The sequence below is a fragment of the Pan paniscus genome, chromosome 2 (genome assembly GCF_029289425.2).
Source record: "Pan paniscus chromosome 2, NHGRI_mPanPan1-v2.0_pri, whole genome shotgun sequence".
In the NCBI taxonomy this organism is placed as follows: Eukaryota; Metazoa; Chordata; class Mammalia; order Primates; family Hominidae; genus Pan; species Pan paniscus.
In genome coordinates this window covers 38,642,998-38,770,475 of record NC_085926.1, presented here as the reverse complement: position 1 = coordinate 38,770,475, position 127,478 = coordinate 38,642,998, and the positions used below count along the sequence as shown (strand labels likewise).

Here is a 127,478-nt window from a genome sequence, read left to right as displayed (position 1 = left end):
TATTTTTGAATGTGTATCCAGTGCAGAGCTGAGAGAGTTTCTTCCAGTGAGACATCTAAAGTTCCCTGGAATGGCTCTTTTCACTCTGTCAGATGCACTCCTCCGACTCTAACCAGCATCCATAAGTGGTCCAAGAATAAGGAGGGGAGTTGTAGGGGTTGAAATGAAGTTCCAGTAGGTGACTTTCCCCATGTGCCTTCCCTCTCTGTGTCCTCAGCTTCCACTCTGCCTCAGATGGTGAAGGCATTTGGCACAGACCTTGCACACCAAAGAGCGAAAGTATTTCCATCCAAAGGGAACCACCATAAAAACAGCCATATTGCAGTGGCTCACACTTGTAATTCCAACACTTTGGGAGACTGAGGTGAGATGATCGCTTGTAGCCAGGAGTTCAAGTCCAGCCTGGGCAACAAATCAAGACCTCCATCTCTACCAAAAAAAAAAAAAAAAACTTAAGAAATTAGCTGGGCATGGTGGTGCACACGTATAGTCCCAGCTGCTTAGGAAACTGAGGAGGGGTATCACTTGAGCCCAAGGATTCGAGACTTCAGTGAGCTATGATAATGCCACTGCACTCCAGCCTGGGAGACAGAGCAAAACCCCAACAACAACAACAACAAAAACACCAACAACAAAATTGGCAGCTTCTCCTGAACCATCAATCTGCAAGTATATTGGGATGAACCCTGAATGTGGTAATTAGTTGCAGGAGGGAAAAGATCACATCATACCAATAGTGTGGTAAGACTTCTGAACATGCGCAAGGAAAGAGATGGTTAATGATTTTTATGACATTTCTAAGTTCAAACCCAACTACAAAACCAGAAGGCAGCTAAGAGGTCTCCTTGAACAATGTGTTTATTTTGCAGGGGGAGAAAATGAGATCCAGAGAAATTAAGACACAAAACTTACCAGTGGCAGCACTGACCCTCCATGACAAACTCCACAGCTATTTCCCCTGACAATGCCCCGTCTGAGAACTCTGAAGCCCTAGTTCTAGAATGGGAGGAAGAGAGACAGCAAGTGGAAAGGGTGGTTCCAAAAACCAGAGAGAAGCCCTTTTCTAGCTGTGCAGATTCATTTGAGGGAAGATGACAGGGCTTAATATATGTCCAGGGGCACTCAGGGGATACCCTCTGAAGGAAGGATTCCCTTCTCCCAGTCAACACTCCCAGCAATTGATCCTTCTTACTCGCCAGACCAAGGGGGGCAGAAATCCTGACAGAGCCCTCATCATGCTCTTTAAATTTTCTGAAATTGCCAAGTTTAATATGGAGAGAAGTTTAAAAAAAAGGGAGAAGAAGAAAAAAAATTAGAATTACCCATAATTCTACTACACACATACAAACACTCAAACTTTGAGTGTCTTTCCTTCCAGACAGTATTCTCTGCATGTACGTAGAATTTTGTTTTCGTAAAGTTAGAATCAACAAAGTGTCACAATTCAGTTTTCATGTAACAGCCTAGTGTTAATGCCTTTGCATGAGCATCACAATTTAAAAACACTTTGTTACAGAAATTTTCAAGAATATACCAAAGTAGAAAAAAATATATAATAAATTCTTACCTACTCCAATTCTACAATTATCTACTCAGAGCCAATAAATCATTTTGCAGCAAATTCCAGACCTCAAGTCATTCTACCCATAAATATTTCAGAACCATCATCTTTTGAGGCAGTTCAGTTTTCATTGCATGGATAGACCGACAGCAGAAGCACCTTAAAAAGCTTGCCGGGGTTGGGGAAGCATTCTCCTCCTCCTCCTCTCTACCTTCCATGGAGCTCTCTGATGCCCATACCCTCTGACCTCTATCCTTTCTGCTGAGCTGTGCCTTGGAGCAGGGATGTGGCTGTCCTTGGCTTGTCCCCTCACAAAGTGCAGTCCCTTCAGGAAGAGGCCAAGGCTTCACAAGAATGGAACCCTGACCCAGAGAAGCTGTTTTTTGCTTGACTTGAGAGGTTTTGAGTAAACAGAGTTGTAATGTAATAAAGCACCAAGCCAGTTTCCTCCTCTATTAACTGGCATTGAGAGACAAGATGAATCAAGCAGCTGCAGGGGAGCTAGCTTTGCCTGGGACCCCTTGCAGCACCTCCTCCACCTACCCCTCCCTTTTGGTCCTATGGCCCTGTGGACAGGTTATTTTCTCCTGCTCTTTGTTTTGTTTAATCTCATCGGAGGTTTCAGATATTTTTTTTTTGTAATTTCATTTCAGACTATTATTTTATAAGACCTGGCCTATTACTGAGTATGCAGGCAGAATATGAAAATTACTCCAAAACTTTTTTAAATGAAATTTTCAAGATGCAAAAAGTGAAACTTTAAAATTTCAGTGGAAGAAGGGGAACAAAAACATTTTAATAAATGAGAGTGTTTATTCCAGAATGGGAATATAGAGACAAGGAAGGTACCATGTGAATGGGTGCACCTCGCTCTCTTGGGTCAATGATAGGAAACAGCCTGTCCCACAGTCAAGGCAGCCTTGCCCAGGCTATGAGTCTATTGTGGATGCTGGAGCATTGTTATCTAAGTGCAGCCTCTTTGCTTCCTCAGGTTTCAGCATTTCCCATGAGATCATTTAAAATCACATTTGCTGTTTTACCATCTAATCACACATAAGCCTCTCCCCACACTCCCCCCGCCCTGTTTCCATCCAAGGAGTGCACTTTCTGGAGCACCAGCAACCGGGGTGGAACTCGTGACGGGAAATGGGAATGGCACCCAAGAAAGCATGATTTCTGTAGTTTCGTGAATGACAGCAAGGCTCCCATCAGACAAGCTGAGCCACTGTCACTGAGGAGGACAAACGAGTGCAAGTCTTTGCAAAGCTTGGCATCTCAGACTTGCCTCTCCTTCCTTGCTTCACACACTAGCCTCTTGGCTAGAGAACAGACATCAGATGGAGTTTCTTCTGGCTATGCCTGAATGTTAAGCTGAACGTATGTTCCAGGAGCTCGTGGTCTCCAGTAGAGGCAATCTGGGATAGAAGAGAAGATATTTCTTACGTAGAAGACAAGCAAGATTGAGCAGCAAAGGTTTGGCTGTGCGACTTTGTTAGTCTGTGGCTAACAGTGTAAAGATATGTGCTTGGGTATTTTGAGGGGGATTACAGATTTTATTCATAAACCAAAAACAAAGCATGTTTTGTGGGATGTTTTAATATATGACCTTCCTCAAACACCCATAGTTCTTGGAAAAATACTATTAATCTATATGCATAGAAGACTCCCACTGCATCTCTTCCTCTGAAGGATAAGGGTGAAAATATAGCTAAATCCAAAAGCTATCAATTTCTACATGCTACATCAACGTCAAGTTTATACTCTTCAAAGAGTTGTGTTGATATAAAAAGATGTTTTATTAGCAGATGTGATTTCAGACATTTAACAAAAACTGTGATAACAGAGGTCAAATGTCCTGGTAGTATTGATGAAGTTGTTAAAACTAAACAAAAAGGGGCACAGAAAGCAAAGAATGCATGGTCTCCGGGTCAGTGGTGATACACAGCTTCAGCAAGACGTTTTGTCCTAAACTCAAGGCAACAAGTTATCTTGTTAGAGAAGTAAGGATCAGGATCAGAGCAGTGGTTTTCATTCTTAGTCACACATCAGAATAAAGTGGAGAACTTTTTAGAAACACAGACTCTTGGACCCCACTCCAGGCCTATTGACTCTGAATGTCAAGGAGGTGAGAGTCAGAAATCTGTATTTTTCCAATGCTCTCCAGAAAATTCAGATGGACAACAAGGTTGAGAAACTTTTGTTTTCAGATATTGTGATGAAAAAAGACAAGCCCAGGTATCCAAGGGTATTATTCAACCTTCAGTGTAGCATTTATACACGTTCAGAGAGGTGACAACAGGCAAGACCAAAGCCACCTAATCTTTGTTTTTAACCCCAAATCTGTAATCCAGAATGCCTCATTCAGAATTTCTGTGGTTCTGGTTTTGTTTGGCTTTTTTCCCCCATAGCTCTAGCACACTTAGTGTAAATTTGATTCTTGATCATGATTTTGATCTTTGAGATTACCTGATTAGATTTGTGCCAGAAAAGAGAAAACACTTGCTATGATTTTAAAACGTAGTTTGAATCAGCTTTACTGGACTCGCAAAATGAAGCAGGGAGAAGCAACCACGTGTATATATTTTAAGTAACAGAAGCCAAAGGTTGGGCTTTCTAGCCACATGTTGTGGAAGGAAGTTTGACACAGATAAATGAATTGCTTTTAAACTGGTGGAAATTTTTGGTTTGAAATGGCATAAAGTTGGTTTGAAATGTTAGGAAGGTTTTAGAGTGGCCTTAAAAAGTAATTTCCTAGTTCCCTGTCCACTTAGTCAAATAATGGTGGTGATAATAGTAATAATAAATGAGCATATAAATTGAAACATCAGCATGTTTTTGCCCCAAGCATATGAAAGAGCACATACCTACAAGGATGATTTTTGAGATAACAATCATCAGAAGGAAATGAAAAAGAAATCTGAGAATGGTCTGTAATGGTAAATGGTAGTAAAGGGTCTTTCACAAATAAATATTGCCAAGAAAATGTTAATCCAGGAGGAGAAACCCACTAATTACTGACTCTGGGCATGTGCAGTCATGTATTCCCTTCTGTCAGCACCCAATCAAGTCAAGAAGGCTCTTAAGACCTTCAGCTTTTTTTGTGAGTGTCAGCCCCAAGATTCCCCTTAGCTCCCCCTCTCTCAGAATACAGACCAGCCCTATGGTCCCCAGATACAAAGTGATACTGTGAGCTTAGTGTCCCCAACTCCTGAGCCCATGAGTGAAACACTGTCCCTGCCCCCTCTTAAATTGCTGTATTCTTTCTCATTCAGTTTGCATCCACCAGGCTCTCCCTTTCTGCACAATCACTTTCTGCCCAAATCTTACCTGCCTTTCCAACTCCTGGATAGATCTCATTCTCTCACAAGGCATAGTGCCTTCTCTCTCTTCCTCTGCTCCCACCTCACTTCTTAATTTTTGTTTATTTACATGGTGCATGTCTCATTTTAGAGTGCTGCTTGTATGTGTCTCTCTCCCCACCAGAGTGTGAGTTTATGAGGGTCTCCCTCTCCCTGACTTCTATACCCCATCAAAACTTTGCACATATTAGCAGCCCAGTAAGTGCTTACTGAATAAAAATCATAGCTTGGTATCATGGATCATATGGGAATAAGATTCAAATGTGACAGCACTTTCTCTCACCCTTCTCACTAAGCAAATACATTCTGTCCCTTGCCTGCCAGCATTAATTCTGAGAGGCTTAGAACTATTAATATTTGTCCTTAGAATGTCACTTTGGTCCATCTTGCTCATTAGATCCCATGGACACTCTTCTTACCTTGGTATTTACATATTGTGCTTTTCTCTGTTCTCCAAAGATATCTAGAGCCATGTTTTATGAACTAGTTCATGAGGGTAGGAAGGAGTCAGAGTGGCCATGGCCAGTTATAGAGTACAGTGGCTAAGAGCATAGGCCTTGTGAACTCAGCTGGACCTTGGTTAGGGTCCATTTCATCAATTGTGACATGGCCATAATAATACCTATGTCACAAGACGACTGTAAATATTAAACAGGGGATGCACAAAAAGGTTAGCCTAGTCTATTATCTCCTATTCCTATTATCATTTAGTCTGATACACTCATTTTATATGTAAAGAAACTGAGACGCAGAGTTTCAGTTTTAGTGATTTATTCAAGGCCATGTAGCTGGTTACTGGCACAAGGAACAGGAACCCCACTCCCCTGCCCACAATGTGAGGTGACAAGAGGGAGTCCTATTGGAGACACTTTGTTCATACTCTGTAGCGAGGAGCCGAGGTACTCAAAGCCTAGCATGAATTCATCAGCAGGTGTGAGCTTGATTTGCATTAGGCACAATCCTTTGGGAGATAAGGTGGAATAGTAATTATTATTATGATTATTTTAAGGTGCTCACAGAGCTGACCAGCAGCAAAAATCAGAGGATGCTTCAGAAAAAGGGGAATTGAGGGAGGCTGTGAATAACAGGTAGACTTATTTATTTATTTATTTATTTGAGACAGGGTCTCACTCCAACACCCAGGCTGGAGTGCAGTGGCACAATCTCAGCTCACTGCGGCCTTGACCTCCAGGGCTCAGGTGATCCTCCTAACTCAGCTCCTGAGTAGCTGGGATTACAGGTGGCCTCCACCACACTTGGAAAATTTTTGTGGTTTTGGTAGAGACAGGGTCTCGCCATGTTGCCCAGGCTGGTCTCTAACTCCTTGGCTCAAGTGGTCCTCCTACTGCAGCCTCCCAAAATGATGGGATTACAGGTGTGAGCTACCATGCCCAGCCATGGGTAGACTTTAGATAGATGGAAGAGAGGGGAGGTTTCTGTGCCCAGAGTGCAGTGACAGGAAGGGAATCAGAAACATCTAGCAAGTGCTGACTCTGACAACAGAAAACGAACAGTAGTTCCCTCCAGGCAGGAGAGGGGTAGCCACTGGGAAGGGGCTTGGGAGAGTCTTCTCGTTTTCTACATCTTTGTCTTGGGGGTAGTTACACAGGTGTTTGCATATGTTTTTTAAAAAGCATCAAACTGTAAACTTAAGATGAATGAACTTGGTGTACTTTGTGTATGTATATTCCTCAATTAAAAAAAAATCACCAGTACTACCACTCCCCAAGAATGATGTGTTAATATTTTTATTCATTACCTACTGAGCAGAAGAGATAAGAACATTGCCTTAGGTCTCCAATAGGCTATGACCTTCACTAAGTTAGCCTCAAGGCTTTAGTGGCTTCTCTGCAGAAATGGGTTAATTATAGGATATGCTCCTATGATTGTGTGAGGATAAAATGACAGTGTTCATAAAATACTTAGCACTATGCCCAAAATATAGAAAGCAAGCAAGAAGATACTTTTATTAGTAATACAATCATCTTTTTTGTTCAATTTTTAAACACATAAAGCTGTGATCACATTTTTAAAAGTGCTGGCTGCCTTGGTGGATGGTCATAGGCCAAGCATGGGACAGCAGCACTCAGGCTGCCAGCTACCCTGGAGCTTATTGGCAGTCACCATGGATCAAGGTGCTCAGGAAGTATTGATTGGTTGCCTGGCTCATTGCCCCACCATAAACCAAGTGAGCGGCAGGGGGCTCAGGACATCCTGGTTGGCCCGCTGGTTCAGTGGCTGGCCAGGGACTGGTCAGACACCTCACTGTTTCCCCTGCTCCAGTATATTCCAGTTCTAGCTTTGTGGGAAATCAGTATGAGAGGAGGAAAAAGGGAATCCTGGGGAAATTGATAGCCTTGGCCCTGGACAGTAGAAAGTCCTGGAAAATCTGGGTTGTTGTCCAGCTCTGCCTCTTATTAGCTGGAGTCCCAGGCAAGATCCATTATCTAGTCTCAGATTCTGCAACTGTTGGTTGGAAGAGTTGCACATTAGGAAGACTGTATGTTTTGATGCGAAATCAGACAAAGTGGGTAGCACTTCTGAGTCAACTACTTAATTATATTACTTTGGGAGATAATAGTATTAATAGCAAGATTAATTTATTGCTTCCTTTGTTCTTGAGCACTATATATCTTTTTTACACTCATTTAATTTAATTTTCATGACTACTTCATAGTTCTATTTTTTTTTTTTTGAGATGGAGTCTCACTCTGTTGCCCAGGCTGGAGTGCAGTGGTACAATATCGGCTCACTGCAGCCTCCACCTTCCAGGTTCAAGCAATTCTCCTGCCTTAGCCTCCTGAGTAGCTGGGATTACAGGTTCACGCCACCATGCCTGGCTAATTTTTGTATCTTTATTAGAAATGGGGTTTCATCATGTTGGCTAGGCTGGTCTTGAACTTCTGACCTCAAGTGAGCCAGCTGCCTTGGCCTCCCAAAGTGCTGGGATTACAGGCATGAGCCACCGTGCCTGGACCGTAGTTCTATTATTACGATTATTTTGTAGATGAGAAAACTAAGGCACACAGAAGTTAAGTAATCTTCTAATAGTCCCACAACTGGTAATTTGTAGAGTGGGGATTTAAGCATGGAAAGTATGGCTCCAGTATCCAAGATTATAATCACTACCCTATCCTCTCGAAACATAAGTTTCTTAACCAATGGAAAATATTTTGCTCTGTTGGAGAAAAGATGTGATAAGTGTAAAAATGTGTAGAAAAAAAATTGAGAGGACTCAAACTTTACATGCAATCAAATGCATTTTGAAAAATCTGAAACAGTAAGCATATGCTACAATGTTTGCAAAATGCGACTGTTTCACTGAGATCTCATTTTTACCTAATGAGACTATTTCATGAAAACATTCAACAAACCTGCTTGGGGTATGTGCTATGTGCTGTTTGCTGCCAGGCACCAGGGGCACAGAGCTATAGACAGAATGATTTTCATGTCTGCCCTCATAGAACTTATAGAACTTACAGTCTAGTGGGGCAGACAGATATTAAACAAATACACAAATAAATATAATTTTAAACTCTGATAAGTACCAGGAAAGAAATAAACTAGATTCTTTGGGAGATCTCAGGGCCACCTAATTTAGACAGACAAGACCAAGAAAGGCCTCCCCGATGAAGTGACATTTAAGCTTTAGCCTAAAAGGAGATACACTATTTTTGTCCAAATTTGCCATTTAGAAGCAGAATTTGAGGGCCAAATCAGAATGTGACTTGTGAACAAAAGACAGATTCCTTCAATGTCAGAACTGCACAGCAACACTGAATTTCCTGCGTATCCTTTGCTTCCCTGGAATAAACTGAAGGGCTGCGTTATACTGGTTGGCATTTACATAATGTTCACAGTGCTCTTGCTTAGAACCTTGCCCAAAACCCATTTCTACCTGTCAATTTTTATTATAATTTGCATATTTTTTCTTTAGAAACTTAGAGAAAAAGGGGGATTATTGTTCATGATAAACACTTTGGCTCTGAAATAATTAATGTTTAAGAAGATTAACAACCATACAGTTGCTTTATGAGCAGGGGCTCATGCTTTTGGTAGGCGTTCAACCAAGTGCCCAGTGGGGGCCTTCAGTCTGGGCATGTATTTGTGTATTTTTCAGTGTCCCAAAGACCAGAGTGCAATGTGTATGTGGCATTCATATTGTGACAAACACAGTCATAAAAACACTCTACCTACAGCTTCCTAGGAAGCCTTCACTAGCTTCTCTAATCTAGGTTGATCCATCCCTTCTTTAATACCTTGAGTCACTTATCTTTATTACTTAAAATTCCATGGTTGGAACCATATAATATAGCCCTTATTTATTTTTATTATGATTTCCTTGTTGCTAGGGCTTCTTTTCTCCCTGAGTAGACTCAGACGCCTCGAAAATAAGGAACACGGCTTCTTGTCAAGATAGAAGGGCCTCATTATACACCTCGACCAATCCTCTCATTGTACAAATGAGAAAACTAAGATCCAGAAGAGAAGATGCCCAAAGACTGAACATGGGGTTTATTACAGACCTGTGTCTGGGACTCAAGTCTACTAACCGCTAACCCATTGCTTTTCCCACTACACCACATCATCTTCCACAGCACCTAATTGTGATAAATACACAGTAGGCGATTGGCAACTACTGATAATGAAAGCATTTTAAAATATTCAACAGAATGAGAAAGAGCTGTCTTGCCATCTAACCCCATAACCTCCTGCAGCTCAGCTGGCACTTCCAGGCTATGACAGTTTCAAGAGAGAAGCCCCTGAATCTTAAAAACTCAAGGCCATGTCCACATTTGATTGAAGTCAAGAACACACAGATCTGTTGTTTCTCATTTTCTAGGAAGTCAAGAACAAAGTGTCTATGAAGAGTAGTCTTCTAATTCCTCCAAAAGTTGCATTCAGAAAGCAACTAAACAGACCAATCACATTTGGGAGAAATACTTCTGCCAGGTGTGTGATCCAACCCAGTCCTGATGTTTGCTACTGCAAAGTCAACCTGTCTGCATGGAACCTGCCTGGCCTCTAATATGACAAAGTCTTAGTTTCCTCACAAGATCATAATCAGAATGAATCAGAGCCATAACATTATTTCCAGGTTCATAAAGCACCAGAGTTTGCAGAGGTCACCTCAGAGCACTTCATCTTCCTGTGTAGTAACTGCCTCTCAAAGACAAAAACAACAACAACAAAAACACATCCAACATCAGAAAGCAAGTTGGCAGAACATCCAGGGCTACCTAACCCCAGAACCCCTCATTTACAAATCATAGTTCTTTTCACTGCATTCCAATGACTCCTTCTTAATAAATGTCACTGAGTTTCCCTTCAGTCATTGCCCCATTTTAGTTTTCTTGCCTTGATATTTCAGCATCAAGCTCCTCTTTCTTCACAAGAGAAAGCCAGTCATGCTCAGCGTCTTTGGGGCATGGGAACAATCTCTTTAATTCTAAGGTCAAACTAGGCACACTGACAGCAGAAATTCTAAACTTATCAGTCACAGTGCACATTCATGATGATTCTCTAAAGTAGTCTGTCTCTGAGAAAGCCATCATCATTCATTCATTTGTTCTTTCACTCCACAAATATTTATCAAACACTTACATGTGTCACATTGTTTTAGATGCTGAGGATACAGCAGAGGAAGATATGAACATGGTCTGTGGCTCAGGAAGCTTCCTTTTTAACATAGGAACAGAGATATTGAACAGATAATTATCAAAATAAATGGCCTCCAGGAAATACTGGCTCCTATGCAAATGAATAACAAAGAAAACATGTCTAGTTCAGACAGTCAGGAATGGTTGTTCTGAAAAACTGACACTTAACTAAACTGAAAGAAGAAAGAAGTCACCCAGGGGAAAGGAGGACAAAAGCATTGCTGAGAGAGAGAGAAAAGCATGTGTGAAAAGACCAAAGCAGAAAGCAAGCTGGTGGGTTTTAGTAAGTGAAAGAAGACCAGGGTAACTACCAGGGGGGAAACAAGGAAAAGGGTGATGTACAAGGAGGTGATGGGCAGGGACCAGATCATGCCAGGCCTTATGTGCCATGTGAATGAATTCAGACATTCACACGGGGTGAATGTGAATGTCTAAACCCAAAGAGGTTGAGAAGCCTTTGAAAGGTATCATCAGAGAAGTGATATGATCAGATTTGCAGTTTTAAAAGATTATGTTGGTTGCTATGAAAGTAGGCAAAAAAGAATATGGGAGAGACCAGTTAATAAGCAAGTCTCCGGTAAGAGACCAGATAAGAAATGGTTGTGACTTGGTGGTTGGCGCACATGTGAAGAGGTGGGGAGAGGGAGAGTCTACATGTTTATGATGTGAGCAACTGCGTGCTTGATGGTGCTGTTTAACTAAATAGGGAATATAAAAGAAGCAACCAATTTATAGGGGAGAGATACCCAAAAAGAACAGGTGGATAGTCAGGTCTGGAACAGAAAAGAGGTTTGACTGGGAGTTAAAACCATGAGAGGAGATTATACTTTGATGCAAGGGGATATAAAAGAGGACTAGGACAGAATCCCAAGAAGTTCTGATATTTAATGACCTCCAGTATGTAGAAGCCTTCAGTGAAGCCTCATATGGAACAGAGAGAGGATTTCAAGAAAAATAGAGCGGCCAGTCATGTCAAATCCTGCTGGGACGTCAAGTCAGTAGAAGTATAAAAGTTTATCTGGAATTGTCAGCCTGGAGGTCATTTGCATCTTAGCAAAAGCTTTGGTAAAGAAAACTGGGAGAGACATATTACAGTGCTTTGAAGTGCAAAAACATGCATTGATGTATTTTTCATGTATGACCTTTGTGATATTACATCACCTAATTAAACCTGTGACCTCAGCATCCCTAGAAAACCTTAATCAGTTATTAAATTGATTACCCAAATTCTACTGTCCACCAAAACTTTATAAATGGCAAATAATTATCTACATTAGTGACTTTAGTATTCTTCCTGAATCAAAACTATACTTCATCCTTAAAAATATTTGGCTTACTTAAATATAACTGGTAATATTAAGCCACAGCTTTAAAAACTGTAAGAACTCACACTGTTTTCCAGGCCTCTTCCTCCAAGAATTCGAAAGGAATCCTGTGATATCTGTTAAGGATATAATAGGATGAAAATTTGGGGTAAAGGGGAAATTCGAAATAGGAGAAAGGAACACGGCTTCTTGTCAAGATAGAAGGGATTATACACCCAGACCAATCCCCTCATTGTACAAATGAGAAAACTTTTATTTGGGGCAGCTGAACCATATTCAAAAGTATTTACAAACTAAATAAAGTGGAACATTGTAAATTCTTTATATTTAATTTAATTGCAAATGATCTCACATGTTTGTTTTGTTTATACACTGAGAGCTAGTGGTGTGGAATTGAGATAGGCTAAGTGGCTATTGGCTATTAAATCACATATGTAATGGAAATATTAAGGTCTATGTTATGCATTTGTCTATAATTTACCTTACACAATGCTTCCATATATATTATTTGATTTTCCTACAGTGTCAGATAAGTAGGGCCGAGGTAATCATCTCCAGTTTACAAATTACAGAAATGAGGGTCAAAGAATTCAAAAGACCCAGATAACATCAGAACTCATGCTTCCTGTCTTCAAGTCCAGTGGCTATTTCAACAAAACCACACTATCTCTCTGGTTTTTTTAAATTATTATAACTCAAGGCTTCTGTAGCTGACTCAATCCACCATCCTGAGTTTTTTGGTTCGCAACACTTTCAGATCATGTGATAAGGAACTTCTTTTCTTCCTTTGACACAAAAATTTATTCCTTCTTTCTGATCCCATTCTCAATGGGTTGGAAGAGATGATACGGAGGTAAAGACTCATGAGAAGTTAAGATTTATCCTCCTCAACTTCGTTTGGATCTCCATTCTGGTGGGCAGAGCTGTTTTAAGTGCCTTATTAGGCACTTTCTTCTCCAAACTCCAGCTTTCTTTCTTGAATTACGCTCTTCTTCCCTTTTAGCACCAATATAAATGCACCTATTCTCAGCATTTCAGCCTGACACACTCATTCAGCACTACAAACAGATCAATCATTCACCAAGCCCCACAGAAAGCCAGTCCCATTCAGCTCTCACCCATTCCTTCCTCTCTTGTTCAGTACCACGGTCAGCTCAAATCCAGACTAGGCGCTCACTAGCTATTTCAGAACCATGGATAGCGCACGCAGTTTCCTCCGCCCTGTAAATTACTTTGGTCCTGCTCCAACAACAGATTACCTAGCTATTATCTCTGAGATCATTCATAGGTGATTCAGTTAAGCAAGGATTTCCCTAACCCCATTCTTTGTTATCAGAGGCAACTCAGGATTATTCAACTTCAAAGGTAGCTAAGTGCTATTTTTCCAGTGTCACAGATTGCTGAGACTAGGTCTCGAACGACTGGGCAGGATCATGTAGAGTGAGGTCTGGTCTCACTTTCGTCACCACAAACAGCTTATCACACTTTCTCAGTGGCTTATCTTTTTCAAATGCTATCTCTTTCCTAGAGAGCTTACTCATATGTCCGGTGTCCTGTTGCTCCCATCAGATGTCTAAAGATTAAAATTTTTGAGGCAATGGACTGCTTAGCTTGACACATATCAGTATCACTGGCTGTATGAAATGCTTACATCTTGGAGACAATCTTCTTAAAGTCTTGACCAGTCTGGTCACATCTGCAAAACCAGGGACATTTAATCTCATGCTCACATTGCCATGGAGAGCCCAGCAATATCTTCAGTGCTAAAGCTAGCTTGGTTATTTGTTCCATGTATTAGAGAACCTAATCACACTCTCAGCACCATGCATAACACAGTTTCACTCAGACATAACAATAGTTCAATTAGTATTTCTCAGCACCAGCTCAGTCACACTTTCACCCAGTGCTATGAAAGGTCCAACCACATTCTCAGTCCTAGTAACATCCTTACAACATGCCCCTTATTCCACCAAGCAGCTAAGTCATACCAGGCAGATAATGAACCTGAAACAGTTCATTATCATGGCCTTCTTTTGGTATCTCTTATAATTAGCTTAGTCATGTTTGCAGTCACACCAATATCCCAAACACCCTCTTCCAGCAATTGAGAAATCTAGTCACATCCTCTCCACTCCACGGTACTTATTCACACTCCCTCTGAGTCTACATGACTAAAATCATTCCCACAACTAGAACAAGACTCAGCAGTTCTTGAAACTTTTCTTTCTGCTGTTTCTATGACACTGACATATCCTTTTTCTTCTCCTTCATTTTTGGCTACCGCATCTTTGTAATATTCAGTGCCATTCCGCCCCCACAACCCTCCTGGTTTCAGCCTTTATTGTTCCCCTCTCACTTTGGAGAACGACTTTTATCCAGATCTTGGTGGATTTTAGTAAGTTGTTATTGAACATAAGACACTTGTCTTTTCAGTAACCTGGATTATGGTCAGTTTCTATCCACCCTGGACTCACAATTCAGCTACATGTGCTTCCTCTTCCCTGTGTTCCCTAAACTCAATTTCGGTGTCAGGTGAAAAGCTCTTTTTATAAATATCTGATACATACCCATCCAGATTTCTTGAATATTTATTTATTCAACAAATATCTGTTGATTACCTAAAATGTACTAAACATTATTCTCAGTGTTTGGGGTTCAACAGCTAAGCAAATAGGCAAAATCTATGCTTTCATGGGGAAAACATTCTAGCTGAAGGAGATAAATAATGAACAAAAATGTAAACTATTAGGTCGTAAAAGTGTTATGAAGAAAAATGAAGAGAGAGTTAAAGGAGTACAAAGTGGCCAGGGGCTGCTGTTTGGGAAAGGATGGTCGGGGAGTCTTCTTTAGCAAGGTAATAGTTGAATGAGCTATGTAATTATAAACATGAAGAGAATATGAGCAGAGAAAAGAACAAGTTGAAAAACAGGGGCAATATTGTGCTTGGTGTGTTCAAGAAACAGCCAGGGAAGTCTGTGAGACTCGGTTCCAATGAACAAGCCAGTTAATTATATGAAGTGAGTTCAGAGATGAAGTTATGGGAACACACTACAGGGTATATTTCAAAAGTGCCATTCTGATTGCTACAGAAACTATAGGCTTCAAGTGGTTGAGAGAATGCTAGCAGTGAGATAAGTTAAGAAGATATAATAGCAGTCCAATCAAGAGCTGATGGTGGATTGGACTGTGGCAGCAGCAATGGAAGTGGGTGATAGTGGCTTGGGCTACATGGTTAGCAGTGGCTGTGATGAGAATTAGACAGCTATACTTCAGAATCAGAATTTTCTGAGAGACTGGAGAGAGGGAGAGAAGTAATGGGTAATTTAAAAGGTTTTTTTTTAATATATATACTTTAAGTTCTAGGGTACATGCGCACAATGTGCAGGTTTGTTACGTATGTATACATGCGTCATGTTGGTGTGCTGCAGCCATTAACTCGTCATTTACATTAGGTATATCTCCTAATGCTATCCCTCCCCCCTCCCCCCACCTCACGACAGGCCCAGTGTGTGATATTCCCCTTCCTGTGCCCATGTGTTCTCATTGTTCAATTCCCACCTATGAGTGAGAACATGCAGTGTTTGGTTTTTTGTCCTTGCGATAGTTTGCTGAGAATGATGGTTTCCAGCTTCATCCATGTCCCTACAAAGGACATGAAATCATCCTTTTTTATGGCTGCATAGTATTCCGTGGTGTATATGTGCCACATTTTCTTAATCCAGTCTATCATTGTTGGACATTTGGGTTGGTTCCAAGTCTTTGCTATTGTGAATAGTGCTGCAATAAACATATGTGTGCATGTGTCTTTATAGCAGCATGATTTATAATCCTTTGGGTATATACCCAGTAATGGGATGGCTGGGTCAAATGGTATTTCTAGTTTTAGATCCTTGAGGAATCACCACACTGTCTTCCACAATGGTTGAACTAGTTTACAGTCCCACCAACAGTGTAAAAGTGTTCCTATTTCTCCACATCCTCTCCAGCACCTGTTGTTTCCTGACTTTTTAATGATTGCCATTCTAACTGGCATGAGATGATATCTCATTGTGGTTTTGATTTGCATTTCTCTGATGGCCAGTGATGATGAGCATTTTTTCATGTGCCTGTTGGCTGCATAAAGGTCTTCTTTTGAGAAGTATCTGTTCATATCCTTTGCCCACTTTTTGATGGGGTTATTTGTTTTTTTCTTGTAAATTTGTTGGAGTTCTTTGTAGATTCTGGATATTAGCCCTTTGTCAGATGAGTAGATTGCAAAAATTTTCTCCCATTCTGTAGGTTGCCTGTTCACTCTGATGGTAGTTTCTTTTGCTGTGCAGAAGCTCTTTAGTTTAATTAGATCCCATTTGTCAATTTTGGCTTTTGTTGCCATTGCTTTTGGTGTTTTAGACATGAAGTCCTTGCCCATACCTATGTCCTGAATGGTATTGCCTAGGTTTTCTTCTAGGGTTTTTATGGTTTTAGGTCTAACATTTAAGTATTTAATCCATCTAGAATTAATTTTTGTATAAGGTGTAAGGAAGGGATCCAGTTTCAGCTTTCTACATATGGCTAGCCTGTTTTCCCAGCAACATTTATTAAATAGAGACTCCTTTCAGTAATGGGTAATTAAAAAGTTTTAAGGCTTGGGACCTAAGTTACTAGAATAATGAAGTTACAATGTGTTAAAATGGGAGAAGGCTAAGGAAACAGTATATTGGGAGTTAAATATTATAATTTCACTTTATACTTCTGTCAGACATCTGGGTGGAAGGTGATGAATAGACGGCTGAATACAAGAATTTGGAATGCAAGTGAAAGACTTGGGCTAGAGATATAAATTTAATGTTCCAAATGTGGCCACAGACTACTTAGGTTGTCTTCATAACTTCAGCCCTTTTCTCCTCTGAAAAGTAAGGGTCTGGGAAGCTGGCCAGATTAGTTGACTGAGGCCCAGAGCTACATTTAAGCTCCCAAAGGTTATGGACCTATAGTTCATGTACTGCTATATCCCCAGAGTGTAAAAAAGTGTCTGGCACAAGGGAGGAAGATTTGAGGAAGCATAAAGGAAGACTCCTAAGTTTCTATCTTGGAAAAATGGCTATGAAGTTTATTGAGATAGGGAACACAGAGGGGAGAGAAGCTTGATTTTGGTGGAGGAAGATGATGAGATCATGGAAGACAATGATTTTGAGGTGTTTATGGAGCATTAAAGGGGATATGTCCAAAGACAGTGGGTTAGCATGACTGGAACTCAGAAGAAAGGTCTAGATTTTGGAGTCACCTACATGAAAATGCTAATCGTAGTTGTATATAAGTAGATAAGAGCAACCACGGGAAGTATGAGAAGGTACAATCCTACACAGGTAAAATCTTACACTTTTGCTTACTAATTAAGTTCTGGAAAAACTATAATTACCTGTTTATCCACATCATATCTACTATACAGAGTCAAATGCTACATTAGTAGGGAAAGACCTCTATTGGGTTCTTAAGACCTCAGTGAGTTACAGGACAAAAAGGCTGTTCTCAGAGGCCCCTTGAAATCTCACCAAATCTGAACACATTCAGATCAGTTGCTGCCTCTCTCAAGTCCCAGAACTCTCCAATGGTGCCCCAATCAGTAGCATTCCAGACCTGCTGTAGTCAGCCAGACCTGCCCCAGAGATTGTAAAGCTCTGAATCTGGAATCAAAAGACTCAGAGATAAGTTTGTTCAGTCCAATTAACATCTTTATATCACAGTAAGCACAGACCTTCATTGGTTCTTAGTTTTCTCTTATTTAAGAGAATACCTTTGACCTACTGTACAGGATTTCTGTGGAGACAAAAAGGGATAATTATGCAGAAGCACTTTGTAAACTCACTGTACATAATGAGGTGCTGTTGTTACTGTTGTGAATCGAGGATTTGAGTAATTCACCTCATGAGGCTTAGTCATTTCTGTGATCAGACTCAATTAGCACACACTCAGGAGATAGCGAGTTTATGATTGTTGTGTAATCAGAGAAACATCCTGCTAAGATCTACAAAATCTGGTCGGAAGAACCCTCTGTCTTGCCTTGCTCACTGTAATCTCAGGGAGACCCTCACTGTCACCCTTATTCGCACCAGCCTCTACCAAGCAGCTCTGAGTCAGCTGGTTCTCCCAGACCATAGGTCTTAATCAAAGACCAACCATAGCTATTTCCATCACTATCGAAATGGCAAATGTGAAACACCTGTTATCTGTTCAATCACGTTTAGTCTTCTTCTTAGAAACTGCTCACTCATCAGATCTCAGAAATTCAAGTCAAGATGCTACTATAGCCTATGAAGAAGAGACCCAGTGGGTCCTCTTGTAGCCCAGAAATCTCAAAAACAGGGTAAATAGCTACAGAAACTTGATCCTCAGAAATAACCAAATTCCACTCTGTTCTCATTCCCTGGATGTAAGCTTCCTGAAGTTCCTGGCCAGGAGTTGCCCTGATTCTGACAACAGAAGGCAGGAAGTCCTAAGGACTGCCCCAACAAAACCTCTGGGGAGTCAGAGTTTCCTAGAACGAATAAGAATACCTGCCACTTGGTGCCAGGTCTCTTTTTCCAAAACTCCCTAATACTGGCTTCTGACCTCCAAAATCCAGAAAGATTTTCATCCAGGCCCTAAGACTGTGGGAGTAGATCATGGCTTCACCAGATTCTATAACCTTATCCTGTTTCACCTCACAGTTGCAGAGAATTTCAGTGCTTCTCAAAGGGACAACACCTTTGGAAGCCTCAGTTATGAGTCTGTTAAAAATGGGGCCCCCTGGGCCTCACCTCAGACCTACTGACTGAGAATCTTTTCAGGTGGAGTCCAGGAATCTGCACCTTAGTCCAATTCCCCCCTGTGATGGTGACACAGCTAGCTCAGCACCAGACTGTGGACTGGCATGTGAAGTTCACTGTACTAGAGAAGCTGGAAGAGCTGTTATCCACAAAGCCAGTGGTTACTGCAGAGAACTAAGAACATCAATGTCTGTTGTAGGAGCTTTGGTTCTAGCTTCTCTAAAGCAAGCAGAAAAAAATCCACATAGATACTGCTTTACCCATCTGTGATGGCAAACCATCCTGTTTACCTCCAGACTAGCCCTAGGGCTGACAAGCTTTCTGAGAATATTGTAACCCATAAAGAACTTAGAAAGTCAATGGACTGCCTTTTAGGGGTTGCCTGGACCATGATGGACCAGGGATCCCAGAGACCCTTTCTGGAAGCATTAGAGAACATATCTTAGGACAAGATTTTGCAAGCTTATAGGATCAGCGAACAATTTTAAAATCATCATGCACTGTTAAGTCATCAGTTGGCCCTCAGGAGATGCAAGACACACTTGAAGTAAAGTAACACAGCAAACATGGTTCCATGAATAAATCACCTGAAAAAATTATCGAAACCTTAATCATATGATTTTTTTAAAGAAAAACTTTATATGAGAAGCAAAAGTAACCAATTAGGGAAATTAAATAATTTGTTTTATTAAGAATAAAAAACTGAAATTATGCTGCCAAACTGTAGAGCATCAGGCAGAAGCACGTTCTCAATTAGCAAGTACAGCCATGTATTCAAGGAGCTGGGCCTTCTCCTCTATCTCCCTGCCACGTTCAAGATTGGCTGTCACTTCTTAAAAGCATACCATTACATAATAAAAAGAACAATAAAACATGTTAATGTCTTCTATACTTTTCAACAAATGCATTACAAAGGGGAAAATTTTACCTACATTGTTTTTCCCAGAGGACACTTGTTTACAAATTCTGCAGAACACATTGGGGAAAATGCAAGGTTAGACAGTCCTCTCTGAAGGCTCTGAGCCAATACCCCTGTAACTGATCAGTCAATGTGAGTGATGGGGGACTGCCTGTGAGAGGAATTTCTGTAGGCCTGGGTCTGGCCCTCAGGATCTGGGGCCAGAGAGGGTCACCACTGCATAAAGGAAAGCATCGGCCCTATAGCTAATCTGTTCTGCCATCACTCAGGTTAGTATTCAGAGATCCTACAGGTTCTGGGAGACATGGGATCTTTAGAGAAGAACAATAGAGAAAGAACCTCTCCCACCTGATATTAAGAAGGCAAAAGGGGCTGGGCACAGTGGCTCATGCCAGAATCCTAGCACTTTGGGAGGCTGAGGTGGGAAGATTGCTTGAGCCCAGGAGTTTGAGACCAGCCTGGGGAACATGGAAAAACCCCGTCAAAAATATGAAAATTAGCCAGGCGTGGTGGCACATACCTGTAGTTCCACTACTTGGGAGGCTGAGGTGGGAGGATCACTTGAACATGGGAGGTCAAAGCTGCAATGAGCTGTGATTGTGCCACTGCACTCCAGCCTGGAGAACAGAGTGAGAACTTGTCTCAAAAAAAAAAAAAAAAAAAAAAGGAGGCAAGGGAACCAAATATCGCTGTTGGTTTATCTTGGGAGGGCTGAATGCCCACCGAATAGAAAGGCTTGCTTAGCAGGAACGGCTATTAAACTTAAGGGAATATACCTGCAAAAACTCATGCAGACTGTTTGAAAGCCAGGGCCGAGCTTGGAGCTAAACTAGAATAGATATTTCTTGGATTGTCTCCTCCTCAGCCATTAATCCAAGAAGTGAGTATCAGGCCCAGACTAATCCTATAACACATACATTTGATATGGCTACCTCACAAAGGATGTGCTTTCCCCACTACATTCAACTAGACTCTAAAATAGGGATTCCCAATTAAGGTTGCAAGGACTATAGCCGTCACTATCTGCACCTTGCTCATTTCCCAGGGATCTAGACCAGAGGTCACCAGCAGACACTTCCTACATGTGACTTCCTGCCTCTGTCTGCCCAGGGCTTTCTCTAGCCACTGAAGTAAGTTCTGTAGAGTTAAGATCCCAGGACAACCGTCAACCAAAAGGGGACAGGACTGGTAGATAAAACCCTAGTATCCTTACCCCTCAGTGAAACAATTCTGAGCCCAGTTTGCCCATAAGAGTAAATGGCTCATAAAAATACTGCTTTCTTCTTCTTATGTTACTTTTCCTCTCTTCTATGACATTCCTAGAAATAGCTCTCAGATAAACTACTTGCACCCCAATAGTTTTCTCAGAATGTCATGTAAAGACACTGGGTAATAGATGGGAATATAGAGAACCACTTCAATCAAGGGATCCCAAGTCCAGAGCTATCACTTCTGATGGGAAAGTCTTAAAAGAAGGACTGGTCCCTCATACCTACATCACATCACTACAAATTCCCACCCCAATGTTGAAAACAATTTTGTCCTTAGCCGGAGGGATTTATGGTAGCCCAGAATAATTATGGTCATTTGGCATGAAGTCAGTCTCATAGCTGAGTCTGCTTTGACCTCAAGCTCCAGCTCCAGGACCTGGAATTCTGGCTTAGTCCTGTTCTCAATCTTCAACATTGCATTCCAGTGTCACTGAGAGAATTCTTGCATTGTTACTAACCAACTGAGTCCTGGGATTCAAATTTGGTTCCAAACTATAAGTATCTCTTCTCCCCTAGACAAGGAAGAGAAAGTTAACTTAATCTTTGTTTCTCAGAAGGGAAGAATTAAAGACACTGAAGTCAACATTGTTTGAATGGTCATTGCATAAATACACCATGTTAATCAGAATTTGGGCACACAACACATAGAACTTCTAAGTTAGAAGAAAATAGAAGACAAATGTTCAATTATGTAATGTAGGTTGACTTTGAAAAGTTCCGTAAGAAACAGATCAACTACAAATAGGCAGGAGGAGAGGAAGAGGGTGAGGGAAAGCTCTCAGAAGAAAGTAATGGAGGACATTAAGGAAGAGGAATGGTGTCAGAGCAGTGAGAGCTCCTCCCAGGACTTCAATGCATGGAAGGACTGGTGACAACCAGCGGAGCCTCCTACATATGGGTATTGGGTACCAGAGCTGCCTCTAGGGCTGGTGACAATAAGCAGTGTCTATATCACAGAGGTATTGGATTCAAGAAATACCTCTAGGTATGGTGGGAGCAAGCAGGATCTCCATCATAGGGGTATTTGATTTAAGCACTGCCTCTGCCACCATCTGCTTGACTTTGGGGTATGTGAGCTTTAAAATGTCAATAGACTCAATAATCTCTTTGGTTCCTTATATTCCTATTATCGGATCTGTGATTTTTGCTGCATTTTTCTGAACAAAATGTTCTTTAGTTTTTCAGCTATTAAGTTTCGCCATTATCTCTATTCATGCAACAACTATCTATTCTGTACCTAGTTAGTGCCAGGCACTGTACTAGGTTCTGGAAAATCAATGCTGAACAAAATAGATGTGAGTCCAGCTCTCACTGAGCTTACAATTTGGCAGAAACAATAGAAAGGCAAACAGAAATTACAAATCAGATGTTTATAGAGAAAGTGCAGAGAGTTATGGAAACATGAAACAGGAATCCTAACATAGACTTCATATAGGTCAGAAATGGAAGAAATTGTCTCAAAGCCAAGAGTACAAGAATAAGAGAGGATTAGCCAGACAAAATAAAGTGGAAAGATAATTTTAGGCAAAGGATGGGGAATATGGAAAAGCCTTAACATAAAAAAGAATGGGTCAAATTCAAGGATAAACTTATAAAAGTATTGTGGCTGGGGACTACCATGCTGGAGAGGTCAGCGCACAGTTTGGGTTATCTTGAGTGCTATGGAGAGCTTTAGAATGATTTTAAATAAAGATATCACATAACCAGATTTTCATTTTAGAAATATCATTTGGCCACTGTTGGAGAATAGGTTAGAAAGGACTAAAGGGGAGTCAAAATGACACATACGAGGCCAGTGAGATGACAGTGATTGGACCAGCAGTATAATGGAGAGGTTAGAGAGATATGAAGAGAAGATATTAAGGAGGCAGAAGCAACAGCACTAGATGTTTGATTGTATGTGGAATGAAATAGAAAGAGCATAATTATGGTACCCAGGTTGTGGACAGACACAGAAACAGGCTATTTGGGGCTAATGGCAGTAAAAAGACATAGAAGAGAGGCAGGTATTAGAAAGAAGTGAGGAGATAATTATGAGTTTAGTTTGGGGCATGCTGAGTTTGAGGTGCTCATGAGACACTGAAGTGGAGAGATCAAATGAAGATCTGAGCCCCATGAACTTCTGAGAGCTACAGATAAAGACTCAGTCATCTGCATATAAATGAGAAGTGAAGATATGGGAATGATGAGATGTTCCCAAGAGATTGTGGCAAACATACCTGAGTTTAAGTACCATTCTGCCACTCATTAGTAATGTGATCTTGGAAATTTTAACTTTGCTGCTCTGGTATCTTATTTATATATTAGAGATAATACTTCACAGGTACAGTGATAGTTAATGTAATAATGCATGAAAATTGCCTAATCCAGAGTCTGAAATATAGTGGAATCTCAGTAAATGCTAGCGCTGTTGAAGTTGTTACTATTGTTATTATTCTGAAAACAAAAGATAGAGTGCCAATATTCACAATCATGTATGGGAGAAGCTGAGAAAGGATAGACTGAGAAGGAGAAGACAGAAAGTTAGGAAAACCAAGAGAGTGTCATGGTAGCCAAAATATACAGTATTTTAAGGAGGAAATTGTCAAAACAGCCAATAGGACCATCAAGATAAGAACTGAGATGGGCCTGGACAATATAGTGGTACATTGTCTACAAAAAAATTTTTTCAAAACTAGCCGAGTGTGGTGACATGTGCCTATAGCCCAGCTATTCAGGAGGCTGAGGTGGGAGAATTGCTTGAGCCCAGGAGACAGAGGTTGCAGTGAGCAGAGATTGCACCACTGCACTCTAGTCCGGGTGACAGTGATACCCTGTCTCAAAAAAAAAAAAAAAACAAAAAGAAAAAAACAAAAAAGACAAGAACTGAGAAGGGCCCCCTGACTTTAGCCACAAGGCAATCTCTTGTATCCCTGCAAGGAAGCATTTTAGTGAGATAGGAGGGCAAAATCCAAGCTTCAAAGACTGAAAAGTGACTGGAAACAGTGAGTAGAAGTAAGTCCTTTATTAAAAGCCAACAGAGAACAGGAAAGAGGAGGGAAGACCTGGATGGGCTCTGCATCAAGGGAAAGTTTTTAAAGTTGGAGGAAAGTTAAGCATCTTTAAATGCTGATAGGAAAGAGCTGGCAGACAAGGAGAGAGAAAAAAATGAGGTAGCTATGAGATAAGATCCTAAGCAGAGGGAAAGGAATAGTCCTTAGAATGTAGGATGATACCTCTCATGTTGTAAGAGAAGGGAAGGAGGAAAGAAGGCTGCAGACACAGGTGAGTTGGAGGTTTGATGGTATGAAGTTGGCAGAGTTCTGTTTTTCTCCATGAACTAGGAAATATGGTCATTGGCTTACTGCAAGGGAAGACAGGGAATAGTGAGAAAAGAGTGTATTTGAAACCTCAGACTAGAAGAAACTGCTGACTAGGGATACCATATGATTCCCAGGCAATACTGAGGTTCCCCATAACCCCTCAGCAGTTCAGGGGAACTGTTCTAGATTGACTTAGCCTTGGGATTTAGGATAAGGGTGAGGGAGTGGCTAAAATTGTGGACCACAGGTCTAATCTGGTTATGGAGAAAAGTGTTCAGCCACAGACTGAACCTGGAGGTCCCAGAGAAATTGGAGGTCCCAATGAAATTCTCCAATAATCTGGAGTTCTCTAGTAACTTGGAGGTCCAAATGAAATTCAAACAGGTGGAGAAATGTTGACAATGTCAATAAATAAAAGATTGTGATAAGAAAGTAGCATGAGACTTAAGATAAAGTAGACTATAAACCAAAGTCTTTGATGAATATGGGAGAGTGCCTGGAACTCAGTGGTCCTGGAAATGAGGAGAGAGGGCAGCATGGCTAAATCTGGTGGTGGTGGTAGGATGGTACAAAGTGGTGAAGAAGCAATGGCATAGAAGCACATGGGGAGCAAAGACATAACCCTGAGGCACCTGGAGGAGGGTGGAATAAACAGCCTCCCCTGAATGCCTTGCAGGGGAATGGGTTCCTGGGAGGAGCTAAGTGTGAGTTCAGGGAGGGGCCAGATACGAGGGTGGGAGAAGGGCTGTTCTGACAATCAAGATGGGACAGATGAGAGGGACAGGGCCAGTGGGCAAGCTGTCACCTCTCTGTGGTTATGTCCACTCTTATAAGAGTATAAATACTTCCTGAAGAAGAATGAGAAGATGGAATTCCCCATTGGATCCCTCGAAACTAACAACTTCCGTCGCTTTACTCCGGAGTCACTGGTGGAGATAGAGAAGCAAATTGCTGCCAAGCAGGGAACAAAGAAAGCCAGAGAGAAGCATAGGGAGCAGAAGGACCAAGAAGAGAAGCCTCGGCCCCAGCTAGACTTGAAAGCCTGCAACCAGCTGCCCAAGTTCTATGGTGAGCTCCCAGCAGAACTGATCGGGGAGCCCCTGGAGGATCTAGATCCGTTCTACAGCACACACCGGGTAAGAGCTACCAGTAGGAATGTCTGCTCTCAGCCCTTGGAGAGGAAGTCTCGGTCCCACCCAGCCCAGGAAGTCCTCCTTGGCCCTGGGTGATGTGGCAGTCTACTAAAGATTCCGTTAACAACCAAAAAAAAAAAAAAAAAAAAAAAAAAAAAATCTAACTTATTTGATGATCTCTTTGAATTTTTATGACATTTATGATAGAAACTAACTAAACCCACATCTTCAAAAGCAGATAACTGCTGCAGAGCTTTCAGGGAAAGTTGGCTGTTCCCTTGGATGACCTCTGGCCTGGGGCCTCCAGAGGAGTTGGGTCTCTTTGCAGGTGGAGAGCAGACATCTTGAGGTTGGGGGAGGAGCATGGCGGTGAGGACAGAAAGCAGGATGATTTAAGCCAGTGGTCCTCAACTATGATCTTGGAACCCCTGGTGTCCCCAAAACTGTTTTAGTGGGTTTATAAAATGAAAACTATTGTATAACAATACTTGGATGTAATTTGTCTTTTTCACACACTTTCTCTTATGATCATACATTGGTGAATATAGAGGCTATTGATGGGGGATGATGTCATCACTCTAAAAGCTACTGGAATGTGTGCCTGTATATTCCCGTGTTTTAAAATTTCCTGAGTTTTAAATTTCTAATATGAGATATATATACACACACGATGTATATATGTGTGTATACATCTATACACTATATATATACATACAACTATGTATATACATACAACTAGACCATGTAGCTAGTTATGTATATATAGGTATATAAGCATATATACATATATATTAATTTCTAATATGATATACATATATCTGGCATAAACAAAAAGGTATCAACATAAACAAAAGTTATTTGGGGTCCTCAATAAGGTTTGAGAGTAATAATCCCTGAAATCAAAAAGTTTGAGAATCAGTAGTTTAAACAAGAGCTTCTTCATGACAATTATCTCACCTGTGTTGTATTTTTGATGTTCTACAGAGCCAAAAAATGGTGAATGCATGTTTGGGAGTTAGGAGGACGGGAATCAGCCATCTCAAATATGGCTAGCAGAGTAAATAAAAAGGCACTGAATATCTTTCTTCCTCCTCTCCCATGCCAAGAGTTCATATCCTCCTAAATCCTCAGAGGGAGAAAACAGGAGAGGGTTTAAGAGACAGAGACGTAGAAGGTGGAGACAGAAGAAACATTACAAAACAAGGATGGTTCTCTTGTCAGAAGAGAAATTAAATGCAACCATAACTTCACCATCCTGTTGCCAGAATCCTCCCCTGGGCATAACACCTCTTACCAGCCTGAGGATTGGCTGTCTGTCCATTCAAGTACCCTCAGTGGGCTCATCTTGGTGCACTGTCAGTCCCAGAGATGAGGATCTTGCTGAGAGGGTGAGGATATGGCTTTTAGTCCTTGATCCTCTCTGCCTCTCTGTACCTGCATTTGACTCTCATTGACCTGTAGTTCCCAGAGCCCTTCTTGCTCATAAGCCTGAGATAATGCCTCTCATGTTTAAAAACATGGTTGTATAAGGAATCTTGTTTCTCATTGGAGGTCCACTTTCTGTTTTGTTTTGTTTTAGACATTTATGGTGCTGAACAAAGGGAGGACCATTTCCCGGTTTAGTGCCACTCGGGCCCTGTGGCTATTCAGTCCTTTCAACCTGATCAGAAGAACGGCCATCAAAGTGTCTGTCCACTCATATCCTTTGCACGATTGCCTCTTCCACGTGTTACAATTAGACCTTGCCCACTGTGTCCAGTACCTTCTTTAGAGGTTAGCAACAGAGCCCTTATCCAATTGAATCCCAAAAGTACGATGAGGTCATTAGATTGAAAAAATGGCTTGGGCCTTTAATGTGTCCCACACCCCAAAGCAGTCCCAAGACACAGAAGAAGTGTTTATGCAACACACAGGTGGTTTGGATTCACCTCAGACTAATCTAGACACACCTGTGGATGCACAACTTGAAAAACATCCTCTTTATGAGGGGAGGTTTGCTGATGCCCCCAGACACATTCTCACCACGGTGTGTGGTCCGCTTTCCCCACAACACAACAGGCAGTAAGAGGGCCCAAGCCTTCTTTGGGCAGATGAGATAGGCATGAGTTGTTGCTCTGTGCCATAGCAATGCTGAGAAGTGGCTGCTTACTGGGCAAAAGAGCAGCACCTCCCAGAGGGCAAGGAAAACAGACCATGATGGGAAGAGCACACATAGTCTCAATGGGACCTCATTGGTCATGGGGCACTGTTAACATCACAAATTACTCAAAAACTACTAGCAGGTTTAAAATGTCAATAATCTGATGTTCATGCCATACAAGACTGTAATGATTAGAGACACATTGGTCAAATGTCTACTATATGAATTGTTTTAGGTAATGTCAGAAGCTGCTTTCAGGGGATTTTGCAAGGCAAGCCAAACTAGTAGAAAAAAGATACTTTGGTTCGGTTTCCTAAGATCTTCCTGGGTGGTCCTAATGGAAAGATCCTAATGACCTAAGATCCTTGGTCATCGGAAGGATTGGAAGTTCTTTATGACAAATTTAGCCCTGGCTTGCAGGAGGTTGATGTACAAGAATACACCTGCCTCAGTTGCCTGACAAATGGTAACCAGCCTTTTCTTAGAAGGCTTCAGTAAAAAAGAGTTCTACCCTGCTCCCTAACTCTGAGGCAGATTGTTGGATTTCTGGACAGTTGTCATTGAGCTGGTAACCTTGGCACAGTCATCTATCTGCACACTCAACATGAAGCTGCACAGCTTGATGAAGTTGCATTACGTTTTCTCTTTTTACATTTTTTTCTTTCTGGCTGGCCAGCAAGAATTATGTTTTCTGAGCTGAATCTTGAATTTTCAGATTCTACAGAAGGATATTTAATGACAATACAGTCTCTCACTTGCTAAATACTTCCTAAGTGTCAATACCATCATCAGTTCAAAAGCCTCTGAAGTAGAGATTACCATCCCCATTTTACAGATAATGAAACTGACACACAGAGGCATTAAGTAAATTATCCAAGACCATGTAGCTAGTTAAGAAGTCCAGCCTGCATCCTGCGTAGAGCAGTATCTGCAGTGAGGAAGCAGGGTGGAAAGTAATCAGGGTAATTATTCTCTCAATGTGTCGTCTCTGCTTGGGTAGTTGTTGCTTTTTCAAAATATATACAATTACATGGAAATTACAAATAAAGAGAAATCACAAACATACAAACTCCTCTTTATGGATTCTGGTTGAATTACATCTGGATAAGTAAGAAACAGCTAATTAGAAATAAAATCCCCTAAAAAGAACCAAGTGACCAGTGAATATTCTCTTCATCTTGAGATTTGATGAGTAAATAATTGCTTGGTAGAGTCACAGCTGGACAGAAAAGCTGTTGAGGGGGTCTCTTCCTCACAAAAGTCTGCATTTAAATCTCATAAATTTGGTAACTCCAGCCCCAAAAGATACTAGAATTCTCAGGGCCCTATTATTAATATTTCACCAAAAATATAATTCTAATCACATTTGCTATGAATGTTTTCATAACTAATATTATACATAAGATACATTACTTTTAAATATTTGTAGAATTGGAGACACGGTTTTAGTTTAATCCTTGGATTAACATTTCCCCCCCATGTGAGCATATTTCTTAATTTAATTGTAAGTCAGCAGGAAAATGTGGTTTAATTAATAGAATTTTCCTTTTCAAAATAGATGTGTTCCTAAGTAACTGTAAAACTAGACACATCAAGGCATTTACAGAAAACTAAAATACATTTAAATACTTCTGCTCAAATTGAAAAATGAGTGTTGTACTCTCTCTGTAGGTCAAGCTTATCTTCAAGCTTTGTTTTTCCTTAGGAAGCACTGTTGGGAGCCCAGCTATTCCTAAGAAAAATGTCCAAGTGGGAACAATTTACCTTTAGATTCTCCCCACCAACATTTCTTCCCTTCTATTTTCCCCTTCCACCCACCTTCCTTTCAATGTCTCCCTCCCCTTTTGATAATCCCTTTGCCCATAGTCTGCTGTCAATATTCTCCACTCTAGCTATTCAGAGTTCTCCACTCCAGCCTAATCCTACTTGGGGTTTTCTTCCTGAGCCAGTATTTCACTTCCCTGTGCCTGCCTCCACCGTTCCTACCCAGAAGACCATTTCCTCGGTGGAACTGATCTCAACTAAGTTACGCAAACAATCTGATGAAACTAATTCCCATGAAAGTTTGTACCTCTTCACTTATCTCCAAGTTTCTAACTTTTCTTTGTTTTTTAGAATAAAAAAGACATTTGCCAGATGAAATTTCAGGCCATTTTGTATACTGAAATGAAGGCTTCGGGGCACAAGGACATTTTGGAAAAGGGAGCCTGTTTCCTTCTATCTTGCTCAGAGTTTGTTATCAGACAGATAAGAGTTCACACCTCTGCAGCATGGTTGACTAGCTGCATGACCTGAGAAAAGTTATTTAACTTTTATTTTTTGTCAGCCTGTTTCTCAGCTTCAAAATGTAGATATTTATACCCACCTGTAGATCAGTCGTATTAGAAGTAACATGGACAAAGTACTCAGCCTAGCTTAGGCACTCAGTAAACGTTAGTGGTTATTATGTGACAAGATCATAAAGCTAATATTAGCTAAGATTTATGAATGTAATCATTCAGCATCAAGGTGATCCTAGATGACATCACAGAGACTTGGTGATCTCAGCTTTTCCTTAACACAGGCCTTTCAGGTGGTTCAGTTTATTTATTACAATCACTATTTTGGTTAATTGTGTGTGCATGACCCGAACTGACCTTCCAGAGAAAATTGAGTGAGTAGATTTGCTATCATTATTGTACCATCTCTTTTTGCTTTCTTTTCTTCCTTCACTTGGCAGTCTTTGTCTTTTATTTATCCTGCCATGCCTCATGTGGGTAATGCTGAATCTCATTGTCTATGTGTCTTTGTAATAACCAGGTCTCTCCTTCTGTGAGCTTTGTTTCATAAACATACATGATTTTCAGTTTCAAGGAGATACAGATTAGTGGTTCTCAACTTTGGCTGCATATTGCAATTTTTGGGGAGATTTTTTAAATGCCTGAGTCCCAGCCCCAGAAAGTCTAAGGTGGCCTGGGAAGATGAGTCTCCTCGCCCCCACTCCCTCCCCCCCCCACACACACACTCACTCACCTGCTAGATGCACACACAAATGTATGCCTTAGAGAAGGTATGCTTTTGAGAAGGCCTGCTATGAAAGAGAGACAGGAGCAAAACTGAGACAGAACTAAGAACAAATGGCTCTGGAGTATATTTAGAAAATAACTCATAAATGAAGCTGTTTAAGTTATCATGCTTCATATGACTCAAAGTAACCTTAGTATTCCTGAGGTTATTCTATTTCCCTAGGTTAGTGGGTGAAACCCCTGTAGTTTCAGAATCTGGGAGTTTTCCAAAAACATTCCATATCCACACATCTGGGAGGGATGCTTCCACTCCAGCTTGAACCTAACATACCTTTGGGTATAATAACAGGTGCTTTGCAGAGCTTTCTTTTTTCTTTTTTTTTTTTTTTGCTAATCATAACAGTAATGCATGCCACAACAGAAAATGTTATATTTTTATTAATAGATTAAAGGAAAAGAATCACATAGTCTTCTTAATTGATGCTAAAATCATTTGATAAAGTTTAATTTCCATTTATACTTTTAAATTCTTAGAAAAGTTGAAATAGAAGGGAATAAATGTGGCACATATACACCATGGAATGCTATGCAGTCATAAAAAAGGATGAGTTCATGTCCTTTGCAGGGACATGGATGAAGCTGGAAACCATCATTCTCAGCAAACTAACACAAGAACAGAAAACCAAACACCGCATGTTCTCACTCATAAGTGGGAGTTGAACAATGAGAACACATGGACACAGGGAGGGGAACACACTGGGGCCTGTTGAGGGGTGGGGGGCTAGGGGAGGGATAGCATTAGGAGAAATACCCAATGTAGATGACGGGTTGAAGGGTGCAGCAAACCACCATGGCACGTGTACACCTATGTAACAAACCTGCACGTTCTGCACATGTACCCCAGAACTTAAAGTATAATAATTTTAAAAAGGGGATTGCATCACTCTGATAAAGGGTATTCATTGTTTTAAAGTATCAAGCGTCATACTTAATTGTGAACATGGAAAGCTTTCCCTTTGAGATCAAAAGAAAAAAAAACCCAAAGATGTCTGTTCTTCTCAGTTCCACTTTGTAAAGGAGGTCTCAGCCAGCATAGTAAAGCAAAGAAAAAAAAAGTGCAAGAAGAAAAAAGTACCAAAGATGTAATTTACAGATAATAAGATTGTATACATAAAATATCCAACATAACCTAGAGATAAACAGTAAGAATTAATAAAAGAGTATAGTAAGGTAGCTGGGTACAAATTAACATACATAAATCAATTGTGTATACACACTAGCAACAAACAGAAAATAGTTTTTAAAAATACCATTTACACTGGCATTTTAAAATGTCAAGTATCTAGGAATAAGGTTATCAAAGTATAAGTAAGATTTCTATAAGGAAAGTTATAATAACTATTGTGTAAAATTTTTAAAGAAAACCAAATCAGTGGGGAGACATGTTCTCAGATTCAAAGTCTCAACATTGTAAAGACTCCCCAAAATGACTAATAAATCTAATATGATCCTCAAATCAATATTTCAACAGGCTTCTTTTGGTATTACTTGACAAACTTTAAACTTTAAATTTTCTTCCTCAAAAGTTTACATGAAATTTTAAAGAGCAAATTATAGCCAAGAAACTTTTGAGGAAGAAATACAAAGTGGGAGAACTCATTCTACTGGATGTCGAGATTTACTATAAAGCTCTAATTGAAGCAGCGTGCCATTGGTGTAAGATTGGTCAGAATAATGTAACAGCATAGACAGTCCATAAACAGACCAACACATATGTAAACATCTAATGTGTGAAAAGGTGGCACCCCAGAACAGCAGGGAAAAGGCGGTCTTCAAAAAATGATGCTGAAGAATTAGGAATCCCACTGGAAAAACTACATTAAACATCCAACTTTGCACCACACACAAGAATCAATTCTAGGTGGATCAACACCTCACTTTCTTTGTGAAATGTAAATATATAAAGCCATTTTTTAAATTTTATTTTAAGTTCTGGGGTACATGTGCAGAAAGTGCAGGTTTGTTACATAGGTATACACATGTCATGGTGGTTTGCTGCACCCATCAACCCATCATCTACATTAGGTATTTCTCCTAATGCTATCCCTCCCCTAGCCCCCAACCCCTCCACAGGCCCTGGTGTGTGAGGTCCCCCTCCCTGTATCCACGTGCTCTCATTGTTCATCTCCCACCTATGAGTGAGAACATGCGGTGTTTGGTTTTCTGTTCTTATGTCAGTTTGCTGAGAATGATGGTTTCCAGCTTCATCCATGTCCCTACAAAGAACATGAACTCACCCTTTTTATGGCTGCATAGTATTCCATGGTGTATATGTGCCATATTTTCTTTATCCAGTCTATCACTGATGGGCGTTTGGGTTGGTTCCAAGTCTTTGCTATTGTGAATAGTGATAAACATACACATGCTTGTATCTTTATAGTAGAATAATTTATAATCCTTTGGGTATATACCCAGTAATGGAATAAACATACGCATGCTTGTATCTTTATAGTAGAATAATTTATAATCCTTTGGGTATATACCCAGTAATGGAATTGCTGGGTCAAATGGTATTTCTGGTTCTAGATCCTTGAGGAATCACCACACTGTCTTCCACAATGGTTGAACTAATTTACACTCCCACCAACAGTGTGAAAACATTCCTATCTCTCCACATCCTCTCCAGCATCTGTTGTTTCCTGACTTTTTAATGATCTCCATTCTAACTGGTATGAGACGCCATCTCATTGTGGTTTTGACTGGCATTTCTCTAATGACCAGTGATGATGAGCTTTTTATCATTTGTTTATTGGCTGCATAAATGTCTTCTTTTGAGAAGTGTCTGTTCATATCCTTTGCCCACTTTTTGATGGAGTTGTTTTTTCTTGTAAATTTGTTTAAGTTTTTTATAGATTCTGGATATTAGCCCTTTGTCAGATGGATAGATTGCAAAAATTTTCTCCCATTCTGTAGGCTACCTATTCACTCTGATGATAGTTTCTTTTGCTGTGCAGAAGCTCTTTAGTTTAATTAGATTCCATTTGTCAATTTTGGCTTTTGTCGCCATTGCTTTTGGTGTGTTAGTCATAAAGCCTTTGCCCATGCCTATGTCCTGAAGGGTATTGCCTAGGTTTTCTTCTAGGGTTTTTATGGTTTTAGGTCTTATGTTTAAGTCTTTAATCTATCTTGAGTTAATTTTTGTGTAAGGTGTAAGGAAGGGGTCTAGTTTCAGTTTTCTGCATAAGGCTAGCCAGTTTTCCCCACACCATTTATTAAATAGGGAATCCTTTCCCCATTGCTTGCTTTTGTCAGGTTTGTCAAAGATCAGATGGTTGTAGATATGTGGTGTTACTTCTGAGGCCTCTGTTCTGTTCCATTGGTCTAGATATCTGTTTTGGTACCAGTATCACGCTGTTTTGGTTACTGTAGCTTTGTAGTGTAGCTTTGTAGTATAGCTTGAAGTCGGGTAGCGTGATGCCTCCAACTTTCTTCTTTTTGCTTAGAATTGTCTTGGCTATGCAGGCTCTTTTTTGGTTCCATATGAAATTTAAAGTAGATTTTTCTAATTCTGTGAAGAAAGTCAGTGGTAGCTTGATGGGGATAACATTGAATCTATAAATTACTTTGGGCAGTATGGCCATTTTCACAATATTGATTTTTCCTATCCATGAGCATGGAATGTTTTTCCATTTATTTGTGTCCTCTCTTATTTCCTTGAGCAGTGATTTTTAGTTCTCCTTGAAGAGGTCCTTCACATCCCTTGTAAGTTGTATTTCTAGATATTTTATTCTCTTTGTAGCAATTGTGAATGGGAGTTCACTCATGATTTGGCTCTCGGTTTGTCTGTTATTGGTGTATAGGAATGCTTGTGATTTTTGCACATTGATTTTGTACCCTGAGACTTTGCTGAAGTTGCTTATCAGCTTAAGGAGATTTTGGGCTGAGATGATGGGGTTTTCTAAATATACAGTCAAGTCATCTGCAAACAGAGACAATTTGACTTCCTCTTTTCCTATTTGAATACCTCTTATTTCTTTCTCTTGCCTGATTGCCCTGGCCAGAACTTCCAATACTATGTTGAATAAGAGTGGTGAGATAGGGCATTCTTGTCTTGTGCTGGTTTTCAAAGGAAATGCTTCCAGTTTTTGCCCATTCAGTATGATATTGGCTGGGGGCTTGTCATAAATAGTTCTTATTATTTTGAGATACATTCCATCAATACCTAGTTTATTGAGAGTTTTTAGCATGAATGGGTGTTGAATTTTGTTGAAGACCTTTTCTGCATCTATTGAGATAATCACGTGGTTTTTGTCATTGGTTCTGTTTGTGTGATGGATTACGTTTATTGACTTGCGTATGTTGAACCAGCTTTGATCCCAGGTATGAAGCCGACTTGATCGTGGTGGATAAGCTTTTTGAAAGGAAAAAACAAAGAGGAATATCTTATGACCTCAGACTAAGAAAAACTTTATTACATATGACACAAGAAGCACTAACTATACAGGAAAAAACTGATACATTTTAGTATACTATAATTAAGAATGTTCATCAGAAGACAACTTTAAGAGCATGAAAAAGCAAGTGCTTATATTCAGAGTAATGAACTCTACAAATCAATTAGAAAAATGTCAGAACAACCACTTGTAAAATAGCACAAAATCTGAATAGGCACTTTACAAAAGTGGAAATCCAAATGGCCATAAACATATGAAAGTATTCTTAACCTTTTTTTAAATTAAAGAGTTGCAAATTAAAATCACACTGAGATTTTATTACATGTTCATCATAGAAGGGAAATTTTTTAAAGTGTCACAATACCAAGTATTGGGAATGACATGGAGCAACAGAAACTCACACACTGCTGGTGGGAGTGTAAATTTGGACAACCTCTTTGGAAAGGTGTAAGCATACATATGCTGTATTCTTCTATTACACTCTTAGGTACCTATGTTTAACAGAAATATGTACTTGTGGACACCAGATTACAGCTACAAGAAAGTTTATGAACATTTGCCCATAAAAACCCCAAACCGGAAACCACTCAAATGTCCATAAACTTTGAGTACATTAACTATTTCTGTTATATTCTAAAATGAGAAAACTTACAGCAATAAAAATGAATAAACTTTAGTGCTGCGCAACAATAAGGATGAGTCTTAAGAACGTAATATTGAACAAAAAAAGCCAAATGCAAAGGATTACATAAACATGGTTCATTTATATAAAGTTTGAAATCAAGCAAAACTGAACTATTTTGTTTAGGAATGCATACTTATGGAGTAAAAAGCATCAATAAAGTAAGGCAAGAAAAAGTACCAAAAATTAGGAGAATAGTGGCCTCCAGGGCAGAAGAGGGAGGATGTAATTGGGAAGGAGCTGGTGAAGTGCTGGTCACGTTCCATTTTATGGCATGGGTAGTTGTCACACAAGCTGCTATGGAGTGAATTGTGTCCCCTCAAAATTCAAATGTTGAAACAAACCCCCCATGTTGCTATGTTGGAGATTGGGCCTTTAAGGAGGTGATTGGGTTAAATGAAGTCACAAGAGTAGAGCCCTTAAGTGGTAGAACTGGTGTCCTTATAAGAGAAAGAGACAGCTTTCTCCCGTTTGTGTGAGAACACAAGGACAAGGTAGACATCTATAAGCTAGAAAGAGACTCTTTCCCAGACCCAACTATGCTGACATCCCAATCTCAGGCTTCAACCTCCAGATTTGTGAGAAAATAAATTTCTGTTGCATAAGCCACCCAGTCTATGGTATTTTGTTAAGGCAACAAAGGCTGACTAATACACAAACATTTGTTTTAAAACAATTAATTTATGTCTTATGTACATTTTTATTATGCATGCTACATATCATAATAAAAACCCAATAATTTTTTCAAATAAATGACCATTGCAAAAAATGCAGAACACTGAAAATATAAATCAGAAGATGGTTACTAAGTAGAGAAATCACAAAATCATGAAATTATATTTAATATTGTTGAGATCATATAGCATGTAAAATGTCTATGCTTCTTTTGGAGTTTTAATATAAAACATTTTTTTGCAAAATGAGTTATTTGGGAGTTATTTGGAGATTGTGGTTAAATATGGAAGAAAGAATGCATATGTTTTACCCTACCCTCTCAAAATGCCAATAGAATGACAGCACGGGGAAAAGAACAGTATAAATATACAAGAACAAAGAGAAAGAGAATGGAAAACACAGAGGACAAATGATGTCAAAACAATTGGAAGACCAAAAGTGGGTGGAGAAGTGGTAAATCACTTAGCAGATCAGGGTTTGCTAAACCACGGTGCCTCCAGAGGGGGATAAAAATGAGAATAAAGGCATTTTACCGCCCCCCCTGCCCAACAAGCCCCAGAGGCCCTGCAAGTGTTGACATGATACAAATAGCAAGAAATGGAAGCAGAAAGAGGAAAGAACATGTGAGCAGAGTATGTTCACTTACTGCTGCTTCTATAATAACAAGAAGTTAAAGAGTATTATTTAAAGTTGACAAATAAAGAAATGGACAAAATAATTACACTTGACAGTACAAAGGTAAGCACAAAAAGATATTATTAAATACAGTCAGATGATGGATAAAACAGAGAGGAAAGGAATCACCAAATGGAAATGAGAGATTTTGATTAAAGAAATAGTACACTAAGGACAATGTATTACATGGTTTTAATTATAATTATAAATTTATAATAAGTTTTTACTTATAAAGACAACCACTAGGATAAAGATACAAACTCTTTAGTAATCTATATATTTGTAACAAATAATATGACAAACTCTAAATACTGGAAGAATTGTACATCAAAAAATAAAAAGCAAATAAGACATGCCAAATAATGAAAAGGTGCAAAAGTAATTGGGGTTTCAGACCATAAATATTAAATCATTATAACTAGGCTCAAACACATCTTTATTAATCAAAGTAGGAACCATTACAATCAACACATTTTTGCCAATGAGAAATGAGTTTGTTTATTCCTGTAGCATAAAAATCCATGCTTTGGGATTCAATGAACTCTTGGAAGGCATTTTCTGCATCCCGCTGGTTATGGAAGTGTTTCACCTGCAAAAAGTTGTTCAGATGCTTGAAGAAGTGGTAGTTGGTTGGTGAGAGGTCAGGTGAATATGGTGGGTGAGGCAAAACTTCATAGCCCAATTCATTCAACTTTTGAAGTAACTGTTGGTTGTGTGACATGCAGTTGGTTGTTGTGGAGAAGAATTGGGCCCTTGATGTTGACCAATGCCAGCTGCAGGCCTTGCAGTTTTCTGTGCATCTCATCGATTTGCTGAGCATACTTCTCAGATGTAATGGCTTTGCTGGGATTCAGAAAGCTGTAGTAGATCAGACCGGCAGCAGACCACCAAGCAGTGACCACGACTTTTTTTGGTGCAAATTGGGTTTTGGGAAGTGCTTTGGAGCTTCTTCTCAGTCCAGCCACCAAGCTGGTCATTGCCAGTTGTCAAGTAAAATTCACTTTTTATCGCACATCACAATCTGATTAAGAAATAGTTCATTTTTGTTGCATAGAATAAGAGACGACAACACTTCAAAATGACGATTTTTTAAACATTTTTCCTTAGCTTATGAGGCACCCATTTATGGAGCTGTTTCACCTTTCCAATTTGCTTCAACTGCCGAATGACCGTAGAATGGTCAACGTTGAGTTCTTCCGCAGCTTCTTGTGCAGTTGTAAGAGGATCAACTTCGATGATTGCTCTCAATTGGTCATTGTCAACTTCCAATGGCCAGCCACTACTCTCCTCATCTTCAAGGTTCTCACCTCCTTTGCAAAACTTCTTGAACCACCACTGCACTGTAACTTTGTTAGCAATCCCTGGGCCAAATGCGTTGTTGATGTTGAGTTGTCTCTGCTGCTTTACAACCCATTTTGAACTCAAATAAGAAAATCGCTCGAATTTGCTTTTTGTATAACATAATTTCCATAGTCTAAAATAAATATAAAATAAACAGCAAGTAATAAGTCATTAGCAAAAAAAAAAGTGAGAAATGCACATTAAAATGATGTATAACATGGTCACATTTATTTAAGAATGTATTCCAATATCAAACGGCAAATTTCAACAATGCAAAAACCACAATTACTTTTGTACCAGCCTAATATTTTAAAAACTAAATACGTCATATGAAATAATATAAACAAGCTAAGACTAAGCAAATCTGTCATGTCACTAAATATAAATGGATTTGACTCACCTGTTTTTAAAAATGCCTATTACATTACAAAGCAATACCCAACTCTATGTTGAATAAAAAAAATACTCCTCACGGTGATACAGAAAGGCTAAAATTATAGAATTCAAAAGACACAAGCAAAGGCAAACAAAGAAAGCAGGATCCGTGATTTTAATATCAGAGAAAGTGGAATCTCAGTCAAAAAGCATGAAATAGGACAAAAATTGCACAGACATATTAATATTAAAGACGATAGTAATCTATATCTTTGCAACAAATAAGATGGCAACAATATTTATAAATCAGAAATTATTAGAGTAGGAGGATAAATAAAACCATAGTAGGAATAGAAATTTTCAATTAATTTTAGCCAATAACAGATCAAATGTATTAAAAACTATGTAAAATTATAGATGATCTAGTAATATAATTAATATAATGTATCTGATTAATATATAGCAAACTACCTTCCCTAACAATAGAAAATGCACCTCCTTTTCAAAAAACCAAACATATCAAACCAAATATTAAGCCATGACAAAAACCTCAATAAGCTCCAGAAAGTGGAAATAATATAGAAAACATTCTCTGATCATAATGAAATAGAGTTAAAAAAATAACCAAATTTAATAAAATGAGAGGACTTTCCACTTGATAATTTTTAAAAATCTCTCTTAAAGAACTCTTGGACAAAAGACAAACTATAAACTAAAATTATATAATTTCGAGGGAAGAAAAGATAAAAAACAGTTTAATCAGAACCTAGAGAGTGAAGTTAAAGACATACATATTCAGGGAATAAGTCACAGCATGGAAGCATAGAATATTTATATCAGTAAAAGCTGAAAAGAAATTATTTAAAGACCTAACAAAACTAGAAAAAGGATAACAAATGAAAGAAAGAAGTTAATAATTATAAAAAGCAATAAATTACAAAATAGAAAAACAGTAGATCTAATAAATCGAAATGCTGTTGTAAAAATATGCACAAGACCTTTATACTAAAAAATAATACAGCATTATTGAGAGAAATTTTAAAGTACCTAAATGCATTAAAGGATGTCTCATGTGACTGGATTAGAAGATTCATAATTGTTAGAATGTCAGTGCTGCCCAAATTAGCCTATAAATTCAATGACATCCCCAAAAAAATCCCAGCAGCAGCTGTTTTGTAGAAATTAGCTGAACAGATTTCATTTGCATAGATGAAGTGAAGTTTATTTAACTATTTTCCTATTGATAGACATTCACATTTATCATAATTAACATAATCCTCATATTTTGCCACCACATATTAATTTTTTGGTGAGTATCCTTACACATGTATCTTTGTACACATAATATGAGTAAAATTAAGGGATGAATTTCTAGAAGTAGAATTGCCAGGTCAAAGGGGTGTACATTTTAATTTTTGAGATATTGCCAAATCGTCTTCCAAAGTTGGATCCTTTCCATTCCCAGTAATTATCAAATCCATTCTTTAGGAGATTTTGTATTAACTGAACTGTTGACATAATTCCCTTTATATGCACACTATGAAAAGTATAACATATACAAATCTACCTATATGGTCACAATCCTGGGAATTTATGTGACAGGTATTGGATGATGTTCAGCATCCTTGGCCTCGTGGAAATAATCAGACTAGATTTTCTTTTTGAAATGCAAATTGATAATAGCCATTAGGTGTTTCCTATGTTGCTGAGAACCCAGAGGAAGATAATAAATGTCCTTGGGATAGACTGGGGCTCCAAAGATCATGCTGTATACTTTTGAAAAAGCATTAAATTGTAGCCAGTGAGGAATCAGAAACCAATCTTATTGCCATGTTCTTAACACAATCTTTTTCCTTATCTTCCCTCCCTTCCATTATTCCTTGCTGAAACATTAGCTTTGCACAATTACCTGCTGATAATGGTAGCTCTATGTCTTTCTGCATGCCTGCCTATCTGTCTGCTTGTGGAAAGATAAAGATAGATATTCCATTTTCTAATCCCCTCTTTTGCTTGGGAAGAAACTAGAGGTTCTTCCTCAGATTGGGCACCAGAAGGTAAAGAGAGCAGGGGGTCAAAAATTGTTAAGAAGGGCAAGACTAGAACTTTCCTACTCTCCCCATGCCCTGGTTTCAGAGAATCATCGAAGAGGCTCTTTGATGACCCTAGGACACTCACCTCTAACCATAACAATATTCTGGAAAACCTTTGACAAATTATAGCAATTTGGTTGTAGAGAAGATAAATGTTTTCTCACCTGGCAAAGAACATGTGAAATGAAGCTGAATCTACTGCAAACGGGGAAGTGGGTGTTTAACACTGCATGCATAAAGTATTGATTTGTATCTTTTCAAATTTATGGAACTGTTATCATTTTATATGTGTGCTTTATCTGATGTTTTAAAATTATGTTTTTGAGATTTGCCCAAATGGATACATGTAGACCTAATTCATTCATTTTTTATTGCCATATAGTATTCCATAAAGATATTATCCTGTGTTTTCTCCTCAAAGTTACAGTTTTCCTTTCTACATTTAGGTATTTCAATCTCCTAGAATTTATTTTTGTATGTGTGTGGTATGAGATAGGCTTCCAATATTTTTCCATATGGATTATTCCAACATTTTTTTCAATACATCATTTCCCAAGTGGTTCCTACCACTGCTTCTGCCATGCACCAGATTCCCATGTCTACTGAATCTGTTTCTCCCAGTAATCTCATTGTCACATCCTGAGTCAATACCACGTGGATTTAAATGCTCTATAGTAAGACTTGACCTGGTCGATTCACATGCCCCTCCTTATTTGTCTTCTTGAAAATTATTTTGGTTCTTGTTTCTTTACTTTTCCATACCAGTTTAAGGGTCACATTTTCCAGCTCTTTTCTTACAACTCTGTGGAAACTTTGTTTGGTAATGCACTGAATTGATTTATCACCACAGGAAGAATCACCACATTTACAATACGAAGCCTTCCCACACATCAGTATGGCAGATCTCTTAATTTATACAGGTCTTCTTTAATATTTTTCTACAACATTTTATAATGTCTTTTTCCTAGGTACATTGCAATTTTGGTTGCCCTGTTGAATACTTATTATTGCTGAACTGTCTTAATATTATTAATTTCTATATAGTGATTTTGCATCCAGCAACCCTGCTGAGCTCCTTAAAGTTAAATTTTTCTGTAGATTCCCTTGGACTTCCTATTTAGACAGTTATATTATCTGCAAATAATGACAAACTTGTTTCTTCCTTTATGATTCTTATACCACCTGTTTATTTTTCCTGTCTTATTGAATTGGCCGGGACCTTCAACATGATGGTAATTCAAAACTATGACAGTGAGCATATTTATTTTGCTCTTGATTTTAAAGTGTGTGCTTCTAATGTTTCACTATTATGATGTTTATGAGAGTCTCATAATTACTTTTTATATCAATTTTTTCCATTTCTTGTTTGTTGAGACTTTCATCATGAATGGGTGTTGGCTTCTATCAGTATTTTTATATTTATTGAGGTTATCATATAGTCTTTCATCTGTTAATATAGTAAATCTGTAAACTAACAGATTTGCTAGTCTATTTTTAATGGTTCCAGCTGATCATTTTGCTGGATTCAATTAGGTGTATTTCATTTTATCTATTTTGCTAAATGAGGCTGGCCTGTAATCTTCTTTCATAAACTGTCCCTTTGGGATGTTCCAACTCTCTCCTGAATTGTCCCTGGGAACTCCAACTTATTCTTACTTTGTTTAGCAGAGCAATTCATCTCTCTCCATCTCCTACAATGTTTCTCAACAAGTGATCTAAGGATCTGTATGCACATATAATTTTAAAATCTAACATGTAAGATTAATTATTATATTCATAGAATTTCTAACTTTTTATGTTTTCAAAAACAGTGTATGTGCTTCAAAAACTGATTTCATTCATAATGGTTAACATGGAGTTAATCATAGGCAGTTTATCTTGACTAATGTATTTTATTGTCACCTGACAGTTATTTACACTTGTCAGACTTGCATTTGCCATTATTACTGTCGCTTTGCATAATATCACAATTCAAAAAAAAAGAGTCATCACTTCGAAAGTGGTTTTCTGAAGCATAACAATAATGATAAAAATAGAAATATAAATCCTACAATGTGAAATAAGGTCACAATGTAAGTAATGAATGGCCTCCATTGTAAAAATACAAAGCATGAATCTGTTTGTCATGAGACAAGTGGACAATGGATGTGGATAATCTCCCAAAAACAGACAAAAATATATAAGAAAATGGGAGCCATGACAATGAATAATGATAATTGAATTTTATTGGACCAATGATCCTTTTGTCCTAGTACCCAGTTTATTATCTGCTAACGTTTTTGTCAAGTAATGATATAAAGCTATCAAAACTTCCATATTATTTTCCAATAAAGCTTATCAACCCCACTTTTAAACCAATTGAATATCTCTACTACAAGCACAAAATAAGGCTTTCCAGTATAAAACTGTGAAAATTTTATGTAAAATGTTGAGAAGACAACAAAACTATAGAGTCATCACTCATCCTCATATCAAAAATAAGCACAATTGCACTCCTGCTGGTAAGATACAAAACCAGTTTCCAAATCAATTACAAATATTGTGGTTGGAGAAGAAACAAGAAAAACAATTGGTATAATTCCTTTATTAGAAGTATTGCATTCCTTATAATGTGACTGGCATTTAAAGTCAATGACTGTTAGGTATACGAGCAGACATTTTATTTTATAGTTGAACAAAACTATGAATAAGTAAGTTGTCAGCATATCTTCACTATATATATGGGAAAGACTCAGTCACTTTTTGTTCTATTTATCATGAAGCTAATTTTAAAAGAAGAGCTCTCTGGTTTAATTAAAAATTAGTTTGAACCTATGAAACAGACTTTAAAAGGTATGTTGGCTTATGCACTAATGTTTGTAGCAGCGTTATTCACAATAGCCAAATATGTCCATCAACAGATGAATGGATAAAAAATGTAGTATATATGTAAACAATTGAATATCATTCAGTTTTAAAAATGAATGAGATTCTGATACATGCCACAACATTGACGAAGCATTGTGCTAAGTAAAATAACTCAAACGCAAAAGAACAAATGTTGCATGATTCCACCTTTAGTAGGTACCTAGAACAGGCAAATTCATGGAGACAGAAAGTAGAATGGAAGTTGCCAGAGAGGGGGAATGGGGAGTTATTATTTAATGGGTACATTTCTGTTCGGGATTATAAAAAAGTTTGGAAACAGATAGTGGTGATAGTTCCACAACACTGAATGTACTTAATTCCACTAAATTGTGTACTTAAAAATGGTGAAAGTGGTAAATTTTATGTTATGTATATTATGCATATTTTACCAAAACTTTTTTTTAAAAGAGGAAAGGTGTTAAATTGCCATTGAAGAAACTCCAGCCACATGGTCAGCAAGGAAAGGTATCACTATCCAGATAGAAGATGCTGCTCCCAGATCCCAATGCTAGTGCATACCTTATTCACGGAACGCAGCTGGGGGTCTGTAATATGCCTCCAGATTCTGATTTGCTGTTGAGGTACACAGTGGAAATTGTGAATACAAACTGATTGTGGTCACTTAGTGTACATCTCTTTGGCCTACTGGGCTGAAATGAAAAGTGAGTAAGAGAGGCTGCTCTCCCACACTGAATTGCTTTGGCTGGCAAATGGGAAAGGCTTACACAGAGTTTTAAAAATAAGGAATGAAATTTTTTAAGTTACCATTTTTATGAATACAAGTTGGGTATCTCAGTGATCCATTCAGAATTTGAATATTATGAATCTTTGCTTTCAGAGCCTGAATATCGGGATTTGTAACAATCAGACATCAGTGGTGCAAGTGGCTCAACGGCTGAGAACTTGACTTTTTCCCAATACCCAATGATTTTCTTCATTCACCAGAAAAAGCACTTAGGAAATAACACATTGGGCTTATTAAAAATTACATCTGAATGCTGCAACCCAACGTCAAGAAATACCTTGCAGAGCCAAATACCACCAAAGAGAGGATGCAACTCCATTAGCTGCTGTTGAGCTGGGGCACTTGCCTTCTGGTGAAGCACTGAAAATAGTCTTTAGAGAGCACTCTCTCCATAATTTCTGGGTCTGTGTTTGATTTGACAAACCAGAAATATCCATCAAAGCTTCCCAACAACCTATAATTCTGAGTTAAGATTTTCTAATTTAGAAAACATAAAAAGTGTGGGGGGGAACCAACAAGATATGGAAGCTGACAGCTCAAGCAGCTATGCAACCAGATATAGATTCCTTCATGATTTCAAACACGATTTCTCCTCTCACAGATGCGAAAAAAAATTATTCACTTTTTAACTTGACTTTTACTTTTATTTAAGACATATATGTTCATGATTTAAAAGGTCACAGAGTTTTATAAAGATTCTGACAAAAAAACAGCAATTTCATTTTTCTCATCTCTTCTTTCCAGAGGCCACTTTTAGTTTTTTTACCTGTGTCTTCTGATACCTCCTTATCTCCAATAATATACTCATAATACTAATTTTTAATTTTTCAATTTCTGATGTCATTTATTGGCTTCCTATTACGAGAAAAAACTTAAGGCCACATCCACAAACTCATTTCCTCTCACCCTCGTCTTCCTGTTACAGTTATCTTGTAATCTTCAGTTAGATCATCAGATAATATATCCATTGTATGACTACATATATAATTACATTACATTGCTAAGTAAACACTGTTTACAGCTGTGTCATGCAGTGTACTTTGACTATATTTCCTTTTTGCACAATGTTTTTGCTTTCCCTGGAATTAATAAGGATTTTATTTTTTTGTTTGCTCAGTTTTCTATTTATCCCTAATTTGTTCCCAAACTCTTCTCCAGATGTTTAATTGTTGCTTCAATTTATTTGCACACATCAGGTGCATGTGTATCATTTTTTTCCTATGGAAATCACAGCTAGAGTACTTCATCTTCTGCCTCATTCTGACCTAGATGTTTTCTAGGCCTGATGCACAGCTGTTTTCTAGAGATTTTTTCTTCTTCATCCTTTTTTTGGATTCCTTTTGCCTCTTCCCTGGATCGCATATATGTTTCTTGTTTGAATGGAGCATATCCTCTAGTAACATTTTTTTTAAGACAAAGTCTCTCTATGCTGCCCAGGCTGTTGGCCTCAAACTCCGGGGTTCAAGTGATCCTCCTGCCTCAACCTCCCAAGTAGTTAGGACTACAGGTACATACCACCATGCCCAGCTTCTAGTAACTTTATTAGAAGGGTAACTAAGAACTACATTTCCCAAGACTTCATATATTCTACCTTCTTTGACAGTTTGGCTAGGGAAAGACTTCTGTATTAGAAATTATTTTCCTCTTAATTTTGAAGGCCTTGCTCATTGTCTTCTAATTTCTTTCTAGACCTCCTATTAGTCAAACAATATACCTCCTAGTCTGATTCTCTAATTTTCAAACTTTTTATCACTTCCTATCCATTTCTGCTTTTTTGTTCCACTTCCTGTGAGATTTCCAAAACTTTATTTACAAGTCCGCCTATTAGTGTTTTACTTTTGCTATCATATTTTTGTTTTCAAAATTCCATTTTGTCTTTGAAGGTACTTTTTACATCCTTCTGCTCTTGTTCTATACGTGGAGCCTCTTCTCACCTCTTAACTCTCTAAAAATATTAGTACAGGTTTTTGTTTTGTTTTGTTTTTTGTTTTTTGTTGTTGTTGTTGCTGTTGTTGTTGTTGTTTTGGAGACGAAGTCTTGCTCTGTCACCCAGACTGGAGTGCAGTGACGCGATCTAGGCTCACTGCAAGCTCCGCCTCCCGGGTTCACGCCATTCTCCCGCCTCAGCCTCCGGAGTAGCTGGAACTACAGGTGCCTGCCACGGCGCCCGGCTAATTTTTTGTATTTTTAGTAGAGACAGGGTTTCACCGCGTTAGCCAGGATGGTCTCAATCTCCTGACCTCGTGATCTGCCCGCCTCAGCCTCCCAAAGTGCTGCGATTACAGGCGTGAGCCACAGCGCCTGGCCAATACAGTTTTATTTCTCTAACTCTTCTTCTGCCCTCTTTATTGTCTCTTTTTCTTTTCTTTTCTTTTCTTTTCTTTTTTTTTTCAGTTGTTTGGTTGCTTTGGTTTCTGGTGTTAGAAGCATCCTTCAAATTCCTGATGCTCCTTGGCTGGCTGTTCATGTTAAAAGTGCAGCATCTTCATAGGCTCTAAACCAGATTATCTTCTGGAAACTTAACGAGGAGCAGAAGTGAATAGGGAGGGGAGTTGTTTGCCTTTCAGTAGGTAAACTTTTCTTTATATGCATTTTTCAGTATGCAACTGTTTCCCTCTTCTTCAACTCTTAAGAAAATAAGCATCCAATCCATTTCTGGAACAGAAACAGTTTCTCATTGAATGGATGGCATAAAGCAGCATCTAGAAAGCTCAACTGGTTCTTGTAAAAAACTTTCAAACAATTCTTTCAGCCCTACTTATCACCCTCCCCCAAACCTTGCTTTCAGAGATACTTAGCATCTCTAAGTTCCAAGCAGTTCTGGGGCTCTGCAGCATAGCTTGGCTTGCTTCTGGGTATTCCCTGCTTCAGCCAGTTTTCAGCTTTCTTAGGTCTGCTCTGTCAGTTACCACTCATCAGTCTGCACTCCAGTTTCTAAAAACGGAGTTTTTAGATGAGCCTCCAGCTTCTTGCAGGATAGGGAGGCCCTGGCAGACATAAACAGGAGAATCCTTGCTCTTCACCCGCTACTGCCCTCTGCCTAACCCCAGAACAGCAGAAGCTGCTGGCTGTCCCAGCCACACACATCCCTCCCCACTCCATCTATTTGTGTGGCCCTTCTTTTTCCCTCAGTCTGTGTCTTGTTTCCTCTCCTTACCTTCTTCCCCCTCATCACCTTGGTGATATTCTTTGCATGTTTTTTCTTGGAGCAGTCAGAGCAGCTCATCCCTCCCTCCTGGAAGAAGAAGGAGCCCCCTGAGTACACTCCATGGCACAGTTGACACTCCTTTTCTACCCTCCTTCCCAGATATGTCTTCACTGTCATTTACACCTTTGAAGCCTTGATAAAGATACTGGCAAGAGGATTTTGTCTAAATGAGTTCACGTACCTGAGAGATCCTTGGAACTGGCTGGATTTTAGCGTCATTACCCTGGCGTGAGTATATCTCTATGCAGATCTGCATGTGTGATAGGAGAGGGGACAAAATGGTGGGTAGGAGACAGGGCTAACATGCAGGTCCCACTTGGACAGAGTGTGGAGACTCACACCATGAAAGTTTGCTCCAAGAACCACTGCAGGAATATACCAGGAGAACTGAAAGAATTTATAGATCCTTTTAAATAAGTGGCACACTGCTGGAAATTCTGCAAGACAGGTGAAAAACTGTGAGCTCCCAAAGTGTGAGGGGGGGAAACCTGCCTCCAAACATACATCCCAACTGGGTAATCTGAAAATCCAGATCACAGGAGAAGAATTTACCCTTACCTGGAATGTAAATAAATTTAGGAAGCCACACAAAATATAAAAGTAGAAACAGCAAAGGGAAGTGCCTTGTAGGCACTCCCAGTCTCCAGCTCGAGACCAGGGAATCCATCCCTGACTATGTCTCACAGGCACCCTTGGGGAAGGCAGCCAGCGGAATCAGGGAGGGGTCACAGGATGAAAGAAGTTTCAACTAAAATTAGTAATAATTTCAACTGGGCACAAATTTTCTTGAGCAGAATCCAGGGGGCAAATGGGAACTGCAAGCAGACAGTGAGGGATGCGGTCCAAAAGTCATGCTTTCTTTCTCAGTGGGAAAGCTCACAGCCTGGGGCAAGGTCTGAGTAGGGCACTGCAGGAGCAAGACCAGCTTCACCAACTACATGAGAGCTAGGTGAGGCCTCTCACTAGCAGCTATCCCCCACTTCCCTGGAGAACTCTATGGCACAGCAGAGGCAGCCAAAATTCCCTCTGGAACACAACCCCACTGGCCTGAGAACCAACCCCCATCCACCACAGTGGCCACAGCAATCCCTACCCAAGAAGGGTCTGAGTCCAGACTCACCTACCCCTGCCCCCACCTGATGGTATTTCCCTACCTGCCTTGGTAGCTGAACACAAAACCCAGAAACTCTCGGAAGCTTTATGGCCCTGCTCATCACCTGAGAAACTAAAATATTTACCCTGGCCAACTTAGGGTGAGCTTAGATCCCCCTTCTACTAATGCACTAGTGCTCTCTTGAAAGCATCACCTACCGGCTGGAGGTCAAACAGCTCAGGCCATTAAAGCAACTCATGACAGAATAACTTTGATCCCAGGAAGAAGAAAACAACAACCAGTTGCACTGCCTGCAACATCCTGGCTAACCAGACGTCCTGAGTCTGTCCATATGACAACTTCACTGCTAACATAACTAGCATTCAAGAAAGCCAGCACACTAAATCTATCTACAGCCGAGGACTCTCACAGACTCTACTTCATTCCTCTGCCACCTTCACCAGAACAGATGCTGATATCCATGGCTGGGAGACTTCAAGATCAATCACATCACAGGACTCTTGCAGGCATTTCCCAGTACTACCCCAGAGCCTGGTAGCCCCTCTGTGTGGCTAGGCCCAGAAGAACAATAACGATCACTGCAGTCCAGCTCTCAGGAAGCCCCATCCCCAGGGGATTGGGGAGAGCACCACATCAAGAGATCACCCATGAAACAAAAGAATCTGCACAACAGCCATTCAGTTCCAGATCTTTTCTCTGAAATAGTCTACTCAAATGAGAAGGAACCAGAAAAGCAATTCTGGTAATATGACAAAAGAGGGTTCAATAACACCCCTCAAAAGATCAAACTAGCTCCCCAACAATGGATCCAAACCAAGAAGAAATCTCTGAATTGCCAGATAAAGAATTCAGGGCTGGGCACAGTAGCTCACGCCTGTAATCTCAGCACTTTGGGAGGCCGAGGTGAGCAGATCACCTGAGGTCAGGAGTTCAAGACCAGCCTGAAGCCAACATGGAGAAACCCCGTCTCTACTAAAAAATACAAAATTAGCTAGATGTGGTGGTGCATGCCTGTAATCCCAGCTACTCAGGAGACTGAGGCAGGAGAATTGCTTGAACCTGGGAGGCAGAGGTTGTGGTGAGCTGAGATCACGCCATTGCACTCCAGCCTGGGCAACAAGAGTGAAAATCCATCTCAAAAAAAAAAAAAAGAATTCAGAAGGCTGATTATTAAGTGATTCAAGGAGACACCAGAGAAAGATAAAAACCAACTTAAAGAAATGTTTAAAACAACAAGATATGGATGGAAAATTCTCCAGAGAAATAGATATAAAGAAAAAACAATCACAACTTCTGGAAATGGAAGACACACTTAGAGAAATACAAAATGCAGTGGAAAGTTTCAACAATAGACTAGAACAAGTAGAAGAAAGAACTTCAGAGCTCGAAGACAAAGCTTTTAAATTGACCCAAACTAAGACACACAAAAAGAAAGAATTTTTTAAAAAATGACAAATCGGCCAAGAAATTTGGAATCGTGAAACAACCAAACCTAAGAATAATGGGTGTTCCCAAGGAAGAATAGAAATCTAAAAGTTTGGAAAACTTATTTGAGGGAATAATTGAGGAAAACTTCCCTGGCCTTGTTAGAAATATAGACATCCAAATACAAGAAGCTCAAAGAATACCTCTGAAATGTGTCACAAAAAAGATCATCACCTAGGCAAATAGACATCAGGTTATCTAAAGTCAAGACAAAGAAAAGAATCTTAAGAGCTGTGAGACAAAAGCCTCAGATAACCTATAAAGGAAAGGTTATCTGATTAACATAAGATTAACAGCAGATTTCTCAACTGAAACCTTGCAAGCCAGAAGGGATTAGGGTCCCATCTTTAGCCTCCTGAAACAAAATAATTGCCAGCCAAGAATATTGTATGAAGTGAAACTAAGCTTCATAAGTGAAGACAAGATAAAGTTTTTTTCAGACAAACAAACGGTGAGAGAATTTTCCACTACCAAGCCAGCACTACAAGAAATGCTAAAAGGAATTCTAAATCTTGAAATAAAACCTTAAAATACACCAAAATAGACCTCCTTAAAGCATAAATATCACAGGACCTATAAAACAATAACACAATAAAAAAAGGAATTAAGGCAATAACTAGCATAATGAATAGAAGAGTACCTCACATCTCAATACTGATGTTGAGTGTAAATGCCCTAAATGATCCACTTAAAATATACAGAAGGGCAGAAAGGAAAAAAAAAAAATCCACCAACCAAGTATCTACTGTCTTCAAGAGACTCACCTAACACATAAGGAGCCACGTAAACTTAAGGTAAAGAGATGGGAAAAGATATTCCATGCAAATGGAAACCAAAAGCAAGCAGGAGTAGCTATTCTTATATCAGAGAAAACAGACCTTAAAGCAACAACAGTTAAAAAAAGACAAAGAGGGACATATATAATGATAAAATAATTGGTCTAGTGGAAAAATATCATAATCCTAAATACATATGCACCTAACACTGGAGCTCCCAAATTTATAAAACAATTACTACTAGACCTAAGAAATGAAATAGACAGCAATATAATAATAGTGGGGGATCAATATTCCACTGACAGCACTAGACAGGTCATCAAGACAGAAAGTCAACAAAGAAACAATGAACTTAAACTGTAACCTAGAACAAATGGACTTAACAGATATTTAAAAAACATTCTACCCAACAACTGCAGAATATACATTCTTTTCATCAGCACATGGAATATTCTCTAAGATAGACCACGTGATAGATAACATAACAAATCTCAATAAATTTAAGAAAATAGAAATTATGTCAGGTATCCTCTCAGAGCACAGTCAAATAAACCTCGGAGTTAACTCCAAAAGAAACCCTCAAAACTATACAAATACATGAAAACTAAACAATCTGCTCTTGAATGATCTTTGGGTCAACAATGAAATCAAGATGGAAGTTTAAAAATTTTTTGAACTGAATGATAATAGTCACACAACTTATCAAAACCTCTGGGATACAGCTAAAGCAGTGCTAAGAGGAAAGCTCATAGCATTAAATACCTACATCAAAAAGTATGAAAGAGGACAAATAGATAATCTAAGGTCACACCTCAAGGAATTAGAGAAACAAGAACAAAACAGACCCAAACCAAGCAGAAGAAAAGGAATAACAAAGATCAGGGCAGTACTAAATGAAATTCAAATAAAAATAATAATAATACAAAAGATAAGTGAAACAAAAAGTGGATTCTTTAAAAAGATATAGAAAATTGATTGACCATTGGCAAGATTAACCAAGAAAAGAAGAGAGAAGATCCAAATAAGCTCAATTAGAAATAAAATGGGAGATATTACAACTGATACCACAGAAATACAAAAAAAAAATCATTCAAGGCTACTATGAACACCTTTATTTGCACAAACTAGAAAATTTAGAGGAGATGAATAAATTTCTGGAAATATACAACTGTCTTAGATTAAATCAGAAAGTAATAGAAACTCTAAACAGACCAATAACAAGTAGCGAGATTGAAACAGTAATTCAAAAATTGCCAAGGAAAAAAAGTCCAGGAGCAGACTGGATTCGCAGCTGAATTCTATCAGACATTCAAAGAAGAATTGGTACCAATTTTATTGAAACTATTCCAAAAGATGCAGAAAGAGGGAATCCTCCTAAATCATTTTATGAAGCCAGTATCACCCTAATACCAAAACCAGAAAAGGACATTTAAAAAAGAACTACAGACAATATCCCTGATGAACATAGATGCAAAAATCCTCAACAAAATGCTAGCTAATTGAATCCAACACATATCCAAAAGATAACACACCATGATCAAGGGGGTTTCATACCAGGGAGGTAGGGATGATTTAACATGCACAAGTCAATAAATGCTGCACGTCACATAAACAGAATCAAAAACAAAAATCATATGATCATCTCAATAGGTGCAGGAAAAGCATTTGACAAAATCCAGCATCCCATTATGATTAAAACCCTCAACCAAATTGGCATAGAAGGGACATACTCCAAGGTAATAAAAGCCATCTATGACAAATCCACATCCAACATTATACCAAACAGGGAAAAGTTGAAAGCATTCCCCCTGAGAACTGAAACAAGACAAGGATGCCCACTTTCACCATTTCTATCCAACATAGCACTGGAAGTCCTAGCCAGAGCAATCAGACAAGAGAAATAAATAAAGGGAATCCAAATCAGTAAAGGGGAAGTCAAACTGTTGCTGTTCACCAATGATATGATCGTATGCCTAGGAAACCCTAAAGACTCATCCAAAAAGCTCCTAGATCTAATAAATGAATTCAGTAAAGTTTCAGGATACAAAAACAATGTATACAAATCAGCAGCACTACTGTACACCACCAGCAACCAAGCTGAGGAACAAATCAAGAACTCAATCCCTTTTACAACAGCTGCAAAAAAAACCAAAAATAAAAACAAAAAAAAATCTTAGGAATATACCTAACCAAAAAGGTGAAAGATTTCTACAAGGAAAACTACAAAACACTGCTAAAATAAATCACAGATGACACAAACAAATGGGAACACATCCCATGCTCATGGATGGATAAAATCAATATTGTGAAAATGACCTTACTGCCAAAAGCAATATACAGATTCAATACAATTTCCATTGAAGTACCACATCATTCTTCACAGAAATAGAAATAACAACCCTAAAATTCATAGGGAACCAAAAAGGAATCCACATAGCCAAAGCAAGACTAAGCAAGAATAACAAATCTGGAGGCATCACCTTAGCTGATTTCAAACTATACTACAAGGCTATAGTATAGCCTGTACCAAAACAGCATGATACTGGTATAAAAATAAGCACATAGACCAATGGAAAAGAATAGAGAACTCAGAAATAAAGCCAAATACTTACAACCAACTGATCTTTGAAAAAGCAAACAAAAACGTAAGTGGGGAAAGGACACCCTATTCAACAAATGGTGCTGGGATAATTAGCAAGCCACATGTGGAAGAAAGAAACTGAATCTTCATCTCTCACCTTATACAAAAATCAATTCAAGATGGATAAACGGCTTAAATCTAAGACCTGAAATTATAAAAAATTCTAGAAGATAACATTGGAAAAACTCTTCTAGACATTGGCTTAGGCAAAACGTTCCTGACCAAGGACCCAAAGCAAATCCAACAAAAACAAAAATAAATAGATGGGATCTAATTAAACTAAAAAGCTGTTGCACAGCAAGAGAAATAATCATCCAAGTAAACAGACAACCCATAGGATGAGAGAAAAATCTTTGTTATCTATGCATCCAGCAAAAGACTAATATCCAGCATCTATAAGAAACACAAATAAATCAGCAAGAAAACAAACAAATAATCCCATCCAAAAGTGGGCAAAGGACAAGAATACACAATTCTCAAAAGAAGATATATAAATGGCCAACGAACAGGAAAAAAAAAAATGCTCAACATCATTAATTATCAGGGAAATGCAAATTAAAACCACAATGAGATACCACCTTACTCCTGCAAGAATGGCCATAACCAAAAAATAATAGATATTGGCATGGATGTAATGAAAAGGAAATAATTTTACACTGCTGGTGGGAATGTAAACTAGTACAACCACTAACGAAAACGTTATGGAGATTCCTTAAAGAACTAAAAGTAGAATTACCATTTGGTCCAGCAATCCCACTACTGGGTATCTACCCAGAGGAAAATAAGCCATTATTAAAAAGACACTTGCATATGCATGCTTATAGCAGCACAGTTTACAACTGCAAAAATATGGAACCAGCCTAAATGCCCATCAACCAACAAGTGCATAAAGAAAATATGGTGTATGCACACCATGGAATACTACTCAGTTGTAAAAAGGAATGAAATAATGGCATTGGCAGCAAGCTGGATGGAGTTGGAGACTATTATTCTAAATGAAGTAACTCAGGAATAGAAAGTCAAGCATCATGTGTTCTTAATTACAAGCAGGAGCTAAGCTGTGAGGATGCAAAGGCATAACAATGACATAATGGACTTTGGGGACTTGGGAGGAAAGGTGAGACGAAGGTAAGGGATAAGAGACTACACACTGGGTACAGTGTACACTGCTGGGGTGATGGTGCACCAAAATCTCAGAAATCAGCGTTAAAGAATTTTTCTGTGCAACCCAACACCACCTGTTTCCCAAAACTATTGAAATACAAATAAAGAACTTATTCATGTAACCAAAAACCACCTGTTCCCTCAAAACTATTGAAATAAAATAAAATAAAAAGATTTGCATGGGTGTCCATGTGGGGCTTATGGGTGTATCCAGGCTCACACTCTGAAGAAGTTTCTTCATCTCAGTTCAGCATCCTCATTTGGAATTGTATTGCCTGGGGTTCTTGCCACAGAGTACCGCTTTGGGGGTTGCTGTCCAAGATTAGTCCCATGCCCATGAGGAGATGTCAGAGACCTCAAATCTGAGATAACAGTTAGCCTGTCACAGTGGATCAGAAAAGGCCCAGCCTTGTACCCCCCTGACATGGAGGTCTCCTTCTGAGAAATCAGTGTCTGAGGAGACTGGTCGGTCAAACTCCTGTGTTTGAAGATCCATCCACATGCAGTGTTGCCTAGATCACAATGCATCTTCTCAAAGGGTCCACTCTGAAAGATGTTGCAATAATGAAATCAGTGTCAGTGTCAGTCTATAGATGGCAGTGTCACTAGATTCTAAGTGTCCGTTCTGCATCCTTTCTAGGCTAATGATACCCCAGGTTATCCTTATTTATGCTGCATGCATCCCCAGGACCCTTGCTTGCAGAGATGCTGACTAACTTCTGGTCCTACAGATATGTTGGCACAGCAATAGATCTCCGTGGGATCTCAGGCCTGCGGACATTCAGAGTTCTTAGAGCATTAAAAACAGTTTCTGTGATCCCAGGTGAGCATTTATTCACAGAGCATATGTTGGTTTTCACAGCCTAACTCCCTTCTCTAATTTTCACAAGAACCCTGTAAGGTTCCAGGGCAAAGACTATTGTCCCCACTTACAAGACAAAGGAACTGAGGCCTGGAGTATAGGAAACATAAACCCAAGGCCTCTTCACTAGTAAGAGACAGTGTGACCTGGAAGCCTATTGTCCCAACTCCTAGGCCAGTGCTCTTCCCACATACCACATGGCCTCACAATCAATACGTAACAGGAGGGGCATGTCTTCACTTTCTGTTCTGGTTGTGGGATTCAGGCAAGACCCCTCAGTTGAATTTTTATTTATACCTTAAACTAAAGGATTAAACTTGGAAATGGGGAGGAAGGGAGAAAGCAGTCCCAGTATCTTCACTGTTTCCATAGGTCTAAAATCCTGTCTTTAGACACCCAGAGGAAAAAAGAATTAGGCAATTCTTGATTACTGAGAATTCAGAAACAAAAGTAGTCCATCAAAGCTCATTGTGTGGGGCCTCTAAGATCTCCACTGTCACCAGTAGCCCAGCGACTACTCTTCAGCCCCCGTGAGGTTGATGGTGAGGATGGGGAGGCCAGAGACAAGGCAAACTTTCTGAAATGGGACTTGACGCTTCCCCTTTGTGGCCTGATGGGTTCTCTCCTCTCACCCCAAGAATTCGTTCTCTTATCTGTAAACAGAAACACCCATTCTAGGGTGGAAGTCTTTTCTACCATTTCTTGTCTGGCTCTGCAGGGAAAGATAGGAAACTGTCTGCCAATTCCCACTGGACACACTTCTTGAAGAGAGCCCTGGTCCTGCCCCTTCATATCTCTCTCACTTACTCTCAACTGGGAAGACCCTGAGTCTTATTTGCAAGACCTGGTCTGTCCATACTGTCTCTTCTGCCTCATCTCTCACCTCTCCTCACATCTCACCGTGCTCTGGAATCCACCTACGGTTCTGCAAATACTCCACACCATTGCTCACCTCCCAGCCTTCGACTGTGCTGCCCCTTCTTCTGGGATATCCTTCCTCCTCTCTTTACTCAACTCACACTCATTCCTCAGGGCTCTGCCAAGGTTTTACCTCCTCCCTGGTTTTCCCACCTTCCTCACACTCCACCCACCCCATTCCCACCTCTGGAACTTCAGTTAAGGGCTGCTCCCCTGTGTGCCCATCTGCTCAGTAATGCTACGGACTTTCCCCTCAATTGTCAGACAACGGCACTCGACATGCTGCTGCCTTAGCCATCACTCAGCTCCCAGTCCAGGGACTGACACATGTAGTGCTCAGTGGATTATTTGCTGACCAAAATGACTAACCAAAAATAAATCCTAGATTGCTTCCCTGGTTAGAGCTCTTTCTGCTACCTGTGAAGCTGCTCTCCCAAAGAAGTTGATTTTACTTACCAGAGCAACAAATCATCCCTCCTTAAACAAGCAGGTGTATCCTTCTTTGCTGCCAGCTGTGCTTGGCACAAGTTCTATTTATGCCCCAGTGACTGTCTCAGTGTTTCTTATAGTCTCTTTCTATTGCTAAACTCACCTCTCTGTTTCTCTGTGTCTCTTTCTTTTTCTTTCTCTTGGTCTATTTTTGTTTCACTCTATCTCTCTTGCATCTCTCTCTCTCTCTCTCTTTCTCTCTCTCTCTCTCTCACACACACACACACACACACACACTCACACACAGTGAGGTTCATGTGTCCCAAGTCTCAAGCTGCCTCCCAGATGCATGCAGAAAGACAGATGCCAAATTACTGGGGTGAAGTTAGTAGCTTCATGCCTAGCACAGTGCCTGGAAAAAAGTAGGTACTCAGCATAAATTATTTAAATTGAATTGCTAGTGTCAGGAATTTTATTAGCCTCAAGATGATAAAAAATGCATTGCCTGGGTCTCAGTTGCATCGTCTTTATAATGAGAATAGCCCCTGACTCTCTGCCTGCCTCTCAGAGTAAATGCAAGCTTCGGATGAGAAAGGTCTTGGAACTGCCCTGGAGTGTGTATATACTTCACTCCTGTATGTAGAGATGAGGGAGGATGGCTAAGATGAAGAAGTGTGCTCCGTGTGTGCTACCTCATCCATGTGGTCATACCACTGTCATCTTCCCGCAGGCCTGAAGGTCATTGTGGGGGCCCTGATTCACTCAGTGAAGAAACTGGCTGATGTGACCATCCTCACCATCTTCTGCCTAAGTGTTTTTGCCTTGGTGGGGCTGCAACTCTTCAAGGGCAACCTCAAAAATAAATGTGTCAAGAATGACATGGCTGTCAATGAGACAACCAACTACTCATCTCACAGAAAACGTGAGTGGAGTCTCTTCCATAGTGACCAAGGTCTGGTTGGACCCTTGGTATCATATAGGGACAGGGGATATGGAGCCCCTGTGTGTGTGTAGAGACATATATTTTGACTCCCCTTTCCTGCCAAAATGGTTCTCTTGAGTTGTGTTTTACTTTTGGGTATTCTATTTCCTGTTGCTCAGCATCCCTCTTGCAAGGAAATGAGCCATAAATCTAGAGGCAAGTCATTCTACCTCTGCTGGGGGAGATTGATAGCCGAAGTCACTGCTTAGCTCTTCTCTTTTCAGATGTGACTTTACAACTTCCATGTGGCCCAGCATGCCCACTGAGTACATGTAGCCAAAGGAGCTCACTTTGGAAGACTTGGGAATATTGCATTCACCACACAAGGCTTGGGTTGGAGGGTTCAGAACCATCTGTGAGGCTTCCTTTTCTTCCTTTCTTCAGCAGATATCTACATAAATAAGCGAGGCACTTCTGACCCCTTACTGTGTGGCAATGGATCTGACTCAGGGTGAGTTCCCAACTTATGACAAAGCACGAGTGCCCAATAATTCCTTCTCCATCTTGTCCTTGGCATATTATGGGCACAGATGGGGTTGCAGGTCCTGGGAAAGATGTATAAATAAATAAATCATGGCCTTTGCCAACCCAGAGCTCATGGGGAGGGAATGTATGAGTTAGCTTTCGCTGTGTAACAAATGACCCCAAAATTTTGTGAATTAAAACAACAATTTATTTAATTCATGATTCTGTGCATCAGCATTTTGGACTGGGATCAGATGGGCATTGGGTGACATTGACTAGGCTCATTCATGCATATGCAGACAGCATATTAACTTGGAGATGGCTGGTCTAGGACGTCCTGTCTCTGCTCATGTGGCCTCTCACCCCCAAACAGGTTAGCCTGGGCCTGTTCTCATGGCAGGGTTCCCAGAAAAACAGTGAAAGTTTGCAAGGCTTCTTCAGGCCTAGGCTTAGAACCAACACAATGTACCTTTTGTACATTCTGATACATTCTTGACTAAAGCAAGTCGCAGTCCAGTAGAGATCCAAGAGACAGAGAAATAGACTTCATCACTCAATGGAAAGAGCTGAAAAGTCACATTGGAAAGGGTGTGGATACATAGGGACAAGAATTATAGCCATTTTAATAAATAATCTACCCCAGGAAGGAACCAATACTTATTTGTGTCAAATGCTCTACACTTAATCATCACAGCTAACTCCATTCTATAGCCACATTACCCTCACAAGTAGAGGAAAAAACACATGTATCAGACTTTGCAATTTCGAATTCTTACAGAGGCCAGATTCATAACAACAAATGAGTGGAGTGGGCCAGGAGGGAACCTAGGAGCTGAGAGTTCATGCCTCCTCTAAAGGGGACAGCCCCACTGCTCGGTCCAGCTTTTGGTTGCCATGTGGAAATGTGGGTTCACTGTTTCCAGCTCTTCCAACTTTTAAAATAGAGATAGGAAATTTAGATTTTTATATAAAATCTCCCAACTGTAAACATTGGCTACCTATTCCAAAAAATGTCTACATATTGTTGGGCCAAACAAAATATTTCTGTGGGCCAAATCCAGCCTACAAGCTGATAGTTTGCAATTTCTCATTCATAGACATAAAGATGCTACCCTGTGGAAAACAAGTTCTTTACTAGAGGCTTCATAGGCTGGGCAAACACAGTGAGGTGGCGGTGTGAGGCAAGAGAGAAAGTAGGGAAGGCTTCCTGGAGGTGGTGTTTGAGGTGAGCTTTCAAGGGCAGGTAGGATGTCTCCAGGCTGGGTGAATACGAGATAGTTTGAGTGAAGACCATTCCAGGTGGCAGAACAGAATGTGAGGCAAAGCTAAGGGATGAGGACCCCTCAGCTCTGCCTGCTGCTTTGGCCACTGGAGGAAGGCATGAGCAGAAAGACTTTAGGCAAAAGATCAAAAAGGCCCATCTTACCCACCTCCATGGCTGAGAGCTTGGAAAAGCAGAGCTCACAACACCCCCAGTGCCTGAGAGGCTGACGGCTCCATGTTGCCCAGGTCGACCTGGGTGGAGCCTGCATGAGGCTCCACCTTCATCAGCTCACTAGGAAAACTATCTCAGTTGGAGCTGAGGACTGGAAACAAGCAGGAGCATTTGGTCAACATCAGGTTCCTTGGACTCTTCTTTCACAAATGCACTTGGCATTTGGTTCTTTGGCTCATGAGAGGGTTGTTCTGACATCAGTTTTCATTTGCCTTTGACTTAAATGTAAACCAAGAGCCCCTCAGCATCCTTCTGTCTAGATAATGGCATTTCTCAAGGCAATGGCTCCAGAGCAGCTCAAGTCCTTTTTGTGGTAAAGTTGTTGGGTCCATCTACACACCTCTACAGCTCAGCTCCCTGAGAGGCCAGGCCTGCTATTGGGCAGGTGCCAGCCAGGCAGTGGGGGAGTGGACCAGGCTGGGATGGCAGAGAGGCCAGCTCAGGATAACGGACAGAGTGAACCCTGCCGGGGCATGCCGTGAAAGCTAAACCTGGGTCCTCTGTGAGGCTGCAGAGAAGCCAGAGTCCTGAGGAAAGGCCCACATAGGCCAATGGCACTGTGGGAGGAAGGTCAGGGGTCTCAAGGCGGAAAATGGATACCAGAAAATAGTTGATAATTTTCAGTGTTCTTCCACATATAATATTCCAGTTTATCCTTTCAGCAGCTTCCAAGGTTAAAAACAATAGGAATTTTCCTTTGCAGTTTATATACAATATTTACTATGCAGAAGTGCAAGACACTATACAGTGATCTCATTTAATCCTCAGAGCAGTGAACTGTTTATATGCAGTGGCTATGGTGGGTTTCTACAGAAGACATAGAAACAAGGCTGCCCTCAGAGTTAATTAAGAAACCTACAGGAAATGGGTTGCCTAGCCCCTTGGAAGAGCAAACCAAGAGCCTATCTTTAAATGTGGGTCTACAAAGCCAGGGAACTTGCAATCTTCAATCGAAGCGGAGATAGACTTGGAACTGATTAGAATTCAGTTGTCAGAGCTCTAATCCATGGTATGGGGGTTGTTCACATGGATGTCTGGGATAAGGAGAGCCCCAGAGGTTGGAGTTCATGGAGAAATCCTGGGAGTAAAAGAATTCCATGTATTCACAAGGAGTGCAGGTAAATAAAACAGGAGAAAAAGAAAAAAATTTAAAAAAATAATTCTGGACTTCAAACGAGGCATTGCTGTTTCATTGATCAGGCCATCTCTGCTAGGGTGGATGAGAGCACTTTACGCTCCCTGAGCTGACAGATGCTTCTTGACATCAACTCATCCTCCTATTATGAGAGAGAGGAAGGAGTTCAGCATTCCCACCTCAATACTCCCCAGGCAGTCATTTTTAATCTGGCCTTCCTTCGTAGGCCATCTTCAGGAGGAGGCTAGGCTGACTCAAGTATTGGGCTACTTGACAGTTATATTTCTCCTTTTAATAAATATATTGACACCTGCATAGTTTTAGGCAACTGACTTCTTTCTGACCCCCAGATTCCTTATCTGTAAAGAAAGAACATTGAGTGATTAAATTATAGTGTTTGTAAAGCACTTAAAGGGAGAGAGAAGAACACAGAAAGTGCTCAGTAAGTGGAAAGTGTTATTTCCACTGTTATATATAATTAATCAGTGAACTTGGCTAATGTGAGACCTCCCTTGATAGACAACTCTGCAGATGATGCCAACAGGCTCAGGTTTTAAGTCTGCATTATTGCTACTGACTCTCCTTTCCCTGGTATGAACTGGCAAAGAGCTTATAGTATCGTGTCTGGGCAGTCAGCTGCCTTCCCCAGGCCACTCCCCTGTGTATGAAATTCTGACGTGAAAGTATTAGCATCCCCGTTTTATGGATAACAGAAACCAAGACCTAAACAGACCAAGTGTCCAAGATCATCCTGCTAATAAGAGGAAGACTAGGTCTTGAACTCTGATCTCTGACATAAAACTCTGTGGTTGTCTCGCAGCCCTGGGCTACCTTGTCTGCAATAAGCAGGGGATGACCTTCTCTGTTCTTGCTGCAGCCACTGCCCTGATGGTTATATCTGCCTTAAAACTTCGGACAACCCGGATTTTAACTACACCAGCTTTGATTCCTTTGCTTGGGCTTTCCTCTCACTGTTCCGCCTCATGACACAGGATTCCTGGGAACGCCTCTACCAGCAGGTACTGAGCTGCATTCCCCCACGCAGACTTGGTTGGAGGCTGGTGGGTCAGCTGCATGGCTGTGCTTTTCCTGGAGGAGGCTGACTTAAATTCAGGGGTCCATGTGCTATGGGTACAGGTTTCTCTTCTTTCCCTTGAACCTGCAGACCCTGAGGGCTTCTGGGAAAATCTATATGATCTTTTTTGTGCTCGTAATCTTCCTGGGATCTTTCTACCTGGTCAACTTGATCTTGGCTGTAGTCACCATGGCATATGAGGAGCAGAACCAGGCAACCACTGATGAAATTGAAGCAAAGGAGAAGAAGTTCCAGGAGGCCCTCGAGATGCTCCGGAAGGAGCAGGAGGTTTGTGAGGAGTGGAAGCTTTGTGAAGAAGGTTGCAGACTGTCCATTCTTGGATACTGTTCTGGACTAGCCACTTCAATTAGGGCACCATTTAGGGAGCTATAGGAGGAATCATCTTGCCTCAGGGACCATATTAGATCAGGTTTTCTCAAAGAAGAGGCTAGGTGAGGATTCTTGTGCAAGTGACCTATTGAGGGAGTGCTCTCAGGAGAAAGCGAATGAAGCAAAACAGAATGGGGCAGAGGGTGGAACTAAACAAGGAGTGTTCTCAGCTAGAGACCAGCTTCAGCTTGATCCCATGGGGAACTCTGGGGCATGACCTGTACCACAGTTAGTCCTACCTTGAGGCAAGGGGGCCAGCTTTTTTTTTTACCCTCCCCATACCTATCCCAGAAGCAGGCAGCCAAAAGAGACTTTTTTGCAGAATGCTGCAAGTATGAGCCATCAGCTGCTGCCACGCAAGCAGCTCGGGATTGCTGTGCTGACCTGGTGAAAGGGATCTGGGTGGGGCACCAACAGAGTACCCCATGAATGACTGGGGGTGACCAGAGGTGTCTGTTCCTGCCATGGCCTAATCCCACCACCACCCTGGTCCTAACCCTTCAGTTTCTCTGTTTCAGATCTCTCACCCCTGGCACCCCATGTCTGGGGGACACATTCATGCTAAGTCCAAGCAAATACTATTGGCTACACCTGCTGTTCTCTCTTCGCAGGTGCTAGCAGCACTAGGGATTGACACAACCTCTCTCCACTCCCACAATGGATCACCTTTAACCTCCAAAAATGCCAGTGAGAGAAGGCATAGAATAAAGCCAAGAGTGTCAGAGGGCTCCACAGAAGACAACAAATCACCCCGCTCTGATCCTTACAACCAGCGCAGGATGGTAAGAGGCTCAGGTTTGTGCTCTAAAGATTACCCACCATTGCAGCTGCCGTAGACAATGGGTTGGAGTGGGAAGAGGTGTGTGGCAGAGAAAGAGCTGGAGGCATAGAGCCTAAAAGGATCCAGACACCCCTCCAAAATGGTGTCTTAAACTAGGAAAGTGTAATTATAGATGGGGAAAAGGGGTGAATTATAAGGACACTTTAGGGAAGTGGATCAACAAGATTGGGATTGTGGACTGTGGAAAAAGCAAAGGGGAGTCCAATTTGACTCCCAGGTTTCAGGATTGGGCAATCAAATGGGTGGTGATTCCAAGATGAGGACACTGGAGGAAGAACCCCGGTTTGTAGGAAAGGTGGGAAGCCCATACTGAACATGCCAATCTTAAGGTGTCTGCGGACATCAAAGGTCAGCTTCCTTCTGAGGCTCTGGTCTGCAGTTCTAGAGTGCAAGGTTCCCTGTCCGTGGTGCTGAGATCCTTCATGCACCTTTTTTTTTCTGATGCGTCGAGGTGGTTTTTATTTTTTTACTTAGTTTTTTTTTAATTGACACGTCACAATTTTATATAATTATTGGGTATAATTTCTGACCTCCTTCCTAAGGTCCTGCAATTCAAGCTGTCACCTGTTGTTATCAGAAAATTTTCCAGCACCCATCTCTGTGACACAATCCAGCCTGGGAATGGCTTCAGCACCTCACCTCAGACCCTGTAGCAATTCTCTTCCCCCCATAATAACTTTCTGCCCCCCACTCTAAAATTTGCACTGCAACTTTCCTCGCCACACTTCCTCCCACCACCTTCCTGCCCCTTGAAAGTCCTTTTACCCCAAATATGCCCTTTCTATAGGTCTGACAGATAATATTGGCTGTGTGGGAGGGTGGCTCCACACTAACAGTGTGGAAAAGGGGATCAACATGGCTATTTTTTATGCTTTATACCTCTCACTTCCCTCTCAATCTCTTTTCCTGTGCTAAGCCGAAGGATGTTTTACTTTTTTGCAATACCATCTCTCCAACCCTCAGATTTATGTGTGCATATACAAACACAGACACACTTGCATGCACACCGACCTCATGACACATCCACACTTCAGCATTTATCTGCATCTGTGCCCTCCTCTTTCTTGCTTTGCCCCTTTTGAGCAGCACCTGGCATACATGGGGCACAGTTCAGACAATCACAGAACAGGATGAATCACAGCTTCCATGGAAATGTCAATGACACTGAATTGGGCTTTAATTTCCCCCATTCTGTCAGCCCCACACAGATTAGCACTTGGATGTCCAATAATTGGTATGTGTGCTTGTCTCTCCAGTGATGCTTACTTTCAAAGGGAAAAAAGAGGAACTGTAACTTGTTCATTCAACAATACTAGGTGCTTGGTATAAAGAGATGACTAGAACATGTTCTTTTCCCTAAGGATTTCCATTTGGGTGGAGGAGGCAGATATAAACACAGCTATGTGTTAAATAGTGTATTAGAGACACATACATGGTGTTTTGAGAATCAGGGAAGAAACATCCACTGTTATGGGGCTGGATAGGTATCAGAAAAGGCTTCCTGGAGGAAGGCATAATTGGGATCAACAATAAATAGCATGTAGGGATTCTTCTAGTAATTGAAGACTTGAGAGAGTTTGGGGAGGAGTATTTTCCTGGCAGAAAGAACAACATGTATGTGCAAAGACAGGGAGGCACCATTTGAGTACTTCTTTAATGCTAACTGATTGATTGGAGCCCACTCAGGAAGGCATCCTCTCCCTCTTTTCCCAGGTACATTCATCTGGTAAATAGACCTAATGCAGTTTTTATCTAAAGCCATTTTATAACCAATAGAAATTAAATAGAGGAATATATAGAAGAGACCCAGGAGGGTTTTTGTGGAAAATCACAGACCAGTTGGTCTTGTTAGAGGATGAATTTTAAAGCAATTCTAATGCTTATACTCAGAAGACATTGCCCACCATTTGTCAAAAAGCTTAATTCTAAAATAACTCGTGGCCAAGGAGACACTGCTGTCAAATATGCAACCAAAATTTTCTTCTCAGTTTCTTCATTGGTTTGCTTGGTGCTCAAGTGCAAATAATGTAGTATTCCCTTCCTTAATATGGATGTGTCAATTTTTCTCATTTGCTTCAAAAATTGGAAGGATTTTTGCATTTTATGAGTTCTATAGTCCTTGGGCATGTATTACAGGCAGAGAGTACTCTATTTATAATACTGAGCTTTTAATAATGGTTGCTAAACAGGATCAGGCTTCAAATTATCAAGAGAGGAAACTTCAGTTCTGTGAGATAAGGGGATTAGTAAGGAGAACCCCAATTGGCAAGATTCTCCACTTTAGTAGCTTAGTAATAAAAAGGAATTAAGGAAGGTGAGTGGAATAAATCGGTATGATCAGAGTTCGGTATGAAGTCAATGTTTAGATTTTGTACATACTATAGACCACCTGAGGACAGAAATGATGGTTTATTATGGTCAAGTTTCACTATGGTCATGGGAACTACCTAACCCAGCACACTAATTCTCTGAGGGCTCTGGGTTTATGAATTAGCTCTTTTCTCTGGCAACTTTAAGCCACACAGTTCCCTCAATGGAAGATTTTGATGGGAAATGTTTATTGATTTGGAGGAATGACATTATTCTTCCAGGAAATTAGGCTGCAACCCTTCCTTCAGTCTCTCCATTGTTGACTGTTCAAGCCTCGAGGGATCCTAGAAACTCATTGCACTGTACAGCTCTTGTCTCCTCCTTTGCAACACAAACTCTCACATTCATACAGATGGGATCTAATGAATTGTACAACCTAATTTTCAGACAATGAAGTGCACTTATTCATTCAACAACCACTTACCAAGTATGTTCCAGTACTGGTGTGCATAGTAGCCTCCTTAGGTCACAACTTTGCATGTGGAAAAGGGAACTTAGGACAGCTTTGTCTAGCCCTGTGGCCAAAGGTTGGCAATCAACTGAACTATCCAGGTGGCAAGGTTTCCTCTGACATGTTCCTGGCCATGATAACCTATTTGCTGAGCATCGGCACGCTGTAATCTCTCCTCTCTCCTGGTCTTTCCCGGAGTCTGTCTAGAGTCTCCTTTTTTCTTTTTGCCCACCATGCATACCTAGAATACCCCTTAGATTTGTGCCTTTACTTAGTGACTGAAAGGTCATAAAGACAGGGGCAGGGAAATGGGAGTAGGTAGAGGGAAGTGTTGGGCTCTAGATTTCCCAGAGGACCAGTTTCCAGCCTTCTTGCTCCTTTGGGGCAATGCCCAGTCTTTTCTAGGCCTCGCCTCTGGAAAACGCCGGGCTAGTCATGGCAGTGTATTCCATTTCCGGTCCCCTGGCCGAGATATCTCACTCCCTGAGGGAGTCACAGATGATGGAGTCTTTCCTGGAGACCACGAAAGCCATCGGGGCTCTCTGCTGCTGGGTGGGGGTGCTGGCCAGCAAGGCCCCCTCCCTAGAAGCCCTCTTCCTCAACCCAGCAACCCTGACTCCAGGCATGGAGAAGATGAACACCAACTGCCACCCACTAGTGAGCTTGCCCCTGGAGCTGTCGATGTCTCGGTGAGTTTGTGAATGCTTCAGACTCCCTCAGGCTGTCTTCCACCTAGAAGCCTTGAGTCAAGAAGCCTGAGTATCACCAATGGAAGGGATCTTTAGCCATCATCCTGTCCAATGCCTCCCCATTGTACTCCTTTTTTACAGACATAGAAGATGAGACCCAGAGAGAGAGAGATTGAGTTGGCCTGAGGTCAAACAGGTTTCCTGGTTTATTCTGCAGTAGTGATGCAAATTATATTCCATTTGACCCCGTATTTCTTATCAGTGCTTCTCTGTCCCCACTCAACATCACTGCCTCAGTGATAGGCCTGCTTTCTTGTTGGACAGGTATGAGAAAAACTGAAGGACCCTTCTCTTCCTGCTTATGGCTCTATGCAAACTCTTCTAGGCTGGGCAAATGGAACCCAGAGAAATTCAGGAAGTTTCTTAGGACAGATCTGAATAGAAGCACAGTATTCCTTGCTTTACTCACAGAAGAAATAATTTGCCAAAATGAACAAATTAGGCAACAGTGACTAACTGGCCAGCACTCTTTAATAGAATAATCGCAGAGTGTAATGGCAAGTCAGGGATCCCTCATTGGATTGGGAGCTGTGAGTTAATGTGAGCTCTCCCCTCCAGTTTCAGCAATGATGTTTCTAGTGTTTTTCATTTGCCCTCTCTGGCTAGCCAGGGATACAGAGCAATTGCAGACAGAATTGTAAAGAGACCAATAAATGGTTCCACTGATACAGATAAGTCTTAGAGTTGCCTTAGCTCAGTCTCTGACTCAATGTCATGTGATTCAGGGTCCCAGCAAGAAACAGATGGACCACTCCGATGGGCTAATAGAGAGAGTTTAGTAAAGTATTTACAGAGGTGTGGGCTGGGCTTAGAGAATGAATAAGGGACAGTGAGGCACCTAGAAACTAGTAACAGGGGGAAGCTGTTACATGCCTAGGCTGAAGGGATGAAGGAAAGGACCAGAATTAGACTACAGCAGCAGCTGCCCTCATGTGTCAGAGAGGCTGCCTGGCAGAACTTGTGATCTTAGTAGAGGATCACAGCTCTGCTACTCAGCCATAGCACAGGAGAGAAGAAGCCAGGGGAAAATACCTGACTTGTCTCTCCTTCTATCCTTGAATGTCCTGCCTATGTCTCCCATTAACCAAACCTGGCCAGAACCAGAGGGTAAGGATAACACATTTTGTACAGGTCTCCCTCCCCAGGAACAGAGACAGCGGAGAAGGTAGAGAGTAGGTCTCCAGGGCAAACGGAATCACCAAAACAGAGTCTTAAAGTCAAAGGCATCCTGCAGGGCTCGCTGGGAGTGCATTAGCACTCTAGAAAATGCCTCACTGAAGGCATTTATGCCTCTCTTGTGATGGGCCCCCACCCTCCTTTCTCTGTTCCTGAGATTATCATGTGTCTAGATATTCTGACCTTGATTCATTCTAGTTAAATTACCAGGCTAGTGAAAGATTGACTCTTTAGGCCCTTCTGTTTAGTATGGACCTATATTTTAGTCCCAACTGTGCCAGTTACCACCTGAGTCACATTTAGCAAGTCCTTTAAATTATCCAAGCCTCCTTGTCTCCCCTTGTAAAAAGGTTTCTAAATAGCTGGAGGGTTAAATGAAATAATAAAGTGCCTACATTTTTATACATGTCTGACAGATAACAATAAATAGTGACTACTATTATCATTTGCTTAGTCCTCATGGTTGGAAGCTTTATAAACTTTCTTTATGTTTATTAACTGTTTATACTTACGGTATTCAGTAATAACATGCTGTACAGATTTGTAGCCTAGGAGCAATAGGCCACACTATTTAGCCTAGATGTATAGAAGGCTATAGCATTTGTTTGTGTAAATACAATGTAGGATATTCACAGAATGATGAAATCACCTAATGATGTATTTGTCAGAACATATCGCTATCGGTAAGTGACATATGACTATATATGAGATTGGCCAATAAGAGGCTGAATGATCCAACTTTGCCATGAAGATGTCAGGTTAAAGGAGCGTCCTGACTCTGTTTGTGTCTCAACAGGCATTCGATGCAGGACAAAAGAAGACTTTCTTGTCAGCAGAATACTTAGATGAACCTTTCCGGGCCCAAAGGGCAATGAGTGTTGTCAGTATCATAACCTCCGTCCTTGAGGGTAAGTGCTGCTCACTGCATTGTTCATCCACTGTGTCATGATGAATTCCCATGTGAGCAGCAGAAGCAATGTCTCTAACTCGTGTCAAAGCGTCCATCTCTGTGTACTGGAATTCCTAATACTCCTCATTCTTATGTCTTAGGCCCCACCATCTTTTATCAATGTGGTTTTTTATATGCATAATTTTTCAAAAACAAAATAATTTGATGAATAAAATATCCTAGCTCATCTCTTGTTCAAATTAGTATCTGCTTTGCATGCATCACAAAACTAGATTTTTAAAAGTGATCTGGCAGGCATCAGAGAATTTCAGGCCAGCTCTCCGGTATACAAGAAATTTAACCATCTTTAATTTTCCCACATGGCAAAATTATCCTTTTCATGGTTTCATAATTATATTTTTCATGGTTGTAACTTACACAGTTGTAATTTAATTTCTTGTTCAAGCCCACATTATGCTGAATATTGGTAGACAATTTAAGTCCATTAATAAGTCAATTTAACTAAGTCCTTGTTAATTTAGAATTCTACCAATCAAGTGGGAATCCACTCAGTCTCCCCAGCAATGTATCTAAGTTCCAAGCCAACGGGTAGAGGAAGAGAGTGGCAATGGTCATGGCCACCTATCCACACACTTTGCCATAGAGCGTGATTGCATCTCTCTAACCTTGAGCAGGAGGTCTGTTCTAATCCAGCCTTTTTTTGCCTTAGGGTATGGAGAATGCAACCTTCGTCATTTCCAGTTATCTTACTCCCCTAGACAAATTAAAACTGACCTAGGCTGGAGGAGTTGTAAGGGAGCTTGAGTGCTGGTGTGCTCCTGAGAAGGAGTCCTGTGTGTTTTCCTCCCAGCCCTAGGCTGAATCCTAATTTGAGGGGAAGAAGTGGTGAGCAATAGAAACCAAAAAAATGTTTGAGGGATTTCAAAACAGAGCCAATGTGTGCCCTACTTTCTAGGTAAAGCCAGAGGTGGCAAGCCTTAGACAGAGAGATTCACATGCACAGAAACTGTAGAGTAGAACTAGCCAGTAATTTACCAGATATGCAGAGATGTATCTGTTTTGCTCACAGCTGGATCTCCATTACCTAGAAGAGCAGTGCATTAACAAAGGTGATATCTGGGGGGTGATGCTACTTTATAGTGGTGTAAACTGATAAAAAGGAAGAAAATAAGGAATAGTCAGGTATCTTGGGGTAGGATAGACTTCCGCTCAAGGAAGATACTGTGAGAGTAGAGTAAGAAAGGCAGGAGAAACAAAGACGTTTTTAAGAAAATCTGGGGAAAGGCAACCTTAGCTTAGGTCAACCTTAGGTTAGAGAAGGCCTGAAGCAGCCTCAGAGAGAGCCCTGTGGCTCCAGAATGGCAGAGAGGAGCTGGGTGATGACTTAGCCCCCAGTGAAGGCTATGGAAAAAGATGAGTGAGACCCATAGAGGGAAACTAGAGAGAGAAGAGCCATCTTCATGGACTCTCCCACCAGGGACCAGACGGGAGCTACAACTCAGGCAAAATACGCTTAGCAATGACAAAGGACCAGCTCAACTCTCCACCAGGTTTGAGCCCTACAAAACTCAGACACAGACTCAGATATTGAAATAGTATCCAACATTGACTTAACAAGAGACAGTTCCCATGGTGAGGACTTGAAGCATAAATTGAATTCAACTAAGTTACATTTCTTGCATACCTGAGTTTGTGCTTTGAGAAATGTGTACTCATTTCTCAACAACAACGTGTACAGACTCTCTTCTATTATTTTTTCTCATTGATAATTATTTAATATCACTGTTCATTGTAATAGAGTCTGTACTTCTAACATTTTTCATGGCATAGAATTTGACCAAGCTGCTATTCCCACAATTTCTTTCTTGGCCAGATAGGTTTCTTGGTTTTTGTTCGTTTGTTTTGGTTTTTGTTTTGCTATTAGTCATCAAACAGCAAACATTGAATACAAACAGTTTGTTTTTTCATTTATTCTCGAAAACTGTTAAGCTTCCTCCTTCTCTCTTCTTTCATTTATTCTCTTATCAACAAGCATTTGTTGAGCCCCTGTTGTGTGTGTGGCATTGCTTCAGGTGCTGGGATTCAGTGGTGAACTGATATAAGCTTGCGCTCATGGAATCTACATCCTAGCAGGGAAGGGGACATGAAAGATGAATAGATATTCAGATATAAGAAGTAGGAGAAAAAATAAAGTAGGAAAGGAGATGGAAAATTCTCTCCAAGAAGAACAGAAATTTGAATTAAATAAAGGAATCAGCTATGTAAGAAGCTGAGGAGAAAGTTCGCAGACACAAATAGCAAGTACAATGCATTCTGCAAGAATGAGATAGCAATAAGCAAAATGCGTGTCCCAAACACATCCCAGAGTAGGTAAGACAAAAGAAGGTCATGGGATGAATGAGAGGCAACAGAGGGTAGTAGTTAGAACACTGCTCTGGAACCCGGCTGCCTGGGTGTGCATCCTAGCTCTTCCACTTATGGTACACAGTGACCTTGGAGCTTCAGTAACTTTTCTGTGCCTCAGATTTTTAGCCTGTAAAGTAGTGAGAATATACTTATCTTGTAGAGTTTTGTGAGGATTAAATGAGTCAGGTCAAGCAAAATGCTTAGAACCACGACTGGCATGTAGTAAATACTCATCACATTTGGCTATTATGATTCACTAGGTTGTAAAATCTATGAGGGCGGAGATGTGTCTGTTTTGCTCACAGCCTGACCTCCATTACCCAGAAGACAAGTGCATGCACAAAGGTGATATTTGGGTGGTTGGCGGGGGGAGTGATGCTAATTTATAACAGTGTGAACTGATAAAAAGGAAGAAAATAAGTAATAGTCAAATATGTTGGGGTAGGGTAGACTTCCCCTCAAGGAAGATGCTGTGACAGTAGAGTAAGAAAGGCCAGAGAAACAATGATGTTTTAAAGAAAATCTGAGGAGAGGAAACCTTAGGTTAAATAAAAGAGGCCAAAGTTTTCTGAGCATAGGGCACATCGTCTTCTCTGGTTGGATGTTATATTCATTACACACATGAGACACCTGAAGGATGCTTCATGCTGCCAGAGTCGTAATAGGATTTACAAAGGCTACACCTCTTTAAGAGGGATTATGCTTAAGAAAGTTTGGCCCAAACCAACAGGAGTTTGACAATTCACTGAACTCAAAGCATGTGAACCATCTATGCTTGGCATGCAAGCTGAGATTTCACTGTTGTCCAAGCCAGAATTCCAGAAGCTGGGTCACAGCAGTGAGCTTACTGGAGTGGTGAGTGCCTTAAAGAGGAAGTGCAGGATACTAAGTGAAATATGGTAAGATTTTCCTGGAGCCAGGGAATTATCCCAGGCTGAAAGGACTGCAAAGCAGAAGAGAAAATAACATTTGAAGGAATGAAAAAGCCTAATGTAGCTGTAACCTAGAGAACCAGGAGAACTGAAAATAAGGCTAGAGGGATGAGTTGGGGCCAGATCCCAAGAAACTCCTAGACTGCATTAAGGATATGGGAATTCATGCTAAGAGGAGTGAGGTGCCATTAAAGGATTGGAGGCAGGGAAGTTACATTTGCATTTTATAAAAGTTACTCTGGATACTTGTAGATATAAGAGGGGAAGTATGTTGTCAGGGAAACCAGTTAGGAGGAAACCAAGTACAAGATGGCAGTGCTTGAACTCTGGGGTAGTGACAGTGGGGCTGATGGGAAATGGAAGGATATGAGAGCTATCTAAGGGGCATAAGATTCAGGACTTGATGATGCATATGGTTCTGGTATAAGCGCCTTAAGATATGCTGATACAATAACTCATAAAGGGAGCATTTTAGGGGAAGAAGGGGGCTTTACTGGGGAAAGATGAAAGAAGATTATGAGTTGAGTCTGGGATATATTGGGTTTCAGGTGCCCTTGGAGCATCTAGGTAGGGGTGTCCAGTAGGAAGTTGACTTTAGGATATAGGGGTCTAGAACTTAGATGACAAAGATGGCATATATATATATATATACATGTTATATATATATATATACACACATACACACACATATATATGTGTATATATATATATATACATATATATATTTGAAAGCAGTTTGAATGTAAGTGGTAATTTTGAAAAGATGCAAGTGGATGAGTTAACACAGAAGGGTTGAAGTAAGAAGAGAAGAAGGCCTCAGACACAGTTCTAACAAACTAAATGTTTAATAGTTAAGCAGAAGAGATGGACCCAGCAGAGGAGACTGAAAAGGAAGGTACAGAAATAGGAAAAGATCTAGAAGAATGCAATGCAGAGCCAAGAGTAAAAATTTCTTCAGAAAGAATAGAAAGGCCAACAGAGGCAATGCTGTGGAAAGGTCAGGTAAAATGAAACATGAAAAGGTCCAGGGGCTTTAGTCACATGGATGTCTTTGGTGATCTAAGCAAAAGAGGATTAATGGAGTAAAAGGGTAGGCAGAGGTCATATTGAAGGGGCTTAAAGAGCGGGTGAGAGGTGAAGAAATGGAGATATGGTGTACAATTTTTTCAAGAAGTTTGCCTGTGAGGGAAAGGAGACAGTAAGATGGCACTAGGGAGTAGGGAGAATTGAAAGAAGACTTTTTGGTTTTTGTGTTTGGGGGAGTTTTTGTTTGTTTGTTTGTTTTGAGCATATTTGCATGCTAATGGGAAGGATCTGGGAGAATAAGAGAGACTGAAGATTAAGGGAAGAAAGGGTATATTCAACAGACTCCTGCAGTGGCAGGAGAGAACGCACAGTGGAGACACTGGTGTTAACAGGAGCAGGGGGACCTCTTTAAGCGTAACAGGATGAAGGGAGGAAAGTTCTCTCTGTTATCAATTTTATATAGGAGATCCTTTTGAGGTGGGGCCATGGTCATGTTTTCAGCTGGCAAGTAGATACTTTTAGTCTCTGTGTCTCTGCAATCAATCAAGTTCAGCAACGTCAAGGCTGTTTACAAAGATGCCTCCCTTTTCCCATCATGCCTCACAGGTGGCTGCTTCCTGCCAAAATGGCACATCTAAAGTGTCCTCATTCATGACTACTTCCTGTGCTTCTTTTTAGTGCCAAAATAGGTCCAAGGAAGTTCTTGCTTTTGTTCCAAACAGGGATTGTTGATTTTGGTCCCAGGATGTGCCTACTTCTTTAGAGAATTATGCTTTGCCAGTTTTGACATCTGTAGTTTCTAAAATCCACAGTCAGTGATTAAAACAGCATGACAGTGAAAATAAATAGTCTGATCTGTGGAAGTGAAATGGACATGTGTATATGAAAACACATGAACATAAATGGTAATAACATGACAAAAATGATGTTTCAAATCTTGGGAAAATGAAAAATTATTCAATAAGTAATGTTGATATAAATAATCAGAGACAGGAAAAAATAAACCACATCAATATCTTACTCTTTACCCAAAATAAATTTCTAATGCACCAAAGTTTTAAGTGAAAAAAGTGAAACTACAAAAGAAAGAAAAAAACATGGAGAAGGTATTTTCCAAGCCTTGCAGTGAGAAAAGCTTCATATGTAAGGCATGTATGCATATGTGGCTAACCTGCACAATGTGCACATTTACCCTAAAACTTAAAGTGTAATTTAAAAAAAGAAAAAAAATTTAAAATAAAAAAATGAAGAAAATTGAAAAAAAAGAAAACAAATAAAAATACTACTGATAAATCTTGACTACATACACATTTTTAAATCAGGAAAAAACACTGTTAGCAAAATTTGGGGGCACACAGTTATTTCTCTAAACTCATTTTTCAAGTGCATATAGTAAAAAAAACCTAAACACTGCAAATGTGTATGCAATGACAACTATGTCTCCTTCCCACTATAGACCCTTTCTGCTCCCCAGACTCCTGGTGCACCCCCCTCCCACTCCAGCTTATCTTATATTCTTCAAGCAATGTTCTATGCATATATAAGCACATGCATGCACATACATACATTACACATACATATTTTTCTACATCACCACAAATAAATCTGCCTCATTCTTTTTCACAATGTATTATGCTTTATCAGTTGTTGTTTTCCATTATTATTACAAACAATGGACATCATCTTTCTTTGCCCACATAGGCTGATATCTGTTCAAGATGCATGTCTTGCCGAGGAATTTATAGATAAACCTAAAGCTAAGAAATTGCCCTCCATCGAGGTGAACACAGTTACACATCCACATGGAGATTTAATGGAGGCAGGTAGAGAGATAAGCCTAGTGTTCAGGAAGGGATCAGAAATTGGACACATAATTTGGTGGGAATTGGCATAGAGATGGTTTTTTAGGGCTATGAGATTCAAAAACACAGAGAAGCTAAGGTGAGAATGCTTGAGTTATTCAACATTTACAAGCAGGAAAGGAAAAGGGAGACAAAAACAGAAAGTGAAAAGAAGTGGAGAAATATGGGAGAAAAAGCAAGAGATGATGCAGTCCCCAGAGCCAAATGAACACTGATTTCAAAGAGAACAATATAAATTCTGTCAAATGTTATAAGGGTAAGATGAGAACTGGAAATCAATTATTTGAATTTGGAAGCAGTTAAAGTCAGATTCCAGGGGCTGCAGAGAAAAAAAGAGGTAAGGAGCTGCAGAAGGTTAAGTGTAAAAAACTCTTGCAAGGAATTTTACTGTTAAAGAAGCAGTAATGAAAGAGAGCATGGGGTCCAGAGAGACTTTTTCAAAGCTGCGAGATAATTAAAGCATGTTTACCTGCTCATGGCAATGGTCTGGAAGGGAGACAGGTCTGGATGATGCAGGCCTTGAATAGGTGGGAAAGGAAAGAGCCCGGCACAAGTGGGAGGGGTAGAGCCACCCACGCACTGTGTGGGGCAGGAAGACAGAATACCAGGTGGACTTGCAGATATGCCAGAGATTTAGTGGTAGGAAGAAGGGGAAGTTCTTTTGTGAACTAGTCTATATTCTGAGTGAAATAAAAGGGAGCTCATCAACAGAGTGTAAGTAGAAAGAAGAGCCGGAGGTTAGAGGGGGGAAGAGGAAGTGAGAAACAGTCATCTGGAAGACTGAAGGAGTGGAATATAATATAGAAACACAGCCAGATTTCTGGGCAGGGCAAGGCTGGGGCTCACAGATCTCTAGGAGGGTCGGTAAGCATAGTTGTGTATTTTTTCCAGCCAGGTCCAGCTGGTTGGGTGCAAGTACAGAGTAGTCTACAAATTGGGTCTATTCACAGTTCAGGTTTTGCCAGGCAAGTACAATGAAGGAGGAGAGGGGCAAAGGAAGTGAGGGTGCCTACAAGGGAGTAGTTAGAGAGATGGATGTGAAATCTAAGCTGGGTAAATTGAGAAGTAAGGACACGATATAGGTGATGGGCAGTAAAAATATGTAATGTCAGCAGTTTAAAGGACTGGATGGGGCAGACATTAATTGGAGTTGCAGGACTAAAGGAGTTCAAAATATAGGAAATGAACACCAGAGACAGAGAGAGGGCTGAGTCAAAATGTTGGAGGTGGTACTTATTATTAACAACAAGGTCTAGAGGATGACCGCAGAATTGGGGTCCAAGGTGACACATGGCTGACAGCTGTCATTGACCACACTGTAATGCAGAACTCGAGGAGTCTGAACAGAAGTGCCCACCCTGCTTGACCAGCTTGGCTCAGAAGTATCTGATCTGGGATTGCTGCCCCATGTGGGTGAAGCTCAAGACAATTCTCTTTGGGCTTGTGACGGATCCCTTTGCAGAGCTCACCATCACCTTGTGCATCGTGGTGAACACCATCTTCATGGCCATGGAGCACCATGGCATGAGCCCTACCTTCGAAGCCATGCTCCAGATAGGCAACATTGTGAGTGCTCTGGCTGGTACTGCCCTCACTGGCTTGGTCGGGGCGGGGTGGGGATGATGGCAGGGTGCGGTTCGGGTGGGGTGGGGCATGCCCTTATTGGTTAGTGTGTTGAGCCAGTTAGCTGAGAGCAGAGCAGCAGTGCGGGAGACATGTGGACACTGGGTTCAGGAGGTCAAGTGTGGGAGGACCCAGGCTGAGCTGGTGGGAATGGCTTTGGGATGAACAAGCACAGGAAAGTGAACCAAGAGAGCCTGGAGCCAGAGGCAGCTAGTTGCCCTTTACAAAACATAGGACAACCACTTGAATTTTCTGGATCTCAGTTGCCTCTACCTTGAAATGAGGATAAATGTCACTTTTTTATCTAAAGACAATCTTTGGACTTGTCCGTTTCCTTCCAATGTAATTACTTTTATGACTGCAATTAACAGTAGCCATGATTTTCAATGTTGTCACTTAAGGAGAAAAAGAGTTGGGGAGGGAAGGGGAAGACAGTGGAAGGAAGGAAACATGGAAACAAGGTTGCTGTTGTAACAAAAGCATCAGGAAGTCGGAACTTTTCTTTGGCATCTAGTTTAGACGTGATGCTGCTTTAAATTTTCCTCCATCACTTGTTAGTATTATTTACTCTTAACAAGATACAATCCATACTGGATTTCACTATATACTGAATAAAGTATCTGACTCAGAGGGACAACTGCTCCAACCTTGCCCCACCCACAGGAATAGTAATAATACTCAGATGCTTCTCATGGATTATCTCATTTTATTTTCACAACAACCCTATATGGTAGGCACTCTTGTTATTCCCTTTCCCAGATGGAAAAATGGAGATGCAAAAGGTTAAATAATCTTCCCAAGATCATAGAGTTGAGTTTCGTGGCCACATCAGAATTTGAACCCAGACAGACCGGCTCCCAAGCCCACTTTTCTTAACCCCTGAATTAAGCCACCTCACAAGATTGCGTGTGTGTGTGTGTGTGTGTGTGTGTGTTCAAACACATGCACACATGATAGGCAGAAGCTAGAAAGGGTCAGCATCCTGCCTTCATGTCCGCAGCAGGGTCCACCAAGCTGGAGGTGACCTACTGGATTCACCAGAACTGTCTGGCTTTGGGGTCCAGCTTCTTATAGGCTGCAGACTTAGGTGGAGGGGGAAGGCCTAGAGGAAATGTGACTACTTGTCCCTAGAAACCACTCCCTCCGCCATAATCCAGGGCTGTGAAAGGGGCAGCAGTAGGTTCTGGAACATGGTGGAATCAGCATGCCTCATGTTTTGGCAGCACCTAGGCTGAGGTCACATCCTAAAGTTGATATGAAAAGGAAAAAATGGAAAGAGAAGAGAATGCTTATTCCCAAGAAGTCAGCCTAAGACCACAGAGGGCCTTATGGAATAGACATTTGAGCCCACACCCTCATTCTACAGTTAGAAAAGTGGAAGCAAGAGAGAGAAAAGGCCTTTCCCACAGTGTCAGAGGAAAGCGCCACTTTTTTAAAGCAAGAAAGTCATGTGCTTGGTGCCTGCAATGAGTCAGGTGCTTTATGAATGTTATTTCAGTGTCACAACAACATTATGAGGTTATCATCACCCTCACATGACAAAAGAGAGCATTAAGACTCAGAGAGGTTAAGTATCCTGCCCAAAATTGTATAGCTGGTGAGGGTGGAACCAGGGTGGACCCAGGTCTCTGGAAGACACAACCCTACCCCCTCCACACCACACTGACTTGCCTACAAGGGGCACTCCATAGATACTCTTTGAATCAGTCTTGTGGCATGAGAAAGTCACTTAAACTCTCAGCCTGTTTTCTTCTCCATAAGAAGGATGCATTATCTGTTTCTCAGGCTGGTGAGGGGCTCAGATAAAAAGATATGAAGGAAAAGCACCTGACCCTCGTCGTTGCTTTCCTCCTTCTCTGTCTCCCTTCCCTGCTGGTTGTTGTGTTACCCGAGCCTGGTTCTGACCTCTCTCAGTGTCAGAATTCTGTCCTATTTAAGACAATTAGAGACACACAGAGCCTAAAAGAATCTTAGAGACAATGAATCATTGTTCTTACTAGTCACTGTTATTTATGAATGAATTACTGTCTGCCAGGCCCTTTGTTAAGAACTGCACATGCATTGGCTCATTTTATGCCCATTATACAGATGAGGAAATTGAGGTACAGGAAGGATGCATTATTTGTCCAAGCTTACATAAGCTAGGAAATGTCTGAGCTGGGATTCTAATCCAGGTCTGTGATGTCCCACAACCCATGCGTTTTAACTACTGAACCAGACTGACTCTTCACTGACAAAATGATATTATAATAATGATCTTAAAGACTATCCGCTTTTTCCACTCCCACCACCATTCACGTGGAAAAACTGCAGCATGCACAGCCCCTGAGAATGGTGCAGAAATGTCTCCATTCTGTCACGTTGACTGTTACCCTGGCCAATCATCAGGAGCCCACAGATAATATAGCAACTGAACAAAACAAGAGGATTTTCTATTTTGTAAATAAGACATTTTCTTGCTGCCATTTTTATCATTGCCTCCGACCCCACAGATCCCACTGTGATGAAAACTTGTTTCCACTCCTAGGTCTTTACCATATTTTTTACTGCCGAAATGGTCTTCAAAATCATTGCCTTCGACCCATACTATTATTTCCAGAAGAAGTGGAATATCTTTGACTGCATCATCGTCACTGTGAGTCTGCTAGAGCTGGGCGTGGCCAAGAAGGGAAGCCTGTCTGTGCTGCGGAGCTTCCGCTTGGTAATGTTTTTCTCTTGATGGCTTGGGGAAACTCCCACCCAGATTCAGGGAAGACACTGTGCTCTGGGGACTGCACCAGCCAGCTCCCCCTTCCTCTCCTGTCCTTGTGGGAGGGAGCAGGGTCTGACTCCTGGGCGACTGGAGACTCGGGTCTGTGGCCCCAGCTTTTCGCTGACTCAGAGTGGGGACATGCCTTCTCCTTTCTGGGCCTTGGCTCCCTTATCTGCACCAAGAGGGGACTTCCAAGCACTGTCCTCGTCTCTTATCAAATAACAATAACAGCAATAATCATAGCAGCTAATACTTACTGAGCACTTACAATGTGTCAGGCATAGCACTGGACACTTGAAAAAATGTACCTCATTTTATGCTCACAACAACCCTGAGAGATAGTCGTTTTTAAGATCCTCATGGGTGGGTGAGGAAAAAGAATGGTTCCATGATGACCCGAAAGTCTGCCAAGCAAGCGAATAAGCCACAGACCTGGATCTCAAATCCAGGTTGTCTGACTCCAGAGCCCCAGCTCCTTCCAGCCTCAAGGAAGTCATTCTCTGATTCCCTTGTGCCCGAAATCACAGCCCCAATGTCTCAAGCACCTTCAACCGGCCTCCTATTAGTCTCACTCACATGAAATGATGGCTCTTCTCTAAACTCAGCTCCAGGACGCCCTCTACAGGAGAAGTGCCACAGGCCACCCACTTTTATCAGAGCCACAGGTTTGTCAGCCAAACCTGTCAGATTCCCAGGAGTGTCGGGTCACTAGATCTCCAGGCCATCTGGAGGAAGCTTGGCATCTCACTGACTCTTGGGAATAGGAAAGAGGCCTGAAGAAATGTCATGGCTTGTTAGCGCAGGCCGCCTGCTCTCAGGAATCTCTCAGTATTAACTGGGAGCCCTGCATCTAGCCTTGGAGAGAGGTGACAAAACAAAGGGGAGTATCCAGCAATCTTCCCAAGGTCCTGACAAGTGTTGGCATCCAGAGGTTGAAGGGGGTGCATGGTTCAGGAGGCAACGAGACTCTAAGACAGATCTGCTTGGGACCCTATCACAGGGGCCAGTGAGACAGTGCTGAGCCCCTGAACTTGGTGTACCTGGATTAGGGGTGGCAAACTCAAATGCCCATGTGCAGTGACATAGAGCCAGCCATGGAAGAGATTTGGGCACTGGATATTTGCCTCAGGTAGACAGGCAAAGATGACTCCATTTCACCTAGGCAGACCCAAAGCAGTGCACAACTCCAGGGAGGGATGTTTACATAGAAATCAATGTGACCATCTCAGGCCAGGTGCAGTGGCTCACACCTGTAATCCTAGTACTTTGGGAGGCCGAGGCAGGCAGATCGCTTGAGCCCAGGAGTTCAAGGGCAACATGGTGAAACCCCGTCTCTACAAAAAATGAAAAAATTAGCCAGGCATGGTGGTGCACATCTGTTGTCCCAGCTACTCAGAAGACTGAGGTGGGAGGATCACCTGAGACCAGGGAGGTGGAGGCTGCAGTGCACCATGATCGTGCCACTGCACTCCAGCCTGGGAGACAGAGTAAGAACCTGTCTCAAAAAAGAAAGGAGACACAGAGAGAGAGGAATAAAGATAGAAAAAGCAAGAGAAAGACAGATGAAAGAAAGAGAGAGAGCAAGAGGGAGAGAGAAAGAAAGAAAGAAAGAAAAGAAGAAAGAGAGGAAGGAAGGGAGGGAGGGAGGGAGAGAGAGAGGGAGGGAGGGAGGGAAGGACGAGCTATGGCCTGTCCATTATTGTCAGAGTTACTAATTTTCCATAAAAAGTCAGAAATCCAGATTTTTGTGCAAATGTCTTTAATATTGGCTACTAATCCAATTTTTAAAAACACTCTAAAGACCAAATAAAGCATGTCCTGAGACACAGCTGTGCCATGAAACGCTGGTTGATGGCATCTGCCTAAGCTGATGGTACTGTCACCATCCCAGGGAGGAGAAGGGTAGAGTAGGCCTGGTAGGACTCTTTATCCATAACTTGAAAATCTTACAAGGTCAGAATTAAATCACATTTTTAGAAGGACAGATTTCTCTAGGTATCTAGAAATTGATGTCAAGAGGTAGGCCCCTAAGCTAACGGTCAGTATAAGGTACCTATGCACAATCGTCAAGAGAGCAGGATATCACACCCCCATACCCTGGCAGGCCCACAGTTAGTTTTCTAATAAAATACGAACATTTCTGCTACACTTGGGGAAGCAGAAGCTTAGTGTTTTAAGGTCTATGTGCTACTTTTGTTCTGATCCCACAGTCTAAAGTCCCAAACAACCAAAAATAGGCAAGTTTACTTCACAGTCTGCCCCTACAGGATTCTGCAGGGGAATGCTACCCTGTCCCCACCTCGCTGATTTAACATGCTGATCAGTGCTCAATTCCCTAACCACACCCACCAACTACACACTTTCTTGGGATCTATTCCACTTCCCTCATGACCTGGCTTAGATTTCACAGCCCACCAATATTATTATGCCCTTGAAAACAAACTCAATCACCTTTTCCCTCTGCCTCTTTGCGTTTTTGTGTTTGGCAAAACCTCACCGGAGAGTCTAAGTCAAATATTTCTCTCCACCTTGTCTGCACCTGAGCTGTGAGAAATGCTGGAGAAAAATCACCGCCAGCTGGTCAGTTTCCTGGTTTTAATTAATAGACTTTATTTTCAGGACAGTTTTCAGTTTTCAGAAAACTGGAGCAGATTGAACAGAAAGCTTTCATATACCATCAATCCCACAACACACACACACACACACACACACACACACACAGAGTTTCCCTATTACCAACATCTTATGTTAGTACCTACATTTGTTACAAATAACTTCACTGGTTTCCCATTGCTCTGAGAATAAAATCCAGACTCCTCATGATGGTGTACAAAGTTCTGCATAATCAGGACCTGCCAGTTCACCAGTCTCCGTCTTGCCCACTTTGCTCCAGCCAAAAAGGCCTACTCTCTCTTCTTCACACATAACAGAGAACTTCTTGGCTTTGGGCCTTTGAAGTTTTTTTCACTGTGCCTGGAATACTTTTCCTTTAGTCTTCACTTAGCTCACTTATTCTCAACCTCTGTGTTCAATGCACTTGTCACCTCCTTAGAGGGGACCTCCCCAACCACACTATCTAAAGTTGGATTCCTTCATCAAATTAACCTGGCATTTACAATTGTCCTGCTATCCCATGAGGCAAAAACCAGAGTTTCTTGTCTACCATTTTATCCCAAGGGCCTAGCACGAGGCCCAGCACATACATAGGAACTCAATAAACACCTGTTGATTGATTGAAGGAAGGAAAGAAAGAGAGGAAGGAGGAGGGAAAAAGGAAGAAATAAAAAGTCTGTCTTCCTTCTCTCCCAAAATAGTATTGCTTCTCCTCCCGTCACTTAAAGCCTTGCTCCATTTGCTCTGTTAGTCCATTGGTCTATCCTGGCACCAATATCAGTCTTAATTATGGCAGCTTTAAATATATCTGTGTCTGTAAATCAAGTAATCCACCTAATTTACTTCAAGAATATCTTGGCCTGCACACTTTCATATTCACTTTAGAATTATCTTGCCAAGTTACATACCCACATACACACAAAACTGCTATTGTTTTTCCCATTAGGGACTGCTGTAATTGATAGGTCAATTTGGGAAGACTTATAATCTTTAAATAATTCAGTCTTCTGATCTATGAAGATAGTATACTCTGTATACCAGTCTTTCAATAAAGTTTAAAAATGTTTCCATGAGGTTTTTATAATTTTCTCCATAGGATCTTGCATATCTTCTTAAATGTTCTTTTCTGGGATTTTTGGCTAACATTTTGATATTTAACATTTTTGTATCTAGAAATGTCTCTTATTAATTCTAATAATTTATCTATACAATGTTTTAAATTTTCTAACATAATCACATCATGTGAAAATAATGAGTTTAATTTCTTCTTTTCTTTTCTTTTTTTTTTTTTTTTTTTTTTGAGACGGAGTCTCGCTCTGTCACCTAGGCTAGAGTGCAGTGGCGTGATCTCGGCTCACTGCCAGCTCCACCTCCTGGGTTCACACCATTCTCCTGCCTCAGCCTCCTGAGTAGCTGGGACTACAGGCGCCCACCACCATGCCTGGCTAATTTTTTGTATTTTTAGTAGAGACGGGGTTTCACTGTGTTAGCCAGGATGGTCTCGATCTCCTGACCTCATGATCTGCCTGCCTTGGCCTCCTAAAGTGCTGGGATTACAGGCATGAGCCACCCACGCCCAGCCTAATTTCTTCTTTTCTAATCCTTATGCCATTAGGTTCTTTTTACTAGATCACTGTGCTAGTTAGGACATCCAGTACACTGTTGAAAAGAAGTGTTAATAACAGGTATCTTTATCAATTTTCTGATCCCAAAAAGAATCCTTTCAATATTTCACCACCTCTAACAATTGTGGCAGGCTTTTTTTAAAGATAAGAAACCTTTATCAGTTTAGGAAGTTCTCTTTTATCAAGAATATTTATCATGAATGGATGTTTAATTTTATCAGACAATTATTCTACATGTATTGAGATAATCATGTATTTTCTCCTTTAATCTGTTAAAGTGGTGAATTATATTAATTGATTTTCTAATGTTAATTCAACTTTACATTCCCAGCTCAAACCTAGCTTGATCATGATGCATTTTTTAATACATTGGAAGATTTAGTTTGCTAAAAATTTGCTTAAGTTTTTTTATCCATATCAATGAGTAATATTTGATCTATAATTTTCCTGACTTTCATTGTCCTTGCCAGGTTTTGGTATCAAGGTTCCAAGATTATGCCATTTTTTTTTTAAAGCCAAGGGGGCCAGGTGGGGTGGCTCACGCCTGTAATCCCAGAATTTTGGGAGGCCAAGGTGGGAGGATTGCTTGAGGACAGGAGTTGGAGACCAGCCTGGCCAACAGGAGGAACCCCCATCCCTACTAAAAATATATAAATTAGCTGGGTGTGGTGGCGCACACCTGTAATCCCAGCTACTCAGGAGGGTGAGGCATGAGAATTGCTTGAATCCCAGAGACAGAGGTTGCAGTGAGCTGAGATCATGCCACTGCACTCCAGCCTGGGCAACAGAGCGAGACTGCGTCTCATTGAAAACAATAAAAAGAAGGCCAGGGGCAGTGGCTAATGCCTGTAATCCCAGCACTGTTGGAGGCGCAGGCAGGCGGATCACCTGAGGTCAGGAGTTTGAGACCAACCTGACCAACATGGAGAAGACCCATCTCTACCAAAAATACAAAATTAGCCAGGTGTGATGGTGCATACTTTTAATCCCAGCTACTTGGGAGGCTGAGGCAGGAGAATTGCTTGAACCCGGGAGGCGGAGGTTGCGGTGAGCTGAGATTGCACCATTGCACTCCAGCCCGGGCAACAAGGGCAAAACTCCATCTCAAAAATACATAAATAAATAAATTAAATTTAAATTTAAAAAAGAAAAGAAAAGAAATTAGCTGGGCATGATGGCAAGTGCCTGTAGTCTCAGCTATTTGGGAGGCTGAGGTGGGAGGATGACTTGAGCCCAGGAGGTTGTGGCTGCAGAAATTACAGCATAAATTAACGCTCCATTAGTTAACTTAATCAAAGCCAAAAGTTAGCTAAAATCTTTAACCTTCCTCCAAGACAATTTTTCATTCCAGATATCCTTTCCCAATTTATTGTAATGATAAGTATTTTAATTTTATCTTGTTTATAAAAATTTTTATTAATCAATGAAAAATAAAGCTACCTATTATAAAGACAATCTCTAAAACTGAGTAACTGACCCCAATAAAGGTTTATTTCTCACTCATATCATAGCCTAATGCAAGCCAGACAGCTCTAGGTGGGACTCCAAGAAGTGACTTTGCCATGCCTGAAGGAGGCCAATATAACTTCAAAGTTTGCCTCCTGCTTGTGGGAAAATGGAAAGCCAAGGTTTGTTTTAAGGTTTAAACAGTGAAAGGCTTTTTCAGTCAGGGATTATGGTTTATTTCACAATACAATTACTTCAAAAACTTAGATGGCTTCAGACCTCTCATTGCCACACAAAGTGCTTTCTTTGACAAAGTTCTCAATTGTTCTTTATTTCTTTGCTTTCCTTTCCCCATGCCTTTCTCTTGCACAAGAAACAGTGGCTACACCATTACTACAAGCTTTGCTAAGAGTTGTTTCATTTAATTGGAAAATTTAACTAGTCTTCAACATTTGAAGACTTAATCCCATTGCTCACTGCCTGGAATCTAGAAGCAGTACAGTTCCCTAAATCATCAAGGCTCTAAACTTCTGGATTATATTTTCTTTTATTCTTATAAACCAGCTAAATCTTTCCTGAGCTAATCTCTTTCTTGTACTGTCTTGACCAACATAGCCAATTACAACTGACCCACAATACTAAGGTTTAATAAACCCTTCCCCTAGGGTTGCTGGTTCATGAGGCTGGTGCTCTGCCTCAAAATTTTTGCCAGCAATATTTTTGTCACTGAATAACATAGATTGACATTCCAAGCCTTCTCCTATCAGCTTCCTTGTTGCCCACCACATGATCATTAAGCCAGTGCCACATAGTCGATGCTTTTGAAAAGGCAATACCTTTTTTCAATGAAGCAATTTCTCCATTACTGAAGATAAGTACAACTAGCTGCAGTGATACCCTCTAAATCTGTGAGTTAACATAATAGAGATGTATGTCTCACAGCACATTCAGTGCTTGTTGGGAAGCTCTCCTGGGAGTGTCTACTTCAAGTAGCGCCTCAAGGATCTAGGATTATCCCATATCGTGATGTCACCATCTTCAGTTAGTGACCTTTATGGTGAACATGAAAGGGAAAGAAAAAGTGCAGGGGGTTTAAGGCTATGCCTAAAAGTCATGTATATTACTTCTGTCTCCATCTGCATTCCACCAGACAGAACCCACTAACATGACCCCAACTATTTGCAAGCAAAACTGGAAAACAGTCTTCCGTTGTGTCTGGGAGGAGAAAAGTGAATGGAGACCATATGACCAGTCTCTTCCACATCTCACAAGACATTGTTGTTGTGTCCACTCAATGTTTATTTAGATTCACTCTCATGCTTAGCACTTTCTTGCTCTTTATACCTTTGTTATAGAGCCAGTGGGGGCTCACTGCCCAATGCTCTAGAAGCCAATACTATGACTTTGGAAGCCAAGACGATGACACCAGGTTTTTGAGAAAAGAAAAGCTGAATACTGCAAGCTGGCTGGCAAGAAGACAGGAGGTCAAGCTCAGATCTGTCTCCCTGTGCTGTCTTCAAGGCAGTATTTTTATTAGAAAATGTTTAGTGGGTGGATACCGGGATTTGTAGGTGATTGGTGGAAGGAAAGGGGAGGTTTGGAGAGTCCATGGGCCTGCACAGTTATCTCTTCATGCTTACTCATGGGTTGCATATGCAAATCTGGGAGGAGTTAGTATGCAATATGAAGTGGAAATTCAGTCCATGACGTCAGCAAGCTCATTCTGCACAAACTCCAGTCGGCCATCCTGGTTCCAGTTGATTTCAGCCTGTTTTTTCATCATCACACAAGGGGAGGGAGTTTCAGTGTCTCAGCAAGTTGTTTCTTTACCTATCTGCTATCCTAAAAACTCAAGAATTTTTGTAAGTTACTGATTTCTTACTCTTTGGAACACAGTTTGAGTTTCAGATTTTCAGTGAGTTGTTTCTTATCTGGTATCCTGTAAGCCTAAAAATTTAGTTATTGATTTCTTCAACCCTTTGGAGCACAGTTTCACATTCTTGTATATTACACATTACACATTACTTCTGGGATCACTTTCTGTCTACCTGAAGTACCTCCTTTAGAATTTCTTTTAGTAAGTGCCTTCTGGCCATAACCTCTTTGTTTATCTGAAATTTGCTCTTCAGTTTGCCCGTGTCTTTGAGAGACATTTCTTATGAATGTAAAATTCTAGTTGATACTTTATCTTCCTTCAGTGAAGATAGTATTCCAACAATTAGCCTCCATTGTTGCTAATGAGCAGTCAGCTTTCAATTTAACTGTTATTCCTTCCTTTCTGGATGCTTTTTAAATCTTCTATCCATCTTTGGTGTTCTGCAGTTTCACTGTAATATGTCTAGGTGTGGACTTCTTTTCATTTATAATGCTTAAGATATACTGACTTCTTGAATCTTTAGTTTTGTAATTTTCTTCAATTCTGGAAAGTTCCCAGACATGATGTGGACAGTCATAGCCTCCACGCCATTCTATTTTTTCTCCTTCTGGACTTTGGTTAGATAGATGTTAAACTCTCTCATTCTATCCTCTATGTCTCTTACACTATTTTGTTATTTTTCATCTTATGTCTCTCTAGGTTACATTCTGAATAATTTATTCTGATATATCCTCAGTTCACTAATTCTCTCCCAAACTGTGTCAAATCTGATGCAAACCTTCTTCATAATATTTTTAATTTTAAGTATTATATTTTTCATTTCTAAGAGTGTATTTTTCACAACTTGTTATCTATAGTTTTTTATTCTCTGCACATAGTTTCAAGTTATTATTTTATTTCTTTAACATATTATACCTAATTATACTGTTATCTCTGACTAATAATTCTATCATCTGAAGAAATGGAAGGACTATTTCCACATCTGTGGTTTCTTCAAGTTCTCATTCACTCCTGATGACTCATTCCTTCTGTTTTTGTTTGTTTTTTTACTGCAACTCTTAAACAATTTTTGAGGGAATACTTTGAAACCTGAGATAAAGGCAGGTTCCTCCAGAGGTATTCGCGTTTAATTCTGCAGAGCACTTTGTAGAATTGCTCTAAATTAAATTCTCAACTTAAAATACCTAGGTAGTGTGAATTCCAGATAAAATCCTATATGAGCACCACTTTGTTGTTTCAAATGCTCAGCGTCAATTTTCCTCCTGTAGCTGGTACCTAACACCAGCCGTTCAATTTTCCTTGCATTCTCCTGGGATTGTTTGTGGTTCATCCTTACATGAAGGGTATAGCTCTTTGGGATCTAGTCTTAAAGCGGGGAGAAATTCCTGCTAGGCTTACAACCTTCGGCAGGCCATGGACTACGTTTCCTGCTCCCCATACTAGTTACTAATGCTCAGTTTTTATTTGTGTTTATCAGCTGCCTCTGTGACCAGTCCACAGAGTTGTTGTTTTAAGCTCTGCTTCCCATATGAGGAGAGGAATTTCCAGATTGGGTGTAAGGTGAACGTGGACCCGCTCTCCCCCATCACATAAAGAGGTGCATACAGCACTTACTGTATAACAGGATTAAACCTCCTCCCGTGGGATTTACTCACGGATATGGGTGATAAAATTGTAGCTACACTGTTGTGTTCAGCATTGCATCCTAGCACCTAAGCCACAGCCTGGCTCTTAGTAGGTGCTCCATAAACACACCTTGACTGACAGACTGACAGTTGAGCTCAGATTTTTTTTCCTGACAAATTAGAGAACCATACAAATATATTTTAAAACACTTATACATTTTTATGCTTGATGCTTTTGCTGTCTTGTGGGACTTAGCATATTTGAGTTTACAGTGAAGACTTTTGAGACTTCATCTTTTCTCAGTAACTAAACCATTGGTTCCATGAGAGCAAGAGCCCACACACCTCTCTTCATACACCTCATAGGCTAGCACACTGCCATGCACCTGCACGGCTGGTGTTCTGGGGGGTAGGTTCGTTGGTCAATTAAATCAACATATGAATGCTGAGTCCATGAAATCATGGACATTTGCAGTTTCAAAGCTGGTGGGAGCAACAGATGTTGTCCACTGCCCCAAGATGAGAAATGCCCTAAGAGATGTTTTGCCAATACCTATCGAATGCAATGGGTCATCCCCTACCCGAAGGAGGCTAGTCTCTCTTCGGTCATAACTAAGCTTGTTCTCACTTATTTGTGAGCCCCATCACACCCACCCCACCTCCACAGAAGAGGTCCATATTCAGGAGGGATCAGGCCTGTGGCTATAGAACAGAGTACAGATCACAAGGCCACCACCCCAGTACAAGACCCTGACTCAGCCACAGTCAATGAAGCACATTGATACTTAGGAACCATAGAAGGCTGATCATATTTTTGAGTAATTTATAGCATAGGAAGAAAGGTCTCCAAAAGCAGCGTCCAGAAAACGCCCTGGTTTAATGGGACGAGAGGCCTTGTGTTTTTCCCAGATCTTTGGTTTCCAGGCAAAACTTTAGATGAAAGGTAATGAGCACAGCTACCAAAACCTGACGGTCTCTGTTTCTCTGCAGCTGCGCGTATTCAAGCTGGCCAAATCCTGGCCCACCTTAAACACACTCATCAAGATCATCGGAAACTCAGTGGGGGCACTGGGGAACCTCACCATCATCCTGGCCATCATTGTCTTTGTCTTTGCTCTGGTTGGCAAGCAGCTCCTAGGGGAAAACTACCGTAACAACCGAAAAAATATCTCCGCGCCCCATGAAGATTGGCCCCGCTGGCACATGCACGACTTCTTCCACTCTTTCCTCATTGTCTTCCGTATCCTCTGTGGAGAGTGGATTGAGAACATGTGGGCCTGCATGGAAGTCGGCCAAAAATCCATATGCCTCATCCTTTTCTTGACGGTGATGGTGCTAGGGAACCTGGTGGTGAGTGGTGAACCCTGCTGGGGGCACTGTCTCCTGGGGAAAGGAGAAGGCTTCTGGGTTATCTGAAAAAGATTTGATCTGCATTTTTATGCCCAGATTGTACTTCTCTGGTTGAAAAGTCTTCAAACTTTTCAAATTCATGTGGGATTCATTACAAGAAGTGTGCCTTGGGAGGCAGCCTGACTTGCAGGAATGAGAACATGTGATTAAAAAAGAAAGACCTGGTGTAGAATCACTGCTCCACCATTTACTAGGTGGGTGACCCCAGGCAAGAGACTTAATCTCCTCAAGATCTAATTTCCTTAAAATCAAGAAAATAATGCTTACTCATGGGTTTACTGGGAGAATTAAATGACAGGAGATGACATATGCAAATTGCCTAATGCAATGTCTGGGCTGAGGCAGGAACTCAATAAACGGTGTCTATTAGCTGTTAAAGGAAAAATGTCCTTCCCCAATCTGAGGGGGCTCAGAAAACATTTTTATTCAGGGAAGTAAGAGCTGACTGATTTCTCCAAGCTGCACAGGTCCTAGCTGGGAGCAGGGGGAGAGGCTGCAGGGAGGGGGCACAATGGGTCACGGACAACATCCAAGGCCACAGAAATAATAACAAAATCTACTCCATGTTTGGAGGAAGCCCCTCTGGAGACTCACTTGCCAATAAGCCCCAATACCCCTTCTCCGCCCCAGCCTGGCCCCCTGCCCTCAGTTTGTCTCCACCCACTCTGGTCATGGGGGGGTCCTTGCCCTCCTGGGACTGACTGGTTGTGTGGGAGGATGCAGTCTTCCAGAAGCCCCTTTCTTATTGCCCTGGACATAACCAACTTGGGTTCTTTCCTCATGAGTTTTATAGACAGAAGAAAGCTAAACCAAGAAAAGGGAAGCAATAACAAATCCAGACTCTTTAGTCTTTTCCACCCTGGTGCCTGAGCCAGGGATGCCTCTGCCTGCATCCCAGAAACTCTGTTCTTCCAGGCTGAGCCCACCATCCCTGCAGAGCCACAGATGCCCCTCACCCTCAGACAGGAAGTTTACCCCTCTGAGCACTTTTACATTTCTCGTATCATTTTGTCTTCACAACCGCTCTTCATCTGCTCTCAAGTGAAGAACTGGAAGCAGCAAGATGTGCCCAGGATTCCAGAGTCAGGAACAGAGCCCAGGGCTTTGGCACATGAGGGTGGTTGCAGGAAGGGCTGGTGCCTTCTCTCTGTTGTCCCTAAATGTCCCTCTGCTCAGCAGGGGGCTCCTCCTTTATCGTGGAAAATATGCTTCCAAGCCTCGTCCACTGAGGCGGGTCACTCCAGGACATCCCCAAACTTTCCCTCAACTGCTCTCAGAAAGTCCATTCCCCCAAAAGGGACAGCATCCCGGGTGGGCAGGAAGAGGCCCAGGCCATGGCTGTCCTGCCAGCCAGCTGCTAACCCGGTAGGCCAATGTGGGGCTCAGCTTAGAGATTGATCAATCTTCCCTTCCATTCCTTCTCTTCAGGTGCTTAACCTGTTCATCGCCCTGCTATTGAACTCTTTCAGTGCTGACAACCTCACAGCCCCGGAGGACGATGGGGAGGTGAACAACCTGCAGGTGGCCCTGGCACGGATCCAGGTCTTTGGCCATCGTACCAAGCAGGCTCTTTGCAGCTTCTTCAGCAGGCCCTGCCCATTCCCCCAGCCCAAGGCAGAGCCTGAGCTGGTGGTGAAACTCCCACTCTCCAGCTCCAAGGCTAAGAACCACGTTGCTGCCAACACTGCCAGGGGGAGCTCTGGAGGGCTCCAAGCTCCCAGAGGCCCCAGGGATGAGCACAGTGACTTCATCGCTAATCCGACTGTGTGGGTCTCTGTGCCCATTGCTGAGGGCGAATCTGATCTTGATGACTTGGAGGATGATGGTGGGGAAGATGCTCAGAGCTTCCAGCAGGAAGTGATCCCCAAAGGACAGGTAAGGGTTATCCCCAAGGGACAGCCACAGGCAGTGGGGAGGGGCTTCAGGGCTTGAGTGACAAAGGGCAAAAGGGAAATGCAGAGGAGACCTTGACATAAAGAAGTTTAAACCATGCCAAGCTTTCCAGAGGAGTTGGCGTTTGAGCAGGGCCTGGAAGAAAAAGTCAGAATTCCCCAGGCAGACAAACAGGGAGTGGGGGGCAGCAGGTGAGCAAAAGGCCACCTTGAGATGCTTGGGGATTGTCTTTCACACAGCTGTCCCATGCGCTCTGCCCAACCCAGGCTCTGTGCATGAGATGCTAATGAGATTCCTCTAAGAACAGGATGTTGTCCAAGAGCAAGGCTCATCTAATCTTTACCAGCATCCTAAGAAGTCTTGATTCTTATGTGACTCATTTAGCCAGCTTTTCCCCACAAGTGATATCACAGGGAAATGACACACTCCTTTTGGCACCAACTAATTTAAAGCACATTTGAGCCATTTGATAATATATATTTTTAAATACTTGGCACTATTCCTTACTACCTTAAGCTGGTATATCAACCCTCGCTAACCTCTTCTCAGTAACTCAGGGCATTCACCTCTGCCCAACGTGGGAAGGCAGGGATCCCTGTGGGGCCTCAGGAACATGCAGGGCTGCTGGCCAGGTTACTAAGTGGTCCAGAAAAGCTGTGCTTTGAGTCTGTAGCTCTCCCATAGCCTTCTTCCCTGCAGTCGTCACTTGTGTTCCAGCAGCTGCTGTTATCAGCTGCCATATTTTACATGCCTTTGTCTAGGTGACAGCAGAGAGCATGAACTCTGTGACAGCTGTCTGCCACTCAGAAGCATTTTCAGTTACTTTGGGGCTCTTAGGGAGCTCCAGGTGGCCAAGTTCCCTACAATTTTGACCTCTGGACAAATAACAATGGTCATGGCTAACATCTATTGAGCCAAGCACTTCGTGCAAAGTGTTTTACAAGCGCTAACATATTTAGTCATCAAAACAGCTGAATGATGCAGATCTAGCCTTTTCAATTTTGAAGATGGGAAAAATGAAGATTAGAGAGGTTAAACAACTTGCCTAAGGTCACACATCTTATAATTAATGGAGCCCAAGGATAAAACACAGGTCTATCTAGCTATAGTCTTCATGCTCACTTCACACACGTGTATGTATATATGTATGTACATGAATTGCATATGTGAAACTCTTGGCTCTGGCAGCCTGTGATGTGCAAGATCCCTTCAAATTTAGAACTGGTCATCTAAGGGTGGGGCCAGGCACCCAGTTGGGACCCTCTCTCACTAGCAGGAGCAGCTGCAGCAAGTCGAGAGGTGTGGGGACCACCTGACACCCAGGAGCCCAGGCACTGGAACATCTTCTGAGGACCTTGCTCCATCCCTGGGTGAGACGTGGAAAGATGAGTCTGTTCCTCAGGCCTCTGCCGAGGTAGGTATGTGAGCTTCCTGGAGAGGTTGGACAGCCAGCCAGACACTGAGCAGTGGGCTGGTAGAGGCTGGACGGTGGGGGTGAAGGTGGGGTATTCCAGACTGCACTCAACCACATAACCTCATTTCTTATCCTGGGAATTTTTAAAGTCCCTCCCAACCTCCGGCTAATCCGCACAATTTCAACTTTCACCATATACCATATACCATAGCCACAACTTTCACCATATACCATAGCCACAACTTTCACCATATACCATAGCCACAATCTCACTCCAGGGTGGTTCTAGGTATAGAAAGAAAGAGTGAGACTCCACAAGCTGTGGGACCTAAGATCAGTTCCTAAACCTCTCTGAGCCGCCATTTATTCATCTATGAAACTGAATGGTAATGCCTACTTGGTAGTATTATTTTGAAGCTTAAATGAGATGCTGCTTGTCAAATGTTTAGGTCCTGCCTGAGACAAAGTAAGTGCCCAGGAAATGACAGCCAAGAAAAAAGGAAACGAAAGACAATGCACAAAGAAAGTCAAATATCTTTCAGAGCCAGCAAATAAGAGTTGGAGGTGCTCACAGATGAGGAAGTTTTCCCTTGTGATTCTCCCCCACTTTCTTTTGTCCACGTCATTTTCTCTAGCCAAAAGTAGCCTGGGGCTAGGGAGAGGCTCTCTATAGGTGAGTAGTGAAGTGACAGCCTCACAGAGACTGAGCTGGAAGATTTGAGGTTTAGGATTGTCTTATAAAAGGTAAAAATAAATGTGGTTTAACTTACAAATCTTGAAGGAAACAAGCTATAGGGAAAGAGGCATCTATAAAAGTTTAGCATCTTTAATAACACTGCCTTCAATTCAAGAATTTAATTTGACACCTAGCCGCTGAGTGCTGACTATGTGACAGGCACTGGGCTCAACAGAGATAAGGAAGTCATAATTCATCCCCAAAGTTATCAAGCCCTTCAGCTTGAAGAATGTCAGCTACTGGCTGTGTGCCCTAGGCAAGGCTGACCACAGCAGGGTAAGATAAGAGGGAGGGCTGGGACGGGATTTGGGGGCTGTGGGTGAACAGAAGCCGCTTGGTTCCCACTGGCTGAGGGCTGTCACATTCTGCACGTGGATGTCATGCTTCTTCCCAAATGTTCCAAGGACTCCCCTGGCTAGTTGTCCCTACTCAATGTTTTCAGTACACAACTTCTGGGTGTTGGTTTTTTGTTTTTGTTTTCTTGTCCATGACCCCGGCTAGGCAGGAGGGGCCTGACAGCGACAAATGGGGACCCGCCCCACCATTTGGGTCCATTAGCAAAGCTATCAGGTTTACTAATATGAGAGCAGCTTCAACCCCTAATTGAATTCATCTGGAGACATTATAGGGCTGGAGCTGCCAGGAGGGCAGCAGGCCCCTGCAGCATTACTCCATGATTAAATATTCAAGCCCAGTGAATGCTGAGAGTCGTTATGGGTGTAATTACGGTGTCTCGGGCCATTGCCAGCACTCCATCAGGGGCCCCGAAGGTTTACAGTCTCACACAGCTAAGCCTCTGGGGCTCCAGGGAGAACAGCAGTGTTCCAGGCCTCAGCTGGCGAGGCACCAAACATGGGTGCAGTTGAACCTGCAGTGACCGTGTGCAATTCCCCGGGCCCCGCGGAGAGACAAGTTCACTGCCCTGGGCTTCTCCCCTGCAGGGAGTGGACGACACAAGCTCCTCTGAGGGCAGCACAGTGGACTGCCCAGATCCTGAGGAGATCCTGAGGAAGATCCCTGAGCTGGCAGATGACCTGGAAGAACCAGATGACTGCTTCACAGAAGGTGAAGGGACAGCCACAGGCCCCCTCACACTGATGTTAATTAGGGCTAGAATCCAGTTGAGCGAACACTCACCTGGGATCCACAGAAGACAAACAAGCTGTGCCCACTTGCTGCCTCACTCCCAGGCTTGAGGGCGCCAGCATCAGACACACATGCCCCAGCTGGCAGCAGCCTGGCCGTGGTATCTGCATCTCATGCCCTATCAGACACTACGGAGAGACGTGGGCCTTCCTCTTTACCCTCAAAAACCCCTCCGTGAGTTCTAAACCAGCCCTCTTGAGTTGAAAGGGGGAAAGGTAGTCACCACCATAAACACCACTGAAAACTCTTGATTTGGACCATGAAGGACCCAGAGGAGGGCCATGATGTATCTGCTTCCCTCAATCTTTTGTTTAGCTCTCAAAAGCAGAACCTGTGTCTTAGTCATCTTTCCTCTCAGTGTTTAGAACAGTGAGGCACATTACATTCTCAATAAATATTTGTGCAATGAATGAATCAAGAGTCCATTCTATAAAGGGAATTGTGGCCTCAATGCTTTCTAAAAATACATAGAAAAATTTTTTAAACACTTGAGTTTTTATTAATAGTTTTATTTGACCCTGGGCTGGGCTGAGCTGGGCTGGACCCAATCCCCATCCCAGCCACGTCGTGGCCCTCAGTTCAGCTTGGGCTTGGAGCATATCCCCCTCAGGCACCCCCAGGCTCATACACCGTAGCTTGTCTGTTTTCCAGGTATAGGTGGGCAGAAGGACAGGGACCACTGGTGTCATCTGTAAGAAGGATATGGCTAGGAAAAACATCAGAGTGGGCAAGACTGATGATGGAGAGGAACACCTCTTGGTCTGGATTGAGGGACTCCCTGGAAGGGACCCCTCTTCACCCATATTCCAGGAAAGAATTTTTTTCCAAGGGCATGACAAGTGGGTTTCCTAGCAGAATGGTTTCTCTGCAGCAGGAGCAGAAATTATCCCCTTTGCCCACTGGCCATCACCCACCATCAGTCACCTCTCCCCACAGGATGCATTCGCCACTGTCCTTGCTGCAAAGTGGATACCACCAAGAGTCCATGGGATGTGGGCTGGCAGGTGCGCAAGACTTGCTACCGTATCGTGGAGCACAGCTGGTTTGAGAGCTTCATCATCTTCATGATCCTGCTCAGCAGTGGATCTCTGGTAAGGGGAGGCACAGTCCCTGCCCCCAAATCCTCCAGATAGGAATCTCCTACAATCCAAAGGCCCTGGAGCTGCATCGGTGGGTTCTCCTGACTACTGAGCTGAAAGTCCCCAACCTTGTCACTAGAAGGAGAGCTGCAGCCCAGGATGAGGGCCCCTCTTAGCAGCAGAGCATGGGAGGTGTTCAAGGTGCCCGTGCCATGGCCTGCCAAACCTGGCTGCAAGCATTTGAGTGAGTGAGTGTATGCGTCCCACTATATAGATGGGGAAACTGACACTCAAAATGTTTAAAAGGCTTGTCCAAGGTCACCCAGCTTGTCAGTAGCAAAACCCAGCTTTGCCCTTATTTAATCCCGAAGCCCCTGGCTTCCCACCCTCTGACCTCCCCAACACACGGCCTTCTCTGAAGGCCTACAATACAAAAAGGACTATCTTTCCTTATCAAACCACTTCCAAATGCTACTAATTACTCCTTTAAAGCTCACAGAAAATCATTACAATAGCACTTCTCAAAATTTAATCTCCCAGGAGCTTGTTCAAATGCAGATTCTCATTCCATAAATCTGTGGCAGGGCCTGAGAATTTGCATTTCCAACAAGCTCCCAGGTGATGCTTGCACTGCCCTCAGTGACCCACACTTTGAATAACAAGGCCTTATGGGAATAGAGATTCAGAGTTGGGAGACATCTCTAAGGCCCTGGCTGAATACTGGGCTTTGTAGAGCAAAGAAGGAAGGTTCTCTCTGTACTGTGGCTTAAGCTCCTTACACAATCTCAACTACTCCGCCAATAGACCAAGGTAGACATAGACACAGGAAGGGACTTAACATCCTCAGTTGTTTGCATTTTCTAAATGAGGAAGTCAAAGCCCAAAGGCATGAGGGGCTTCAGGTAATTAGTTGAAGGGCTGGGAATAGAGAGTTCAGGGTGGCAGCTAATTAGTTGAAGGGCTAGGACTACAGTCCCGCTCTTCTGATTCACGGCTGCAGTGTTTTCACTCATCTTGCACCTCATGTGTCATTTACTCTCTAAAAACAACCTACTAAATATCTAGGCCTCCATCTAAATGCCAGATTGTCCAGGAAGGGTGACAAAACTGCTCGGTGCATGGCCTCAGCTTTAGGGAGGAGCACAGGTGCGGGACGAGGCAGGATCTGAGAGGTGGGAGGAAAACTAGGGTGGCAATGACGCAAAGCCAAGGGAGAAGAGAGTTTCGGGGCAGGGACTGGTCTGCCATCTTGGGTGGAGGGGGAACTGTGTGACAGCGGCTGCAGGTGCCCAGTGCCCTGGCACAGGGCAGTGATTGTCCACACGGACCTCAGCACAGTGTAGAGGCCAAATTGCAGGGGCAAGAGGGGGCTGGGCAGTGCTTTCTCCACATCTATGCTCTTCTCCTTCCAGTCCTCCTGGATTAAAGTAATAACCACATGTGCTGTTGGCCAGGTGCTCTCCTCACTACGTCATTGGCTTGTGGGCCTTCTCTCCTCATTTTGCTTCTCTGCTCTCCCTTGCTCCCTCCCTTCTCTCTCTAACCCCCTTCTCCTCACTCCCCGGTCCACCCTCCACATTCCCAGGAGGAAGCTCAGACCTGCAGCACTGCGCCAGCCCAGCCCGCCCCCTGCAGCTCTCCCTTCCCTCCCATCTCCTTCCCCTGGGACTGAACAGGCTGGCACCAAATTTAGCCTTCTTTAGGCTTTCACTTTGAGTACCTTTTAAAAATAACATGCATTTTCATCTGACAAAGTAAAGTACCAAAAAAATACTTGGAAATTATAGAAAAAGGTAAAGAAAAAAAAATCATCCATTTCCCTATCACTCAAAGAGAAACTCACTTTGAAAACATGCTGGTATACCTCTTTCTCATCTTGCTTATGCATAAAATATACACATATTACAAAAATAAAACCACATTTATGCATTCTATAACCTCAGTACATTTTCTCAGTAAATAGTCTCATATTATCTCATTTAATGGCTATAACATATTCCTTTATAATTTATTCAACCAATCTCTATGTTTACTTCTAATACAAATTGAATATTCCCTGTGTGTACTCCCTTAGAGACGTTGGATAATCTCCCATCTTAGTCCTTGTCTTAGACACAGAATCAGAAGCTGAGAAAAGATGTGGGTTCAGTTGAAATCCGGCTTCAGCTGATCCCATGGAAAGCCCTGAAGCACAAAGGACACCAAAGAGCTGTCCCACCTTGAGGCAAAGAAGACAGCCTTGTAAATCCCCCTGTCACTGTCCCTGGCTGAGGGCTGCCCCAGCGGGGAGGACACAGTTTCCTCCAGCCCAGCGAAGCCATCAGGAAGGGGGTGTCTACATCCGTGAACTATTAGCAGCCGACACTCCCAGCAGATGAAGGATAGGGGCACTGGCCCCTTAAAGAGGACCTGAGTGGGCACCAACAGTTTCCAGTGTCCTTAGGATTAGTGCTTGAAGGAGGAATTGCTAGGTTCCTGAAACCTCTGAGTCACATTGCCAATTTGGCTTCACACAGGACTGGCCAGGTTTTCACTCCTGCCAGTCACTTGTAAGAGTGGCAGCCCCCCACAGCCACAGCATCCTAGGGTTTCCCCTATTCTTTTCCATCTCCACCAGTCTGATAAAAGAAAAACAGCATCTTCTTTTAATTTGAATTTCCTTGATTACCAGTGAGATAGAACATTCTTTTTCAGAGGTGTGTTGGCGATTCTTACTTTCATTTTTGTAAACTGCCTGTGAACATCCGTTGATGCTTTTATTTTTAAACAAAGTCACTGTTAGCATCCCTTTGGTTCACTTCCAAAATCCAATTTGAGAAGGTTTTCTTTCTCCCTTGCATTCAGCATCCCTGCAAGTATCAGCACGGCTGTTTGTCCCCATTGGCCCTGAAGAAGTCATGCTTTGTATCTCACAGTACCTCCTCCACTATCCTTTACCTCCCCACAGCAAACAAAATGCTACTGGCAAGCTGACTACCAAATCCCCTTCCAGGGACTGTGGTCAGGGCTGGCTGGGTCCTTCCCTATCAGTCTGGGCCCCAGTGCTGTGGGTCCAGGCAGCCTGCCATTCTGCATCCTTTCTTCCTTCCAGGCCTTTGAAGACTATTACCTGGACCAGAAGCCCACGGTGAAAGCTTTGCTGGAGTACACTGACAGGGTCTTCACCTTTATCTTTGTGTTTGAGATGCTGCTTAAGTGGGTGGCCTATGGCTTCAAAAAGTACTTCACCAATGCCTGGTGCTGGCTGGACTTCCTCATTGTGAATGTGAGTGGCTCAGTGGGAACATGTGGGTTTGGGGTCCTCCCCTCTGACTTCTGGCTACAGCTAGGGCAAAGGAAGCTCAGAGACCTGGCCCTCAAGGGCTACTCCAAAGAAAAGTTTTGAGCATTTAGTGACGAGTCTGAGAATAGCCCTGACACCCATGAGTGGTAAAGTCCAGGCAGTATGTGACTGTGACACAATAGTGACTGTTAGGTGGGTTATTAGGTCTCCATTCAGAAAGATCCCTGCAATCCTCTGCATTTTTACATCCAAAGTGAGATGACACATGCAGCTCTCAGAGGTCTTATGGCCCTGCATCCATAGATGGGTCTTCTGGACCTCGGGGAGCCATGAACTGTGAGCACAGAGAATCTTCCCACCTGCGGTTCTGTGGTCCTCACACCTGGCTGCACTTGAGAATCACCTGGGGAGCTATGAAATATGCAGTGACCGACCACCACTACCCCAGAGATTCTGATCTTATTGGTCTTGGGTGGTGCCCAGGCACCTGTATTTTATAAATGCTCCCAGGCATTTCCAAGGTGCAGCCATGGCTTAGAACCACTGAGCTTATACTGCTGCCTCCTCCCCAGTGGCATTGAAAAGAACAGAGGGCGCATTTGGAGAGGTAATGAGCTGGAGTTCATGTGTTCACACTCATGGTAACCTGTGGCCAGTAATCCCTGCATTAGAGAATTGACTGTGTGCTTCTCACACATCAGACATGTGATTCCTCAGTCATCTCTTCCTCATCTTAACCACCACATTGCACTATCACTGTCTAGGCCACTACCTTCTTTGCTTTGCAGCATGGTTAACTGAGTTATCTGTTCACTGCCGCATAGCTGAGGGTTTCTGCAAGCAGGGTGAGGCATGTGCTGTGTTGGTCTCTGCCTGCCCCACTCCAGCAGCTGCCAGCAGCAAGGTCTGCCCAGCAGAGGTGTCAGGAAATGTGTCTGTATTTGGTGCTTGCCTCCTGAAGCTGGATGAGGTCCAGCACAGAACATTCTGTCCAGCCTCCTGTGCTGGCAGGTCCTCCACAGCAGGCCTGTGCATTCAATTCTCTTCTTCCCTGATGCCAATGCACTAGCAGCTTCAGGCCACTGTACCACAAGGATTAGCTGTGAGGCCTGAAATCTGAGTCATGGGTGATAATTCTGTGCATATAAAATAATTATTCATAAATGAAAGGAAAATTATTTATTCCGGTGTCCCACCCCTTTGGGGGCACAGTCACTCCTGCTTATGTTGATCTCACCAGTCTCAGTCCTAATCACCTTAAACGGTCATGCACTCATTTCATCCATCTTCCTACTGATTCTTCCTTCCAACCATCCATCCTTCCTTCCATACATTTCACCTTTTGTATCCAACCATTCAGTCTTCCTTTTTCCTTCCTCCCAAACATCCATCCATCTTTATTTCTTCCAGCTGTACATCTTCATCAGTCCTCCCCTTCCATCCATCCATTCCCATTCTTCTTTCCCTCTTCTCTTCTGCCCAATCTTTTATTCTAAACTTCCTTCCATCTATTCATCATCCTTAACCCTTATATCTTTCTAACTTTTGATTCATTCTTCTATCCAACTGTCCAATCATCTAACATTCTGTTCACTCATTCACGCATCTTCCATCCAAGCATGCTTCTACTCACTCATCCTTCTATCCACTCATTCTTCTATCATTCCATTCTTGCTTCAACCTATCCATCTATTCTTCCTTTCTTCCACTTATCTGTTCATTCATCCCTTTCCCTTCCATTCATCATCCATTCATCCATCCTATCAACCTTCCAGTCATTCACTAATTTATTCCATTCATCTATTCTGTCCAGCTCCCCATCTTTCCATTCATGCATCAGTCATTTTACCCAGCCATCCATCCTTCTCTTATCCACCTATCTCATCTATCCATTCACTATTCCCTGCTTTCATACTTTTCCTTTCTTGTTTGTTTCTCCCATCCTTCCATTCAACTATCTATCCTATCCATCTTTTTGTGTCTGTTATCTTTTAAAATTTTTAAAAATACATTTTATTGTATATATTTGTATTAGTCTATTTTCATGCTGCTGATAAAGACATACGTAAGACTGGGCAATTTATAAAAGAAAGAGGTTTAATTGGACTTACAGCTTCACATGGCTGGGGACGCCTTACAATCATGGCAAAAGGAAAGGAGGTGCAAGTCACGTCTTATGTGGATGGCAGCAGGCAAAGAGAGAGGTTGGGCAGGGAAACTCCCCCTTATAATACCGTCACATCTCATGAAACTTATTCGCTATCATGAGAACAGCATGGGAAAGACCTGCTCCCATGATTCACTTACCTCCCACTGGGTCCCTCCCCTCCCACAACACATGGGAATTCAAGATAAGATTTGGGTGGGGACACAGCCAAACCATATCAATATTTAAGGGATACAAAATGATGTTATAAGATATATATATATATATATATAAATGATTACTATAGTGGAACATATTAACATATCCATCATCTCACATAGTTACCCATTTCTCCCCCTGTGGCAAGAGCAGCTATAATTACTCAGCGAGCAAAAATACTGAAAACAATATGCTATTATTAACTATAGTATTCATGTTATACATTAAGTCTATCCTATTTATCGTTGTATCCTTTAATTCATCCCTCTATGCAATCACCCTTCAACTTTTCATCCAGCTGTACTTCTTTCTTTCTTTCCTTCTAGCCATCCCAAAGATCCTATTTTTCTTCCATTTGCTATACATCTAACTATTGAATACAGGATTGTCTTATGAAGTGCTTTGCAAGAAACAGAAGCACAGAATAAATACTCACTATCTCCGGGATCTTACACTTTAGTCTTTCAGCAGACAAGACACACATGGAAATAAATGTATTATAAGGGTGAATGTGTTGAGCACTGCTGGGGGCAATTAGTATCTTGGAGACACAGAGACATGAGCCTTCTTCCACTCTTGGGGTGGGGTGGTTGAGAAGTCTTCCTATGGGAGGTGGCATTAGATGTGGGGCATAGAAATGAGCAGGAGCAAGGAGCTGCGAGAGGACTGGGGAAGGCCCGTCTTAGCTAAAGGCTGACCTTGAACAAAGGCACAGACACAAGTATGCTCAGGGAACAATTTGATTTGGGTAGAATGTGTGGGTGAAATATGACTGGAAAAGTAGGTTGTGACCATATGACACAGGCTACAGAGTATGGAGTTTATCCTGAGGGTGATAAAGTACCAGTGATGTTTGGGAGTAAGAGAAAGACATGATCATAATCAGATTTGCAGTGGAGAATAGATGCATGGTGCAGTACTAGGGCCTGGAGACTACTTGGGAGGCTAGTGGGCTGAGCAGTGGGAATGGAGGTGGGCTTGGGTGGACAGACTTTGCTGGAGAGGCACAGCACCTGTCTGCCCCAGCTGCAGATTATCCATGTGAGGCAGACTTCCCAGGGGGCTGAGCAAAAGACTGAATAGGGTTCAGCATGGAACTGGCCCCAAACCTCCCTACCCTCATGCACCCAGGCAGCTGGGTCTCACCTGCTGATGTCTGGAGCCTTGCATGAATGAAGGAAGAGGGTCCCTTCCATTCCAGTTCTTTGTCCTGGTGCAATAAGCCACTCATCCAAAGAATGGACATTGCTTGGGGCTCTGCCACTCAAGTATAAAGCCCTTCTTTTCTGAAGCTCCTGTGTGCATCCCACCTAACTGCCAGGATAAGCTGAGCCTGAATTCAGGCCACCATCTGTGGTGTGGCTAAGATCTCACAGGACAGGGTCATAGCCCGTATCTATGACAGCTCCCTGGCACCTTCAAAGTTCCTAGCAGGGGAACTTTTTTCATGTAAGTTTCTGTCCTTTGCAGTCTTTGGACCACCACTTAAAGAAAACTGACAGACCAAAAGGGGCTCACAAGTCAGTCATTATATCTCAGATATCTATTGAAGCTAGATCTCATGGACCCATACCAGAAACTTTTTGAAGAACTGCAGAGCTATCAGAACTTTGGAATTCTCTTAGTCTGACTTTTTCATTTTACAAAGGGTGAAAGTACCCTGGACTAGCCAGGCACTAACCCAAGCTCACAAAAAATCAGGGTTCAAATGGGAATTAGACCCCACCCAAACCACTATTCTTTCCACCCCACTTCTCTGAGCAAATATAATTCAGATTACTACATTCCTCAGAATAGACTCTCAGCATAGCCCCTAGGAGGGAACATCATGTCTCCAAGTCTCTGAAAATCAGTTTCAAGGTTGTTGAGGCCTGACTGCTGCCCCTAGAAGGAAAAGGAAGAGTTGATTTAATACACTGGAAGCTTGGCCACCTACGTACCAGAGGTTGGTGATGTTAGAGACTGAGTTTTTCTTGCCCAGATTGTTTAAGAGAGTGGTGAATAAAATTTTTAATAAAAGGGAAGAGACAAAACTCTTTCTGGACCTCTCATTGGAGTTCCGAATAAGGTGGGAGCTTGGATGATGGCTTAGACGTGTAGGAATGGGAGGCTGGGCAGGGAGTTCCTGTCTCCTTCCACGAGGACTGCCTTTCTGGAAACCTAGAGTGATGTTTCTGCCCTCTCCTGCACTCAGATCTCACTGATAAGTCTCACAGCGAAGATTCTGGAATATTCTGAAGTGGCTCCCATCAAAGCCCTTCGAACCCTTCGCGCTCTGCGGCCACTGCGGGCTCTTTCTCGATTTGAAGGCATGCGGGTAAGTCTGATCTCAAAACTTCTCTCATCTGGCCAGGCACGGTGGTTCATGCCTGTAATCCCAGCACTTTGGGAGGCTGAGGCGGGCGGATCACCTGAGGTTAGGAGTTCAAAACCACCCTGGCCAACATGCCGAAACCCTGTCTCTGCTAAAAGTACAAAAATCACTACCACCACCAGGTGTGGTGGTAGTGAGCCGAGATTGTGCCATTATACTCCAGCCTGGGTGACAGAGTGAGACTCCGTCTCAAAAAACAAACAAAAAACTTCTCTGGTCTGCAGGTTTTGGTAACCCTTCCCCCTTTATGCCCTCCATCCCACCAACCCTGAGCTCCGGGGCCCCACCTCCAAAGGTAGGCTCTGAGTCTTCACTTCCTGCTCTGACTTTGGTGGTGCTGCATGTCCTAACTCTCTTAGTTCTCTTTCAAGTCTTTTTGTGGGCCCATCTTCCCTTGTCACCCATAAATATTACAGCCACCAGGACCCAGACCTCACCCCCTTTGCTCTTAGTGAAGTAATCCTGAATCGTCGCTCCACAAGCATCTATTATCTCAATCACCCAACTCTGCTTCTTATTGCCAACATCTCCAGAACATCCCAAGTTCTCTGTCTTTCCATGACAAATGAGTCTTTCCTCTAATACTCCATTTAAAAGTAGTGACATCATCAGCTCATTACCTCAGCTGCCACCCACTGGAATGCTTCTTCTCTCCTACTTAATGCAATCATCAGGTCCTGTAAATTTTTCCCTTCCATCCACCCCTTTCCTTATCCACCACTGTCAGCCTCCACCTTGCCCTAACTACCTCCGTCAGGACAGAATGCTCACAGCCAGAGCCTTGTCTTAGAGATTGCTGATTGACACCCACCTCTTCCTCATAATTACAAATGGCTCCCCAGCAGAAAGTAAGGTTTTGCTTTGCTCCACTATCATTGGCTGGAAGTAGTCATCATAGCTTCAAAAACAAAAGTGGGCTTTTGAAATTAACTTGTACCTTTACAAACACTAGGACCCAAAGATTGAAATAGTTTGAAATTTATTCTATTTTGTATCTAATAGATTCTCATTCGCTTATTTACAAATAAGCTATTTTGTGAATATGGATTTAGGTTTTCACTGGTTCTTGACCACGGCATACTTTAAATTGTATTTAAATTGTGTTTGTGTTTTATGTATGGTATTTAAGGAGAATAAGTCAAGGTTCTAGAAGTCTGTATGTGCAAGTATAATACACACACTCACACTTCTAAATGAGTGCAGTATGCTTGTAAACTCATCCATCTTCTCACTGCAACCCACCCTGAATGAGGTTAAGGGAAGAAGGTCTAAATCCATCTTCAGCTGCCCAATGTCTCTCAGTCTTCTGAGTCTGAATTATTGCACTAATTAACCCACTTCTTTTGCTTCTTCCAAAGGCCACTGGCTCATGAAGCAGCCTGAATGAGTATAGAAAGAGATAGAATCCAGCAGAGGGGGTGGGGCATTGGGAGGTTCCAGGTCTTTCTCTATCTCCCACCAGGTGGTGGTGGATGCCCTGGTGGGCGCCATCCCATCCATCATGAATGTCCTCCTCGTCTGCCTCATCTTCTGGCTCATCTTCAGCATCATGGGCGTGAACCTCTTCGCAGGGAAGTTTTGGAGGTGCATCAACTATACCGATGGAGAGTTTTCCCTTGTACCTTTGTCGATTGTGAATAACAAGTCTGACTGCAAGATTCAAAACTCCACCGGCAGCTTCTTCTGGGTCAATGTGAAAGTCAACTTTGATAATGTTGCAATGGGTTACCTTGCACTTCTGCAGGTGGTGAGTCAACCATGAGATCAACCATATCTCTTGCTTTGGCCGCTCAATAAAATGGAGAGTCTAGGTTCCCAGAAGATGCTATGTGGGGACTTTGCAAGGAGTAGCACTCAGTGTGAACTGAGGTCATTCTCTATTCCTACAGACTACACCATGAGGCTAGAGGGCCTTCCTAGTGAATATGATATCACAGTGGTGCAATTACACAAGTGTGGGCTAGTAGAATAGCATAAAGGGATGGGCCTGCCATGGGATTGTTATCAGGTGGTGAGTTAAAACACAGAACCTGTACAAAATAGACACGGCATAGCCACATGTTCAGTCTTCAACTTCACATCATTTCCTAAATGGTAATAAATTATGTCTCATTAGGTCTATTGTAATGATATATAATGTTGGTGATAATGACAGTCAAACACATTCACCCTGTCTTTCTTTCTTTCATCATCCAGTCAATCGCTCATTTCTTGCCTTCATCTACCTGTTCATTCAGTCCTCTGTTCATTCAAGTGTTAATACAATTACTTATACATTTGTCATGCAGTTACTCTTGAGTGTCTACATTCCACCATTGGTTCTTGCATTTATTCAACAAATAATCTCTGAGTAGCTCTGGTATGCCAGGCATGGTACTACTCAGCCCTAGGAGATACAGTCAGAACTGGGCTTGGACAGTGATGCTGTATGAGAAACAGACTAATAAGTGAATTAAAACAGCTCATCAAGTGCTGTAACAGGCCTAGGAGTGTAAGAACTAAGATGTCTTGCATGCTCTGAACATGCTGGAAGGCACACCCAGTTTCTAGACCTCAAGAATGCTAAAGCTGAAGGCAGGAACATGGAGGTCTTCTATTCTCAACTTCTCCATCTGGAAGATATACCATTCTTACATCATGGGCATAAGGTGGGAAAGTGGCTGAGAAAATGGCAGCCCTGAGAGGGGAAACCTTAGGCAAGTGCAGAGAGCAGCCTTGTAGCAGTTGGCACTAGAACCAGACACCTAGACACTCAGTCCTCAGTCCATACTACATTCTGAAAGGCTCTGTGTCTTTAATGCTACTCTATTCTTAAACAGCCACATGTGGGATTACTTTAAATCATCATATGAGATTAGTCAAGCAACCCAAGGGAACTTTTCCTTTCATTCTTTCTGCACAAGCCCTTTCCAACACAGGACTCTCTCCTCTCTCACTGGGCCACCATGGCTTGGGAAGGGTCCAGTATAGATGGATGGGCAGACACTGAGTGGCCTCTGCTCCTTGTCTCCAGGCAACCTTTAAAGGCTGGATGGACATTATGTATGCAGCTGTTGATTCCCGGGAGGTGAGTCTCAGCCCACTGTCCCTACAGCCTTCCCCTCTGTGCATTCTACCCATATCAGTCTGCATTTGAAATGAAGTGACGATGACCCTGGTACTGGAAGAGGCGATCACCCAGCAACCTCACACTGTCCCTCCTTGCAGCAGTGTCCAGCTGGCTCTCTGTTGAGTGTTTCAGCCACCGACGCTTTCCCCCTTTCATCTACACTCCCCAGGCTTCTCGAGGTTTTCCTCTGTTCACTGTTGAGGAAAGCATCAGATAACCTCTAAGAGACAGTTCATGTGAGCCACTCCCTGGACAAGGGTGGGAGCAAAGCAAGGGTAGTAGCTAAATCAAGGTGCATAGGGAGGAATGAGGTAGAATCTCAGGAACTATCATAAAACCCAGGATGGGCCAGGCGCAGTGGTTCATGCCTGTAATCCTAGCACTTTGGGAGGCCGAGGTGGGCAGATTGCCTGAGCTCAGGAGACCAGCCTGGGCAATACGGTGAAACCCCATCTCTACTAAAATATGAAAGAAATTAGCAGGGCATGGCGGCTTGTGCCCATAGTTCCAGCTGCTCGGGAGACTGAGACAGGAGAATCTCTTGAACCCGGGAGGCAGAAGTTGCAGTGAGCTGAGATTGCGTCACTGCACTCCAGCTTGGGCGAGAGAGCGAGACTCAATCTCAAAAGAAAAGAAAAGAAAAGAAAAAGCCAGGCTGGGGAGACACTATTGGGGAATGACCACTTCCTGCTGTGGCAGGCACTGTCAATTCCCTGCCACCTCTTCCCTTAGCCCACTTCTGATTTCACCTGCAGGCTGCACTTCTGATTCTCTGTGTAAAGACTCCAGGGCTTAGGAGCTTGTGCAGCAACTTCTCCCCCAAGTACCAGGGATTTAATGTCCCTAGGGGCAACCCTTACCAATAAGTTTTGGGAGTCTGAGGATAAATACTCCAGTTTCCCTGTCCCTTGGTGATATAATCCTGCATGTGCTCTACACAGTTACTCAGAGGACCTCAGTAGGATTGCGCTCCAGTTGCCCACAATGATGCCCTGCTTAACAACATCCTCTTCACAGGCTCTTCTCCCATTCCCGCTTATTCTTCCCCACTCCCTCATTCCTGCTTCCTTGGATCACCTCCCAGATAAATCACCTGCACCCAGGTCCATGTCTTAGGCTTGGCTTTCAGAGTGAACCTGAACTAAGACACCCACCCTCCTTCCCACTCTCCCTTGTCTGGTCACAGGTTAACATGCAACCCAAGTGGGAGGACAACGTGTACATGTATTTGTACTTTGTCATCTTCATCATTTTTGGAGGCTTCTTCACACTGAATCTCTTTGTTGGGGTCATAATTGACAACTTCAATCAACAGAAAAAAAAGATAAGTGGGGCTCAGGAGTTTCTGGTTTCTGCTGTAGTGGTAAGCCTTATATTTCCTGTTCCCTGCCCAGCTATGGCCTCCTGACAAAAGCCAACACTACTCACAGACCATCACTTTAATATCAGTGCTAACCCTTGCCCTGTGATTGCTGTTGCAGGAAGAGTTGCATTTCTCTCTGTCAGCAATGCCCCACTAACATCCTCACTCAGGATTCACATCTCAAAGGGATCTTGGTCTTCCCAACTGGAACCAGGTGTGTTAGATGTGTTCCAAGTGAGCCCTGGGAGAATACAAGCAGGGAAAGAAAGGGATCTAGAACTTGCTGACCTGTTGGGGGATATGATCCCCACAAAGGACTGAGTCAGGGCACCTCAGGAAAGGCCATGGCCCAGCACTGGCAGAATCCCAACCCTCCTTGGCATGGGGAGGAAGGCTTGTGCCTCCAAGGGTGCCGACTCTGATTAATAGGAATCGAATCCCAGATAACCTCTCATGTTTATAAGAAAATGTCAGGGCAATAAAGGTATAAAGTATTTTCCTATTATCCTTTCATTTAATGCCTTCCATACCCCTGAGGTAGATAGGCGCTGTTCTAGATTTGCGTAACTGAGATCCCGAGAGAAAAGGGGCTACATGGATAAGTCACAGAGTACATGCAAACCTGGGTTTGCATTCCTGACTCAACTACTTGTGGATAGCTCATGCTGGCAATATTTTAAACCTCTCTGAGTCTCAGTTTTCTCATTCATTCAATGGGGCTAATAATACCTACTCTCTGGATTGTGGTGAGGGGTAAACAAAACCCTGAACAAAGATCACTGAGCATAAGACAACTTCGGTGGTGCAGTTTCTGGCACTGTAACAGCAGAGGGGAGTGTGACTGGCAGCGCCTCAAGAGCACCAGATGCTGTTGCTATTAACAATTTAAAATATATACCTACTAGGGCAGGCATTCCACTTACAGGAAATCCTTGCCCAGGGTTCTGAGCATAAGAAGAGGACAGGATAGGTCTGGGACAAGACAGTGCTATTTAGTACCCTGGGGAGGTTTGAGATTATTGAAGCAATCATTTCTCTCATTTTACAGATGAGAAAACTGAGGTCAAGAAACAGATTACAGAGGGAGATATTAGGTAACGGAAGGAGATGAGCTAGTGACCAGGCTGGGGTCACTGAGAAACTGCATCTACTGAATCCTTGGTCAGAGTTCTCAGCATGACCTCACCTGGAGCTCACCTACCCACTGCCCTTGCCCTTTCCTTCTCTCCCCCCATAAAGATGGTCCTCCCAGGAAGCCCTTTGTGTCCACAGATCTTCTTAGATCTCCTTTCAAATTCCACAGATCTCAGCCCACTTTCCCAGCATTTGCAGGGACTAACTTACATAAACATGTTATTAAAATAGGTGGCTTTCAAATTATGTCAGGAAGCTAAAGGTGAGAGCTTGAATGAAGAAAATCCAAAGGGCCCCTAAAGAAAAACTAATACCCAATCCTAAGGGAGGAAAACATCTTTGTTGGTGCAGTTTCTGGCACTGTAACAGCAGAGGGCAGTGTGACTGGCAGGGCCTCAAGAGAACCAGAGGTCCCTCTGAGACCAAGGACCCAAGGATAAGGCAGTAATTGTCCTCATCTCCTCCTCTCCAGAAAAGATTTGAGGGCTTCTGTCCCAGAGTCTTTGCTTCAAGGTCCTCAGGAAATCTCTTGCCCCCTGGGAGGGACTGTGACTCTAGAAGCCCAAAGAATTTTACTGGAATGAACAGGCTAGATCCAAGGCTCAGATTTGAACCAACATGTACCTTCTCCTTGAGTCCTGTTTCCCAACCCTCCCCACCCTTTATCCAGCATCTCTGGATCCCTGGAGAACAGAAACTGGCTTTGCTTTAGAGACCCAGGCAGGGAGTCAGCAATGGAACTCAGTCCCACCGTTCCGACACTGGTTGTGGCAAGACACTCCTTGATGCTGGGCTTGGTGTGTCTATCTGCAGAGGAGGGGAGAAGGTTGATATGATCCTTTCTCTCCTGCCTGTTCTGATTTTGGTGTCCGTAGGGGATTCCTCTTGCTTTAGTAACAGTGTGGCCCTCTCTGCACTTAGGGGGCCAGGACATCTTCATGACAGAGGAGCAGAAGAAGTACTACAATGCCATGAAGAAGTTGGGCTCCAAGAAGCCCCAGAAGCCCATCCCACGGCCCCTGGTGAGCCCCAGAGGTTTCCTCTAGCACAGCCTGTCTGTGAATCCAACATGACAGTCTATGCCTGTGTCAGGCAGGGGCCTGAGGGAGTGCTGTTTATGGAAGAGAAGATCTGGGTTGACGTTGGGATGAGGGTGATGAGGGTTCCTAGGCCCAAGGAATGAGAAGTTCAAAAGAAGCAACTCTGGTCTTCTGGAGTAAACATACCTTTTACAGCTATTTGAAATGAATCTGTTGGGGGAAGCACTGAGTTTCTCCAACAGTTTTAGAGTTCAAGTACAGGATTGGAGGCAGGTTAAGCTAAGTGACAGTAAGGGTAGTTAGAACCCAGGGATTAAACTTGTGTGGTTATGTATCATGGTCTAGGTTGCAGTGGATCTCCAGTATCACCCTATATTCTACCCCATGCCTACAGGTATAGAGAGGAAATGACAACAACCCAACTCCCCTGTCAGGATCCAAGATGCAGTCATGGTAGTGGTCAAGTGGCCCAGTAGGAACCAAAAGTTATCCCACTCGAGTTTAAAGATTGGGCAAAAATTAGGGCCAGACTCTAGTTTCACTCCTTTTTTCATAAAGATCTCAAGAGACATGGCTTTGCATTCCTCCATTAAATGTACTACCCATACCACACATGATATCACCTAAGTTCTTCTCAGTCTTCCGCCAGAAGATAGAAAACATCAAGCCTCTGAGAGGCCCCAAGATAGCACTTTTTTGGGAATGGATGAACAGGTTTGGGGGTGAAGATGTTGATGTGTCAGAAATTATTGTTGATCCTCTTCAAAGAATTTCTGAGCCATCCACTCCAGTGAATGGAATTGGCCCTGTGTCCTTCTACATAAACTTTCTGTGGCTAAGATGCAGCATTAGTGAAGAAAATCACAGGTATTGCTGATGGCACAATTTCATTAGCCCTTCCCCACACAAGGGAAAAGTCCAAAGGACATTTAACAAAGGAACAAGCCTTTCCCTAAATGAATTATGGAGACATGCATTCTGTTAGCCAAGGTATTAGATTTTTTTAAATCAAGGTATAGGATTTGCATAATTTACTTCAAACTTTGTCAGAACAAAGTGAAAAACATTTACAAGAGAAAAAAGTGTTGACTTTTGACACTTTATTTTGAAATAGTGGTCATGAATTTATTACTAGTCTAGATTCTGATAAGAAGTATTACAATGGGGAGTGGGGAGTGATAGGAGGTTCAGACCTCTGTAGGGGCAGAGCTTTCTTCCTAAATCACCCATACGATCAAGATAACTGGATTTGAGTGAACCTGAGCAAAAGTCCTTAGGCTCATTGAGTATCCCTCCATCAACAAGTTCAATGGAGAGGAGCAGGCTCAAAATTAAAATTAGGTGAAAGGCTGAGTCCCAACCACATTCAAGTCATGGGTAATGAGAGGAGGACCCTAAGACTTACTGAGAAGCAAGCAGCTGAGTCCACACTGGCCTTTACTTGTGGCTGGAGTAAGATTGAATCCACATTTGAACCAGATGCCAAGGAGGTGTGTGCTAGGGACAACCCTTGGCAAAATCATGAAAGTTTTTGGCACCTTCCCCCACATACTACTCAATCTCTCTTTGACATCCCAGCTTCTTACCTCTCATCACCCAACCCCATAGGCTGCCAAAGAAAGCTTCCTCCCTTCAAGGAAGACAACATTCTTAAGACAAGATAAATCATATTTCAAAAAGGGACCCTGGAGAGGGCATCTACCTACAAAGGCATGACCCTAATGTTGAAATTCCAGGCAGTAAATAGGAGTGGGAGACGGAGTTGATGGTCAGGCAGGAAGACCTGCAACAAAATCACCATTTCTCCTAATTAAGCTGCAACTAAGATCCTCCAAGGATGGCACAGGGGGAGAACTCCACATGTGGAGGGGAAGTGAAACCTCATAACCAATTCTGTTCCTGAGATTCTCCATCCTTTGAATGGAAGAAGAGTGGATTAGTAATTCACTCTCAACCTTTTGCTAGCCTTAGTGGAGGAACGTGGCTCTCCCCTTAATATTCTGGCCCAAGCAAGGTAAACACTCTTTCCTTTGTTCCCTAATTTCGCATAGCTGAGGCAAGGCTAGAACATTTAAACAAAACTTTGAAGTGGCAGGGATGCCAACAGAGAAATCAGCACAAAGCAGAGTCCAAGCAGCACCTGCAGATGGCTGCACTCCAGGACCCATAGGTCTTGGACCATCCTAGCTCCTGACCAGCATCCAAATGGCAGGCAACATCTTTGACACCCACATGCCCAGTGGCACAAGCCTGATCATCTTCCCTCTTCGAAGTCTAGAACCAAGAAAGAAATCCAAGGCAAAAGGAAATTCCCACTCCCAACTAAGACCCTTCTTCCCAGGCCCAGCTTGCTTTTGGCCAGATTATTGGCCCTGGAATGTCCACCTTCTCCCCTTAGGAGCCCCAAAGGTCAAGCTGGTCATACCAGCAAAGCACTGACACAGGATTTCTGCCCCATCAGTGCATGGGTGCCATTTCATGACAGAGCTTACCTGGGACCACATAGGAGCCTCACACACCTCCTCTCACCTCTGATGATGCTCAGGCTCTAAATCTTGTTTCTTCCATAGGAAAAGCTAAGGATTCCACAAGACTGAGAAATTTTATTCTTTAACATTCCCTGCTACAGAAATCAATAAAAGCAGCTCTCACATACTCCACTTTATAGAAATATAATAGGCTCTAGAGAATATCACATAATCAATCACCCACTTCATCGTCTCTGAGAGCACCAAGGGTTGCAAAGGTATGATCCCTGACCGTGGGCTAATCCAAGAGCAGCTAGCAAGCTACTACATTCCCTAAAGTCAGAATATCCAGGGCAAACTTCACATCCAGCCACTTAACGATGCTGTTGCCTGCTCTGTTTAATTAGAAGTCATGTGACCATGAATGGGCCTGTATTTTTTCACCATTTTCAGTAATGACATGGAAGGGATTAGTGGCTCAGCAATCCCCCTCCTGCCCCAGGAAAGATGTGAGCCAGCAGTTCTGCCATGAGCAAAGGCCACTTTGGTCTGATTCTTCGCTCTAACCCAACAGGATAGCAACCCATCCCCACCATGAAGCAGAAGGCAAGGATCAGCCTCATCACAGCACTTCCCCCTCTGCTTGCTGTGCAGCTCCTGTGGGCTCCCTGGAAGGGATCAGACAGGTTCTTCTCTTCCTCCCTCATAGCCACTCATGCAGAGGCTTGCACATCCCATACATTCAGTATGTACCCTTGGTACAGAATTGAATTTAGTCAAATAAAGGGTGACTTTAAATTTTCATTTGAGCTATGGTTAACTCAGAGCTGCCCATTCTGTCTTCCATTCATTTACAAATTTGCAGAGCATCTGTTGCAGCCAGGCACTATGCAGACACCAGGGTTAGAGCAGTGAGCAAGACAGACAAAGTTCCTACTCTTACTGTTTACAGTCCAGTGACAGAGGCAAACCGTTGGCCAAAAGTTGCACATATATGTTAATTCCTGGCTGGATAAATTGTCAAGGGAGAAAAAATGGGGTGAAGAGCAAAGGATGCTCAAGACTGAGCCTCGAAGAACTCTGATGTCTAAAAGTTGGGTAAAGGAGACTATAAAAGAGCATCACAAATGGCAAGAAAAGAAGCAGAAATGTAAGGCATGGTGGAGACCAAGAAAGCAACATTTCAAGGTAGAAGGGTACTAGGCAATATCAGACAAGTGTCCTTGGATCTAATATTATGGGAAGTCATTCATGATCTTAGTGAGAACAATCTCTGTCAGGATAGAGGCAAAAGCTCTGTTGATGTGGGCTGAGGAGTGAATGAGGGACACTGATTGTACACAACTCTTTCAAGAAATTTTGCTTTGAAGGTGGGAAGAGATCTAAGATGGTAGCTGGAGGGAGATGTAAGTTTCTGAAAGATTCTGCTTTAAGTTAGGAGAAACTAGGTCATTAGAGATTTGTGCAATAAACCAAGAGACAAAGAGTAATGCACATGGACATTAATGTTGCCTAGGATAATAGCCAAGAGTGGGCAAATATGGCCAAGAGCCTCACCCATCATTACTGAGGCGGAGTTTGGCAAGCGGCAGTAATGAAGAAGTGACAAAACTAGGTGGCAAAGCTTCAAAGCAAGAAGGGGTTTTACAAGACACAGGAAGAGCAGTGGTGTGGAAGGGTCAGTGGTGAACAAGGAGAATGCCAGGCCTAACCCCTGAGGTACATGGGGTAGGGGAGAATGGCAGCCTTTGAATAGGGGGAGATATGTGCAGATCAAGGCAGGTGAGCTCCATAGAGGTCAGGAGAAGTTTTGGGAGAAGGTCAAAGCGTGGGGAATGGGGTTGGGATCAAGGACTCACAGAGCAGTAAGATGTTCACAGCACTAAAAGAAGAGAAGATCACACTAGGAGCTTTTTAAAGACACCATAAAAATAACCAGATATAAATGATCTCTTGGTTATCCAGGCCACTCTGCCTCCTTCCAAGATGCAAACAACCAAGACTTGACCCTACACCCTATACCTGCATTTGCTTAGGCATTTGCACAGCACCAGGAACAGAGGGAACATTTCCAAGAATAAGTTTCCCCTTTGCACTTGACGTTACTCTCAGCAAAGTAGCTCAAATTAATATTTCAAGCAGCTCTTGAACTCTTGCAATGTGCAGGGCACTGCAGGGAAACAAAGTTAAGGAAGGTATAGCCCTTGTCCTCAAACAGCTCTTTGTCTAGTAGAGAAGACGCATATACAAAATGCTAGAACTCGAGGCTGACTGAAAAGTGGGATCCCCAAAGGGACAGGGTAGTGTGGTGTCACGTGACTAAGGGACACTCCATGCAGTAAGTGGAGCTTAAAAGAGATGGATTACTCAAGACTGTTGGAATTTAGACAGCCAAGAGAGGAGATAGGAGGGCATTGTGAATAGAGGCAAGGGCACAGACCAGGACAAAGGAAGGGCCTGGTGACATCGAAGGGCCAGGAGAGGTATTAAGGACTTGAACTGGGGCAATGAGGTAGAGTCAACTAAAAGTGAAATTTTGGAAGAGGTAAGGATAGTATTTGGCTTCTGTTAAGATGTGGAGTGTGATGGAGACAAAACTCATCTACGGATAACACAGATGCCTGGTTTGTGCTGGCCCAAAGGCCCTGATGCCACTATCTCTTGTTTTCTCAGAACAAGTTCCAGGGTTTTGTCTTTGACATCGTGACCAGACAAGCTTTTGACATCACCATCATGGTCCTCATCTGCCTCAACATGATCACCATGATGGTGGAGACTGATGACCAAAGTGAAGAAAAGACGAAAATTCTGGGCAAAATCAACCAGTTCTTTGTGGCCGTCTTCACAGGCGAATGTGTCATGAAGCTGTTCGCTTTGAGGCAGTACTACTTCACAAATGGCTGGAATGTGTTTGACTTCATTGTGGTGGTTCTCTCCATTGCGAGTAAGTGGGCAGCCACATGGTGGGGAAGCCCCACCTCTGCTTGGGGGTCTTTGGGATGCTCTTCTAAAACCAAGGAAATAACCAACCAACTTTTTGAAATACGTGTTTATGTTAGAAGAACCCTGTATTTGCAGCTTTCCAAGAGTAGCAAGTTTTAAATGCCTTAGGCTGCTCTCTCAGTGAAATGAAGAGGTTCTCTTGGCCTTCTCCATGCTCACACGAAGTGTTTTCAGGCACCTACTGTGTGCACAGCCCATGGCTAGAACCTCAGGGGCTGACAGGGAATAATCACTCCTCCTGAGAACCCCAGACCGTAAGATGATGGAGTCTCCAGCAGACCTTACTTTTATGGTCTTGAAAGCAGGGGGCAGGTGGTGTAATGTGAGGTGAGTCTTAAAATCTGTTCTGGAAAAGGAGATGGATTGCCATCAAAGTGAGGAAAGACTGGGAGGAGATTGTTCAAAGGAGATTCTCAAGTCTAGGGTCTGGAATTAAATCTCTACACAACTGTTATATTAGGGAACATGAGTGATAGAAAAGTCAAGATATCAATGCCAAGAAATTAATACTGTTAAGGCCCAGTCTGGGTGTTGTTGAATGACAGGCCCAGTATTTTGGGCCCAGTGGTGTTCAGAGAAAATTACCAGAGTTAGAGGCTAACATGGGGAAATGGAGCTGCCTTGATTGAATACTTCCTAAGTTCTGAGCACTGAGCTGGGCTCCATGAATGTTCACAGCAGCCCTGTCAAGCAGGTGTTATTATCCTCATTTTATACATTTAAAATTGAGACTCAGAGATCAAGAATATTATGCAGGGTCACAGAGTTTCCAAGGGTTGAAGCTGAATTTAGAACAGGCTCCAATCTTCTAATGAACTTGCTGCCTGTCACCAACAGCCAAGAGACTGTCCCTGGGCTTATGGGTTAGCTGAAGTTTGACCCTATAAAGGCCAAATCATGCTCACCAGCTTCACCTGGCATTATAAATGTATCTTGATTGGTTATATCCTGACCTGCTTACTTTTCATGTCAGGGCATAGCTGTAGATTTAATTTGCCACTGATTTAGTACCAAGAGCTGAGAGTATCTAAATACAACTTAGCAGCATTTCATCAACCTCCCCACCTTGGTGCTGAAACACAGCCTTGGGTTGCATGTATTTCCGGGGATTTCAGTTTGTTTTTGTTCTTGTTTTATTTTGATATTGCTGCTCTGTTTTTTAACACTTTATTGAGGTATGATCCACATGTAAAAAGCTATACATGTTTAATGTACATAACTTTATGAGTTTGGAGATAAGTATACACCCGTGAAACCATCACCACCATCAATGCCAGAAACATGTCCATAACCTCCAAATATTTCCTCCTGCCTATTTATTTATTTATTGGGTGCTAGGAACACTTAAGATTTATTCTCTCGGCAAATTTTTAAGTAGACAACACGGTATTGCTAACTATAGGCACTATGCTATAAGTAGAGCTCTAGGATTTATTCATGTCACATAACTGGAAGTTTGTACACTTTGACAAGTACCTCCCCAATTTCCCCTCCTCCCAGGTCCTGGAAACCACCATTCTATTCTCTGCTCCCATGAGTTTGACTATTTTAGATTCCTTATATAAATGCAATCATGTCATTTTTGTCCTTCTGTGTCTGGCTTATCTCACTTAGCATAATAGGAGTTTTTGTTGGTTGGTTGGTTAGTTGTTTTCATTTTTGTTTTGTTTTGTTTGTCTTCCAAAATGAAAGATTCCAAAGGCTATTTTGATTTTATATTAAAGAAGGGAGCTTGTTTGTGTATCAGTAATATAGAAATAAAACATAGCCAAGTACTTAGTTCTATCATGGGGATATCTTAACTACCAGTTCCTGTGACTTACAGGGTAGCACCATCCGCTGGGGCAGGAATCCCTTTTAGAGCTGGAAAATAAGCAGAAAACCCCACATATCAATCTTTCTGCCCTCTCTCCTTACCTCCCTTTCTTCTTTCCCACCAACAAGAGGTGATTGAGTATCTAATTGTTACAAGTACAAGGACCCATTCTCCCTTAAAATAAGTTCCTGGAGCAAATTAAAATGTGCTGTAGACCAGTTGTCTGGCAGAAAATTTTACCAGAGTATGCAGACAAATAATGTACCCTACACGATGGGAACATGTCCTAGTTAAACTGGAATTTCACAGAAGGTCTTCCACAAAGATTTTATAATCCAAAATTATAATTATTTCCCAAGTCCCCTTCTACTTTCTTCCTCTTTCCAACACAATATTGTGACCCATGTGCATAACAACAAAGGCCAAGTAGGGGAGAGGGCCCAGGGAACCTGGCAAGGAGCGAGAGCTTGCTGCTACATCCCTCACCATTTTTCCTGTGAGATGTTGAACCCTCTCTTACCTAAAGGCCTTGCCTCATCTTTGGTGAAGGCCTTTGGTACAAATAGGGCTCCCCAGGTCCCCAAGACCAAAAATCAAACATCTTCAAGTTAGACATCATATAGAGGGACATATACATTCTTTATATTTCCAACTTTGTTCATAGTTGGAGTTGGGGGCAGTAACTGACTCCCCCAAGAAAAACTATCTCCAGGCCCTAACATAAAGTTCAAAAACAGCTGGAACCGAAAAAAAAAAAAAAAAAAAAAACAAATTAAGGCATTGTGCAGACAGCTGGTCATTCAAATCCCAGTTGCCCAAATCCTCAGGCCCCCTTGTAATTAACACCAGGCTCCGTACAATTAGCCACAGGACCGGGTGCCAGAAACAGAGTCAATCTTCACAGTAGGAGGTAGGGAGAGGAATCATAAGGGGTCCTGGCCTTCACAGAGCACAGGACCAGGGTGGAGGAAAGGGCATGACCCAAAGGCTGCAGTGTCAGGGAGGAGCAGGGTCTGTGTCATAGGCAAAAACAGGCCAAAGACTGTGAGCCTGTGGAATAAACTGCAGTCACTTCCAGCTGAACTTGGCTGCAGAAGATAAGTTTTTGACTGTGGAGGTTGACCAAGAGGATATTCTAGGTGGAGGCAAAGATAACATGGTAGGAAGGGTAAGACTGATGAGGAAGAGAGGACTTATGCAATGGGCATTTACTGAGCCCCTACTTTGTGCTACCTACCATGCCAGGCTCTGAGGGCCCAGAGTCCTCAAATGTGGATGCCCAAGTGACAGTCTATACCAAGCAAAGCAGAGTGCCATCACAGCCAACTTTGTCACATCTCATGGCTGGAGATACTAATTAGATAATTTCTTCCTTCTTTTAAAGGCCTGATTTTTTCTGCAATTCTTAAGTCACTTCAAAGTTACTTCTCCCCGACGCTCTTCAGAGTCATCCGCCTGGCCCGAATTGGCCGCATCCTCAGACTGATCCGAGCGGCCAAGGGGATCCGCACACTGCTCTTTGCCCTCATGATGTCCCTGCCTGCCCTCTTCAACATCGGGCTGTTGCTATTCCTTGTCATGTTCATCTACTCCATCTTCGGTATGTCCAGCTTTCCCCATGTGAGGTGGGAGGCTGGCATCGACGACATGTTCAACTTCCAGACCTTCGCCAACAGCATGCTGTGCCTCTTCCAGATCACCACGTCGGCCGGCTGGGATGGCCTCCTCAGCCCCATCCTCAACACTGGGCCCCCCTACTGTGACCCCAATCTGCCCAACAGCAATGGCACCAGAGGGGACTGTGGGAGCCCAGCCGTAGGCATCATCTTCTTCACCACCTACATCATCATCTCCTTCCTCATCGTGGTCAACATGTACATTGCAGTGATTCTGGAGAACTTCAATGTGGCCACGGAGGAGAGCACCGAGCCCCTGAGTGAGGACGACTTTGACATGTTCTATGAGACCTGGGAGAAGTTTGACCCAGAGGCCACTCAGTTTATTACCTTTTCTGCTCTCTCGGACTTTGCAGACACTCTCTCTGGTCCCCTGAGAATCCCAAAACCCAATCGAAATATACTGATCCAGATGGACCTGCCTTTGGTCCCTGGAGATAAGATCCACTGCTTGGACATCCTTTTTGCTTTCACCAAGAATGTCCTAGGAGAATCCGGGGAGTTGGATTCTCTGAAGGCAAATATGGAGGAGAAGTTTATGGCAACTAATCTTTCAAAATCATCCTATGAACCAATAGCAACCACTCTCCGATGGAAGCAAGAAGACATTTCAGCCACTGTCATTCAAAAGGCCTATCGGAGCTATGTGCTACACCGCTCCATGGCACTCTCTAACACCCCATGTGTGCCCAGAGTTGAGGAGGAGGCTGCATCACTCCCAGATGAAGGTTTTGTTGCATTCACAGCAAATGAAAATTGTGTACTCCCAGACAAATCTGAAACTGCATCTGCCACATCATTCCCACCGTCCTATGAGAGTGTCACTAGAGGCCTTAGTGATAGAGTCAACATGAGGACATCTAGCTCAATACAAAATGAAGATGAAGCCACCAGTATGGAGCTGATTGCCCCTGGGCCCTAGTGAGAACACTCCAGCCTGGATATGTTCAGTTACGATGCGTCCTTCTGCTCTGTGTTAACTCTTTCCCATTGCAGATCACACCCAGCTACAGCCTCACCAATGCATGCCACTGGTCACAATGTCAGAACTGGGCAGGGAATGCAGCTGGTAACCACCTTTGAAAAAGCCATCATACACAAAAAGGAGTCAGAAGCTAAGAGCACTTCCACTGTGATTTCCCTTCTGAATTTCAATATCAGATCATGGGTTCTCTTACTCTCCAGAAAATATCCCTTGTCCTTTTATTTTTATTGTAATCAGATTATATTTACTGAGACAAACTTCTCAGGACCAGAACTTCCAAAGACATAGAACAAGAACATTACTGAAGGTCCAAGGTAGTCCTCTGTGAAGCACCATATAGAGATTGGCAATATTATTTAGGATTTTGCATGACTGCATGTGAGAGCTGTCGGACAACTGCTCTGACCCAGGGTAACACCTGTGGCCTATGTCATGAAAAGCCTTTGAGATATCCATTAAAATTAATATTTTTAAATGTATGTCCACACCAGCGTTATATCATAAAGCATCATTTTATTTTTCTCTTATTTCTGTGATGCTGACCTGTATCATGAGTCACTTACCCCTCACTTTCTGGGATCCTGATATTTTTCAGTTTGAGATTGAGGCTGGGTGGAGCAGGAAAGAGCACTGTTCTGGGATCTGGAAATGCCAGTTGGAATCCTAACTTTTCCACCAATTGTCTGGCTGACCAGGGCTAAAGTCTTTCCCCTCTTAACTTCAATTTCCTCACTTGTAAAATTGGTGGGAAGGGAAGAAAATGAATGCTTTCTATAGACTTCGCATCTCATGTTGTAGAACTTAATGGTGCCTGCCCCATTTATATGGGAAAAACACTCTTTTCTGAGGCTGAAATGGCTGGACCTTTCTGTTGTGTAGCTAAAGAGGCAGGTTTTGAATACATTCCAGAGTCTGTTCACATCTCATAATCAGACATTAAGTAGGAGAGTTTTTACATTACCTGGCATCCAGAACTCCATAGTTAATATAATCAGAAGAAAAAGCATAATCATGAGAATGATGTTCCAGTAGATAAAAGTTATGGCCAGTAGTTTCTTTCATTCATCCTGCAAATGTTATTAATTACGTACTATATGATGGGCACTGCTCCAAGAACAAGAGATAAAATAGGAGTTAAGCCCCCAAAAGATTAATTGTATGAACTGAATGGAGTAAGCATTGTCAGAGGAGTTTATTTAGGCCAAAGGCATGTTGCAGATTTTGAGATGAAGAAAAGCAAAGACTCCCTATGACAACATAGGACATAGGGATTGTAATGACAATCATGATCTTCCATTAACTCTTGGCCCATTCCCAGCCACAATCACAAAGATTCAAATATATAGCCAATTTATTGTCTATATATTTGATCATTTCATAAGATTTTCCATTTGTATAATTACAAAGCACAGTGGCTGATACATTTCACATGCCTCAAGAATACAGATTTGCCAAGGCAGTGCTCTCCCTTTTCTGTCACTATTAGCCCATCAGAAGTCAAAGAGGCTTTCAAGATGCTTACTGGGAGTGGCAGCATCCACAGATGCAGGTTAATAAGATGATGATGGGATAGCAGAGGTACCAAGCCATCTCAAATCAGCTATTCTCTGAATGCCTGATTTATTCTAAAAGATGAGTTCAACCAAATAACTCATCCTCTCTCGTACCACTGAACGCAGGAGCACAGATACTGACTGTGCAGCTTCTTCAACGTCTAAATCCCATGTGGATGATGAAAAAGCCATCTGAGATACTAGCCCAAGTGTTTATAAGACAGCTAAGTGGACAGAGGGTTTGGGCACAGGTTTATTTTTACAATGATATGTGAAAGAATTAAGTGTGCCAAACCATCAGACTGGTTCTATTAAAGTAGATGATACTATTCTCAAAAGTATTTTTACTTTGAGTTGAATTATGCTCCCTAAACATAGGAACATAATTCAACTTTATGCTGAATTATGCTTTGGGTTGAATAATGTTCTCTAAAAGGGTATGTTGAAGTTCTAACCAATAGTACCTGTGATTGTGACCTTATTTGACATTAGGGTTTTTGCAGATGTAAACAAATTCAGATGAAGGTGAGCCCTAATCCAATGACTGGTGTTGTTAAAATATGAGGGGAATTTGAACAGAGACACACAGAGAGGAGAATACCATGGGAAGATGCAGAAAAAAACACACACAGAGAAAAGACAGCTGTATGGAGACACAGGAAGAAATCGGAGAGATACATGTGCAGGCCAAGGAATGGCAAGGATTGCTGAAGCTAGGAGGAGGCATGGAAGGCAACGGTTCTCACCTGCGGGCTTCAGAGGGAACATGGCTCTGCCAATACCTTGATTTTAGACATCTAGCCTCAGAAGTGTAAGAGAATAAATTTCTATTATTGTGATCTACCTAGTTTCTGGTAATTTGTTACAGCATCCCAGGGAAACTAATCCATTTCTCATTTTTCCTACACAAATGCATTTCCTAAATTGTAATGGGAAACATTGGAAAAGGGATGCAATATACACATCTTGCATGACACGGAGTTTTTGGAAACGTATCCAAATGCAAGATTATCTTTTGAAAATTTCACTAGAGCCAGTTTCCAAGTTCACCTGGTGGTACAATTACAAGGTAGAAACTAGATTTCCATGGGAGCCAACCTGAGAGCCAGAGCTACCTTCTCAACCCCACCCACGAGAGATAAAACTAGAATCTCTCTGGCCCAGAATGTGAGGATACCTTAGCACTGAAGGGAGATAAGAGACAGGATAATGATGCTGACTGTACAAATATCTGGAACCCGCAAGTTCTCAAAAATATGCCTCCACCATAAACACCGCCCTAACTTTTTATACCGTTAAACTGCATAACACATAGACACAGATGGCAAATAACATTCAGAACATCCACTTAACACAGAATAGTAGGTATCAGCAGAGCCCTGGTGTGCTGGAGCATTTGCTTAAGACAAAAGTGAAGTCACTTTCCTAAGTGTTAGGGATGCAAAATAAGACAGATCTTCAGTCTGGAGCTGAACACAGCCTGAAGGTTTACAAATAAATTAAAAAGACAATTCCTTTTTTTTCTTTTTTTAAAATTATACTTTAAATTCTAGGGTACATGTGCACAATGTACATGTTTGTTACATAGGTATACATGTGCCATGTTGGTTTGCTGCACCCATCAACCCGTCATCTACATTAGGTATTTCTCCTAATGCTAAAAAGTAAAAATAAGTAAAGGTTTTTATTATCATTAGACTGTGTAACTTAAGAATGAATGACTTAATTATTAGGGTTGCCAGTAACAAATCAGAAATAGAGTATATCATTTCCAAAGCAGGACAAGGGGGAACTATGCTAAGAAACAATTAGCCAATCAAAAAAGTAAGGTTAAAAAAAAACAGGATTAGGATTGACTTGGCAATGTGGGCTCTTTTTTGGTTCCGTATGTACTTTAAAGTAGTTTTTTCCAATTCTGAGAAGAAAGTCATTGGTAGCTTGATGGGGATGGCATTGAATCTATAAATTACCTTGGGCAGTATGGCCATTTTCAAGATATTGATTCTTCCTACCCATGAGCATGGAGTATTCTTCCATTTGTTTGTATCCTCTTTTATTTCATTGAGCAGTGGTTTGTAGTTCTCCTTGAAGAGGTCCTTCACATCCCTCGTAAGTTGCATTCCTAGGTATTTTATTCTCTTTGAAGCAATTGTGAATGGGAGTTCACTCATGATTTGGCTCTCTGTTTGTCTGTTATTGGTGTATAACAAAGCTGGAGGCATCACGCTACCTGACTTCAAACTATATTATAAGGCTACAGTAACCAAAACAGCATGGTACTGGTACCAAAACAGAGATATAGACCAATGGAACAGAACAGAGCCCTCAGAAATAATGCCGCATATCTACAACTATCTGATCTTTGACAAACCTGACAAAAACAAGAAATGGAGAAAGGATTCCCTATTTAATAAATGGTGTTGGGAAAACTGGCTAGCCATATGTAGAAAGCTGAAACTGGATCCCTTCCTTACACCTTATACAAAAATTAATTCAAGATGGATTAAAGACTTACATGTTAGACCTAAAACCATAAAAACCCTAGAAGAAAACCTAGGCAAAACCATTCAGGACATAGGCATGGGCAAGAACTTCATATCTAAAACACCAAAAGCAATGGCAACAAAAGCCAAAATTGACAAATGGGATCTAATTAAACTAAAGAGCTTCTGCACAGCAAAAGAAACCACCATCAGAGTGAACAGAAACCTACAGGATGGGAGAAAATTTTTGCAACCTACTCATCTGACAAAGGGCTAATATCCAGAATCTACAATGAACTCAAACAAATTTACAAGATAAAAAAAAACCCATCAAAAAGTGGGCAAAGGATATGAACAGACACTTCTCAAAAGAAGACATTTATGCAGCCAAAAAACATGAAAAAATGCTCATCATCACTGGCCATCAGAGAAATGCAAATCAAAACCACAATGAGATATCATCTCACAACAGTTAGAATGGCGATCATTAAAAAGTCAGGAAACAACAGGTGCTGGAGAGGATGTGGAGAAATAGGAACACTTTTACACTGTTGGTGGGACTGTAAACTAGTTCAACCATTGTGGAAGTCGGTGTGGCAATTCCTCAGGGATCTAGAACTAGAAATACCATTTGACCCAGCCATCCCATTACTAGGTATATACCCAAAGGATTATAAATCATGCTGCTATAAAGACACATGCACACGTATGTTTATTGCGGCACTATTCACAATAGCAAAGACTTGGAACCAACCCAAATGTCCAACAATGATAGACTGGATTAAGAAAATGTGGCACATATACACCATGGAATACTATGCAGCCATAAAAAATGATGAGTTCATGTCCTTTGCAGGGACATGGATGAAGCTGGAAACCATCATTCTCAGCAAACTATCGCAAGGACAAAAAAAAACCAAACACCGCATATTCTCACTCATAGGTGGGAATTGAACAATAAGAACACATGGACACAGGAAGGGGAACACCACACAACGGGGACTGTTGTGGGGTGGGGGGAGGGGGGAGGGATAGCATTAGGAGATATACCTAATGTAAATGACAAGTTAATGGGTGCAGCACACCAACATGGCACATGTATACATATGTAACAAACCTGCACGTTGTGCTCATGTATCCTAAAACTTAAAGTATAATAATAATTTAAAAAAACCCGGGATATAGAGACATACAGAATAAAAGAAACAAATAGAAAAGACAGAGTAAAGTAGTATATTCAAAAACAAAAATATTCATAAATTACATTAAATTTAAATGGACTCTGGGTAAAAGAGTGTCAGTCAAGATTTTAAAAAATTCAAATAAATTCTGTTTACAGAAAGCCACACAAAACCTAAGGTTACCAAAAGGGTACAAATACAAGTACATAGGGCACATTTACAAAAATAGTCCGTATGCCTGGCCATAGAATAAAATTCAAACAATGTTCAAGGGATTAAAAGTATATGTATGTTTTCAGACGATAATACAATTTAGCTGAGAATCAATTACAAAAGGAAGCAGACCCAAGCTTATATATGGACCCTTCATATATGGTAAAGATGGGATAACACAGAGTGAGGAAAAGATAGTCTTCCTATAAGTGGTGCTAGGATTATTGTGTTTTCAGAAGAAAAAGAAAAAAAATTAGACCCCCACCTAAAACTGTACTCAAAAATCAATTTCAAGTATACCTAAATGTGAAAGGCAAATCTATAAAGCTGTTAGAAGATAATAGAGGAAAATATCTACATGACCATAGAATAAGGAAAAGTGATAAATTTGACTACATTAATATCTAGAACATCAGTTTATTAAAATATATATCAGGAATGAAAAGGCAAAGTATAGAATGGAAGAAAATATTTAAAACACTTATATTCAACAAAATAATATTCAGAGGATATTTTTATTAACTTCTACAAATCAATGCAAAATAGATAACACAATAGAAAAAAAATGGCAAGAGACTGGAAGAGGCACTCCACAAAAAAGAAAATCTGAATAACCAATAAGCATATAAAAGTATGCACAACCTAATTAGTAATTAGGGACATGCAAACTAAAATCACAGTGAAATACCACCACACATCTATTCGATCTGCAAAAATGTTAGAGTCTAAGAAATATCAAGTGATGACAAAGATGGAGAAAACAGGAATTCCCATTAAAGAGAGTGTAAATTGGTACAACTTCAGTCATGTGTAGCTTAACAACGGAGATATATTCTGAGAAATGTGTCTTTGGGCGATTTTGTCACTGCAAACATCATAGGGTGCATTTACACAGACCTAGATGGTATAGCCTACTACACATCTGGGC

General features: G+C 41.9%; 1 protein-coding gene across 3 annotated transcripts; it reads left to right on the top strand.

Annotated features, from left to right (window-relative positions):
* The first annotated feature begins 22,981 nt into the window (after nt 1-22,981).
* Nucleotides 22,982-121,057, top strand: SCN10A (sodium voltage-gated channel alpha subunit 10). Of its 3 annotated transcripts, none has more exons than XM_008951543.3 (27): nt 22,982-25,318; nt 26,895-27,022; nt 30,028-30,108; nt 47,712-47,840; nt 55,524-55,615; nt 57,732-57,923; nt 58,368-58,434; nt 61,956-62,097; nt 62,244-62,441; nt 63,155-63,325; nt 66,601-66,894; nt 68,927-69,038; nt 76,594-76,832; nt 79,417-79,590; nt 89,817-90,176; nt 91,665-92,111; nt 93,406-93,543; nt 95,221-95,344; nt 96,362-96,516; nt 99,596-99,769; nt 104,347-104,469; nt 105,989-106,273; nt 107,540-107,593; nt 108,822-108,959; nt 111,050-111,154; nt 116,314-116,584; nt 119,844-121,057. In XM_008951543.3, exons 1-27 carry the CDS (start codon nt 25,049-25,051, stop codon nt 121,055-121,057), a joined length of 5,877 nt encoding a protein of 1,958 aa, XP_008949791.2. In that variant the 5' UTR covers nt 22,982-25,048. The 3 variants fall into 3 exon arrangements, with proteins under 3 accessions (XP_008949791.2, XP_008949790.2, XP_008949792.2); XM_008951542.3 differs by having other exon boundaries at nt 93,403-93,543; XM_008951544.3 differs by lacking the exon at nt 66,601-66,894 and having other exon boundaries at nt 93,403-93,543.
* The last annotated feature ends 6,421 nt before the right edge of the window (nt 121,058-127,478 follow it).

Coding starts and splice junctions, on each gene's coding strand:
- SCN10A (XM_008951542.3), top strand. CDS start 25,049: ATGGAATTCCCCATTGGATCCCTCGAAACTAACAACTTCCGTCGCTTT. Junction 96,517..99,595: donor TGCTCAGCAGTGGATCTCTG/GTAAGGGGAGGC, acceptor TCTTCCTTCCAG/GCCTTTGAAGACTATTACCT. Junction 107,594..108,821: donor CAGCTGTTGATTCCCGGGAG/GTGAGTCTCAGC, acceptor GTCTGGTCACAG/GTTAACATGCAACCCAAGTG.